This window comes from Lissotriton helveticus, chromosome 10 (assembly GCF_964261635.1).
Source record: "Lissotriton helveticus chromosome 10, aLisHel1.1, whole genome shotgun sequence".
Classification (NCBI taxonomy): domain Eukaryota; kingdom Metazoa; phylum Chordata; class Amphibia; order Caudata; family Salamandridae; genus Lissotriton; species Lissotriton helveticus.
In genome coordinates this window covers 186,845,254-186,965,037 of record NC_136071.1, presented here as the reverse complement: position 1 = coordinate 186,965,037, position 119,784 = coordinate 186,845,254, and the positions used below count along the sequence as shown (strand labels likewise).

The window sequence follows — 119,784 nt, the reverse complement described above, 5'->3', positions numbered from 1 at the left end:
TACGAAATGTTGAGGGCCCGCAGCCTCTCCGTCACCGGCCGAAAAGCCCTCCGCCTGCGCAGGGTGTTGGGGGCCAGGTCCTGGAAGATTTGGATCTTGTGGCTGTCGTAGGTGAGGTCCGACCTGTCTCTCGCCGCTTTGAGAATGGCCTCCTTCTCAGTGAAGTAGTGCACTCTTGTCAGGATGTCCGGAAGCAGGCCCTTACGGCCCGCAGGGCCAGAGACCCGATGGGCACGGTCCAAAGTTGGGGGGGAGGCCTCTTCATCCCCCCAGACCTCGTGGAGGAGCTGCGCCACGTAGGTCATGATATCTTTCCCCTCTGCTTCAAGTGGAACGCCCCGATTGCGCAGGTTGTTCAGGCAACTTCTATTTTCAAGGTCCTCCTGCTTGACCTGTAGCTCAATGTTCTGCTCCTCTAGTGCCACTACACTCTGCCAAAGCTGTTCCTGGTCCCCCGTACGCTCGTCGACAATTTTCTCGAGTCCATCAACCCTATCACCCAGTTCAGTGACCTCCTTGCGTAGCTCTTTAACACAGGAGTGCACCTCCGAACGTAGGGAACCTATCTCTGACTTGAGCTCAGCCATGAAGGAGGACATGAAGGTCTGGGTCGCCGGTGGTGAATCCTAGACGGTCTGGGTCGGCACCGTCTCTCCTGCTTTGCCCCACATGGCCACCACAGAGTTGGTCTTGGAGGTCGCCGCCGAGTCCGCTTTACCCCTCCTGGAGCGCGTCATTGCCAGGGCCGCAGTCAAGGTCCAGCAGCGTGTCCAGCGCAATAGGGTCCGGCCGTTGCACGGCAGGTCCAACAGAGGCTGAGAAAGAGAGGGGGGGGCCCACCCCAGGCCGTGCCACCCGCCCCTCCGGCGATGCCCCCAAGCAGCAGTCCCAATGCGGCAAGTGGCAGCAAGACACAGGCCTCTCCGGAGCACCCCCAAGCAACTATGGCGGGCACACCAGGGAATCACAGTCACAGCACAGCCAGCAGCAGGGACCCGACGGCCCAGGGCAATGTCCAAACCTCTATGGAAGGGGCAGAGGACGAGGGATTCATGGGACAGCCCCCCAAGACGACCCAGTCAGAGCACCGCACCCCTTAACTCCGCAGAGTCCGCCGTCTGTGTTTGCAATCAGGAAGGTCCCCACCTCCGCCGTCCAGGGCCCTGGTCTGTCGCACTCCGCTTTCCCAGAGGGTTCACAACGGCCCGGACCACCCCGCCCCTCACCTCCAGTCCCGTCCCAGGACCCGCTCCCAGGGCCGCAGCAGTGACACAACAAGTCCCCACTCACCCTCCAGCAGTCCAAGGCCCAACCTCCAAACCCGCCGCAAAAGGGCCCAGAGCGCAGAGGTCCAGCCCTCAGTCCCCAGGGCTCAGTGCTAACTCACGTCTGCTGCCAGCTCCCACACCGCCAAAGGGCCAGGGCGCCCCTTCCCAGGGGGGCATGCAGGAGTCCGTCGTCCCTCGCCGCTCACCTCCGCACTGATCTTCAGGGCCTCCAGCCGTCGCAGCTGACCTCCACCTCCGCGCTGTGTCTCTCAGGGGCATCCCACTGAAGCCGGGGCCCAAGGCTACTCTCCTCAATAGAGCAGACTCCTCACCGCCGGCCCCTACGCTCCAGTGGAGAGCACAAAATGGCGGCAGCGCTCCACGCGTTTTCACTGCCGACCACAACCAGGTCCGTCGTGCGTGCTCCATACCAGCGACACAGAGAGGGGGATGATGCACCAGGGCGGCCTCTCTAGCCCCGGCTGCTCCGTTCGTCACCCCGGCCTGCTCCACACACAGGGGGGCCCAATCGAAGCTCAGGACCGCCGCACAACCGAGGGCACAAGATGGCGGGTACAGTCACTCCCCGGGGCACAGTCACCCACCGGCAGCTCGCGTTGAGGAGGGGTGGCGGCTCAGCTCCCTCCGCACTCGCTATGGCCCTCAGGCAGGTCGCAGACAGCGCAGCAAGACTCAGCCGCTCCCTGGATGCCACTTGCCGTCTCGCTCAGCCGCAGCGTAGGGTCCTTCCACCCAGCCGTCTCCGCTGTTCCTTCAGGCCTCGTCGGACCCCGCAGTTCTTGTCCAGGCGCCCAGCCCCGCCGGGCCTCCCCTGCACCTCCGCCGGCCCGCCTCCGCTCCTGCGTTCTCACCCGACCGAGTCCAGCCCGCAGCCCGCAGGCAGCTCACAGAAGGGGCTAGGGCGCAGGTAGATGTCCCTGGCAGGCTGCACAAAATGGCGGGCGCGGCCGCTCTCGAAGACACCAGCAGTCCTTCAGCTTGCCCGGCAGCCTTTCCAGCAGTTCGCCTCACTCCACAGGCGCCCCCACTCTCCGGCAGCCCCCACTGTTCACGGGGTCACAGCTCAGCACCCCAACTCCGCCAAAGATAGCTTATACAGGCGATGGGGCACCGGAGCTCCTGAAAGGCACGTCTTATCGCATCGCCGTCTAAGCCACGCCCCGTGTCTCAATTCTTTTGTCCTATCGCCTCCTCTCTCCCTTCTAGGAATACTGTCCTGTACAATGAATGATACTAAATTGTTGTTTTGATTATGGTGGGTAGCAAAATGTCTCACTATTGGGTATTGCCTATCATTGTGCGTTATTGCCCTCAGATGCTCCAAAGTACGCTTTTTAGCTTTATGTATGGTACTTCCAATGTAGTATTTATCACAGGGGCATCTGAGGGCATATACCACGTATTCGGTATTGCATGAGACATGTTTCTGGATTTTAAAAGGCCTGCATTCTGTAGAGAGCTTGACCTCTTTGCAATTTGTACTGTATTTACAGGCCTTGTAGCTGCCTCATCCATAGAACCCTTATACAGTACTTTGTTGTGTGTCACTGGGTAGCAAAGCCAGACACATCATATCTTTAAATGATTGTGCCTTTCTATAAGTTATCTGCAGATAGTCTTCCAAATGCCTGTCAAAATCTACATCCGTTTTAAGGACATTACCAAATTTCCCAATTGATTTTTGTACTTCCTTTGACTTATTATTATAGGTCGAAATAAACCGGATACTCGTAGTGCCATCCGGGTCACTGTCCTTGATTATTTTCAACAGATCTTTTCTATCCCTGTTGTCAACTTTGCTACAGGCTTTAGTTATACAATCTTGGCTGTAACCTCTCACGAGGAAGCGGTCAATCATCATGATTTTTTTCTGCATTAAATCCTTCGATAGTACTACAATTACGCTTGGCTCTAAGTAATTAACCAAGAGGAATACTCCTAATGAGATTTATTGGGTGGCAGCTTTGGGCATGTAATAGACTGTTACCTGCCATCTTCTTTCTATACAGGAAGTTATCAAGTTTGTCATTATTTACCCTTATTTGTACATCTAGGAATTCGATTGTTTCCACACTCAATTGACTGGGGAATGAGAGATTTTGTGTATTTTCATTTAACATATCCACACATTCATTTGCTTCCTCTTTGCTACCCTCCCAAACACAGAAAATATCATCAATATATCGAACCCAGACTTAAACATGTTTTTTAAATTGGTCATGAATATTGACCACCTCCCCCCACCAGCCTAGGTAGAGACATGCAAAGCTGGGGGCGCAGCAGGTGCCCATTGCTGTCCTGAGAATCTGACGATAAATGTGTCCATTAAAAATGAAAAAATCCTCGTCAGACAGGTGTACACAGGCGGGCAACTAGAGCCAAATTTCAGGGGGGGCTGAAAAATATTTCGGGGGGGGGGCTAATTCTTCCAAACATAGACAGAGTGGCTGTAAGAAGGGGCGAACACACAACAAAAGCCTCATTTACACGTAAATGGTCTTTTAAAGACCTGTTTAGTACTCGGGTGCGGCTGCAATTAAATGCTCGCCAGCCCACCAAGCAGTCTCTGGCCGGGCTGACAAACACGACGGGGGGGGATCGGGGGGGGGGCTGAAGCCCCGTGAGCCCAATGGGTGTTGCGCGCCTAGGTGTAAATCATATCGATTAGCATTTCGGTATGAAATAGAAAGGACACAGATCTACTTTTCAAAAAGTGCCTGCATGCTTTTATGCAAAGTTATACTGGTATAAAGACTGTTGACATCCAGACACATCAATACATAATTGGCATTCCATTTCGCACCCGCTATCAATCACAGGAAATCACCCGTATCCTTCACGAAAGATGGAAGGTTCTGGGCCAGGGGTTGAAGGTAGTGGTCTATATACTTGGAAGTGTTTTCCAGACAACTCCCTCCAGAGGACACAATGGGCCTCCTTGGGGGACTTGTCTAGTCTTTGGGCAGTTTTGGCAGAAGGTAGAGGGCTGGTATTTTTGGATATTTACAATGCAAAAAAAGATATTCCTCTTGTTCCACAAACCTCTTTCCTTCCATTCCCATAACTGCTCTTGGTATTCATTATTAGCTTTGTCATATATATTTTCGTGCTTTTTTCATACCTTGTAGCTTACTGCCTTCCTCTAGATACTTCTCTTTAGATAGTATAACAATATTGCCGCCCTTATCAGACTTTTTAATTACAATACTGTTATCATTTTTAAGGCCTTTAATAGCTGAAATCTAGGCTTCTGATAGGTTGTTGTTGCCATATCTTCTTATCTTAGATATTTTGTCAAGATCTTTAATCCGCCCCCTTCTCAAAGACATCTATTGCCTCGTTCACAATTTGAGGTAAGAAAATAGATTTGGGTCTGAAACCACTGTTATGGCTCAAATCCAACCTAATATTCTCATTGATGAGGTTAATATATGGATCAGGAATAAAGTCTGGTTGGCCCCCCAGTTCATTCAAAGTATGTAAAAGCTCAATATCACCAATTTGAATATCACTGGAATTAACACTTACATCATTGTCTTGTGATGTTACTTTTGTAGCAAACCACGTCTTTAAACGTAATTTTCTTCTGAAATGGAATAAATCAATTACGTGCCTGGGTGTAATCATACTCCGCCAATGGACAAAACGTGAGTTCAAGGGAAAGTACTTCCATCTCAGTATTGTTCAGTTCCCGTTCTGAAAGGTTAATTACAGTTTTTGTATCAATTGTTGCTTTATCCATCATTTTTCTGCTTTTTTTGCCCCTTTGTTCTGGATCCCACCAGGCTCTGTTCCTTCGCTCTGCATGGTGGTTAGCCTTCCTTTGCCTTTTCCACCGCGACCTTTCAGTCCTCTTGCACTTTGTTTGTTCTGGGCAGCCATTCTGCCTTGTGCCATGATTGTGAACTCCTTTAAAATTATTTTTTTTGCTCGAGCCCCCATTGTGCCATCCACACCATCGCTGCTGATTGCATATTCCGGAGTTGCAGTTTCGTCATTGGTTATTACCTGCTCATCAGTGTTCTCCATGTTCAGAGTTGCTTCTGGAGATCTACTCTTGGTTTGCGGAGTACTCCGTAGGTGATCATATCGTTTTGCAAATGTCAGTATCTGCCCTTTCTCATAATCTATGAGATCCCGCAGAAATTTTCTTTGTTTCATTTCTTTAATTTCTTTCTATCCGACCGAAACTCCACCTTGGATATGTCACTCTGGAACTCATGATTTTCACACGTTGCTTTCAGTTTTGTAGTTATATTGTCAATTTCTTTAGTAATTTTGTCGCAGTCTCTTTTGGCATATTTAACCAATAACTCTAGCATTACTATTGAGCAGCTATGGTTATTTGCTGCCAATTCCTCCACCAGATCCGGATCGATAAAGGTGGGCGCAATAAAAATATGGAGACCGCGTGGAACACGGCCAGCCTCTATGTACTTCTGCAATGTGGTTGCTTCCCACCACTTGTTCTGCTCTTGCTTGAGCAGTTTCCAAACTTTGTACCACAGTGCCTTTTTAGTGGTACCAGTGCTCATTGTACCGGATGGGTCTGCTCGTTCACTTTTGTCCAACAGCATTTGTTTTTCAAACATTTTACTTGACACTTCACTTCTCTTGCCATTACTTGGCATTTCATAGTATTTCAGTATAACGCGTTTCAACAGAAACGCGATCACGCTATAAGAAAGTCTAAAGATAGATACAATCGGTCATACTTTAGACTCCATTTTCCATCAATCACGCTGTATTTTTATGACACACGTTCACTTGCAGGCCGCCCCACTATACCGGTTTCCGGCGTAAACAGCAATCCTGACTGTATTTGCGCCGTATAACCAGGGTTCGTGCAACCATGTCTTTGTCCTTAGTGAGGGCGGGCAGGCGTTACTCTCTATCACCTCCAACAATTTATTTGCGCCGAAACCCATGCCGATTGCAATGGCGGGCTGTGGCAGAGTCGCAAGCCCTTAATAATCCAACAAAGCGTCGTCTCTAACACTCCAAAAGGAAAACACACCTTGGCCACAAAGTTTCTTTAGCGTGATTTATTCCAGAAAAGTCACCCTACACATTTCGGAGCATCCGCTTATTGCTCACGAGTAGTGTGAATGCAAAACAATAAAGTATTTACACAGATCATGTGACATTCGACTTCATAAAAAGTGAATACGGATTTTGGGGAATTTTTTTCTTTTCAAACATAATTGTGGAAACCATACAATAAATGCTGCTCTGTCGCATTATATACAACAATATACCATCAGAATACATCAATTCAAAGTCCTAGGTTTTTTGGATTTAACAAATGAAATGTTGAAAGTGTGATAGCGGTTCCGGGGAACATTCCCTTTCCTTCAACTCCTCACTCCTCGTGTGGACTACATTTCCTATGTTTCTCGGGCACAGAGCACCAATTCAAGATAACTTTATTTAGTGTCCCGAACACCATTATTTAATTATTTTGGCCACCCGAAAAATGTTCGTAAGTATTAAATAGTTTCATTATCACAAAGGATGTCATGGAAATTGGTTCACAGTCATCACCGCTTCCACCGGTGTGCCTTAAAATAAAAATGTAAGTAAACCAAAGCAAAGTACTGCTTAAATACTTTATTGTTTTGCATTCACACTACTCGTGAGCAAGGAGCGGACGCTCCAAAACACGTAGGGTGACTTTGCTGGAATAAATTACGCTAAAGACACTTTGTGGCCAAGGCGTGTTGTTCTTTTGGAGTGTTCGAGGCGACGCTTTGTTGGATATATATATATATATATATATATACACATATATACATCACGCTCAAAACTTCATCTCCCACAAAGAAATGAATGGACTGCACTCGTTTAAAGTTGCTGCTCGGTTAATTTATTACTCCGAGACAAACACGAACACAGGACACGTTTCGGCTTCGCGCCTTATTCCAGCTGTGTACATAGTGTTACAAGTTCAAAGTCATTATATCCGGTACACTCCTAGAGCTTCCGGTGCACTTCCTATCAACGGACTCAGCCGTAAATCATAGGTTAATCATAGGCGCAATATTGGAACATGCAAAAACAAGTAATTGTTTGTAAATGCAGTACTGAAATGTAATCAACATCAGTGAATTCAAAAATTAATTCCCAGTAATTCACTTGTTACTGTAATACATCGATCCCTTCAGGGATGTCACCTGTTAATTCAAAATTGAGTCCTGAATGGGCACACTGGTCTCCAAATCATTATGAGAACCAGTAACATTTTATAAGGTGCCTCAAAATTAGAGTCATAGAGCCCTGTATGGGCTAGTGTGTCATAGTATTGTGCATTTTTAAATCTCATCATACATTCATCATAGGTAAGATTTATTATAGACATGCAAACCACTGTCCTGAATGGTCTGAACACTGAAGAAGAGCTTGCAATTCACTTAGGATAAATACTGTTGATTCATTGTCTTGGAAAATGTCTGTGTATCCAAATGTCCGGATAATTATCTGTGTTTCTGACTTACCTTTGACAATTATAGTCTTTCATTCCGGTTTGAATTCCTTGCCTTCTAATTCCTCCTTACTGGTAGGTTCTTTTCTTCCTTTCATTCCTGGAGTCCCCACTTCCATCAGATGTTTTTCCCTATGGGGTTTTATCCTCTTGGGACTCCTTTTGGAAGTCACGGTCTGCTTTGGCCTTATCCTTGTCGGCAGCACTGTGGATACCAGAAGGGGTCGCTCTTACCTCGGGCAGACAAGAACCTTCAAGAACCAAAGTCGAGAATCTCTCCAAGACGCCAGAACCGGTAAGAACACTACAAATCATGACATTTGGTTGCCAATACCGACCCCAACCATGCAAATCTGTAATATACCTTACTCCCATCAAGGCTAGGTATGATGTGTAGGAGGCAGTGATGTGCAGTTTTGTCAATGCTGATGTCGGTTACCTGTCTCGCGTGATAATGTCCCTGTAGGGTACCAATCTTGTACACTCCCAAATCATGTGGATAAAATCCGCACCCCCACCATGGGAAACTGCCATCCTAGCCGGGTAGATTCAGTGCAATTTCCTTATTTCCTTAGTGATAAATAAGCCCGGTGCAAGATATAAAATGCACCAGTTTGAAACAAGCATTTCAGGAGACATGTCTCACCATTGCACATGCTTTGTTCCACTCTGTCCCCCAAGGGGCTCCGTCAAGTCTGTGTCCCAGCCCTGTCATTCTAGCAGTGGGAACTTAAGTGTGCTGAACTAAAGTGCACAATATAGTCAGGATATCAGTCTCTTGGGGGCACCCATATCGAGCAGTACCTCCAGTGTCCCCGACTGGTTAAACGTATTCAGAAAATCCAGTCCAGAACTCATTAGCTATTTTGGTCAGCTTTGCAAACTGTAAAATCTGATCAGGGCCCACTCTGAATGCATCCTGACCCTCTGCAAAAGTAATGCACAACCCCCAAGAGTACAGATCCCCCAGCGTCTCGCAACTGCCATCTTTCCAGGCTGAGGCTGACATATCTTTCCTAATCCACAGCAATGGCTGTAGCCATCATAATGGTTGGTCCCTAGAGATTGGAGGTTTACGCATAACAGATTTTATTGTCAGTTCCCAGGTCTGCGCTTCACCACGTAAGGACAGTTGGCATGCAGGTGAGCCCCTTCCATAAGACATCGCAGCAGATTATCTGCTGCCCGTGTCCCCTCCAGCAACCTTGTTTCCCGATTGGACCCATCCACACACCACTTAGCAGCATGCTGGAGCTGTGCTGCCATATAGTGTGGGTTCCAGGTTTTGGATCCCTAATCCCTAGGCTCCAATTCTAGTTTAAGTACTTTCAAGTCAACTCTGCTACCTTTTCCGGCCCATATTATTGCTATGAAGAGACTATCCAGTCTCCGGTACATGTGGTGACCACTCCCATCTCCTTCTCGGGAGTCCTGCACTGTTTACATAACATTACATGAGTAAGCCTGCGAAGAATCAGGAGTGTACATGGGGATAAATCCACATTCTGTAGTAGGGGATCTCTGTGTATAGTCATAATCTAGTGAATAGTCCCGCCCATGTGCGTGGACCCCGGAGCAATCAAAAATAATCTCTTACAGTGTCAAAAAATGCAGAAAATGCATAGACACTTAAGAGAGAATTTAAAGACAGATAATGCAGCCAAAAAGGCTACACTGTCCAGTACTTCAACTAGAAATTCCACCATAAAATCCACAAAACAGCAAAGCCTGTACAGATTTCCCTTGCTTAACAGCAAAATCCCTCAGGAATGATAGAGAGAAGAACCTGGACAGACAAGCCCCATAGGCTGCCATTATGTGGCTTAATTAGGATACTGTGCCTTTAAGGAACCTTCCAGAACCTTCTCTCAGTATCCCAGAATGCATAGCAGGTCCAACTTAGCCTCAGTTCTTTTTTCCGGCTCCTGCAAGCAGGACCCTGGAGCATTGAGCTCTCCCTTTTCAAGGGTTTTTGTTGGTGTTTTACACTAATTTCGATTTTTGGTACTTTTAAAGTACTTTGGTGACTTTCTTTCTGTGTTTCTGCACTCTTTTTTGTCCATAATGCCTGCATTATTCGACAAATGCCCTGAGTGCTCAAGAAAGAAGGCCAGGTCAGACTCCCATGAGGTCTGTATTCTCTGCCTTCCCTCTTCCCACATCCCTGAGGAGTGTGTGATCTGCAGAAGCTTCTCTGGAAGGACCCTGAAGGAGAGGAAGAAGATCAGGCTTCAGGGACTTGAAGAGAGAAAGTTGAAGGCACGAGGTGGGTCAGGAGGGGCTCCTTCTACCCATGCTGAGGCCTCTGGGGGGCTCCCCAGGGGCAGGAAGACCAGCCCTCGCCCAAGATCTCCGTCTGGGTCAGTTGCGCTGACCACGACGTCGAGGGGACGGTCAACGGCCAGTTCCAGGTCTCCCCAGGGCTCTGGGTCGAGAAAGCGTCGCCCGTCGACGTCGAGGAACGTGTTCCGGCCGCCGTCGAAGCCGGTGTCGATATCCTCGTCGTCGCTGTCGGCGTCGAGTGATCGACATCGGAGGGCCCGGCGTCGGCGCTCGCCGTCGAGGCGACACCGCCGTTCGCCGTCGAGGACATCGTCGTCGAGGGGATCCTCGTCGTCGAGGTCGCCGTCGAGACGGAAGGCGTCTCCGGCGCCGAAGAGGTCGACGTCGAAGCATTCCAAAAGACCGACGTCGAGACGGTCAAGGAGATCGACGTCGAGAAGGTCGGAGAGGTCGACGTCGAGAAGGTCCAAAGGGTCGACGTCGAAGCGATCCAGGAAGTCGACGTCGAGGCCGGCGAAGAGGTCGAGGTCGCCGTCGAGGCACCATCGCCCGTCGTCGAGGTTTCGTGGCTCGTCGATCTGGTCGGGGTCGACGTCAAGACGGAGACACGGTTCGACGTCGAGAAGTGTGATTCGGTCGACGCCGAAGGACCGTTCAACGTCGAGGGGACATCGGTCGTCGTCTGGACACCGGTCTTCAACGTCTGGAGGTCCTAAGGACAGGCCCAGGCCTGTGGGGGGCTCCCCACGCTCTGGAAGAGATGGTGGCTCGCCGGGACCGGCGCATTCCGGGGTGGATACTCCGATGAAGCCGTCTACACCTCCTCCGCGGCCTGCTATGCCGAAGGGCCCTCCTCCGAAGGCCCCTACCCCACCTCCGAAGCCGGCTCCGCGGGACCCGCGTCCGGTTGCTCCTCCACCCCCGATCCCACCGAGGGCGGTGTCGATGCCTAAGTTTCCGACGCCTCCGAAGAAGACTCCTAAGAAGCCTAGAGCTCCTGACCCTGGGAGGCCGAAGGAGCGTCCGAGGCCCAAGAGGTCGAGGTCTCGCTCGGGGAGACGGGACAGATCAAGGAGTGGCCGTGGATCTTCTTCACGATCCAGGCATCACCACAAGAGACGTCGGTCCAGGTCACGTTCTCCATCTGGGACCCGTTCCTACTCGCCCACGCTGTCCGATTCGCCGGAGACTAGGGTGTCTCCGATAGACGATATTAGCACATTTCAGGAGGTTCTCCTGCGTGGTGCGGCGAAGTTGGGCATTGAGGTTGAAGCGCCTACGGCTTCTACCTCGGTAATATTTGAGACTTTACACAAAAGGCACTTGTCTCGCCCCCTGTTACCTCTGGTGCCGGGGCTCCTTGAGCCCGCCGAACAGCTATTCCTGACGCCGGCAACGGTGAAATCTGTGCCTTCCAGGATACTGAAAAAGTACAGGGCTCCGGACTCAGACCCAGCCTTCTTGCGGAAGGACCCGGTACCGGATTCAGTCATCGTGACTGCTGCTCGGAAGCTTCATGCCACCTCCCCTGCGTCCACGGTGCCTCCGGACAAGGAGAGCCGGTGGATCGATTCTGCTGGTCGCAAGGCGTGTGGGACATCCGCCTCGTCCATGAAGGCAGCCAGTGACTCGGCTTTGCTGGGACGTTACGACCGGTCCCTGTGGGACTCGATGGAGCAGTTCGCAGACCTCGTCCCTCGAGACCGCAAGGAGGACTTTGTGGAGATCGTCAAGGAGGGGATGCTGGTCTCTAATCAGGCCATCGGCGCCGCAGCTGACATATCATTGCTGTCCGCGCACGGATATTGCCACGGGATTCACCAGAGACGCCATGCTTGGCTCAGGTTGACGTCATTGAAACCGGAAGCACAGCAACGCGTGGCGAATCTCCCGTTTTCCGGAGATACCCTCTTCGGGAAACACGCGGATGATGAGATGGCCAGGATGAAGGCCGAAGCGGAGACCCTGACGGCAGTGGGCTTGGAGAAGCCCAAGGAAAAGAAACCCTTCCGACAGTACCAACGTCGGTTTGGGTCGCAGGGTCGTGGAAGGGGGCAGTCTGCTGGACAACATCAACAGCAGCAGCAGCAGCAACAGTACAGGCGGCCCTTCCAGAAGCGACAGGGTGGTAGAGGTCGTCAACAGTCCTCTACCGCGACCAAGGGCCCGGCCGGGTCCCGTCCCTGAGATGTTACTTCCCCCTCGTCCGTTACCCGCTCCGGTGGGGGGAAGCGTTCAATTTTTTCTGGCAGAGTGGAGAAAAATTACTCAGGACAAGTGGGTGCTGAATATTGTTTGCAATGGATACAGTCTACGTTTCACCAGCCCTCCTCCATCGATTCCTCCCGTCAGCTCGCAGTATCAACGGCACGAGCTTCAGGCGGAGGCGGACGTTCTGCTAAGGAAAAGGGCGATCGAGGACGTACCTCTGTCTCAAAGAGGAAGAGGTCTGTACTCTCGGTTCTTTCTTGTCCGCAAGAAGGACAGAAACGAGTTCAGGCCCATTCTGGATTTGCGGCAGGCAAACAAGTGGATTCGCAGAGAAAAGTTTCGCATGTTGTCGTTGCATCAGATCTACCCTCAGCTGCAACGAGGAGACTGGATGTGTGCCATAGATCTACAGGACGCATACTTCCACGTGCCCATTGCATGCAAACACAGAAAATTTCTGCGCTTTCAAGTCGGCACCAATCACTATCAGTACACGGTGCTACCCTTCGGACTGAAGTCTGCACCCAGGACATTCTCAAAATGTATGGCAGTGGTAGCGGCACACCTGAGGAAGAACAAGGTGTTTGTCTACCCGTACCTGGACGATTGGTTGATCAAAGCCTCCTCCTTCTCGGAAGCTCAAGCACACTTCCAGAAGACGTGCGTTCTCTTGAACAAGCTGGGGTTGCACATCAACATGTCCAAGTCGGTCCCGATTCCGGTGCAGTGCATCCAGTACTTGGGGGCCTCCATCAATACGCTGTCAGCAAGCGTGTCTCCTTCGGAAGAGCGACGTTTATCACTCGTTCGGAAGGCTCAGGCTCTCATGACAACTCCGTCTACGACTGTGAGGACGGTGTCTTCTCTACTGGGATCGATGGCCTCTTGCATCTTTCTCACTCCTCACGCACGGCTACAGATGAGACCTCTGCAGGAGTGCTTGGAGGATCAGTGGGACCAGAGGAGAGGTTCTTGGGACGACAGGATACGACTGTCTCTACATGCTCTTCAGTCTCTGAAGTGGTGGTGCTCGAAGGAGAATCTCCTCAGAGGCGTTCCCTTCCACAAGGACATTCCCACGCAGACCATCGTGACGGATGCGTCTCTCCAAGGTTGGGGGGCGCATTCCGGAGACCTGCAAATTCAAGGGACGTGGTCCCCGACGGAGTCCACGTACCACATCAATTTCCTGGAACTGAGAGCTGTTCACTTGGCACTGAAGGCCTTTCATCCGTCCTTTCAGACCAACTCTCTGCTTGTTCAGACGGACAACACGACGACGATGTATTACCTCAACAAGCAGGGGGGCTCGAGATCGCGCACTCTGTCGCAGGAGGCGCAGGCGATCTGGCACTGGCTTCTGGCTCGAGGATTGTCGATTACGGCCACCCATCTGCCAGGTGTGCAGAATGTTCAGGCAGACGAACTGAGCAGAATCGTGCAGGAAAACCACGAATGGGTCATAAACGACGAAGTACTGGGAGAAGTCTTCGCAAGGTGGGGAACTCCAGACGTAGATCTGTTCGCCACCGCCGAAAACAGCAAATGCCGAGGCTTCGCCTCCAGGTACTACCAGCCAGGGACGCTGGGGAACGCGTTATGGATCGACTGGTCGAACAGCTTTCTGTACGCTTTTCCACCAATTCCCCTGATTCCGGCGGTTCTCATCAAGCTGTCTCACTCCAGGGCGAGGATGATTCTGATTGCCCCGGAATGGCCCAGACAGTGGTGGTTCACGGACCTACTTCACCGATCTCTCCTTCCTCACGTGAAGCTGCCGTGCAGGCCGGACCTTCTCACGAAGTTCGGGGGGCGGATGGTGCACCCCAACCTCTCGTCTTTGAGTTTGGCGGCATGGCTCCTGAAATAGTACAATATGGCCATCTGAATCTCCCAGAGGATTGTATGGGCATACTGAAGGAGGCTAAGCGACCTTCCACTAGGACTTCCTATGCTTACAAGTGGAAGAGGTTTTGCATCTGGTGCAAGTCTAAGAACTATGACCCTACGTCATGCAAGGAGGATGTCATCCTTCCATATCTGCTTCATCTGGCGCAGTCGGGCCTTAATGTCCATTCCATTAAGGTTCATCTGGCTGCTTTGACTGCCTACAGGAAAGGACCTTCACAGACTTCCTTTTTCCAGATCCCTGTGATCAAAGATTTTTTGGAAGGCTTGAAGAAAGTGTTCCCTCCTGTCAGACTTCCTTCGCCTTCATGGGACTTGAATGTGGTGCTGTCCAGATTGATGAAGGAGCCTTTTGAACCCATTCATAAGGCTTCGTTGCAGCACCGTCCTGGAAGGCGGCGTTCCTCGTGGCCATTACATCGGCCCGCAGGGTGAGTGAGATTCAGGCATTGTGTTGCCAGGAACCTTATACTGTATTTCATAATGCTAAAGTTGTTATGCATACTCACCCTAAGTTTCTTCCCAAGGTTGTTTCTGATTTTCATATCAATCAGACTATCACTTTGCCTACGTTCTTTCAGAACCCTTCCTCTCCGGCGGAAAGGTCTTTACATTCCCTGGATGTGCGGAGGGTGCTGAAGTTTTATCTTGATAAGACTAAAGATATTCGTAGGTCAGACCAATTGTTCATCAATTATGGCTCAGTCAGGACGGGTCTTGCTACCTCTAAACAGTCCATCTCTAGGTGGATTGTGTCCTGCATTCAGTTGTGTTACTGCAAAGCTAATAAGACCTTAGGGGGCAAACCTAAGGCTCATTCCACCAGGGGCAAGGCTGCTACGACAGCTATGCTCCGTAATGTTCCCATTGCAGAGATCTGCAAGGCGGCCACTTGGAAGTCGGTCCATACCTTTGCTAAGCATTACTGCCTGGACTCTGATGCCAGGGCAGACGCTCAGGTTGGGCAGGCTTCGTTGCGGAATCTGTTCGCACAGTAGTGGCGTTATTTTACTCTCCACCGCCGCTTGGTGTGGGGATGGGCTTGCCATTCTATTCACTAGATTATGACTATACACAGAGATCCCCTACTACAGAAGGAGTAGTTTCTGTCCTGTAACTCCAGTTCTGTAGTAGGGGTATCTCTGTTATAGTCATAAGCGCCCTCCCGCCTCCCCGGTGGAGTGTTGTTCATGATCATAATGCTACAGGTCTGGCGTTTTCTACGCCTTCGAAAAGAACTGAGGCTAAGTTGGACCTGCTATGCATTCTGGGATACTGAGAGAAGGTTCTGGAAGGTTCCTTAAAGGCACAGTATCCTAATTAAGCCACATAATGGCAGCCTATGGGGCTTGTCTGTCCAGGTTCTTCTCTCTATCATTCCTGAGGGATTTTGCTGTTAAGCAAGGGAAATCTGTACAGGCTTTGCTGTTTTGTGGATTTTATGGTGGAATTTCTAGTTGAAGTACTGGACAGTGTAGCCTTTTTGGCTGCATTATCTGTCTTTAAATTCTCTCTTAAGTGTCTATGCATTTTCTGCATTTTTTGACACTGTAAGAGATTATTTTTGATTGCTCCGGGGTCCACGCACATGGGCGGGACTATTCACTAGATTATGACTATAACAGAGATACCCCTACTACAGAACTGGAGTTACAGGACAGAAACTACTCCTTACTCCTCATATACGAATTATTCAATAACCCCCTGTATTCTTTTGACTATCATTTTGGATAGGATCTTCATATCCACGTTGATCATGGAGAGCAGGCGATAGGAGCTGAGTTTCTCCAGATCTCTATCAGGTTTAGGAAGTATGACCTTAAGTGCCTCCTTCTTAGACTGCGGAAGGGCCCCCACCTCCCTAGCTTTATTAAAGACCTCCAGCAGTTTCTGCAGAAGCACAACAGTGGGTACAGGATAAATTCCGCTAGAAGCCAATTTATGCCCGGACTCTTACACCTGGGCATATCCTTAATACCTGCCCAGATCTCCTCTTTGGTAAGCGCCCCTTTTAGCTCACTCCTTTGTGTGGGCTCCACTCATGGTGGTTCTAGTCCCCCAAGAAACTCCTCTACGGCAATCTGATCACCGCCTCCCCTCCTCTAATATAGCATCTGCAAGTTTTTCCTGAGCTCCCTATTAATAGATGCCTGTGCCACCACTAATCTGTTATCGTCCATCATAAGGGACATGATCAAGTGTGTTGATTTCTCCCGATGAAGGAGTCACATCAACTGCATGCCAGGCCTATATTTATTTCTGTGCAGTAACTGCTGGTATTTTCGGGTAAAGCGATCTAGCTGGTTCAATGTCTCCCCCACCGTGTGCCTTGCAGCCACTATCTCGCCCTGCGTAGTGGAAAAACCATGCTCACCCCGGTGAAACCATGCCAACTCATCCTCCTGGGTCCTTAGCTCTCTGTTCAACGCAGTACAACCTCAAGTGCATTTAATGCGTTGGCTATGGTCTCAGTGGACCCCCAGTTGTGTATGAGGTAATGTTCTATGGCCTTATGAATATCTGCTTGAAATGCCCTATCTTGCAATTTCTCTGGGTGGAAGCGCCAAGTAGGAATGGGTGGAACCTTGATGGGCCAAACATATGTTAGAATAACCGGGCATGATCCGACTGGAATCTACCCAAATGATCCATGGCAAAGAACCGGGCATGATCCGACTGGAAACTACCCAAATGTTCCATGGCAGTCGCCTGAGCCCCAAACACCCATGTCACCAGTATTCTGTCCAATTGACTATGCATGCCGTGAGTACTGGAATGGGAGGTGCCATATTTACAGAAATATGGCACTCTCCACCCTCTCCCGAACAATGGTGCAGAAATATGCAGCCATGTGCTAAGGACACACCTTTGCATCATAGTGCAAGGGTATCTCCATAAGTCTAGCATAGGTTTCGTACTGGAAGGATACTATTCCAGTACAAAATACCATGCTTAGACACATTTTAAACCTGTAAAGTGCAGCACGCATTAAAAGTTGGGGGAAAAGGAGAAATAAAAGCATTTTTCCTTCATAGCGCCTTTCTGAAGTGGGCTCTATTTTCTGACGCTTAACCTTGTCTACTTTTTTAAGTAAATAGGGCTTAGTGTCCGAAACCTTGGGTGGTTGCATGGGAACATCCATGGTACGCTCCCTTGACGCTAAGTAATGTAAAGCAGCGCTATGTGCTACTTTGAGTTACTTTTAAGTTTTATATCCTGCTTAAAACAGGTTTTACGCTGGAAAATCAATAGGTGTGAAAAGATTTAGCATCCTTTTGCGTCACTTTTGTGATGCAAATACAGTGTTAAATCTTAATAAATAGACCCAATAGTGTCTCGTCCTTTAGATTCCCTGAGGGCTAATTTTAAGCACGTTCTCTCCATTACTGAGATACTTATTTTTTCTATGTAGCCCCATTCAGCTGCTATGGTATCATCTTATCCTCTTGACAGCATAACTTTGCCCACTAGGCAGAGACTTGATGCTGTCGCTTGGCAAGGGGGCCCCAGAGGTTTCCTGGACAGTGCAGTGGATGCATCGTTATGGGACAGACATAGCCAGGTACTGTCTACTAAGCACTTGTTGCTTTGGCCGAAGGCCATCGTACCTTTGAGTGCTTGCTACAGTTCTCCTTCAATACGAGTGACATTCTCACAGTCACTCTCCTTTCCACTCTTTTCTTGTCACACAGTGGCCCATTATTATGTTTGGACTCGGTTATTTGTGCAAATAGGCATTCACACGAGCGGAGGTGTCTTGAAGGTTTGCGAAAGCAGATGAGATCGTTTAGGAATGCTGGGCCAGTGTGAGGTAGTGTATGAGGGTAAGGAGTTTAAATTGAGCTTGTTTGTGAATGGGTACCAGGTGGAGCTCCATAAGGTGTGGTGTGGGTGTGGCATGGGAGATTGAGAGTGAATCTGATGTCGAGTTCTGAGTGGTCTGCAGCCTTCTGGTGAGTTGATTGTTGATCCAAAAATTGAGGGTGTTTTTGTAGTTTAGCTTGCTTGTGACCAGGGTTTTCCGGGAGCTGATTGGGAGCCATTTGAAAATCTTGCTCAGCATCTTCAGGATATGGGAACATGAGAAAGTGACAACATTAATTTGGGTTGTCATGTTGAGTTTGCTTTCAATGATGATCCCAAGGTTCTTGGCGTGGGTAGCGGGTGTCCGTTCTATCTCTGCTGGCCAACAGGTTGAGTCCCACGGTGACGTGCTCTCCCCAAAGATCCCAATTTCCGTCTTGCTGGTGATCAGCTGTATACAGCTGGTCTTCATCCAGTAGGCTGTGTCAGGCATGCAGGCATTTAACTTGAACTGGACACTGGGCGGCTCGTCCATGAGAGAGAGAATGGGTTGTGTGTCACCAGTGTACGAGAGGACGTTAATATTGTGAGAGTGGATGATGCTGGCTCGAGGAATCATGTATGCGTTGAAGAGGGTCGGGGTCAGGGAGTATCCTTGTGAAACTCTGCAGATGAGGTAGCAGGTGTCCGAGGTGTACGGTGCCAGGCTGACTGACTGGGTCCTCCCAGTCATGAAGGGGCAAATCCATCGGAGTGTGAGTCTTTAGATTCCAATATTGTGTGGGCGTTGGATGAGGATAGGAATGGGGGGGGGGGGGGGTGGAGTCTTGGTGTTTCCAAGGTATAGATGTTCTACTTTTTTCATGTGGACACCAACCTGTCACCAGGACCTTTACTCACTGTAGATTTGCCGGTCCGAGCTTTGGCTGGCCCTTCTGGGACCCACTGTATCACCCACAACTGATCTTGGCCTTCACCCTAAATTTTGGGAACAGGAGACATACATTTGCTGTAATGACATACATTTTTTACTCTTAAAGTTATAATAAATACTTAAGGGAAAATATCAAAAGCATTGAGGAAGGGTAGGAAACCTCCAACTCCACACAAATGCAGGTCACAATTCCTGATGAAAAGGAAGCACAGCAGTAAACTTTCTAGTACAGAGGGACGATCCTCAGAAAGTGTGGCACTTCGCATTATGGAATGGAGTACAGATGGGACTTGTATAGAAGGAACTTTTATTCTTGGAGGAGGGGGTGATATTTGAAGTCTCCGCCTTTATTATTTTCTGTGGGTGTGTCTTGCAGTACTTTTGAGGGGCCATATGTGGTGCCTAACTTACTCCAGTGCTGAGCTGGAGTACATTTACTACTGTTTTGTCACCTTTAAGACTGCAGTAACTTTATCAGTGTAGTTTGTGAATACAAAGGCATACTCTTTTGTTGGTGGGTGTTTGTAGCAGTCTGTTCCTCACTGACCCCCTCCTTACTTTTCCCTAAACCCCACCTATGTTGTAGTAGATACTGCTACTGTTCCCACTACTCCTCCAGTCCCTCTTACATTTACTACAAAGTAGTAAACTTACATATGAAACTCTCTCCCCATAGAAAGGATAGAAGCAGTGGAGGTGGGATCACCACTCATAGGTTTGTTATTTACATTTAACATTAAGGAAGGAGTACTATTCTAGAAGCATTTTACACACTACAAAATGCAGTTATTGAATTAGCCTCAAGTTTTGGTAGGTATTAGTATTCCTATTTCAAACTATGCACATTGTAAATGCCACAGCTGTGCAGCTGCTATCAGTCTGTGATTGCAGAGCAGTGGCCGCCAGAGAAGCACATACCTTGGGAATATTGTGTTCCCTTGCATTTATTACATCCTCCTTTCCCTCCCAAAGAAGTTGCTGGAGGAGCAGACACTGCACTGAGGGTTTTGACAGCGTCTGTGGAGGCAGTGGGCAGTACAAATGGTGGCAGTGGGCAGCAGGCCTCCTAAAAAATATTGCCTAATTGAAATCAATACAACACGTTTCTCCAACGAATAGCTTGTGAGCTACTGGTAGCTCTCCAGCTACATATGAGTAGCTCTTCCAGGTACAGCACAGCCTACTAAGTTAGATGCTTTTGCATAGATGAATGAACATGTGTATACCAATATTGAAAAGGTGTATTGAAGATAAAATACCTGTGTCTGGAGAAACATGGTTGAACTTCCAAAGTATATTTACAGATGAAATTTGAGGGATACATCATTTAATGCAGAAGGGCTTTATAACTCGTATTATTACCTTAGTTCCCGAGGCAGTGCAGCTAGTGCTGGTATGTATTATCCATGTAGAGGCATTCCAATTTGATAAACCTCGTTTGCATTATGGCTGGCAACCCCGCCTGATGCACTGACGTGGGCGCTGCTTTCAATCTTACATAATATGAATGACAATAGTAGCTCAGCATGGTTTTCAAATGAACATAAGTAGCTCTTATTACAGAAAAGGTTGGAGACCACAGTGATGCGCTATAGGTCATGAGATCAGAAGAACCTGGTACATCCCAATATGTCGCATTCTATCAGCAAATCGCTTATAAGTTACTATCCGAATCTTAAGAAGTGATCTCTCAGAGTGGTTAGTCTTCTCCTTATCCAGATACTTACTGTATGCCTGGAGATTAAGGAATAGGAAGAGGAAACTCCTTATAAAATAATGTAAATGATTTCGTGCTGCATTGGCCTGTGGGCACTTATATTTTATCTAATAAATTTAATTTCTGTAGTAGGGGATCTCTGTGTATAGTCATAATCTAGTGAATAGTCCCGCCCATGTGCGTGGACCCCGGAGCAATCAAAAATAATCTCTTACAGTGTCAAAAAATGCAGAAATGCATAGACACTTAAGAGAGAATTTAAAGACAGATAATGCAGCCAAAAAAGGCTACACTGTCCAGTACTTCAACTAGAAATTCCACCACAAAATCCACAAAACAGCAAAGCCTGTACAGATTTCCCTTGCTTAACAGCAAAATCCCTCAGGAATGATAGAGAGAAGAACCTGGACAGACAAGCCCCATAGGCTGCCATTATGTGGCTTAAATAGGATACTGTGCCTTTAAGGAACCTTCCAGAACCTTCTCCCAGTATCCCAGAATGCATAGCAGGTCCAACTTAGTTTCAGTTCTTTTTTCCGGCTCCTGCAAGCAGGACCCTGGAGCATTGAGCTCTCCCTTTTCAAGGGTTTTGTTGGTGTTTTTCACTAAATTCGATTTTTTTGTACTTTTCAAGTACTTTGGTGACTTTCTTCTTGGGTTCTGCACTCTTTTGTTGTCCATAATGCCAGCATTATTTGACAAATGCCCGGAGTGCTCCAGGAAGAAGGCCAAATCAGACCCCCATGAGGTCTGTATTCTCTGCCTTCCCTCTTCCCACATCCCTGAGGATTGTGTGATCTGTAGAGGCTTCTCTGGCAGGACCCTGAAGGACAGGCGGAAGATCAGACTTCAGGGACTTGAAGAAAGAAGATTGAAGGCTCGAGGTGGGTCTGGAGGGGCTTCTACTGCCCATGCTGTGGCCTCTGGGGGGCTCCCCAGGGGCAGGAAGTCCAGCTCACGCCCAAGCTCTCCGTCTGGGTCAGTTGCGATGACCACGACGTCGAGAGGAAGGTCCACGGCCAGTTCCCGGTCTCCCCAGGGCTCTGGGTTGAGAAAACGTCGTCCGTCGACGTCGAGGGACGTTTACAGGCCGCCGTCGAAGCCGGTGTTGATCTCCTCGTCGTCGGCGTCGAGTGGTCGACATCGGAGGTCCCGGCGTCGGCGCTCGCCGTCGAGGCGACACCGCCGTTCGCCGTCGAAGTCATCGTCGTCGAGGGGATCCTCGTCGTCGAGGTCGCCGTCGAGACGGGAGAAGTCTCCGGCGCCGAAGACGTCGACGTCAAGACATTCAAAGAGATCGACGTCGAGGCGTTCCAAGAGGTCGACGTCGAGACGTACGAAGAGGTCGAGGTCGCCGTCGAGGCACCATCGCCCGTCGTCGAGATTTCGTGGTTCGTCCATCTGGTAGGGGTCGACGTCGAGACGTAGACACCGGTCGACGTCGAGGAGTGTGGAACGGTAGACGCCGAAAGGCCGCTCGACGTCGAAGGACCCACGGTCGTCGTCTGAGCACCGATCGTCGGCGTCAGGAGGTCGTAAGGCCAGGCCCAGGACTGTGGGGGGCTCCCCACAGTCCGGACGGGATGATGGTTCGCCGGGAACGGCATATTCCGAGGTATATACCCCGAAGAAGCCTTCTGCACCTCCTCCTCTGCCTCCTTTACCCAGGGGTCCACCTCCGAGGGCTCCGACCCCTCCTCCTCCGTTGCCTCCTTTTCCGGCTCCGCAGGCCCCGGTTCCGGTTACTCCCCCTCCCCCGGTTCCACCGAGAGCGGTGTCGATGCCCACGTTTCCGACTCCGCCGAAGAAGACTCCTAAGTCGAAGCCTCCGAAGCCTAAGGCTTCCGAACCGGGGAGGCAGACGGAACGTCCCAGGCCCAAGAGATCGAGGTCTCGCTCGGGTAGAAGAGACAGATCTAGGAGTGGACGCGGATCTTCCTCGAGATCCAGGCATCGCCATAGGAGGCGCAGGTCCAGGTCACGTTCTGCCTCTGGGACCCGTTCTTACTCGCCTACGCTGTCTGATTCGCCGGAGACTAGAGTGTCTCCGATAGACGATATTGGCACATTCCAGGAGGTCCTCCTGCGAGGGGCGGCGAAGTTGGGGATCAAGGTTGAAGCGCCTACGCCTTCTACTTCTGTGATCTTTGAGACGTTACATAAGAAACACATGTCTCGCCCCCTACTGCCTTTGGTGCCAGGACTCCTCGAGCCGGCTGAACAGCTCTTCCTAACACCGGCAGTGGTGAAGTCCGTGCCTTCCAGGCTCCTCATGAAATACAGAGCTCCAGACTCGGACCCAGCTTTCTTGAGAAAGGACCCGGTACCGGATTCAGTGATTGTGACGGCGGCTCGAAAGCTTCATGCCACCTCCCCTGCATCCACTGTGCCTCCGGATAAGGAGAGCCGCTGGATTGACTCTGCGGGACGGAAAGCGTGTGGTACGTCCTCCTCCTCGATGAAGGCCGCCAGTGACTCGGCGTTGTTGGGACGATACGACCGCGCACTGTGGGACTCTATGGAGCAGTTTGCGGACCTTGTTCCTCGAGACCGCAGAGAGGACTTCATGGAGATCGTCCAGGAGGGGATGCTGGTCTCTAACCAGGCCATCAGCGCCGCGGCAGATATCTCCTTGCTGTCTGCGCATGGATACTGCCACGGGATTAATCAGAGGCGCCATGCTTGGCTCAGATTGACGTCACTTAAACCGGAAGCGCAACAACGTGTGGCGAATCTTCTGTTTTCTGGAGACACCCTCTTCGGAAAACACGCTGATGACGAGATGGCCAGGATGAAGGCCGAGGCGGAGACCCTGACGGCGGTGGGCTTGGAGAAGCCCAAGGAAAAGAAACCCTACCGCCAGTTCCAACGGCGGTTCGGGTCACAGGGTCGTGGAAGGGGACAGTCTTCTGGGCAACATCAGCAGCAGCAACAACAGCAGCAGTACAGAAGACCCTTCCAGAAGCGTCAGAGGGGTAGAGGGACTCAGCAGTCCTCTGCCGCGACCAAGGGCCCGGCCGGGTCTCGACCCTGAGCGGCTACTTCCCCCTCGTCCGTTACCCGCTCCGGTGGGGGGAAGCGTTCAATTTTTTCTGGCAGAGTGGAGAAAAATTACTCAGGACAAGTGGGTGCTGGATATTGTTTGCAATGGATACAGTCTTCGGTTCATCAGCCCGCCTCCATTGATCCCTCCGGTCAGCTCGCAGTACCAACTGCGCGAGCTCCAGGCGGAGGCAGACATCCTGCTAAGGAAAAGGGCGATAGAAGACGTACCTCTGTCTCAAAGAGGAAGAGGTCTTTACTCTCGGTTCTTTCTTGTCCGCAAGAAGGACAAGAACGAGTTCAGGCCTATTCTGGACTTGCGACAGGCAAACAAGTGGATTCGCAGAGAAAAGTTTTGCATGCTGTTGTTGCATCAGATCTACCCTCAGCTGCAACGAGGAGATTGGATGTGTGCCATAGATCTACAGGATGCATACTTCCATGTGCCAATTGCATGCAAACACAGGAAGTTTCTGCGCTTTCAAGTCGGCACCAATCACTATCAGTACACGGTGCTTCCCTTCGGGCTGAAGTCTGCACCCAGGACATTTTCGAAATGCATGGCAGTGGTAGCGGCACACCTGAGGAAGAACAAGGTGTTTGTCTACCCGTACCTGGACGATTGGTTGATCAAGGCCTCCTCCTTCTCGGAAGCTCAAGCACACTTCCAGAAGACGTGCGTTCTCTTGAACAAGCTGGGGTTGCACATCAACATGTCCAAGTCTGTCCCGACTCCGGTCCAGTGCATCCAGTACTTGGGAGCCTCCATCAACACGCTGTCAGCAAGCGTGTCTCCTTCGGAGGAGCGACGTTTATCACTCCTTCGGAAGGCTCAGGCTCTCATGTCTACTCCATCCACGACAGTGAGGACGGTGTCTTCTCTGCTGGGATCGATGGCCTCGTGTATCTTCCTGACGCCACATGCGCGGCTGCACATGAGACCGCTGCAGTAGTGCTTGGAGGATCAATGGGACCAGAGGAGAGGATCTTGGGACGACAAGATACGACTGTCTCTACATGCTCTTCAGTCTCTGAAGTGGTGGTGCTCGAAGGAGAATCTTCTCAGAGGGGTTCCCTTCCACAAGGACATTCCCACACAGACTATCGTGACGGATGCTTCTCTCCAGGGCTGGGGAGCGCACTCCGGAGACCTGCAGATTCAAGGGACGTGGTCCCAGACGGAGGCCACGTACCACATCAATTTCCTGGAACTCAGGGCTGTGCACTTGGCGCTGAAGGCTTTTCACCCGTCCTTTCAGACCAACTCTCTGCTTGTTCAGACAGACAACACGACAACGATGTATTACCTCAACAAGCAGGGGGGGCTCGAGATCGCACACTCTGTCGCAGGAGGCGCAGGCGATCTGGCACTGGCTTCTGGCTCGAGGACTGTCGATAACAGCCACCCACCTGCCAGGTGTGCAGAATGTTCAGGCAGACGAACTGAGCAGACTCATTCAGGAAAACCACGAATGGGTCATAAGCGACGAAGTTCTGGGAGTAGTCTTCGCAAGGTGGGGGACTCCAGACGTAGATCTGTTCGCCACCGCCGAAAACAGAAAATGCCGAGGCTTAGCCTCCAGGTACTACCAGCCGGGGACGCTGGGGAACGCGTTATGGATCAACTGGTCGAACAGCTTTCTGTACGCTTTTCCACCAATTCCCCTGATTCCGGCGGTTCTCATCAAGCTGTCCCAATCCAGGGCGAGAATGATTCTGATTGCCCCGGAATGGCCCAGACAGTGGTGGTTCACGGACCTGCTTCACCGGTCTCTCCTTCCTCACATGAAGCTGCCGTGCAGGCCGGACCTTCTCACGAAGTTCGGGGGGCGGATGGTGCACCCCAACCTCTCGTCTTTGAGTTTGGCGGCATGGCTCCTGAAATAGTGCAATATGGCCATCTGAATCTCCCAGAGGATTGTATGGACATACTGAAGGAGGCTAAACGCCCTTCCACTAGGACTTCTTATGCTTACAAGTGGAAGAGGTTTTGCATCTGGTGCAAGTCTAAGAACTTTAACCCTACGACGACATGCAAGGAAGATGTCATCCTTCCATATCTACTGCATCTGGCGCAGTCGGGCCTTAATGTCCATTCCATTAAGGTTCATCTGGCTGCTTTGACTGCCTACAGGAAAGGCCCTTCACAGACTTCCTTCTTCCAGATCCCTGTGATCAAAGATTTTTTGGAAGGCTTGAAGAAAGTATTCCCTCCTGTCAGGCTTCCTTCGCCTTCGTGGGACTTGAATGTGGTGCTGTCCAGATTGATGAAGGAGCCTTTTGAACCTATTCATAAGGCTTCGTTGCAGCACCTGTCCTGGAAGGCGGCGTTCCTCGTGGCCATTACATCGGCCCGCAGGGTGAGTGAAATTCAGGCGTTGTGTTGCCAAGAACCTTATACTGTATTTCTTGCTGCTAAGGTTGTTATGCGTACTCACCCTAAGTTTCTTCCCAAGGTTGTTTCTGATTTTCATATCAATCAGACTATCACTTTGCCTACGTTCTTTCAGAATCCGTCATCTCCAGCGGAAAGGTCTTTACATTCCCTGGATGTGAGGAGGGTGCTGAAGTTTTATCTTGATAAGACTAAAGATATTCGTAGGTCAGACCAATTGTTCATTAATTATGGCTCGGTCAGGACAGGTCTTGCTACCTCTAAACAGTCCATCTCAAGGTGGATTGTGTCCTGCATACAATTGTGTTACTGCAAAGCTAATAAGACCTTAGGGGGTAAACCTAAGGCTCATTCCACCAGAGGCAAAGCTGCCACGACAGCTATGCTTCGTAATGTTCCCTTTGCAGAGATCTGCAAGGCGGCCACTTGGAAGTCGGTCCATACCTTTGCTAAGCATTACTGCCTGGACACTGATGCCAGGGCAGACGCTCAGGTTGGGCAGGCTTCGCTGCGGAATTTGTTCGCACAATAGTGGCGTAATTTCATACTCTCCACCGCCGCTTGATGTGGGGATGGGCTTGCCATTCTATTCACTAGATTATGACTATACACAGAGATCCCCTACTACAGAAGGAGTAGTTTCTGTCCTGTAACTCCAGTTCTGTAGTAGGGGTATCTCTGTTATAGTCATAAGCGCCCTCCCGCCTCCCCGGTGGAGATTTGTTCAGGTGCATAATGCTACAGGTCTGGCGTTTTTTACGCCTTCAAAAAGAACTGAAACTAAGTTGGACCTGCTATGCATTCTGGGATACTGGGAGAAGGTTCTGGAAGGTTCCTTAAAGGCACAGTATCCTATTTAAGCCACATAATGGCAGCCTATGGGGCTTGTCTGTCCAGGTTCTTCTCTCTATCATTCCTGAGGGATTTTGCTGTTAAGCAAGGGAAATCTGTACAGGCTTTGCTGTTTTGTGGATTTTGTGGTGGAATTTCTAGTTGAAGTACTGGACAGTGTAGCCTTTTTTGGCTGCATTATCTGTCTTTAAATTCTCTCTTAAGTGTCTATGCATTTCTGCATTTTTTGACACTGTAAGAGATTATTTTTGATTGCTCCGGGGTCCACGCACATGGGCGGGACTATTCACTAGATAATGACTATAACAGAGATACCCCTACTACAGAACTGGAGTTACAGGACAGAAACTACTCCTTCATTATGTTGGGATATTTTGTACATGTAAGTATTCTGAGACAAATATCGGGCTTATGATGCTAAAGTGATTTACTACTGTGGGAATGAATTCTAGGAGTTGCTTTTTAGTAGCAAACCTCTAATCTCTTTAGTCATCTTGTACTAGAATTGTATATTCTTATGTCTATTACTTTTTATTATCTTAACTTATAGGTTTTCATTGTTATTACGAATGAATGAATGACAGTAAATTATTGTATATGTATGTGATATTGATAGAACTTTTATGGTTTTTGCAAAACCGAATAAAGATTTTCTATCTCTCTCTATAGGTCTGTTGCCAATGTTTGCAAGATCTGAAAAATGGCCAGGCTAACACCTTTGCTTGCTCTGTGATTCTGCTGTGAAAATATTATTGTTAAGCATAATATTGTCTGTTTCCTTCCAATGCACAACTAAGGGAAGCCCGTTTGTAGACCACAGATTTAGTAGTGGACATAACACAGTCATGTTACGAGAGCTCTGTGTGTGTACTTTTAGAAACCAACTGCCAATACCATTTACCCTATAAAATGTAAATGGGTTTTGTAACATAATACAAAACAAACCTCAACAGGTCTTAACTTTATAATGATAATTGACTCCAAAGGTGCCAGTTATTAAGAAGTAGTCCAAACATGTTTATAATGAAGTCCGATAAAAAGGAAATGTTGTGTCCCCCTATAGGGCTTCAAACTTTCAACCAGACTTAGAGATTGTGTGGAATTGAAACGGGCGGAGATTTTGTTTAAAAAGAGAGGCTGTAGACACCAGAATCTGTAAGAAAAGATCATTTCGGATATTTTATTTTTTTACTTGTATTGTTTACATGAAATTATACAAAAATAATTATTCGACAAACTACAGACAATAACGGTTAACAGTTTTGACGCCCCTGTTAAACTAATAATGAACTTAATTCTAGAGCGCTGATTACAATGTTCAGAATCAGAACAGAGCATAAGGCTCACTCCAAGAGGGCACCATGGCCATGTGATTTACCTTCAGATAATGCGTCATTGAAAACCACCCCCCTTGGCGCCGGAGCCAATAACATGCGGGCTAAACCGGAGTACAGCAAGGACATTGTTAAGGCCGTAGCAGCAGATGGATGCAGAGAAGCATTTCAATGGATCGCCCAAGTTCACACAAGCCGCTGGCGTTGTTTTACTTGCGTCCGTGTACTGTCCTTTAGCAGCCTGGGCACACCTCTTTTCCTGCTGGAGGGATCTGCTGTAGCGCTTTCAACTAGTGCAGGAAAAAAATGTTTTTATTCCACATCCGAAAACTCCTCTCTTGAAACAAGACACCAACCTCTAACCAGGGAAGAGAGTACACCGGAATTGAGGCAGTCTTTTAACACTGTTGAAATAAACACTCACCAACAGCAGGAACAGAGCGTGCAACCTGGCCATGGCAGCAATCTCAAAGCTCTGGGAGGAGCGGCCTCTCCGGTCTTTATCCTCCGGCTCCCACAGCAGGGAGACGGGGGCTTTTCAAAGATTGCAACGGGAGGGGCCTGTTTAAGGAGGCCTATTGAGGGTTACTCGGAGTGCTTTAAACTAGCGTAGGGTAGGAGCCTGAACTAGGGTGACCATATTTTAAAAACTCCAAGCTGGGAAATTCTTCAAAAATAGACTGCAATTTTAAATTGACCGACGGACCGAACAATTTAATTAATTTTACGCACCGAAAACACAGACAATGATACAGTGAATGGTTTAAATGTAACATTTACTCACAGTATCATCTGTTTAAACTAAATTGCTTTCTGCTAGGGCCTGATTTGTAGATCTAAACTCGAAATCATGAAAACGTATCTCCTGTTAAAATCAGCCAGCCCTCTCTGAAAACTAAAATGTGATACATTTGCCGGAACGGATAGTGAGAGACCAGGAAAAAACCAAAGTATTTTTGTGTTAATATCGTGACACGGTTTTAAAACAAAGGGTGGGTTTAATCAGTGCTAGGGCTGCTCGAACAAGGTGGAACCACCCTCACTCAGCCTGAGCCGCCAGGGAGAGGGAGGTAGCAGCCGTTCCAGAGGGTGGGGCGGGGCTAGCACGCCATTGCCCAAATGATAAATAAAAATAGGAGAGTGAAAGCACGCCATGCGCTTGGTGCCTGGAGTGGGAACCAGCTCTCGCCATTGCGGGAGGGCAGGGGGCCATCTGTTTTTACTCAGCTGTGTGTTTATATTTGCATCGCGCTTTCACTTTAAGTGAAAGCGCCATGCAAAAATAAACACGGGCTGAGTGAAAACAGATGGCCCCCAAGAAGATAAGAAATTGCTTTGCGACAGCAGCAAAGCAGACGACCCTGTACGGATCGGCCGCACGAAAAGGCGAAAGGGCTTCACCAATGGCAGGCCACTGTTTAGCATAAACGGTGACGCCAGACAATAAAAATGAGGGGTGGGGCTTCAAGTCCCCTTCTCAAATCTACTCTCTCACTATAGATCTCGCCGAGTGAGCAGTACATGCGCTGCAACGCTAGGCGAGACCTAAAAATGAAAGTACACAGATGCTTAGGTGCCATCATACTAAGTAACTCAATGTACACGTTCTAAGTTACTGCATTCGTGTTTTATTTTACGATGAGCCAGGTGTTCAGGTATTTCCTGAATAGAAACAGCAACGCCCTAGAGAAAAGAGAAAATGGAAGAGGATTTAAAAGCCTAGTAAAGCTTTGTAGGCAATTCTGGCCTTTCGTATGAATGACATATGTTAGAGGTTGAGAGATGTTTTAAGTGTAGGTAGGATTTTATGACAATTGACTGTGGCCAAAATAAAAGGTGATTCAGAGAAAATGGCTTTATAGACAATGATAAGTTATTTAAACCCAATTCTTTCTTCGGGGGAGCCATTAATACTTCTGTGCTACGTCTGGCTGTGGCATTTTTAATATGCTGCAGTTTCTGCACTACTTTTGCAGAGGCACCCTGGGATATATAACTTCCATAGTCCACTCTTGACTGGACCAGGTCATGAACACACAAATGCAAAGTTTATGGCTACAGCTACAGAAATGTAGCACTACACAATACCACGGCATTTAGAGTTTGAGATGATGCGCATTAGCAGCATGCGATCCTGCCTGAGGAACTATCGGCAGCCATCTTGAATGTGTCCTACAGTCGTAAAGAAAGTTGGGTGACAAAGCTTGTTAGCAACGCCACCGGCTAGACAAAAACATCTGCCACAGCAGTAAACATGTGACAGTGCAAGCAGCAGCAGCAGTGCACAGCACAGCTGGTAATGGGGAGGCTTGCATAAGGTATGTGTATACCTGTTACATGGAAATTAATTTTTACCAAAATATTTGAGGATCTGATTTAAAAAGAAAGTAACAGAAAATGAGTAGGGATATACGAATGACGGGAATAGGAGAAGCCTATAAATAACTGCAACAAGTAAAGTTGCTGAGGAATTTCAGCTGGTTAATCGATCTGCTGAAAAAACCCTCTGTGCGACACAGAACACAGTTTGGAGCCCCAGTAGCCGACTCAGCCGTTCATCCTTCTGAGTCCTATGAGCTTGACATCCGTCAGAGACTAACAGAACGATTGCCATATGTTAATGGTAACAGTTATTGTTTAAGATGCTATTAAACTTCAAGAATGTGGTAGTAAGCACTACATAAACCTATCTTGTGTGTTTTTGTGAAATTGTTTTTTATACGGGAAAAGTGTATGTATTGTGCAGATACAAAACTACATAATGATGTGGTTTAACTTTTCCCTCCTCATCAGAAATGGAACTAAATGTGCCATAACCCTATGTTACACAGACTTAAAACTCACGGCTCTAACTGATAAAGGATTTTGAATGTTAGTAAATCTCTCACTTCTAAGACAGGCATAATTCATAAGGACATTAAAAACGAAACTTTTCCTCCAGATACAGTCCGGCAGATCTCACTCGGTCATTCAGGTTCTGTACTGCTTGACCATGAATCAAACACTAATTTTGCAGAAACAGTATCTTCGATAGCCATGCCTGCAAAAACAGAAATCACAGAATCAGCTTTCAACTAGTATTCACATCTTATTCAAGAAAAACACTTCATTAAGCATTTTTGTTAGTGGTCTTAAATCCCCAAATGTCTGGACTTGCTTGTTATAAACTATATTAAATTTGGCGCGTGCAATTAGCAATTTAAAGAAAAATGATCATAACTTCACTGTCATATTTGCAACTCATTTTATAAAAACCAGCATGAAAAAGCCATAGCAGATTGCATCTCTGTCACTATAATAGCATAGTTTAGATGGGGCAACCGAGTCGGTCTCCATTAATGCACATATTTACATTGGATCATCTATGGCATCAGCTGCTCTATAGCAAACTCTGAAAATCCTGTGGCTACCACTAAAATTACACCAGACACCAAATGACCAAGTAATGGAAAATGATCCATTCTAATCCTCAATGTTTGCATTACATTTTACGTCCAAGCATCTCATAACCTTTACGATAAGGTACCATTATAGTATTGGCAATAACTAGGGTGGACTTCAATTGTGGATTTATATTGCAAGCCCGTTAAAGCAGTCAATTTATGAACTGCATTACTAATGAATCTCCTATCAAGAGCTTGGGGCATTTTTTATCATGGTGAGTATTACAACTGATATCCATTGCATGTAATAGGATACATAACCTTGGTATTTTCCATTTAGCACTTTTCCAATGTATTACACTGACTCCTACTCAATATAAAAATCTGTACCAATATTAAGGTATATGCCATTAAGGCCAACTTTCAATTGAATCAATGTGATTAATGTATTCTTCTCAAGCCCTCGCATCTTTCTCCAAATCAGAGCCTTGGCAGGAATTAATGGAGTTCTAATTAGCTGCGGCACCTCTGCTATGGCAGAGGACCGTCTCCCCCCTTGCTGGCCAGCCGAGGGAAAGGGAAAATAAAATGGTAATAAAACAGTATTATTATTTCATTTTTCCTCTGGATGGAGCGGAGTCTTTGGGGGCGGGCCATGCCATGGCAGGCACGGAAAGGCAGTGGTGGGCAGCATTGCTGTCAGTGCACTTGACAGTTTGACCGGCCATCTTAGGGCGGCAAAAACGTTATGTGCATTGACATCTTTCCAACATTGCTGGGAGGAGGGAACAGCAGGCGTAGGCTCCCAGTCCCCTTTAGAGCGGAAAACAAGCCCACTCAGGCCAATCCCAGAGCTTTTCTTATGCTGGCACCAGCGTGAGAGAAGCGCTGGGATTGGCCGTGGGGCATCTAAGAGCCTCATCACGTACACAGCAGGAAGGAGAAGAGCAGCAGAGCATCAATCGGTGACGACCAGGTAAGTTAGTTTCATACCCCACCACCACTCTGCCGCGGGACCAGCCGCTACTGGATCTAATAAGGGGAAACCAGATAGGAATGCCACAGGGAAGAACTGGTCTGGCTTTAGCATTATGTAACGTCTATAGAGGCCTTAGTGAGTACCCAACATAATTGAAATTAAAATGAAAGCTCCAAAACCAATAAGGACTCATGATTTTCATTTTGCTTCAATTAGCGAACCCAAACACGTCACACGGTTAAATTCATTTCTAAAGTACTGATACTGTTTATGTTTGCCAGTGCCCTTCCAGGACTTATCTAGGTACCTTTATATTTACTGTTATGAGGCCTTAATGTCAATCTTATGAAGTTGATGCTTATTTCGCAACTTCCTCTTTTGACCCTTGAAGTTATCCCATTTAAAATAAATCATCAGCACAGTAGTCGCCATTCACACTGCCATTGTCTGCCGAATTTATAAAAAGTGATTGTAAAGGAATATGTTATAAATACATTCTTCTCACTAGAAAGCTGATGATGTGGTTATAGGTGGAGAATTAGAACTAATGTAGACTAAGGTATTAATTGCTGGAAACAAACTATGAGTAGGTAATCTGGATTTTAATTCCAAAGTCACAGGATCATACGTCACCCTTAAATTGGCCACTGAATTAGACGGTTAATGGGCTATACCTGATATAGATTTAGATCACATGGAAAGTGATAAAATGGGTCAGTTTCTACTTGAACATGCAGAATTTATTAACAAGAGGCATCTAGATGGACGTCCTTAAGTGACCAGATCAATCAACCAGAATAGTGGGACATATCTCTTCCTTTATTGACTATCTGTTTTTTAATTTATAGGACTTGTAAAATTGTTTGGATTACTCTATAGCAGTGTATCTTAAACTTTTGATTTCTGTGGACCAACACATATTCATTACTGGAACCCGGGGACCACTACTGAATCGTTATTGGAATCTTGGGCCCCAGAAAACAATGCACAAAATTAGAGAAACAACCATTCATCAAACAAATACACAAATGATGGAATATTTTATTTAGTTCACAACTAAATATATTTGAAAAATCAATGCTTTCTTTTAATGGGAAGGTTGGAGCTTTTCTACATTTTAATTGAGGCCGCCCAGCATCCACACTACATTCTTTTTGAAGTTCTTGCACTGCTCTCACGAATCTATCGGAGGATACCGCTTAATATTTAGCCTCCATTTTCAAAATTCCTTTGCATTTACTGAATGTTTTAACATTTTCAGTTTTACATCGTGCTTCTTTTTTTATATACATTTTACTAATTTGTTAATATTTTACTTTTTGAATAAGTGTCACTGATTCCCAGGGGCCCCTGGATCACAGGTTATGAACCATTGCGCCATAGAGTTTCAAGGAGAGAGTGATCATCTTCCATAGGTGACGTACTTTGGGATGACTCTTGCTAACAGGATCCGACCTACATCTTCGAAAGTCTAGGACAAGTGTTTAGTATTTATACATCAGTATGTGACTCTAAGTTACTCAACCAAATTGCCTCTGAAACTCATGTAGCACAGTAGAAAATAAAGCACATTAAGACAATATGTTACGAAAAATTAAGATTAAGTCTCCAAATAATATCCTTTGACAAGAGATGCGCTTTTTGGGAGCTGCTGTTCCTCTTCTATAGAACGTTTTATGCATCCATGAGGCACTTTTGAAGAATAACATATTCATATGTAGAGAAATATCTTTCTCTATTCTTGTAAACAGGAATGTCAAGAGTGCAAAACAGTGCTTAAATTAAGCCGGTGGTTTCTGGTGCTTAGTATCAACCTCCCAAGCCATTCTTATCATTTTGGGTGCCTCGACATTCGGGAGTGCCACACTTGTAGCAGTTTAATTGTTAGAAATTGTGTAGGTACTGCCATTTGCAGTGCTGACAGTGCCAATGTGTGGTGCAAGTGGCCGTGGCCTACTGATGAGGGCCCTGGCACTTATGTTTTTTACAAATTAAGGATTGGTGGAAAATACCTTCCAACCTCTTTGAATGAGTTACAGCTTTGCAGTAATGCAGTACTTGGCACAATTACACAGAGCATGGTGCAACAGGTTTTTGGGTACTCCGAGTTCACAGGCAATCTGTTAGGGCCAGTGAGTGGACTCTGTGATTCCATACGCAAGATAGTTAATATCGTTCGGAGTTTCCAGTAAGGTACCAGACCCCATGGGGTTCACTGTGGTACATCACCACGTACATGGGTAAGGACTTGGAATACTACCCCCTGTGTACCTTTGGAGGTGGAAGGCGTCTTGGCTACTAAAGGCAGATATTCTATACTGTCTATTTGTGTGGTTGTGGAGTACCCCTTACTGTATATAAAAGGAACCGCAAGTGACTTAAGCATGTCTGACCTTGTAAAGAAACTCCAAGGTGACTTGTATTATCTTTATGTAATACATTACAGGTTACTTTATCCCATGTTTATTAGGTGTCTTCCAGGTTGATATAGGCTCGCAAAGTCTTGCGTAGATCATGTTCGGTTGGCTGCCCACAGTTTCCCGCGCAATTTCTAGGACGTTAACCTAAAAACCGAACTCCTGCAGACCTTAAAATTAGATGGATGTTGGGAATCTTTTTTTCCTCACAACAACTTAAAAAGTGCTTGAAAGTCCTAATTTCCCTATTAAATCACACACGTAATTGTAGGATTTGCGAGATTTCTGAGAAGTTTACAAAAGAAAACCTTGACAAATTCGCACATCCCTTATTGTTATCCTTGTCTGAGCTAACCCAGGGCCTTTCAAATATGGTGTTGTGATGCAAAAATGTCCCTCCCTGCTAATTGTACAGCACCATATGCATCTTCGCCCATAAACAAAAGAGCCATAATGAAGTTACAAGACCACTGTCCCCACACACAGAAATGTGCTCTACCTACCCAATGACTTAAACACTGTCGTCTTCTCAGTGAGGGCGGGCATTGTGCCATTCACAACTTCACCCAGCTCTGCAAAAATCTCTGCCTGTGAAATAAACGTGCATGTTTCAGTATAATGATCGTGGCTTTTACACATTATGTACATTGCATTGACATAGTGAACGGACTAAATGTACTCGGCGGCTGTCACTGTTTCTTTAAATGCCACTTGGGTACCATTCATGACACTATACTTGAGAAGATACTGGAAATCTGGGATATGAATCTGGGTTTTTGATGGTACATTAACCAGGGAGTGCGGAAACCACAGTGCGAATATGAAGTTTAGCTTTTGCAGCATCTGCGGATTTACTGTGTGTTGCAGTGAGGAAGTCACGCCGTCTCTCTACCCAAAAGAGCATTATTTTCATGTACCCTAAAGTGGAGCACATCAGCAACTCTAAGCATTAAAAATTCCAATTGTATTGGTGTTTGCCCCTGTACAGCGCTCCGCTGCCTTTTGGCTCGGTTCACGCTATACTAATAATTACACATGCATACATAGAGAAATGGCAATGAAAAACTTTCTAGCTGACTCGTCAAGAATTTTCAATTCTATTAAGGACACGGAGGCCTCGATAATCCTTCTTTTTTATTTACTGTACATTTTCAGCAGCCAATCACAATCAAACAAAACGAATTTGCCCATGTACCCAAATACGTCACATGTCACATGCCCCAATCACTGCAAGGCAACCCATATAAGTATAGATGGTTCCATTTTGTGTCCTCTTTCTCTGAAACATAACATCATAAATGCAGAAGTCTCCAATGTGAAAACCATATAGTCACCAAAAGTCTAAAGCAATACAAACATGGATTCAGTAACTTCCAGGCGATCCAACTGGGTCGTTGAGAAACCAAACCGGGCCAAATGCCAAATTCTGATCTGGAGCTTCAGGAGTGTAGAATGAAACAAGCCGTACTTGACCTCTTTTTTCATAAGTGAACAGCGATTATAGCCGAAATCACTCTCTCACCCATTCCCCTGTTCATTTCCGAAAAATAACACCGTACAGCCTGTAAATGAATGTAGGTAATACCAAATGCTTCCAAAATCACAGGGTGGGAAAATAAATCATCACTGTTTCAAAAACTTTGTTATTGAAAATCAATGAAATGCATGTGAAAATAGTAACAGCAAATATTTGGTGGTATAATCATTGCCTCTTGGTCCTTAATAGAATTGAAAATTCTTGATGAGTAAGCCAGAGCATTTTTCATTCTATGTCAGGACCGGAGGCTCCGATTATGCTTGTTCAAAGCTGCATTACCACAACAGATGTCACATCCACAGTATGCTTATAGTAAAACCTTCAAAACGTAGATTGGGTACACCAATCTGCTGACTTCCTAATGTCCTCTATGTGGTAACCTAAAGCATACGACTTTGATGCCATGGCTCCCCTAGCAGAATGTGCTCCAAAAGCGGAGATGTGAATAGCTGCTTCCGCCAGCAACAATTTCTTCCACCCGGCTAATGTAGCTGACAACACCGCTCTAAAAGACTTTTGTAAAGCAATGAGCAGTTGGCCACTAGAATCCTGACTCAGTTCAGTGGTAGAAGTCTCATATTCTTTTAAACATTGAACAACACACAACTGAGAATCATCCAGAAAAGCAGGGTAGGATACCAACTTGGAATTTGTCTTAGTATGACGTGGTAGTAAACATAACTTTCTCTGGGGAAAACATTGGATTGGAAGGTCAGTGGGTGGGAACAAGAGGGCGGGCGGTGGAGTAATGTCAAGAGGACAGTGGAGAATCAAGGAGATGGTAATGCTTGTCAGCAGCTCGAGAGGTAAGTGGTGGTGCAGGGCCAGGTGGTGGGAGGAACACAAGATCTACAGTATACTTTGAAGTTCCTCACTAGGGATTGCACACCAACGGGAAGCATCAGAGGGTGCAAAACATGAGTGAAACTGAGGAAAAACCAATTTCTTTTCTAACACACATAAAGTACCACCCTACACAAGAAGCAGGATTTTGGAGATAGAGTTTAGGAATGTTGGACACAAGTCAGGGACAAAATATCATTAGGGGGTTTAGCACATAAAATCAGGATGACTTTTGTGGTCTCAGGTTGCTTGTGTTCCCTTCAAGAGGGGGCCTTGCCTCGCTGTAAAAATATTCCAATAAGGAGCTGGGTCAGTACTGATTTGCATAAGGCAGGCCTCTGTCTAGAGTGGCATTGTGGGTATAAAAAAAACTGATAGCTTACAATACTATTGAGAACGATTTTTAGAAGATCAGCTAATTAGATGGAAATACTCAAAGTGCTTCAACTTAAGGATGGGATTGGAAGAAACATTCTCATATGCAAGTATGCTTTGGACCACTGTGCTTCCATCAGATCATTTTCCAGATCTAAATCGAATTTCAGTTTCACATCTAGACTATCCCAAACAAGAAAGCATACACTGTATTGCATGACCAGGGTCTACCGATGATAGAAAGCATACACTGTATTGCATGGACACTGTGTACTGCTCTTACAAAGCATGCACTGAATTGCATTAACTCTGTACCACTGATAAAAACCATATACCGTATTGCATGGACAAGTACTGGTGGCAGAGTATATCCTCTGTTGCATAGACATTTACTGCCTATGGAAAGAGTACACTGTGCGGCAGGTTCAGCAGAACACACTCGCTTGTAAGACTTTACCCCTGATTGCAAAATGTCTCCTGACTCCTGCGAAGCTGCCTCCCTGGAATCCACATAGAGAGCACAGCTCTTCATCAGTTCATCGTCCAGCTCCCTCCAATCAGGTCTGCAGGCCCCAACAGCTGCAACACAAACAGTACTGAGCATCATTTAACACAGTCTAACTAGGCAAAACCTGCTCACCAAACGGATACTTACCTACGTTTCTGCTAAGAGTGAAGATGTAGTCATGTATTCTTTATGAAGGACACAACAGCTACATACGCTTTCATCCATTGAGCAACATTGAGGAAATACATAAATCATTTTGGTTACAGTAATTTGAAAGCATTGCATTTATTGCTGTTGAACCTGACCCCTTTTGCAGGGTTATCTCCAAATGTATTACTTTCTTCCTCCTATTTTTATCTGCCCTGTTTTTGTTGGCTTTAGGACTCTGGGCACTTTACCACTGCTGATCAGTGCTAAAGTGGTACAAAAGGGGGTGGTGATGGACGGAGCATCTGAACCAATCAAACTCTCACACCCAGTCCAATCAAACTCTCACACCCAGTCAAAGGATCTGGGTTTGATCCATCACCGTTCTTTAGCCCACTCTGCCACCCCAGTTCAGACATGGCTATATGCAAATCAGTCTGACCCTGTGCCTAATGGGAACAGTCCAGCCCGAACTGCCAAGCCATGCCTTCCCTGGACCGGAAGCAAGCTTCCGAGGACCGGTTTCTGGCATTCCAGCCGTCTTCAGCCCGGCTTGCTTGAATCCAGTAGCAAAGTGAGCAAGGGACTCGCGTCTGAGCATACTTATGTCGGCCAAAGCGGTACAAAAGGGGGTGGTGATGGACGGAGCATCTGAACCAATCAAACACTCACACCCAGTCAAAAGATCTGGGTTTCATCCATCACCGTTCTTTAGCCCACTCTGCCACCCCAGTTCAGACATGGCTATATGCAAATCAGTCTGACCCTGTGCCTCATGGGAACAGTCCAGCCCGTGCTAAAGAGCATATGCTCTCCGTATAAATTGTGATTATGATTGGGTATCAATGATTGGCATATTTGATTTACAGGTAAGCCCCTAGTTAAGTGCACTTTGTTTGCCCGCGGCCTGTAAAGCAAATGCTACTATTGAGCCTGCAGTACTGATTGCCAGGCCCTAACCTTCCTTTTTCTTACATACAAGTCACCCCTAAGTTAGGCCCAAGGTAGCCCCATGGTCAGAGTGCAGTGGATGTAAAAGTAGAACAAGTAGTGGTGTGTTTTACATTTCCTGATAATAAAATATTGTGCATTTCATTTTTCGCTATTGAAAGGCTGTCTTTCCCATAGGTGATTATTGGAGCTGCCTTGTAACATTTTACAAGTGTAACTTTCAATTGGGAAACTTTAGAGAAATGGAGTTTAGGTTCCCTGAACTCAGAATTAAAAAATACATCTTTTAGTGAAGATTTCTTTTAGATCATGTGTCTGAAAATGCCACTTTTTAAGATCTGTGTGACTTTTAGAAAGTGCTGGAAGGGGGAACAAGGGAACCCTATTCACTGGGAGCCTGGGTATGAAGATTAAGAAGGAAAACAACGGCTCCGGTGGGATAATACGAAAAATTCCTATGATAAAAAATGACGCACAATGCCAATACAGGGGGTGGTGTGGATGTCAAAAAGAAAGGCTGTCTACACACACATCAGGTTTGGTATATCATTGCATTATTTATATAGACATACGAAATACTTAACACATTATATATTCAAAATAAACAGTTGTGACTGTACAAAAGTAAAAAGGTGCTTAGTGTCCCAGTGAAAGTATCATAGAATCTACGCTACTCTAGTGACATTACAGTGGCATATAAAAGGTTTCAAATTTTTCAATTTTTACAACAAACAGTGGCGACCATGTAATGTGTATACAATTGATCATCAACAATTTAGACCATAGAAAACTGTTGTTGTTTGTGGCCTGCCTCTTTGAACTGTCTACGCGTTTCGACCCTTCAAGCATGTAGGGTCTCCTTAGGACTGAACAGTGTAGGGACACCTATGGAAAATAATGGTGGGGTATTGTTAACTAGCGGCCCATCTAAGTGTAATGCTTCTGGTGAAGCAGAGATGCTATGCTGTCAGAATGAATTGCGAATATAAATACCTGGAGGGGGTCTGTGCTGCTAGTAAGAAATGCAGTGGCACTGTGAATAAATAGTGAAATAAGAAAAACTCACAGGGGTCCCAGCTAGGAGCTGTGGATTAAAGACAAAAATCAGCGGTTTACACTGACAGACAAGGCGAGGGCATTGATCAAAGGTCTAAATAACGAAACTACCCTAGTACGATCACTTACCCCATATGAAGGTGGAAATAACAGACACGTCTGATGATGGAGCTGGCCCAGGAGCTCTGTTGTGGGAATCCAAATGTCAGTCAGAAGGTGCGGGGGACTGAAAGGGAAGTGTGTAGTGAGAAAGTTGGTCTAGGCACGTCTGAGTGCGTTAGGGAACTGAGGAAAGAAAGCGTTGCATTTCTTACCCGCAAGCGCGCGGTGGCACTCTGAGTGTGTGGAGCGATATGGCACGGTAATCCCTTTGCCATTAGTGAAGAAGCTTCCGAAGATGCTGCATACGCTGTGAATAGGTGAAGATGGAGCGCGTTTTAATATTAACACGGGGATAGTAGTATTGTAATATCGGGAGGCATTTCTACCGCATACCTGTGATAAGCGTAGTAGCGGCGGCAGGCTCCCTACGTGCTCCGTCTCTGTTACGTCCTCTCCTGAAGGTGCAATGACAGCAGGTGTCACGCACCGCGCTGCATTTATAGCTAGGATCTTCCTAACAACATGGCCGTTAAGACTAGTGCGGAGAAAAGAGCTGGGATGAGCTCAATGATTCTGTGGTCTACTGTATGTTTGTTCATAGACATGAACAACAGACTGTAGGCATGCCTCATGTGGGTGAATCTAGGGTTGATAAGAGTGTGTGGGTGACATTCCTTCCCAGTTTTATAAAATTACAGAGACGTGTGGAAACTGCAGAATAAAGAAGAATACAGAGTAATGAGCATGATGTGGGTAATATTCCTTTCACATAAGCAGTTGTAGACACGTTTGGAAACTACCGAGTAGGCAACAATAAATGCCTGAAAAAACAGATAAAAGACCACCCGTTTTTGACTTAATCACCCTTTGTGGGGACCAGTAGTGCCGTAAATCTGGTACAAAGTTTTGCGTACACAAAAGTGGTGACTCGAAGACATCCAAACAATTGTAAATAACTTGTTTCATGTATTTGGCAATATAGCCCATGACAATATATAACTTGCAAGAGGTACACACTGTAAACATACGCTAAGATTGAGATTGAAAATGTGCCGCATATTGGACAATTTAGCAAAATTTATAGTTTAACACATAGTTATATCAGATAATTGTAAATAACTTGTTTCATGTATTTGACAAGAGGATTAGTGTTGAATTAGTATAGTGAAACATGCAAGTACATTTTAAGTGGTGGATAGGTTAGTCAGTTATTTGGATTTGGAATGATAGCAGAAGGATAGAAGAGGAAAAAAGGTTTGTATTTATATAGCGCTGGTCACCCCTGATGGGGTGTTGACGCACGCTATTCAGGAAGCCCATAAAGGATTAGTGGTGAATTAATATGGTGAAATATGAAGTAATTTCAGTGGTGGATATTAGTCAGTTATTTGGAGTGAGAAGGACAGCGGAGAGATAAAAGGGGAAGAAAGGTTTACATTCATATAGCACTTGTTACCCCTGATGGGTGTTGAAGTGCTTCTCTGGCGAGTAGCACACCACTCCGGAACCCATAAAGGATTAGTGGTGAATAAGTAAAGTTGAATATGGAATTTGAGAAGTGAACATGTTAGTCTGTTAATTTTGATTGAAAAGGATAGTGGAGGGATAAAAGAGTGAAAGATGTTTTTTTTGCAGTAGGAGGAGGCTTTTGGATGAGTAAAAAGGAGTTTTGGAGGGGAGGAGTCAGAGGGAAGAGTTTAGAAAGGTTTGTTTTAGGGGATCGGTATAGTGAAAGAGGTGTCAGATGATGCAAGGGGGGTAGAGTAGGAGAGAGTCTAGAAAGGGTTATTTTGGGGATCATAGTAGTGGTATGGGGTTTGGGATAAATGAGAGTGGATGTAGAGGATATATTGTTAGGAGGCAGAGTCCCTTCAACAGGAAGTCATCCGACTTCGGGAGCAGCACATCGACATGCAGGCACACCTAGAAGATTTGGAAAATCGATCCCGGAGGAACAAAGTGCGCATCAGGGGAGTGGCGTACGGGGCAGAAGGAGATGATATTTTTGCTTCTGTCTGTGATCTTTTCCACCATATCTTGGGGGGCCCTCCACAAACCCTGATTCAACTGCACAGAGCGCACCGGGTGGGCCTCCTCTGGCAGAACATTTCTAGCCCCCGAACATACTAGTCTGCATGCATGACTTCCAAGTCAAAGAGGAGATTCTGAAGAAGGCACACAGCTCGCATCTTGTTGTATTCCAAGGCCAGAACACCACCCTTTTTCAAGACCTTGCGGCTATTACCTTGCAGAAACGCCGATCGTTCAGCCCGGCGACAGCACAGCTCCGCAACCTGGGCATATCCTACTCATGGGGCCATCCCTTTCACTTAATTTTCACTCGGAGGGAAAACTCCTCCAACTTCGCTCACTGGCAGAGACATGCCGTACTGGAAATAGATACCCCGGAGGAGCAGCGCCCTGAAGACACACTACCTGCCTCACAAAGAGCAATGAAAAGCGGCTGGCAGAGAGTGGGTCGACGTCGTGCATTAGCAAAGCCAAACCCGGAGGAGATTGCTAAGGGCCGGCATGCAACTTTGAACGCTATCCCTTCCACATTGGCTAAGCCTGCTACCCCTTGAACCTGGACTCAACTTTTGCATAATGCACAGATAAGAGTGGGGCGGCGGGCGGGGGAAGTCGAGCCACTGACCACACTACATCACCCCCTTAGACCTACCATGTGGTTTTGTTATTCCACAGGACTAAAAGAAAGAATGTATTTCTATTTTTGCTCATTGTTGTTGTTTGGTAATTTGAAATTGGAATTTGTTGAGGTCCACACTCACACATACAGGGGTCGCGCTACCTTCATACACTGTGCTGACACAAAGCTTTGTATAGCTTCCTGGGTTCCCGGGGGCATGGGGGAGGTAGAGAGGCGGGGTTAGATGGAGCAGGCACGAGGTCGTTACCCACATGACAAGAAATACTCTTAGCATTTGAACACTTAATGTGTGTGGGCTTAACAACCCGATCAAAAGGCAGGCGATACTTAATTACCTTGAGGCCTCCCAAGCAGATATCTACCTACTGCAAGAAACCCACCTCTTACAAGGGGACTGTCACAGACCGAAATAGAGGGCCTTCCCACAGCAATTTCTTTCGTCCGCTCCCTTCAAGTCGGCGGGAGTGGCAAATCTGGTGGCCTGGTCCTTCCGTAGGGTGGTAGAGCAGAAGCTAGAAGAAATCAGGGGATGTCAGTTGATCTATAGGTTCTCCATTGCAGGAAGGTCCTTTGCGATAAGCACAATCTATACTCCCAACGAGAGACAGGAAGGGTTCCTACATAGGGCACTGGAGAGAGCACTGGATTCGGGGGACCAACTGGTTCTATTGGGAGGGGATCTTAATCTGGTTTTCGACAATGCAATGGATAGGTCAGTTCAGAGGTACGGTCAGTTCGGGGCGTTGTCTACGGAGGGCCTGGCGAGACTGGGGCAGATGGAGGTGGTGGACTTATGGAGGGCTAAACACCTGCTGTCCAAGGAATACTCGTACTACTCTAATGCCCATATCACACTGCCCTAGATTCACCCACATGAGACATGCCTACAGACTGTTATTCATGTCAATGAACAAACATACAGTAGACCACAGAATCATTGAGCTCATCCCAGCTCTTTTCTCCGCACTACAGTCTTAACGGCCATGTTGTTAGGAAGATCCTAGCTATAAATGCAGCGCGGTGCGTGACACATGCTGTCATTGCACCTTCAGGAGAGGACGTAACAGAGACGGAGCACGTAGGGAGCCTGCCGCCGCTACTACGCTTATCACAGGTATGCGGTAGAAATGCCTCCCGATATTACAATACTACTATCCCCCGTGTTAATATTAAAACGCGCTCCATCTTCACCTATTCACAGCGTACGCAGCATCTTCGGAAGCTTCTTCACTAACGACAAAGGGATTACAGTGCCATATCGCTCCACGCTCCCACGTACTCAGAGTGCCACCGCGCGCTTGCGGGTAAGAAATGCGACGCTTTATTTCCTCAGTTCCCTAGCGCACTCAGACGTGCCTAGACCAACTTTCCCACTACACTCTTTCCTTTCAGTCCCCCGCACCTTCTGACTGACATTTGGATTCCCACAACAGAGCTCCTGGGCCAGCTCCATCATCAGCCGTGTCTGCTATTTCCACCTTCATATGGGGTAAGTGATCGTACTAGGGTAGTTTCGTTTTTTAGACCTTTGACCAATGCCCTCGCCTTGTCTGTCAGTGTAAACTGCTGATTTTTGTCATTAATCCACAGCTCCCGGCTGGGACCCCTATGAGTTTTTCTTATTTCACTATTTATTCACGGTGCCACAGCATTTCTTACTAGCAGCACAGGCCCCCTCCAGGTATTTATATACGCAATTCATTCTGACAGCATTGCATCTCTGCTTCACCAGGAGCATTACACTTAGATGGGCCGCTAGTTAACAATACCCCACCATTATTTTCCATAGGTGTCCCTACAATGTTCAGTCCTGAGGAGACCCTACATCCTTAAAGGGTCGAAACGCCGTCGACAGTTCAAAGAGGCATACCACAAACAACAACCGTTTTCTATGGTCTAAATTGTTGATGATCAATTGTATACACATTACATGGTAGCTCTGTTTGCTGTAAAAATTGAAAAAATTGAAACCTTTTATATGCCACTGTAATGTCACTAGAGTAGCGTAGGTTCTAAGATACTTTCACTGGGACACTAAACACCTTTTTACTTTTGTACAGTCACAACTGTTTATTTTGAATATATAATGTGTGATGTATTTTGTATGTCTATATAAATAATGCAATGATATACCAAACCTGATGTGTGTGTAGACAGCCTTTCTTTCTGACATCCACACCACCCCCTGCATTGCCGTTGTGCGTTGTTTTTATCATAGGAATTTTTCGTATTATCCCACAGGAGCCATTGTATTGCTTCTTAATTTTGAGAAAGTGGGCATTTTCTTGTTTAACCATCCTGTGCCTCTGCTTGCTTTTGGAGTCACCGTCTGGTTTTAGACTGGTAGGGGCTGTTTGTGAATTCACTCCAGACACTCACACAAAGGGAGGTGAGGAGTGCCCTGCATATGCTGATGAACCTTGCTGAGAAACAGTGGTGAGAGAAGTTGTCACTACCACCTGAACAGGCTGTGGCTGCCTTGCACAATGCTGTCTCCACCACCTGTAGTGTGACTGGACCAGGGAGGACGGAACTCGTTTTTAATGAGCAAGAGAGACTCTCTTACAAAGACTTCAAAGGGAAAAAAGGGTATAAGTATTAGACCTAAACCCCCAGAACTTTAGAATACTTCTGAAATCAAAAGAAACCTCTGACAAGGAGAAGAGCTGAATCAGTGCTAATAAAGCAGTCTCCTTTAAGGAAAGCCTGTGTTTGCTGCTTTCCTGAAAGATTTTCCTAGCACTCAAAAAGGCAGAGTGGAGAACTTGCTTACAGGCGCTGTCACAAGTTGGACAGTGAAATTAATTTAGTACACTTTATCATTAAGGTAATTATATTGCTCAGTGTGCCTTGTGGAATGAGTAATAAGTGTGCTGCAGTGTATTCTGTCTGTTTCCAACTTTTCCTTTTAAGCAGATGTACAGGGATACGAAGCCAGCAGAAAAGTTGGTGGAACTGGAGATGTTTCATATCTGCTTGCTGCATATGAAAAGACAATATTTGCCCACTCACACTACCAAATCCATTCTGGAGCACTGACAGAAGAACGTCTGCTGTCACAAGGATTTTAAGTCTACAAACTATGCAGTGGACATGTAAGCCCCCACTCTATGAACGTTTTGCTCACTTTGGTTTTACTTATGAAAAAGCATGGAAATGTTGTTGCCTGGACACCAACTAAAATATTTACATGCAACACTATAATAAATAATAGGTCAATAATACTTAATCTTATGTTTCGAACTCAAGATGAGTAACAAGATCATCATCAGGACAGGATAATGTAAGGAAAGCTAAGCACCAAATTCTAGAGAAAGGAATCCAAAGCAGAACGAATAAAAGAACATGAAACACACCATTTGGTAACAGGCAATGCCAGAAGAGCTTGCCCAAAAAGCAGCATTGGCAATTTCTTTCTTAAACTATGGTCTATCTCTGTTGTCAGAGGAGGCTGGTTTCTTAAAGATTAGTGCACTATTACAGTGAGGGTTGATGCAGATGAGGATGCTGGAGACTAGTGACAGGCAAATACGTTCAGAGGCCGAAGGTTAATGTTTACACGCGTTTACCTTTTAAAAACACTTAATCTAAAATGCCTACATACACTAGGGGAACCGGACCATGGAGCAGTGTGAGCTTCACTCCAATGGTAGCTGCCTGGTTTACTCCCCATAGTGTGGAGGAAACAGCCGGACACCCAAACAGATGGACACACATGAATGCATGCACACACAAGTACACCTCTAATACATTATCACAAAATGGCTTTAATGGATAAACGCAATAACCCGATTACAGGTTCCTTAATATCCTATAGATTTTTTGACACTTTTACAGGCCAAAGGTGACTAAATTGTATCATACTCACAACTTTTTCTGAAAGTGTACCACCAGGTACTGCTAAAACAGGGGAAACGGCCTCTACAACGAAGCCGTTTCCACGAAATCATTTACCACGCATGCACTACAACGCATGCGTGGTTACAACTAAAGGCTTTACCACGCATACCTTTACTACGAAATACGTAGTAAAGGCATGTGTGGTAAATGAAAAGAAAAACGAAGGGGGGTTTGGGGGGTCTCGCCCATAAAAAAAAAATAAAGCGCTGGGATAAAAAGGGGGGCTGGGGGGGTCTCCCCCCAAAAAAACAAAACTAACCTGAGGAGCCGAAGCTAAAGCCGAAGCTGAAGCAATCAACGTCGTTAGGGAGGAAACGGAAAGTAACTTCCGCTTCCTCTTAACGACATACGACCGACGTAACCAGAGAAGATGGAGGGAAGGCGAGTTAAAAGGTAAGGGGTGTTTTAGTAAAATACATATATATATATATTAAGGGTTAAGGGTAAATATAAGGAATGAGGCTGGGGGAATGTAAGGGGAGAGTTTTAATCTTTATCAAGAGTATGCCCTCACCATGCATACATTTACAACAAAAAACGGTGTAAATGTATGCGTGGTAAAGGAATATTCGAGGTAAAGGTTAAGCGTGGAAAACGAATTCCGTTGTAACGCATGCGTGGTAAAGGCATGCGTTGCAACGGAATTCGTTGTAACGTCATACATTCCTAAAACAGTGTTTCGTGAAAAGCCAAATTGAATTTGTGAATGCAAACCATTATTCATTTTCACACCACAACCTGATTATTGACGCAAGCAATTTCTTTGATGACCTCTGCAGAAAGCGTACATGGTGGACAGATTTGCTACTCAAAAATGGTGACATTAGTGTGCATTATGCAGAGTGTGAAGATTTCCTAAACGTCCCCATATTTTTAGGTGATGTGGGAAGAACAAATTTACGTGCATGCTTTACATTAGTAGGGATCAGGCGTCATATTAGAAAATACACGAATTGTAGTCTAAATAGATTGCTTGTTCCTTCGAAATAGTTGGACAATTAAAGATAGGTTTTAAGACAGCAGTATAAAATGATTTATTTGATTTATTGTACACATGATGGAGCAAGGATTCAAGAAAACAAAACTTGCTATGAGCAATCTCTCATTAACAGAACTAATCAGTAAATATAATAAAGAAAACAAAATTAACATATGCACAACATTTACAATTGGGGGGAAAAGAGCTTTATGCATGCTTCATTATTGAAAAATAAAAGGCAACGCAACTAAACCCCACTTTAAACTGGAAATTGCATTTGCACATTTGCACATGTGCTAACCAGAATGACACCGCATACCTGGCATATGCTTGCCTGAATTTAAAGAGAGCTGTTGCTGCTAATGCTTTTGCTTAAAGAAAGAGAAAATAACATGGGATAGAGTAGAAGTGGGTGATGAACAGTGAAACTCACATATTTGAGAAATTAACATCTGTTTATGATTCCTAATTTAATAGTGTACGTTTGGGCCTTAAGTGGCATACAAGAGAAAAAGTTGGTGACGAAAATGGATGCGAGCTAGACGCGCGCAGTCTAATAGTGATGTGACCCTCTGGCCGTGTTACTGACAGGCTGCCAAGAGCCAAGGACTACTACCGAGTGAAAACTCTTCTCAACTGTGGAACGGTATTAAATGTGTTTTGATTTTTAACATTAAATGCAAGAGAATGGAAGTAAGACAAAATAATAAATGAGCTAAAGGGGATGGGGTTGTTAGACAAAAGAGTTCATAAAAAAGTGAGTATGTCAGCATGATGTGATGACAACTCCCCTGTCCCTGCCTAATCACAGTCCGAAATCCATCGATATTAGAAACTTTTGAGGATGGGACATGCAGAAATGAAGACTATAACTAGAGTGACTTAAATTATTAGTAATCATAATTGAGTCGACTTTGCTGAGAGAGAGAGAGGCGAGAGCTGTTGCTGATGAGAAGGAGAGAACAGACTGGGAAGATTCATACCTGAATGACAACCTGATTATATTGAAGATTCCAGAAGAATATCGAGGAGGGAGAGAGTGTAAGAGAGGGATGCGCCCTTGTGCGTCGGGTCTATAGAGAAGTTTAGTAAGTATTTCCCTGTCCAGAACCTGGCCTATAGTCTTTGTCTCCTGATTCTTAATGAGGGGACCTCCACCAGTCCTTTGGCCCGAGGGCTGAGTTTTTCCTGTTATCACCTTGGGTAATTATTATTCTGTCTTTAAATTTGTGTATCTTTTGCAAATGAATGATTTATTATACCTTTTGTCTCTTCAACTATCCACTCTTAAAGCATCTTCTTTTTAATACTTCTGTCAATGGAATATATTGCTAAATTAATTTTCTCTCCCATGAAAGTGATGGAGTTTGCACTGTGAATTTGTACTGATGAGCGTTCATTTAGGACTGAGATTTAGATAAAATTAATTGAATCTTACCCAGAGTCTGTGGTTATTTCGCTGAAATCTGCGTATTAGTTGGTTAATTGTTCATATCACCATCAATACTTAACTAATGGTCCATTGACCAAAGGAAGAGTGTTGATCTGTGAAGATTTGAATACAATTTCTACAGTGGGTCAACTAATTAAGATCAAAGTGAATTATAAAACTTGACCCCCAGCGAAACAGCCAGGAAACTGGATTGAGTATATGGGCCCTTTCGAATTTTTGTGGACTATGATTTGTTCATCCCTGGAATTCCGCTGGATAACACACACTACAAAATTATAGGCCTAAAACACCTAGCCAGACTAAAAAAAGCAGCAAATCTAACAAGCTACACGCAGCGGTACTGAATTATCAATGTGGGTACAGGCTTAAAAAATGATGAGAAGCGTTTAACTTCTTTCCTGTAAAAAAACTGTGTGAACATCCGTTCAATATCTCCTCGCTGAGATATTCTTATCTGGGGATTCAAAACAACAAACCTGCAGCCTTGTGTCTCCTGACATATCCATGGATTTACTTAGTGAGTTGCAAAACTCTTATATGGGAGCCTGCAATTCCTATATAAAAACCTGTCTCTAATTTCCTTAAAACAGGCAACTTGTGACGTCTCTGGTCACCTATAATAAAGAAATGATGTAGTTGCTCAACTGTAATAACTTACTAGAGTTCAGTTCTGAAATCATAATGGCTGCAGCCCAAGCCGGTAGTCAAAGTGAAAGGCAGGTCAAAAAGCATAATTAAAGCTGCATTTCAAAGTCTGAAAACGAAACCAGGCTTTTCCTTGTTCTGCTCTGTTTTTCTAGATGAATAGTGATGAGCAGAAATGAGATATTTATGATAACCTGTTTCATTTTTTGCACTTTTTAAATAACAATAGGAAAGATAGAATCTCTGAATGTTTCAAAAACATTCTGAGCTGCAGCATTTGTTTTTCAAAATCTGACAAGTATCAAACATATTCTAAAATCTATTTAAAACAAATGACTAACTACTTTTGGGTGTGTTTAATCTTGCACTAGAGTTTCTACTTTTATGCTTCATGTTTGTCAACATCCTATCTCTTTCATGTGACCAACACACCAAGGATTTAAGCAGTTTGTGGGAAGGGTGATGGTGTGACCATACAGTATAAGGAATAAAGTGTCCCTGGTGTACATGTTTAGGGTAATGTAAGCCACTCTGAATTACGTGGCCTTATAAAGGAACTCTGCCTTCAGCCTTGTTCTCTTACATAATAATGGAACTCCTCTGTGACTTGCAATATCTTTCTAATATACAGCTGGGGTACTTTAGCCCCTATTTAATGCACTGTAGGTGGTATATATTTTTTAAACAATGAGTTTGACACTCCAAAAGAAGTTCTAGCATTCACAACTACACACATTGCAATCTTAAGTGAAGATTTATAGATGTGAACCAGATACTCTGAACCAGTTGACAGCTTCCAGAGGATTTCACCACTTGTCAATCCACTTTGAATTCAGGCTCAAATTAATATAACCCAATGTTAAACATTTGTATTGGAGAATGTAGGAAAGTAGGATCTGCTTGTATGGTTACCCCCACTTTCTGCTTGGTTTAATGCTGCTTCAGACTAGTCTGACTGGGATCCCAGTTTCTGTGCTTTCTCCCCTCAATTGGTTTGGTAAGTACTTAGGTACATCACAGATTGGACACTGGTGTAACCGTATCAGTCCCTAGTATATGGTACTAAAGTACCCAGGGCATAGGTACACCAGAGGTCCCCCTTGGGCTGAAGCATGTATTGTGCCACCCATGGCAGACCACTCAATGTGTACCTACAGGCCTGCGATTGCAGCCTGTGTAAGCGGGTGCTAGCACCACTTACGAAACATATAGGTTTACCTATATCTGAGGCCACTGCACTTAAAACCTATAAGTCACCCCTTGAGCAGGCCTTTCAATCCTGAAGGCAGGGGGCTCGGTTCTAAGTGTGAAGGCATCCCTGCATGAGCAGGACACCCCTACAACCTACGGAGTCCATTCTCCCGAGTTGTGAGACAGATATATAATGTATAGAGGGGCACTGTGTCATTAAGCGATGACCATCTCGACACTGGCGGTAACAAATCCTATCATGTTTGGTATCGATCATGTTGGAATCATACCCCCACACTGTAAACAGTGTTGCACCGTAAATCTCCTTTGGGAGTTCCTTGGTGCTTCCAATACCAGTCTTCCAGACCCGGACAGCAAGCTAGGGCTACTGTCGGCCAGTGACATGTTTCTGCCCTCCTGCTCCTGAGCCAAGCTCAGGCATGGGAAGGCAGAACAATAGGTATCCTGTCACAGGGAGGTGCGACTACCTCCCAGACAGGGTTTAGTGTATTGGGGCAGGATGGGGTGCTTTCCAGCTCCACATAGTCTGCGTGCAGGGCACACTTGGTGCCCTCCATGCATTGTCAAGTCCAAACCAGTTCAGGGAGCTGTTGGCTCCCGGTCTGGTGTGAAAATGTATCCGCCCCCTTGTCCAGCCCCTCCTTAGGGAAGGATCCCTGAATCATCCCAACCCTTTCCTTTGGGTATTTAAGGGCTTACCTGTGGGTGGGTCCCGAGATTTGTTGTGGAACGAGATTCATTTCAGACACCACTTTATCTCCAACCGTCTGGGCACTCTGGACTTCGCTCTGGGCATCAAGGCTGCAACTGGGAAGACTCCTGCTGCTTCTGATGTCGTTGCCCTGCACGACTGCTGCAACATCTGTGCCTGTGCACCATACAGGAACCTACCTTTGCCTGTGGGCATCCAAGACACCCGAAGGAATCTCCCTAGAAGTGAAGGAGTCACTACCCCTGCATCTGGAGGCACCGTAAAGCTGACCGATCTGCTGATCCTCGGCTCCCATGGACTCCGAAAGGCTCAGCAACATAGCTTGTGGGCCTTCACATCCCTCACATCCTTCGCAGCCTGCCCTGTCCTCTCACCAAGTTTGCAGTCATTTTCCCTCGTCGGAGCCGCAGGAACCGAAGCCCTGTGCACCGCATCGACTTGCAGTTGCAAAGGCTTGTTTGCTTCCTTCCACCAAGATCTTCGGGCCCCAAGTAGCCCTAACCTCAATCATCTCTAGTGACCTAGAGCTTCATCCTCACCGCATCACTTGCACCGTGGTCCTGCATCTTTGGTGAGATTCTCTGGGTCCTCTTGCGACTCCAGTGCTTCTGTCCTGTGGGTCCTCTTGAGGGTCATCTTTGAATTCATTGGGTTCCTCTGATTGCTGGGGGCCTGCCCTGACTTCCCTACTTATGGTGAGTCTCCTGGACTTTGCTGGTCCCGACATTGTACCATATTCAACTTCCACGTTGGTTGCAGTTGCCAAGGCTTGTTGGTGCTCCCGCCGGATACTGACCCCTCAACTCTCAATATCCAACGTGGGACAGCTCATGTACGGTTTCTGGCCTACCACAGCTTTGCCTGGTCCACACAGCTGCAGTTTCAAAGTCACCGTCAGCTCTCCTGCAACACTCAACATCGGTGGGTATATGTCTTGCATGCCTCCTGGTTCCTCCTGAGTGGCATAGACTCTGTCCCCTCTGTTTGCAGGTTCCAGCACATCTTGAATCCACCTTTGGGTTCCACCGGAAACTTTCATCTTCTCGAGTAGCTGCATCTTTCTGAAGTCCTCCATTGGGTTCGACGGCGGTTTCCAACTCTACTTCACACCTATGCACCCGGCTTCCCTGGTGCAGGTATCCTGGTTCTTAAGGTATCCACAGGTGGGGTAGCTCTCCAATCTTCTGTCTTCCATGGGGTTCCTTCAGGGTCCGCTGGTAAGGGTTCTTATTTAAAATTGTAACCTCAACTTACCCATTGACCTGCATTGGTCCATGGTCGTGAACCCACTCTGCACACAGCCTCTCTGGAGCTCGTGGTTACTTACCTCAGGTGGTTCCTTGAGTCGTGGTTCACATACCACTACTTTAGTATACGGTTTGGTCTCCCCCTGGTGACCACTGTGTATTACGTGCTACTTACCTGTTTCTATTGAAAAGTATTGTGTGCATTGTGTATATCTCAAGCTATGAGAAATCTGTATGTGTTAGTGAGTGTCTTATAATAAATACATATTTTTATAAACACACTGTGTGGTTCTTTTTCACTTAATCTATATCTATAAGATTATGTTCTGCTTTACACTCCTTCTGGACTACGCCTGAAGGCTGCTCTCCACAGCTACCACTTAGATAGCTTTCTAAGGTTGTCTAAGACCAGTAAAATCACCGTAAGGGTTGTCTGGATTGGTGCAAGGTGCCCACTTACATAAGTGTACACCCTATACCAAGTCAGCTTCTCACAGAGAACATTTAAAAAATGAGTTTGTTTTTTCACCTATTCTTTACCACACAAGTGATACAATTCTACTGGCCTTCTCTCCTAAACAAAACAATGAACATAACATACAAAATTAAAAGTATTGGACTTACCATTTACATGTGCACCTGGTTTTACCCATTCTCCAAATAAAACCGGTTTTGTTGCCATAGTAACTGTGATAATGACATCAGCTCCAGTTACAGCTTCTTTGGCAGAATCACAGACCACTATATCTCCCTTCATGCTTTTGGCAAACAGCTCAGCGTTCTTTCTGCTGCGACTCCATATTCTTACCTTTAACACAGGACATAAGACATCATCACTATAGGGCAGCAAAGACCCATTATCTGAATTGTGTATATTCAAGGACTTCACCTGGAATAGCAGAAGATCTTGATACACAATTTACATATGATAATAAAACACCTTCACTACACCCTGCATTTGAATGCTTAGGGAGCTAAATGCATTAAGCTCCTGCCACAGTCACTACCAACCAGTGTGTTGATAGAGTGGCGGGGAGGGGGACTTTGTATGAGGGGGAGACAGACAGGCGAGACGAATAAAAAATAAAAAAACACTTACCTGCCACATAACGCCCCTCTCTTCTCCAGGTCCAAGCTTCCAAAGTACACTGTTACTAATGCTGACACTGCTTCCATGTTGTTGAAAGGAGCGTCGGGATTGGCATGAGCGCCAATGATTTGCGCTCCCCGTTAGACTGGCATCTTGTGCTTGCTCCCTTCATCCCGGCAACGCAGCTCGGGTTGGAGAGTGCTTCAGTGCGCATGACGGTTTGGCCGGCCTGAGACAGCCAGACAAACCATCATGCACACTGAGTGGCAGTGCAACCACTCCTCCACCAAACTATCACCACCCTGGCCCCACCCACAAGCCTTGGCACTGAAAGAAAAAATGAAACGATAATAAACAAGCGTTTATTATCATTCTATATTTCACTTTTTGGCTGCTTGCGGGTGGGGCGACACTCCTCCGCCATAGCGGAGGACCCGCTGCTGGCTATAGTCATTTTCAACACCTGCAACTTATTGAGGTTTTCTTTAGATGTCCCCATCAGGAAAGCACTAGTGTAATCAATTGTTATGCTGATACAGTTCTCGCAAAGGCAGATCAGCCTGTCTGGGAGAGAATCCTTTCTGGGAGAAAAGCTCATGCAATAGCTTGGATAGTAACAGGATGACTTGGTGACAATGTTTATCTGATTACTACTCTGGGTACTAGCAAAATGCACCACCAAGGTTTTATTCACATTTTAGTGAACGGAATATCCGTTTTCCCTGTCCAAAATCAGTGATAGCAGAGATTCTGGGTTATTGACTATGGGTCATTGACCAATGATTAGTACCAGCAATTGGAAACTTGGGTTTGGTGGCATCTGTGCCCAACCGGTGTAAGCTCATGCACTCCGAGGCGATTAGAATCGTATCAGCAACTCTCTGACAGCCAGCTATAGTATTGTAAGAGAGGTCAGACCCAACCTGAGTGTCATGTGCATAAATCTGGATCTGATCCCCATGTTAAGGAACATTTGGTAGAGAGTCTGAATGTCAATATCAAAGAACAGCAGCAAAAAATATACACCCTAGGGAACCCACCATTGCACAATAATGGTTTTCACAGGCTCCTGGCTAAATGTTAGTCTAGTTTTCTGATTTCATAAGCAGGATTTTAAGCAGGTTGGTCTCACCTACCCATCACTTTCGCATGCAAATCTATCGGTTGGGTGGTCAAGGGTGTCCCAAGAGTTCACAATTCTCAAAATGATGGACTGTACATCTATCAGTGTGATTGCTACTCCTCTATTGGGATGGATATCTGACAGCGTATTGCCAAGGATGTTGTTTAGTGCCACATTTTCCCAGCAGTCTTCTGAAGTATCTTTAGTAACAAAGGAATATATGCGAATAGGCAATAAATGTTGGTGTTTATTATGTTAATTCCTATTTTTTGCAATGGACTTACAATACCCTACTCCCGCCGCCGCTCCATCTTCTCTCCCATTCACTTTCTACTTCTTGTGTATTGTGGGAGCAGCTTTACCATTCTGTGTCCTTTTCTATCAATATACTCTCTTCAATGCTCTCTTCAATGAAGGGTAGTATGGGACTTTATATGTAATGCTTTTTCACCCCTGGGGCAAACTAAATGTATGGCTGTCGATGAGGAAATACAGATTAACATGTAACATGGAGGCACCTATGTATCTATAAACATCAACCCCAACTATACTGCACTAATTGGAAGTGGGTGAACTACTATAGCCTACTATACCCTAGAGGGCAGAATGTTCTAATTTGTAAAAAAATAAAAAGGACCCCCGGAGCCCCAGGGGGTTGAAATTACCTTGGGCTCCGTTAGGCCTTTGTTCACAGTTGTTGCCTTGAACAAACATTGGAATGTTGATCCTACTGCCTTTTACCAGCCATTAGAAGCCCACAGGACTCCATTGTCTTCAATAGAGCACTCAACATTACAATGTTCTAATTGCGAATTGATGCTATTGGTAGCTCCTGTGCAAGGCTTAAACTGGCACTGCCTACCCCAAGCAATGCACAAGATGTCCATGGAATCCTGCTAAGGATCAGAGATGCCTGCGCTGGGACGCTCTCGGGCAGTCATGCGCTTTACAAATCTAATTTCATCGATGCCAAAGTGCTAATTAACATAAACAACAGTATGCATTTCTTTCCCAGAGTAGGGTATACGTGCATTGTGGAAAAGTGGCATGTATTATACCGAGTACATTTATGTGGCTTTGCCAAGTAAATCTTATCACAAAAAGATTTAATCTAGTATAATTTCCCATTTTCTGCCCACCAATGACACATACCTCTTTGAATGTAAACATTTCTGTAAAGGCCTCATAATGACTACGTGCCTGAGCGCCTGACCCTAAAATACAGAGTACTTCTGACAAAGGTGGCTTCAGTAGCTGTAAGAAAAGGGAGACAATGTTAGAAATTAGCATTATTGTTGACCATCCTAAATGTGATCGTGTTTTACAGAAATACATAAACATTGAACAACTTTTATAAAACTCTTCTGTTCACAGGTTTTGATATTTCTTGCACTGCGACTCCTGGAAATGGAGAAACAAGTGGTACTTGGACTGCCTCCATTTATCTGTTTCATCAAGATCAACAACCTTGAAGGCACCAAGTGTTACGGCCGGTTAAAGTACAGAATGGTGCATTATGGATAGTAAAACAGTGATACTCGCCACCCTTGAATAATGGCCACAGACTAGTCTTGTGTAGAGCTGCAGGAAATTGGGTTACTGGTTAAGGGGGAGTGAAACCTAAGTCAAGTAGCAATCACAATTCTTGTCAGAGTGAAACACAAGCAATCCCCAAATTAAACTGTGCTCGACCCTATGGTGGCTTGGCACAAAAGCATTCAGGCATAGCTTAGAGACAATGTGTAAAGTATTTATGCAACACTTCAAACAGTACTAAAGTAAAAACAACACAAGAAAAATCCCACACCAATTTTGGAGTTATTCAACTTTAACGAGAGGACTGAGTGGAGGTAAGTAAGTACCAAGATTGAAACATTAAATACACAGATGCCTTTAACCCCTCCCATGCTGGTGACGAACCCCAGCCGTCACGCCCCGCGGTGGGCGTGTGTGGGTGACGGCTGGGGTTCGTCACGGCCCCGCCCTGTTCTTTTGTTTACCGCACAGCGGAAAAATCGCGGCCGCAGCGAAGGGGTTAAAGTCCAAAAATTATTTAGTACATCTCTTTTTTTGCAGTCTTATAGCAAAAACTCAACACTAAGGTATTGTAGCACTTTAAATGAGCACCCATTACATTGTATAAGGTCACAGGAGGTCAGCTGGAGCCTCAGTTCCTGAATTGCGGCTCCAGCTGAGAAGAAGGGGGCATTGAGAAGGTAATGCCACGCTGGCATATTTTATGCTGTCAAAATTAAGTCTTCTTATAAATTAGGACATCAAATGAACAAGAGCCTAAAACCTTCAGAATGAGTCTGTGCTGGCCATCTTTATGCTGGATACACCAGATTCACAATACTTCAAGGTTCTTATATGCCCATTCTATTTTCATTGTCACCTTTTAGTTCTCCTTCTTTGTTTGGCCTGTCCGGGTTTTTCCCTTTGAAACTGTGGTCACCCTAGACGTTTTGCTAAGCTACTGGATAGTATGCATTGCAGTCTACTCTAACTCAAACATGGAATAGATTGAGCACGTTATGGGCCTAATATATATCATTCAGTGCTTGATTTGCAAAACAATAGGTGTCACTGCTCTCGCCAGGAGTGCACTGCAGCTTGCACCACACATTGCCCCTGCCAGCGCTGCCAAAGATAGTAAAAACATAACTACTAACCATCACACCCCTACAAGTGTGACAATTCGGACTATTCCAGGCCCCAACAGCTATAAGAATGGGTGGGGCGGTAGGTAATAGTAATTTTTAATGTATACTGAATGAATAATTAACTGCGGTTGTGGTCATCTCTAAATTAGCCAAACAGCCCCACCTTGTGACAGACTGTCACAAGTGCCCGTGTTGAAAATTAAGTGCTGGTGCCGAGCACTGGAGACCACCGGCTCACATTAAGAACTGATAGCACGGTGATAGTCTCATTGTTTCTCTTTATTTATTTTCAACAGGGGACTCAGAGTGTCATTCGTCGTAGAGTCTTCCCACGGGACGTGCACTGGAGCTAGGCCTTCAGTCTCTGTTGTGAAGGAGACCCCGCGTCCTCCGCAATCTCCACACTCTGTTGCACCACCAGCCTCCAGCATGTGCGCTTGTGACATCAGAGTTTTGTGTATGTGCTGGGTGGCCACAAGGATTAGAGACAACCCTAGAAAGACTCCATTACTCTTGACGATACTTTGAGAAAAGCCATCTTTTAAATCAAAATTAGAGACGGCCAACATGTCTGTGTTGAACTAAAACTGAACAGAGGAGAGTACCATATGAAAGAAGCAAGCACCAAGAATGAGCCTCCTCCCAAGCTATACTGTTGGAAATGGGGAACAAGAATTAACTAAAGGTCTGCAGAGAGCAGTCTGTGTGCCAAGGCATACCCACTAATGTGCTCATCGAGAAAGAATGGTTTATTGCACAAGGTTTTTAAGGGCAGCATGGCAAAACAGCTGCCCCTAACATTATTTTGGCTGCCAGGTTTTGAATCAGCAGTATCAGTTTAACACGTGGTTTGGGTAAAGTAAGACAAAGTAAAATGCAATAATTTCAGTATGTTTCAGCGGAGGAGGATACTGACAATTTCCTAACTTCACTAGCAAGAAATGGAAGTCCAGGTTTTTGATTTTTCAGATGTAAGAAAGAAGCAGAACTCACTGTGTTAAGTTGGGGCCTAAAACTCCAGTCGCAGTCAGATTTCGCAGCATCTTCTGAACTGTAGCCTGGGGATTATGAACATTGTCCATATCTAATGACCAACATTCTGGTGACCAATACCATATTCATCCTGCACTATCCGCAACTCCATTGTATCCATTTTGGGCCTCACCCAGTGTGCCCCATCCACCCCAGATCTCACTCCTGCATTGGCAGAACTATAACCCCTGCCGTCCTTCCGTGGCAGACGGGGAATGGTCTAGGTGTCATTGGTTTCCATGAAGAAAAGGAATCTGTGGGGGTGGATGAGTCCGGCCAATGGCCTAACACAGACATTAGTAGGTCAGGGAGACTAAACAGAGCCTTGTGGCACCCCACTCAGTTGCAATCTGGAGTGAGATGTAAAGGTAGATGAGACACTCCTTTGGAGATGAGGAAAGATCTAAGCCAGTTAAGAGCCCCATCATTCATGCCTGCCTCCTGAAGCACGCTATGGTAGAAATGGTCGAGACGTGTCAAACGCTGCTGGTAGGACAGGTAAAATAACCGCATTGCCGTGCCACCGACAGGCGTTTGATAGTGACCATGCAGGACAACCACCATTAGAGGCTGTACTTTGTTGTGGGCCGAATTCTTGCTGCACAATCTTCCAAGATCTCTTTTGTGTCCAAAAAAGGTTGTTAATTGAGTCGCAAAGTGCGATTCCTTGAACTTTGCTGCCATATAGAGCAGTGAAACTGGCCTGCATCTAGCCCGCTGTGAGGGTCCCACTCCTGGCTTTGTAAAGAGTGTCATGGTCTCTGCTTACTTCAGCTGGGGGGTCCTGACCTTGTCTCACAGACTGATAGAGAATGAAGCATCGTGGTACAACAGGGGTGCCATGGTCTATGAAGTATGCGAGGAAAATGGGGCCCTTTCTCCACGTCTGGGTAGTAAAATGCAGCCATAATCAGCCTGCTGTGGATTGGGAGCCCATGGAGGGACATCGAAGAGGGTGGTAAGCAGCAGGCCATGTAAGAGCCAGGTGGCATGATTTTCCACTGCGTCAAATTTGACCTAATTAATTTGACGGAGAACTTAGCCAGACAATTTGGGACACTTGTTGCCCGGGGACCAGAATGTTTCAGTCTGCCAAAAAATATAGCAGTGCTCACAGTCAAAGTGCCAGAGGGCTGCACAATGCCCCCTATTATATTATGACCCTCTAGGCCTAAGCAGAGCATTCATTTTTACGGAGGAGTCTTTCAATGCTAGGTCAGCAGCTAGCAGCAAGCTTATCGATGCATAGGGAAAAGGCATTTCGATCAGAATTTTACTCTCTCGTGAGAAATGCCATTCCCTGTTTCATGATAACTTCCAGAGCAGAGGAAGAAACAATTTCATTTACCCAATTCTACATCGCTAAAAATCATCAACAATATCCATTCCAGAATGTTGCCTCCTTTGATGACGTCTGCTGTGTATATAAAACCTACCGTGACACCATTCACCTGATGGTCCCTTTAACATCTAGATCGAAGAAAGATAGATTAACTGTGATAGCCCTTCTATTTCCTGCTGTGGTATTGCCACCACTTTCTGTCACGTTCAATGTGACGTCAATGTACGCCTTGCATAAGAAGCGTGACAGTGATAGCCCTTCTATTTCCTGCTGTGGTATTGCCACCACTTTCTCTCACGTTCAATGTGACGTCAATGTACGTATTGCGTAAGAAGCATGCCTAAATGTCCGAAAACCACCTTAATGGGCACTTAAGGCATTTTTCCAACCCTAGGTATGCGCTGATGTACACAATGTATACCTTTGTAAAGAACTTCCAAACTGTTTACAGTCTAATAACTGTTACTTCTCCAGTATTAGGGTGTCTTTCATAGATTCACATGCTTGAATATTCCCCGTCGTCGGAGTGGGAGTCCCACGGTAAATAAAATAGCAATAACATACTAATAATATGTATATGTAAAACATAACAGATGAAATACACATTAGAAAACAGGCAGTAAATGCCTAGACAAAATTCCTCATAGGAATACATGAATAGAGAAAAAACACTTGTAGCCTATTCCTGTCATTATGTTGGTCCAAATTGTAGCCAATCAGGCTCCAGCAGCCCTCCAGAACCTTCTCCTCAGAGCTCAGCACCAGAGATTTTCTACCGCACGTCGTGTGAAGGGAGTCTCCCTGAGCTGTGCTCAGTTTTCTTCAATTTTCTTCATTTTTCTTCAATTCTTTCTTCATAATATCACAGTTTTGTAATGTCTTCTTACATGAAGTCTACCTTCAGACCCTGCGTCACTTGTGGGAAGCTGAGACCTTTTCCTGTGAACCCTCATGAAGAGTATATGGACCACCACTCTGCCTGTCTCTGACATGGTAGGTGGAGAAGGGGTTGTTCTTGTGCTTAGACTATACCCCCCTTCTGATGTGGGAGGATTTTTTTGTTTGTCCTGCACATTAAGGTTTTAGTGATGCTTCTCCTCTACTTCACCAGCTGAAGTAACATCACAATTAAGGGGTCTCTGGCTTTCTTTGAATCTGTGCCTCCCACATCTACGCCCACGAGATTTACTCTCAGGCGTCTAGACTCACTCTGCGATAACTTTTCTACGTGAAAATGTGCCAGCTTGTCGACGATACGGTCGATGTACTCTCTGACGACAATCTCTGCCGTCACTGGTGCTCTGCAACGACAATGCCTCCAGGCATTCGTCGACGACAGTGAGGACAGTGCCCTCTTGTCGACTGAAGGCTCGTCGACCACTGGGAGTTTTGTCGATGGAAAATTTTCTTTGACAGTTGGTCTCGTCGACGGTAGGCTTGTCAACGGTAGGCTCGCTCGTCGACGGTAGGCTCGCTCGTCGACGGTAGGCTCGTCGACGGTAGGCTCGTCGACGGTGGGCTCGTCGACGGTGGGCTCGTCGACGGTGGGCTCGTCGACGGTGGGCTCCGTAGATGGTGAGCTCCGTAGACGGTGAGCTCCGTAGATGGTGAGCTCCGTAGCCGGTGAGCTCCGTAGGCGGTGAGCTCCGTAGGCAGTGAGCTCCGTAGGCAGTGAGCTCCATAGACAGTGAGCTCCGTAGACAGTGAGCTCTGTCGACAGTGAGCTCCGTCGACAGTGAGCTCCGTCGACAGTGAGCTCCGTCGACAGTGAGCTCCGTCGACAATGAGCGCCGTAGACAGTAAGCTCCATAGACAGTGAGCTCCGTAGACAGTGAGCTCCGTAGACAGTGAGCTCTGCAGACGGTGAGCTTCGTCAACATTCAGCTTCGACGCCAGTTGACTTCGTTGACGGACCCTGTCAACTGTTGGATTCGTCGACGGTTGAGCCCGTTGACAGTTGGTTTCACACACTGTTGATTTTTATGCACAGTGCTTTTGTGGACGATTTATTTCGTCGACGGCAGCTTTCCGCTACATGCACGTGAGGGCGTGAAGGCTTTTTTCTTCCGCCATTATTCTTCTTGGACAGCACATAGCCGTATGAGCATGTTTTTTCTTCAGATCAGAATTATGTATTTCTGACAGCAAGGCTGCCACGGCCTGTACCATGGCTGGATTACGTCTTCTCTTACAACTGGAGTTCTATTGCATTCACCTTTGGTGAATATTGGAGGTTTTTCCCCTCCTTATGAAGAGAGCGGCGAATCGTTTTCCCCTTTCCCCTCATCCTGGGGAAACCACAGAAACAAGTTCGTTCAGTTCCTATCATAGACTTTATTTAGAAAGAAGGTGTTAAACTCATGCAGAGGCCAAACTCTGTGCCGGCGTTTTTTCCACGCCTCGTCAAGAAATGTGAAGCTCCCCACTATTCACCTGTTTTTCTAATCTCTCAGCCTACCCTGACTCAGTCATTACTCAGGCGGCACAGCGATTATCTTGCAAGCCAGTTGGGCAGGTATGCCGCCAGATGTCCTCTTGACATGTTGGCGCTAGTAGAACTTATTCCAGAATCCTCCAAACCTCACGCTTTGAAGATCCTACAGGAGGGAGAGAGAGAGAGAAGTGCATCAGAAATGATACACTGTGCAGTGGACATTGCGTGTACAGGTTTTCGACAGCTCGCAATAGGGGCAGTCTGGCAAAGACAATTTTTGCTTCAATGCTACGTCTTTTGCAAGGAGGTTCAGACTTCAATACTCCGAGGCAACTCTTCTAAGAAACAATGGATTACCTTGAACCTACCTTTATTCCCTCCACAAATGTCGGAGGTCTAATATCTCACTTTCATTCCAATTGGTCAAAGGTGACAGAGGACCGTTGGGTTTTTAAACGTCATGCCCAAGGGCACACTCTAGAATGTGTCAAATGTTCTCTTTCTACACCTCCAAAGGCACCTCCACCTTCTCATCTACGGTAGTCGTTTGCACAGGTGTCTATATGGATACAAACAGGGACCATCGGAGTGGTTCCGAATATGCGACAGCGTTAGGGTTTACTCTCAGTTCCTCATCAACAAGCAAATGAGGAAAGTAGCGCATGATTTTAGATCTTTGCGCAAACTTTACAAATGTTGTCCCTCAAAGTCCTAAAGTTCTTATGCCAGAACGACTTTATAACTACTCGCAACCTCCAGGATGTCTATTTTCATGTGCCAATCCTTCCTAAGCACAGGAAGTGGCTACGCTTTACAATAGGTACAACAAATTTTCAATTAAAGTCCTACCTTTTGGACTTAGGTCCGCTTCACGTGTCTTTACGTAGATCCTGGCACCAGTGGCAGCCTATCTACGTCTGCAAGGCATACAAATTTATCATTACTTAGACAACTGTATAATAAGGGTTCGCTCTTATTTACAAGCAGTCCAGCACACCCAGACTTGTCATTCGCTGTTTCAAAACCTGGCTTTCAATAAATCATGACAAGTCCCAACTAGTACTAGCTCCGATATGAACGTTTCTCTGAGCATCAATCAATACAAACCTAGCAAAGGTGTTTGTCTCACACGAACGACGTGCCTCCACTTCCCACTTGGTGGTTCTTCTACGTACAAAAAAAAAAAAAGTCAGTTTCAGTAGATCCTCAAGGTCATTCCTGGCCACGGCCTCCACCTGCATCCTGTTTGTTCCCAACTACAGATTACACATGAGAAAATTGCTAGAGGAGCTAGACAAGCAGTGGTTGCAGGTCTCCAGTTCATTCGAAGATCTCATTCGAATCAATCCTCGGATGCAGGAGGCCTTTTGTTTGGTGGGTCCAAGAAAGAAATTTGTAGAAGGGGTGTGCGTTTCCTTCATGAAGTGCCAAATTACACAATCACCACAGATGCATCCGTCGAGGGTTGGGGAGCCTATCTTCAAGGGCTGAAGGTCAGCGGGAAATGGAACCCTCAACAAAAGGCTTGGCACATCAATCTGCTAGAGCTAGGTGCCATCTTCTTAGCCCTCAAATCCTTTCGTGCAATCATTCAAGGGGCCACAGTATTGGTTCGCTCAGACAATACTTCAAGTATGCATTACTTAAACAAACAGGGAAGAACGAGGTCGGTTCTTCTATCACAGAAAGCCCCCGTGAGTAGCAAATGTGCTGGCGGACACCCTCTGCAGGTCAACAGGTGTCCAACCACGAATAGGAACTGCATCAGCCAACGGCGGATCGAATCTTCCAGCAGTGGGGTCATCCCGTTCTGGACCTCTTTGCGACTAAAAATAACAGCAAATGCCTGTTTCTTTGCAAGCTGGCATCCCCACAAGAACTCGCAGGGAAAGGCGTTTTCGATAAACTGGTCTCAAATATATGCTTACGCCTTTCCTCAGAGTGCGATCCAATACAGTTTCCACCAATACCGGATCTCCTCTCCATTCAGAATGGTCAAATTTGCCATCCGGATTCGGCTTCTCTAAAATTAGCAGCTTGGCGCCTGAGCACCTTTAATTAGCTCATCTGACTATCTCGGCGGATAGTAGGGAGTTAACTGGCTTACGCGAGAGCACCTACAAAAATAAGACATACAGACTTTAATCGAAAAAAATCTGCATTTGGTGTTAATCTGCTGTGGTTCACCCATTTCATGCAACGCCGGACCAGATATTACCTTTTTTCTTGCACTTGGCGAGATCAGGCTTATCTCATGCAACGTTGAAGGTCTTTTTGGCAGCCATTTCAAAGTAACGTGAGGATGGGTCCACCTCTCTTTCTTCTTCAAGAATACTACAGTTCTTTAAGGCACTATTCAGAATGTTTCCTCCTGTACGTCGTCCGCTTCCATCATGGTATTTTAATGTAGTATTAGCGCAGCTCATGCGCCACCCATTTGAGCCACTTTTCAGGGTGTATTTCAAATTCCTAATATGGAACGTTTCTCTTTTGCTAGCATTAACTTCATCTAGAAGAGTCAGTGATGTGCAAGCCTTCACCGTCAATTCACCTTTCTTACAATTCACGTCCAATTCTGTGGTGCTACGTACAAACCCAAGGTTTATGCCTAAGGTGCCTTCGGATTTTCACCTGAATGAACCAGTCATCTTAAAGACGTTTTTTCCTAATCCGCAATTCCCTGCGGAGAGGGCCTTACATACCCTTGACATCAGAAGATGTTTTAAAATTCTATTTGCAATGGACCTCTGTCATTCTCAAATCCAATCAACTGTTTATTGCCTATGGAAAGATAAGGCAAGGACAAGCAGTGTCTAAACAAACCATAGCTAGATGATTTCTGCAGCTGCTGACTTTTGCCATCTTCATAACCTATGGACGTTTCCACAAAGGGCGTCCATTTCCCAAACCTACAATTGCTCGTTGGGTTTTCCTCGGCCATCGCTTTCGGCCATCAACAGGCAGGCGCGCCTCTACAATCTTCGGTAAGGGCCCATTCTACCAGGGCGATGTCGTCTTCAACTGCCCTGTTTGCCGGGTGCCGAGCATCAGATCTGCAGGGCAGCCACCTGGTCAAGCAGGCACACGTTTACGAAACACTACTGCCTGGTGCCATCAACGCAGCAGACACTGCAGTGGGACAGGCTGTGCTTCGCAATCTTTTTTAATATGGTGAGCCTCTGTCTTCCCTCCTCCATTATGGTTTACCTTATTACTGTATGTCTTGCATGACTATATACATATTTGGTCTTATAAGTCTATGCATGTGTATCATGACTGGGACTTTTTCTTCGGATATTACTGCTTTCTATTCTATATTCAAGCATGTGAATCTATGAAAGACACCCTAATACTGGAGAAGAACAATTGTTACTTACCTGTAAACAGGTGGTTCTCCAGTATTGGTGTTTTTCATAGATTCACATGCGACCCACCCTCCTCCCCTCAGAGGCTCTCTTCTCCTCATAGACTCTGTGGTCACTCTTGTGCTACGAAAATCTCTGGTGCTGAGCTCTGAGGAGAAGGTTCTGGAGGGCTGCTGGCGCCTGATTGGCTACAGTGTGGACCAACATAATGACAGGAATAGGCTACAAGTGTTTTTTCTCTATTCATGTATTCCTATGAGGAATTTTGTCTAGGCATTTACTGCCTGTTTTCTAATGTGTATTTCATCTGTTATATTTTACATATACATATTATAAGTATGTTATTGCTATTTTTTTTACCGTGGGACTCCCACTCCGACGACGGGGAATATTCAAGCATGTGAATCTATGAAAGACACCAATACTGGAGAACCACCTGTTTACAGGTAAGTAACAATTGTTCTTCTAAATAAATGTGTTCCCATTAAATGACGGCCTCTGTACATTTTTGTAAACACTAGATAAATTAACAAATATCACCACTGTTTTTCTACTGCATGCCACAGGTCCATTTAATTTTTAAGTACAGTATGCTGATGAATGTGGAAATATTTCTATTTACATTTGTAAATACCTAAAGAAATATAATTATGTTGATGTGATCTGAGTTTAAATGGCATCCTTTAGACGCCACTTTACCCTCTTTACTCATGTAGACCATTTTCTACATGAACACAATTTGAACGTTATGTATCAGAACACAAGTGACGCCTTTTGAGGTCAGTAGTCAGTTGCTGGGGCAAGTGTCTTCCACAGTTGAAAGGGCCCAAAGGTTGGATTGGGTGTGGTCTATCATTCTCCCTAGCATAACATACTTACATGCGGCACATGCATGACGTACCCTTACACATCTGGAACTGTAAATCATGTAAATGTAAGAGTAACTAACTGCTAAACCTTTCCAAGCATAATCATATTTCCGCTCAAACAAAACCTTAGAGCTACATTTAGGAATGTATTTCAATACACTGACATACATTTATGTCCAAATGTACCTTCATTTAAAGCCTGACAGGAATTCATAAAAGGATTCCTGGCAGGCGTAAATAAAAATAATACCACAGATTTCTCCCCCAAGAGTGTGGAGAAATCCACATTAGTAAATTTCACACACAGGGTGGGAAGTGAGCATCAACATATGTAACGACGAGGTTTGTGGGCATTAGCAAACTCTGATCCATCCCCTTTCCACTCTGGGAATGGTCAGAAATTAACTCCGGCCAAGGGCGGGAGTAACTTCCCTTGCATTAAGGGACAGCAGATGGATCACGTGCTAAGGGCATGCGTGGTAAAGGCATATGCGTGGCAATGGCTTTGTGGTAACAGTCATGCGTGGTTATGACTGCGTTGTAATGGCGTGGGTATGGAAAGGGCTTTCCCTACATGGAAAAAGGTTTTCCTCGCAGAGAAAAGAAAAAAAACTGCATTTGGACAGCAGGCTCCAATAGCCCTCTAGCCTAAATCCACACTATGTAGATTTCATCACACAGTAAATAGTGTCTAGGAGAAAATGTCATATGCCATCGCCAGTGGAGGCCCAACTTCACTGGCGTACTACTGGAAATAATTGTGAATTGAAAAATAAAAAAAGTTAAAGCGTGATTATGTTGAGATGTTAAAAAAATCTTTTGTCATACTTTTACATTTCTTCTTAAAAATTGGGCTCTTAAGTGATTTGGCTCACAGTAGCTGTGTTTTTCATTGCAAACTTTAATCATTGTCATATTTTGGAAGAACATACATGAATAAGACCTAAAATAACAACTAAAAGCATGTGTCCCTGTTCCTTAGCCTGAAAAGCAGCTGGCGTACAGCCAGTTCTTGTTCAAGAAGTTCAGTCTGGTGACATTTAGTCCATTGTGCTGTGCAGTTTCAGCTGAAAGGCTGCCAAGTTTGTCACAAAAGGCTTTTGGTGGCACATTGAAGCAACCTAACAACCTTGGCAACTGCAGTCCATTCGGTCCACACGTATACACCGTACACGCCTCTGTAAGGCACAGGGATTATACACACAAAGCGGGCATGGACAGTTCAGCTGAATATTTTGTATTATTATTTATGTTTTGTATAGTGCTGTAAATCACTGGTGGTAGCCTCTGGGGGCTATGGGATCAAATAACGAAGTATAAAGTGGACAGAAATACAACAGTGAATTCTAATAAAAAGATGGCGAGGTCTTAGAGGGGAGACCCTGGGTTCTGAGAGTAGACCAAGGTGGGTGGTCTACTATCTATAATGATCAGAAATACCATACCTTGGTTGCCACTGCAGACACCGCAGCTGTCCTCTTATCTGTAATCACGTTGCCATCGATAACCTGTCACAAGTAAAGCAGGAGACAATTACTGTAGGCTCATGGATTTGACACTTTAACACATATTGCAGGATACTTTTCAAAAATGGACAGGTAATTTGGTAAGAAATACCATTCACCACTCCATCCAATCAGAAACTTTAGCTTGTCAGATCCTAATTTGGCCAGTACATGACAATGTTGTATTTTTCTTGAACACACACTTGCATTGACCGACTGGTGCACAAAGTTGTTTTTGCTCTAGTTGATTGGGAAAAATACAAATGTTGCACTGACGATTAGGGCAACTGTCACTGAAAAACTGCCTACCACTTATGCTAAGATTTCTTGACCCTTGGCAAAATCCTCCAGCGGAAGTGCAAATTATACGTTCTGGCTGCTGTCTGGTTGGTCATGACAAAGATCACACATTAGCTCATGCTTTAGCCTAGCCTCCTATAATTTTCTTTTCCTCCTCTGTCTGTCCTAGACTGCCCTAGAATTCAGTTACAGTCCAAGCACACAAAATCTGCTAGAAGGTGAGACTTTGCATTCACAATGTAGTGACTCTCTGACACACTCATCAATTTCCCATAGTGGCCTCCATTGTAGGCGCACTCCTCCTCTCACAAAGGTTTGCCTCTTGGTCTGTGTTTGTGGATGCAACTGACTCTCTTGTATCCCCTGTTCCTTCACTCGATACTGGTTACCGCTCTTGGCCATTTCCTTGCAGGTCTTGTGGTTTCAATGATTCACCATGGTGGTGGACCGTCTCTAATTGGTCTCTGCCTCTCGATGAAGTCTTGCTACTGTTTTGTACAAGCGAAACACACCATTGTTAATTGCTGCCTAAACCACTCTCTGTGAATCAATATGCAACTCTGGAGCAGCCTCTATTGTTAAATTCAGTGGGTCACACTGGTGATAGTATATCTCTTCATTTACTGTCAACCCAAGGGGTCTATTTTAGATTCCATTCAAATGCCCACTGTTTGCCCATTCTGACCCTTTAACCTCATGGAGATTGCAAACTGTAACGCAGCGCAGCAAGGGGACCTGTTGTGTTACACTGTGCTACAATTACATAAATATGCCCCTAAATGCAGAGTAACACAACAGATTATCCAATCAATCAGTACTTTGCTTTAAAAAATAAGAAATTACTTTAATGGCAGGTTAGTGAATAATAAACTTACAAATATGATAAGTGAAGAAAACCTTAAGAGCCTTTTGTGTCAGAGAACCAATCAGAAAATGTATCTGTAGCTTATACCCTGCTACACATGCCATCCCATTTCCAACTTAGACTAGCGATGGCGTGGATGTGGAATTGAGGTTCATCACTAAAGAATGATGGAAACGGCATTTCATTGATTTGATTTGATTTGATGTGGATTTGTAGAGCGCGAATTGCTGCCCTGAGGCGTCCAAGCGCTAGCAATAACCACAACCTACCAGAGAGCCCCAGGGGGGGGGGAAGGTCTACAACAGTGAGTTAAAAAGGAAGGTTTTAAGCTGTTTGCGAAACGCAGTGAGATTGGGATTGGACCTAAGGTGCAGTGGGAGGGCGTTCCAAGTTCTGGAGGCGTTATGGGCAAAGGACCTGCCGCCGGATCTGGATTTTTTTATTCTGGGAGTCACTGCTAAAAATGTCTGGCTAGAGCGAAGACTTCTGTTGGGGATGTAGTGGGTGACTAGGTCACGGGTAATACTCGGCCCAGTGTCCCAAAAGGCTTGATGGGCAATACACATTGCCTTGAATAGAATTCTTTGGCGGACTGGTAGCCAATGAAGGCTGACCAGACCGGCCCTCACTGATTGTCTGCGAGGGATTTCCAGCAGTAGACGGGCTGCGCAGTTCTGCACTATTTGCAGCCTGCGCAGAGTGTACTCTGGGGCACCGAGATAGAGCACATTATTAAAATCAAGGCGAGATTGTATAAGCCCTTGTATAGCCACCTGTTTGGCTTCCATGGGAAGGAGAGGGAAGATTTTCTTTAGCATCCTCATGATGCCAAAACAGGTGGCAGACAGTTTTGTAGCCTGTACGTTGAAGGAAAGGGAGCTGTCCAACCACACTCCCAGGCTTTTGATGTTATCTTTAGGAGTTGGTGGAGGGCCCAGACACGGGGGCCATAGGGCGTCAGGGAGGCGAAGATCTGGGGGGCCTAGGAGCATCAGCTCCGTTTTGTCCCCGTTCAGCTTGTGGGAGGAGGGGGACATCCAGGTCTTCACCTCATCTAGGCATTCTCTGAGCCCACCTGACGCAGGTCGATTGTCCTCTTGCGCCAGAGAGACCACCAGCTGTGTGTCGTCCGCATACGAGATGATCTTAATCCCGGAAGGGCGGACGACTTCAGCCAGTGGCCTCATGTACAGGTTGAAGAGTGCGGGGCTCTGAGAGGAGCCCTGGGGGACTCCACACTTCAAGGGTCTACTGGAGGAGACAGACTCACCTTCAAAGACTCTGAAGGATCTGTCTTCTAAGAAGGATTTGAGCCAAAGCCAGGCTTTGTCCTTGATCCCGGCACAGGACATACGGTGTAGCAGGGTGCCGTGGCTAACCGTATCGAACGCTGCGCTTAGGTCAAGGAGGATCACTGACACTGACCCTCCTTGATCCAGGATTTTCCTAGCCTCCTCGGTGACCATGAGGAGGGCGGTCTCGGTCCTGTGTTTCGGTCTGAAGCCCGTCTGCGTGGGGTCTAGTAAGTTAAAGTTTTCCAGAAAGTTGACTAGATGATGATTTACGTGCCTTTCCAGGATCTTGCTCACCCAGGGCACCAGAGAGATGGGTCGATAATTGCCCAGGTCAGTTGGATCTAGGCTGGGCTTTTTTAGTAGTGCTCTGACCATGGCCTGCTTCCAGACGACCGGAACGGTACCGGAGGTGATTGAAGTGTTTAATACCTCCTTAATTATAGGCAGGGTGACCTGGGAGGCGGCCATTATTATGTCTGGGGGTGCGGGGTCGTCGGGGGATCCAGATTTGACTCACTTTGCAAAGGATTCAAGGGTTGTGAGGTCCAATAGGGGAAAGTGAGTCAGAGTGGATTGGGGTAGTAGGGGGGGGTCTGGTGCTAGGGATTTATTCAGTTGGATAGGTGAGGTGATATGTTTCGGGGGGAAGGGGAAAGGCTGAATAGATGGTGTTTACTTTTTGAAAGAAGAATTCCGCAACATTATTGCACTGGGTGGTGGTTTTTTCGACCTGCAAGGCGGGGGGAGGCCTCGTCAACTGTTTCACAATGTTAAAGATCTCCTTCGGTTTGGACTTGGCCATCACTATTCTATCAGAGAAATATGTGGCCTGAGCTGATTTAACTTGCGTTTTGTATTCGCTGATAGATTCTCGGTAACGGGTTTTATTGTCGGCCGAGTAATCGAAGCGCCAGCGTCTTTCCAGCCTCCTGCATAGACGTTTCTTGTCCCTGAGGGAGTCCGTGTACCAGGGGGCAGTTTTGTGGGGGCGTTTCAGCGTAGTCTTACTTGTTGGGAGAGCGGAGTCTAAGGTTTGTGTGATCCAGTTGACGTAGGCTTGGTAGGCAAGGCCAGGGTCCTCGTGATCACGGGGTTGAGTGCTGGCAAGTTTAGTGGACCAATTATCCACCGCAAGACGGGACCAGGCTCGCATGAGCTTGGTAGTGGGTACAGTGGATGGGGGTTTGAACGAGGTCCAGTTAATGGGAACCATGAAATGGTCTGTCCACAGCAGGGGAATAGGTGGACCGACTAGGAGCTCGGGCAATTGCTGAAAACAGGGTCCAGCAGGTGGCCCTTGACGTGGGTAGGGGTTGTGACACGTTGGGTGAGTTGGAGGGCAGCTAGGTCGTCCGCTAGGGAGGCGGCTGTGTGGTCGAGTGAGGAGTCAAAATGCAGGTTGAGGTCACCCAGCAGGGTAAAGTTGGCTGTGGTGCTGACTCGTTCGGCCACACTTGCAGGTAGGTTTTCATGGAACTGCTTTGGGGGGCCCGGAGGGCGGTAGACAAGGGTGCCTGAGAAGCAGCTGTTGGGTGAGAGTTCGATGTTAAAGGAAAAACTCTCACAGTCCGGGATGGTTTCAGGGACAACTCTACAATGATACTGTTCTTTATAGATAATTGCCAAACCTCCTCCTCTCGCTTTGGGTCGGTCTAGCCGACTGATTTGGAAGCCAGGTGGAAGAGCTTCTACAACCGCAGGGTCGGACTCAGATGTTAGCCATGTCTCTGTGAGAAACAATATATCAGGGGTATGTTCCTCTATTAACAATGCCATTTCGGCGCAATGTTTTGACAGTGAACGACAGTTCAGTAGGAATAAGCGATAATCATATGTGAGTTGCGGGTCTGGTTTGATGTTAAGGGGTAGATGACATTTGGGACAAACTTGTGGCAATGTAACGGCATGATAGGTGTGTCGAGTGCACATGCTACTGGAAGGCCTAAGGCTGTAGAGGGTTTCAGCGCTGTAGTATCTGGCCTCTGAAGCTTGGGACATAAGGGGGGTAGCCCTGGGCCCGGACTCGGCGCGGACGAGCGCAGACGAGCTTGCCTTATGCGCGCCTTCGGCGCGCAATCGTCGCGCCCGCTGCGCTCGTCCGCTGCGCTTCCGGTGCATGCACATCTTTGTAGAGAGGGGATGATAAGGGGGCGTGGCCTCGGAGTGGGCGTGTCCTGCTGAGGGCGAGGAGAATGGCAGTTTGCACTTTAGGCGATATCGCCCTTTACAGCGCTCGTTTTCGTGAAAGGACAAGTGCCTGCACACACCAGTTGTGTGACAGGGAGAGGGGTGAGTGAGGATAAAAATAAACAATATTTCAAGTTTTTAAAATTCTGAAGCTTTACAAATACAACACAACTCCCGGCTGTGCCTCAGGAGGAAATGGCTATCAGTGCGCTAGCAAATCAGCGCTCCTTAAATGCTGTTAGAAAGGGGGCGTGACCTCGGAGTGGGCGTGTCCTGCTGAGAGCGAGGAGAATGGCGGTTTGCACTTTAGGCGATATCGCCCTTTACTGCGCTCATTTTTGTGAAAGGACAAGTGCCTGCACACACCAGTTGTGTGACAGGGAGAGGGGTGAGTGAGGATAAAAATAAACAATATTTCGAATTTTTAAAATTCTGAAGCTTTACAAATAAATGCTGTTAGAAAGGGGGCGTGGCATTGGGAGACTGACTGTGCTTTGAATTTGATGTTATCTGTCATATTGTATATTATGTAAGGTTCTGCTGTATTTTTTTTAATTTTATTTTTTTTGCAGTTTTAAATAGCAAACTCGACCCGAAGGTATTGGAGCGAATTAAAAGAGCACCAGTAACATTACACAAGGACGCATTCATGTTTTTTTTGTAGGCAGGTGGATTAAGGGATTTGCCCAGAATCCCTCACAGGCTGCTGAACCGACGCCGAGACTCGAACCCGGTTCCCTAGTTCTAAAGTGCACAGTTCTGGGTTGTTATGCCACATTCTCCTCTATGTGTCTGAACTTTTGCATCTTTTAGGTACTGTGGTGGAGCCACTATTAAACTCCAACCATCAACCATATCTCCCGTAAAATAAGTGAGAGAGAGTAAGGTGGGTGTCTTTCTGACACTCACTGTGGAGATTAAAATGCTGATAAACCATGATGAAACCAGGCATTACTAACATATTGTTGTGTCATTCATATCAAAGGGATCAAAGGGGGAGGGCCACTGAATGATACTTTTACACTTTAGTTAGACCTGGCTGACCAGAATAGTATGTTGGCACTTATTTATTTGACTGCATTTTGAAAACGGCTAACTGTATGGTCTAAATATGTTTATACATATTTAAAAATTGTCAATGTTATAAAATAATAGGGAAAATATGTTTTTATTGGTGGAGGGGCCCAATGATTTATCTATTTTTTTACACTGGAGGGGCGTGGTATAAAAATGATTAAAGGGAAAGACCCCTCTCCTACGGGGACTGGTCCCTGTTGTATGTTTAGGTACTTACACAAGTGAGTGTTTCAAAAGATTAGAACCGCGGTTCTTTCTGCTTTAGTCTGCTGTAAAATGTTCCCCAATATTAAGGCGCATGCAGAGTTAGAAAAGTAAATACACACTCCATTACAGTCAATTGCCAGTTCTTTTGTATATAAGTATGACATGAAGAAACATAGTGTGCATGAGAGAGAGAGAAAGAAAGAAAGAGAGAGAGATTGGTACATCTTTAACAACAAGTAACTCATTCCCTATTCCAGATCTACATTAAACACAGACAGCCTGATGGCAATACTCACAGCTTTTAAAATGCCATTGCTTGGATCAAATAAGAGTACAGTTGACTGGTGTGACGGAAGGGCTGACTGTGCTCCTCTCTCGTAGAAAGTCACCACTTTTGTTGTGAGCGCGTCATCTTCTGCACTGTAAGCAGGCATTACCCCTAAAAACCTGAGCAGACACATGCATGTTTGTATTTTCAGATTGTTTCAGTCCCTTAAGTTGTTGTCTTTCAAAAAGGAACACGAGAAACACAAATACATACTGAAATCCAATTCATGGGTCAAAATGGATTGCACGGCAACAATAGTATTCTAAAGTAAAATAATGTCAAACAACTAATTGCCACAGAGGTGCCAATCCAATATCCCAGGTAATCACCGCTGTGATTGATCTCACGTGTTTTGGCAAATAAAATAAAATTGGATTAGAAACCTAAAGCTACATAATTTTATTGGTGGAAAAGTGACCCCTTCTGTGAAAGGGAACCTTGTACAGCTAGTGATACACATCAGTAAGGAGATTCAACACTGTTAGCTTTAGCATTCAACTCATCCTAGAAGGGAAGCCATGTGCTTGCCACCCTAAAAGAAGTTTAAAACAGTTACCCTTTTTCTGAATATTATTCTGTGTTGTACTGCATAGTGCGTCAGTTAGCGTGCAATGTGTGAATCTGTGGTCACTCTGCCTGTGATGAAGAGAGAGTTCCAACATGGTCAATGCAAAAGAGGCCACATGTACCATTTCCTGGAGCTGTCCCTCTTACATCGAGTCCCCAAAGTTACCAGTTCTAGGGAACTAAGGGCCCGATGTAGGTCGGTCGGTAACGGCCGAAAATCGGTATTTTTGGCCGTTACCGATCGGAATTGAGCCATCGGGATGTAGGAGGCCGAAATCCGACAAAATCGGTGAAATTACCGATTCGGAAAGTCACCGAGTCGGTAAAATCCCGAATCGGAAAAAATAAGGAATCAGAAAAATCTCCGAATCGGTATAATACCGATTCGGAGATTTTTCAGAATCCTTATTTTTTCCGATTCGGTATTCGACCGAATCGGAGATTTTTCAGAATCCTTATTTTTTCCGAATCGGTATTCGACCAAATCGGAGATTTTACAGAATCGTGAACGTACCGAATCGGTATAATTACCGATTCGGTGATAATCCGAATCGTTGTGAAAAGCTGAAGATTGAGATGTAGGTAAGCACTGAAATACCGAATTTGCTTCAAATTCGGTATTTCAGATTCAGTAATTACCATGGATTGGAATCAGGTGGTAACCAGGTGCAACCTATAACAAGCATTTACAATGCAATGGTTTTGCCTTTGTTAAAGTTAGAGCTATTGGCATTGCTCTTGACACTCTGAAGCTCCACTCTGAAGCTCCACTCTGCACTCTGAAGCTCCACTCTGCACTCTGAAGCTCCACTCTGCACTCTGAAGCTCCACTCTGCACTCTGAAGCTCCACTCTGCACTCTGAAGCTGCACTCTGAAGCTCCACTCTGCACTCTGAAGCTGCACTCTGAAGCTCCACTCTGAAGCTCCACTCTGAAGCTCCACTCTGAAGCTCCACTCTGCACTCTGAAGCTGCACTCTGAAGCTCCACTCTGAAGCTCCACTCTGAAGCTCCACTCTGAAGCTCCACTCTGAAGCTCCACTCTGAAGCTCCACTCTGAAGCTCCACTCTGAAGCTCCACTCTGCACTCTGAAGCTCCACTCTGAAGCTCCACTCTGCACTCTGAAGCTCCACTCTCAGAATCACGTTCACCCAGCCTCAGTGACCCAGGGCCTGAATCAGAGCAGGCTTGCAAAGTATTATGCGGCGACTTGAAATCTTTGATACCACATTTCTTTGTTGGTGTTAATTTGCCTCACTTGACAACTCATCATCTACTGCATTATTTGCTGATAAAAACAATTTGCTTTCAGGGCAAAAAGATTATAATTTATAAAACATATCTGCATACACAGTGCAAAAGGCACCTGACAAAATGTAACGAGCCATGTTTAAGCTGTTGATTTCTGTGCTCAGGCATTAAAGAGGCGGCATCTTGTCCAATTTGGGATGTTCCCGCCCAAATTAAGTAGCTGGGGGAGGGCTTTTGACTGTAGCAGGTAACAAAAACCTAAGGTACTTAAATAATATTCAGACCTGGGGAAATGCACATTCCTTCATCGTCATGGAAATGTTTTATTTCACTGATAGTACAAATTCATGCTAACATAAAAGAACCGTTGTCAAAGAAACAGCTATTTCAAAGGGGCATCCAGGATTCAGAACTATCCCAAATATGATGCATCTTTCTAGGGACCATATTGTGACCCATAAAGGTTATCCTAATGAAACACAAATGTATTAAACAAGCAATGTACTGTAGGGCTGGTCCTTAATGGAAAGAAGTGTTTCCATTGAACATACATTATTACACTGTGTTAACCTTAAACCTTAGACAATGTATGTTTTACACCATCTTTTACTCTGCGAGATAAAACGACCAAGTTAATAAAATAGCATTCCTGTGCTTCCATGCTAAACAAGGACATCAAAAACAAGGTGATGGGATGCTTAAATTAATCTCAGCCACTGACAATGAATCTCTCGGCGCCGCATCCCAATCCATCGTTTTTTTGCCCACCATGCCACTTCAGTTTGGACCGAAACATATGCACATCAGTCTTGGCCCTGCTCCAATGTTCCCTAATAAGGCCACCATCGGTCCTCGGTTGCTTGTGCTCCAGTTCATTGAGGAAGTGGCCTGTTTGGCTGGAGTGTTCCCACTAGAGATGGGTCAAGCCTGATTTGCACATGGCAACGTCCAAACTGAGGTGACATGGGGTACAAAATAACAATGGACTGGGATGTGGTTCAGTAATTACCAGTGGCTGAGATTAATTCAGGCATTCCATCCATCACTTTTTTTTATACTTCCATTCAAAATAAATCACAAATTATTGGTAAACAATTTTAACTAGGATCTGGTGAACATGTAAAACGTTTTTCTCCTATACTTTGATTTATTAGAACGTATAATTCTTTCTCGTGAAACGTATGCATTCTGTGGGGCCCTTATTATACAAATGCAGGCTAACATGGCAGGCAGCAATGGCACAAGATGTGCCTCACAAGTTGCTGCTAATCACGCTGCCAAATAATTAGCTCTGCTACCACATAATTTGCCATTCCTTGACGCAAAATTAAGAGGACAATACCAACTCAGTCCTCCACTACCTCATAATCACAGTGGACCTTCGCAGAATAAGCTGAAATGCGGGGCTAGCGTAATTTACCCCTTTAAATATAATTTCCGCCTTAAGGTTTGCCACCAGATTTACGACAGATAAACTGTAGCATAACAATTGAATGGCGGAGAATCCCCTGGTGGAAATGACCTTCTATCTATCACTCTCTAAACCAGGCCCCAGCATTCAGCCATGATCCCACCTGCTTCCTCGTCTAGCTAGTCTCCGCTAGGGTAAGTCTCACCCCTATATCAGTGTTACCTCTTGTCAAACAATGAATCGACGCCTCTTACCCTTGACCCTTTTAGCAGTCTTTGAAGAGTTAATTCGTACCCACTCACTCCAACCAGCTGTACCCTGCTTTTTGCACCTAGATTCGCCTTCTGGGACTTGAAAACAGAAAACCTTTCGCACAGACAACGCCGAGTTGTTCTTGATCATTGTTAAACTAGAGGCCCGTGCGTGCAGGCAGTTTGGTTTGCAAAGTAGCCTCAGTGCACAATGATCGGACTAGCTCAACACTGACGAGGCAGTAACGCTCAAGACGGAATGGCACAGGCAGGGCCGGTTCTAGGATCTGCGAGACCCTGGGCTAAAAGGGAACCTGCGAGGCCCCCTCTAATTTAGATAAGTGGCCCCCTGCAAGGAGACCATTCACAGACACTGTGGGGGGCCCTTTGTCCAGCATTTTGGCGCCCCCCACAGTTTTAACTTTTACTCCACAAGCATTTCTCACACCTTCAGTCCGATAGGTGTGAGAATTGATTGTGGTCTAAAAGTTAAAACTGTGGGGGCGCCAAAATGCTGGACAATGGGCCCCCAACAGTGTCTGTGAATGTGTCTCCTTTCAATTGAAGGGAGTGTCTCAGTCTCCCCCCCCCTATGCCACCGGACACCATCCATGAGAGGCCCAGGGAGGGGGCCCCCTCCAATGGACCTTAATTGCAGGCGACACCTTTCTTTGTAAAAGATCGCCAGGGAAACAACAGGACTCATCACTGGTGTGTGGCCCCATGCTGGTGGGCTGAGTGCGAGGCCCTGTGCAGCCGCCCACGCTGCCCATGCCTAGCGCCGGCCCTGGGCACAGGTAATAGGCAATATGACCTTAAGTAAGAGGGGGACACCCTTCTTCACGCTCTCTCCTGGAACTGCGCAAGTGCCGCGCACCTGCGTCATTGCACAACTTCAAACAACACAGAGGAAACGAGTGAATTACGGCAGTGAAGGGTCGATAATTTGGGGTGGGGGGTGGCATTACTCCAGTGGAGTTCGTTCAGTTCTACAGATCTAGCCCTGTGAAAATGGCAGAAAAGCGCCGGATGGGAGGCCTGGTATTGGACTCGTCTGAGTCATTCTTCACTGAGGGGCATTTCCTATGGGGGTCACGGACCCACGGGGCTGTTTGTTTGTCAGTTGAGGCTCTTTTCTGTGGCTAATAATCAGTGGTGGGTGACCACTGTTCAGCGTTCGCATTCGAGGGGGGCAGGAAGTAATAAACAGTGGGGTTAAAGCGCTTTAAAGGCAGGGAGCGCTACATAATATATTAAGGCGAAGCACTGTAGAGAAGCCCTTCTACACAGTACTATCTACCAAAAGGAAGAGCTGACAGCGGAAGGTGCACTAACCATGGAAGGCGGTTAGGGGGAGGGGGGGGGGGTGGGGCGGCGAGGAGGGTTTCACATTGGGTGGAGGTCTCAAATGGAGTGGGGGATTATGCTGGGTGTCATTTAAGTATGGGGGGTTACCGCATGGATGCCAATGTACTGTGAAGCAGGGGACATTCGATACAGAAACGCGTTTTGCACATGGCAAGTGAAACATCTCATCAAAGTGAGCATTTAACAAGCGAAACATGCATGACAACTGTGTACAGAAAGCGCGGGGACATGGCTCGTGCAGCGAGACTAGTCACTATAGCTAATCACGAGGGGCTCCTCTCCGAGAGGGCGCTATGCTCGACAGGGGTCCCTCCTGTTAGGCTAATGACGCGAGGCTATTCTTTCTTCACTCTCTCCTCCCAGGGGGGTTTTCACTCTCAGAGTCTGTTCTCTGTGGGAGGTTGAGTGGCTGACGGGACGCTTTGAGTAGTGCTCGGGCACGGACCCTACACATGGGTGCCAACCCTCACCCCGTTCACCCACCCCACAATACTTCCCATTCTCAGCCCCCGGCACTGACCTGCCCTCCTGGATCCACTCTTCTCTGCCGCCGGCACTCTGGGCCCCTCCCTCTGCACGGCGCATGCGCGAGGGGCGGGGCTCAGACCGGAACTCAACGCCGGCTCTGACAGTCCCGCCTGGGACAGAGGGGGCGACCCGCAGACGCTGCCTGGAGGCTGCCTGACCTGAGGCGAGGGGGCATGGCTCTGCATCAGCTTGGAAATTGTTCTATTAAATGATCGTTTTAGATGCTCGCAGAATAGGACTGTGTTTGTACTAGAAAGAAAATCCGAACTGTCATACGAGCGCCAGTAAGTCGGGCGATGTTTTCCTTACGCTCTTTTCCGCATTCAACTGTAGGAAAACCGAGCCCAAGTGTAACGGCGGGAGGGGGGCGGGAGAGGACGAGGGAGGCGGGAGAGGGGCAGCTAGGAACAAATAAGGAGACCCGAGCAGCAAGGGAGGTGCCGGCAATGCCGGACCAGACTCGGGGGCGTTCCCGGCGTCGCGTGACGTCGGCAAAAGGCAAAGAATGTCGGGAACGCCCCCGTGTCTGGTCCGGCATTGACGGACAGGCCCCTCGTCCAATGGCAAGGCTCCGTTTACGGAGCCAGCCAATCAATGACGAGGGCCGACCCAAAGCACCCTACAGTTCTCAACAGGATTTCGCCTGCGCGAAAAAGCTGCGCAGAGCGCAGCTTTCGCTAGGCAAAACCTAAAAAAGGACCCAAAATGCAGTTCTACTTGCAACATGGCAGCTTTCTATGTCATAGCAAGACGGCTACGGCTACAGCAGGAAGGAGAGAGGGAATGGCAGAGAGAGGAGCAGGTGTACAGAGAGAGGATCACCCTGTCCATGCTCACTGATGCAGAGATCCTACAGAGGTACAGGCTGGACCCAGAGACCATCAGAGACCTCATTAGGGACCTCAAACCCCTGTTGCAGCACCCCACCCCAAGGGCACACGCAATCCCTGTGCATGTGCAGGTGCTATGCTGCCTAAACCTGCTGGCGTCTGGCAGCTATCAAAGTGTAGTTGCTGTGGCAGGAGGGGTGACCCAGAGCAGCCTGTCAAGGTTCTTCCACAAGTTCCTTGACGCCATGATCCAGAGGATGGACCAGTACATTTCCTTCCCTGCAACTCATGCAGAACTGGTACAGACTAAAGCTGACTTCTACCAGATGGCAGGATTCCCCCACATCATTGGCTGCATAGACGGCACACACATTCCGATTTGCCCCCCTGCTGACACGGAATACGTATACCGCAATCGGAAGTCACGGCACACCATAAATGTCCAGGTGATTTGCAATGCCAAGGGTGTCATCACTGACCTGGTGGCGAAGTTTCCGGGGAGTACCCACAACTCCTATATCTTCCAGAATAGCGGAATTTATGCACGGCTGATGGCAGGGGAATTTGGTGAAGGATACCTCCTAGGTAAGACACAGTGTCAGACCCCCATAACGTAAATAGCAGTATGAAGTACATGTATGCATGTGAGTAATGTCACCCCTTTTCCTTCTAGGCGACAGTGCATATGCCCTCCGCTCGTTCATTCTCACCCCCTACCTGAACCCCTCTACACCCAGCCAAAGGAGGTATAACCGTGCCCACAAAAGCACGAGGAATGTAGTGGAAAGGACCTTTGGCATCTGGAAGAGCAGGTTCAGATGCCTGCACAAGAGCGGAGGTGCAAGGCAATATACCCCCATCACCTGCTGCAAAATAATTGCTGTCTGTGCAATGTTGCACAACCTTGCAGTCAGGAAAGGCACTGAGGTTGAGTTGTCCGACTACGAGGACCCTGACGATGACAATGCTGTGCCACTACCACTACCTGCTGGAGTGTCTGCACCAAGTGACGGCAGATACAGGCGTGAGGAGATAACAGCCAACTATTTCTGAGTGAGTACAGATGCACAGACAGGTCAATGTATGTTTTCAAAAAAGAAATTTAATAATGTTGCAACAACGTTACTGCACTGATGTGCAACAAAAAAAAAGTAAACAAGATGTGGTCAAATGTCAATTGTCCGGGTTGCCTCACCCGCCCTGGCAGTCTTATTTCTTGCTGCGCTTAGCAGCCCCACTAGGATGTGGCTCACCCCCTTCTGTATGACCAGCAGCCTCAGCTGAGCGCCTGCTGCTCCGGCGCGGCTCAGACACTGCGCTGGCCGGGCTGCTGCGGCTGCTGCTGTCCCCAGCCTCGCCCAGGCCCAGGGCGGGATTAACAACTGTGTTCGATATCAGTAATGTCTCCATTGCGTTGGTAATGCGGGCCATGCCCCTAGTCACCTCTGCCATGTTCTGGGTGAGGCTGCCCTCCATGTTTGCCCCACGTTGGCATAGCTGGGCGGTTGCAGCAGCAAGGCGGTTCATAGACCTATTCAGCATGCGGGCATCCCTGCGGCGACAGTGCTCGTGTTCATCCATTTTATTGCAGAGCTGGGTGATGGCAGTGGTCATTCGCCCTATACCTGTTGCAATGTCCTTGTTGCTATTAACAAATGTTTTGAATCCCTGTGCCATCTCCCCCATCTGCAGGTTGTGCAGCCGCAACTGGCGATGGCAGGCCAAGATTGATTTTGCCTGCATTCTCTGGATTCGGACCATACTGCCCTCCAGCCCTCGGAACACGCTGCCCTCCTGTGCTGGATGTGCACTGCTGGATGCACGTGGCCTCCGGGGATTGCTGCTGCCCTGCTGTGTGTGCTGGGGTGACACAGGTGTTACAGGGTTTTGTGCTGGAGCCTGACCCGCTGCTCCCTCCATGAGGTTTAATGGTGCAACAATTCTCCTCCTGGCAGGAGATGTGGCCGGTGCAGGGTGGGTCTGTGGTGGTGAGTTCTCCGGGGAGAAATGCAATCTGTCTGAGACAGAGACAGTCTGGGGGAGTGTGGTAATGTGAGGGAATGTCCAGTGTCTTCCTCATTGCCCAGGGCGCTGCTGTTGTCCTCCTCCTGTATATGTACACTGGTGCTTGGCACTGCCACCGCACTGGCTGATGGTGCTGGAGCTGGTGCTTGAGTAGCTGCTGCTCCCCCGCCTGATGGTGCCCGGTAGGTATAAAGAGGCATTTGTCAACTGATTGCTAATGTATTACATTCAGTACTATTAAAACATTGCACATCTCATTACTAATACTTTGATGCAGTATTACAGTTCTTTTTATTACGCTTCTGCAGTGGCATTTTAGGGTACTTTTGCTGACTGCATTTAGCATGATGCATTGATCATGTCTGTTGCTAGCAGTACTGGGCTGGGGTTTGGCTGTGCATTGGGTCTAAAGGGGAGATGTCTGGTATGGTGTGTCAAGTTGCGCATGCTTCTTACCTGTAGCTGTAGCTCGGGATGAGCTATCCAGGTCCCCAATTCCCACAACACTCGCGCGCTCAATGGTATTCGCCACAAGTTCCTCCAGCTCAGTGAGGGGTGGCGCCCGGTTCTTGCCTCCACCAGTTAGTCCAGCCTGCTTGTGCAGCTCGGCAAGTTTCCTTTTAGTGACGCCGCGGATGTCGTAGAACCTCTTTTTGAGGTCGTCCAGGCTCCTGCGGGTGACACAGACAGCGTTTACTCTTTCCCCAATTTCAATCCACAGCTTCCTCTTAGTGCTCTCTGGAACAGTGAGGGACAGCCTTCCATACAGCTGGCTGTGTACCCTCACCACCTCCTCCACCAACACTTGCAGCTCCATGGTGCTGAATTTGCTCTTCCGCTTGCGCTCTGCCTTCTGCCTCTCAGAGCTGCTTGCCATGTTTTACATGGATCTGGATACTGCTGCTCACTGTGGCTGCTCAGCTCAGGCTGCCTCTCCAGAAAGTTCTGATGAGTTGCACCTGCCTGGCTTGCCACACCCTGTGGGGAGGGTGCTTCCACCTCATTGGCTGATGGCTTTAGTTTCAGTTTCCTTGCTCGACAAATCGGCATTTACCGATTCGGTAATTACCGAATCGGAATATACCGATTCGGAAATTACCGATTCGGTATTTATAATGCATTCCTATTGGCCTTTTGGCCCAAGGGGTGTTTTGCTATTACCGAATCGGTATTTTCCGATTCGGTGGTGGCAGATTCTGTTTATACCGAATCGGAACTTGCCGAATCAGTACGTATCGACTCACGATACCGATTGCTACCGATTCGGAAAATTTCCGAATTTTTTTATCTACATATCATTTACCGATTTTGAAATACCGATTCGGTACGATTCGGTATTTTAAAATCGGTAAATGCGTTTTACCTACATCGGGCACTAAATGGGATCACATGTGTTATCCTCTGAAATGTGGAAATGTCGGAAGAATTTGTCATTCTGGGTACGATTCCCCCTGTAATTACTGATTTTATACCCAGAAGTTTTAGATGTTACAATAGCAGGGAATTCCGGGGTGAAATGTTCCTGGTCTGTGAATTTACATTGGACCTTGTAATTCCCATTGGGGCCAGTAACAGGGAATTTCTGGGACCTGGTATTTGGCCCTTGGGTGTTCTTTGTGTAGGAGGTTGTAATGTTGTCACTGGTGCAAGGGCCTGATGGTCTCCACAGCACCTGGTTGGAAGTACACCACTTACAATCAACATGCTACATAATAAGCATATTAAGGAATCATTGCAAGAAAGAGCTATTGAAACACCCATCGTGTGCACCGTGGTCACTGTAGAGCACAATGTCTTCCCATATTAGGCTAGCAATAACAAACAAACACAGTCAAAGCCAAAAGGTCTGGCTTTTGTGTGCTAGCTAATTTATATAAACAGTATTTGTGCATGACTCTGTTGGAACTGTAAAGTTAGACCAGTTGGCTTTGACAGCTCTTGTTTATCAGTGCACGTAGAGCTCTCCAGTAACAAAACGGCCAGTCTTGACTAAAACATTTAAAAAGCCTTCTGCAGTGACAAAACAAAAAAGCTATATTTCAGTGTATACTGATGAGATGTAAAATAGGCCCTCATACACTGCAATGTAAGGCAGAATGATACACTAAGCAGCCAATTGCAAGAGGTGAGAGAAAATTACTCATCTGGGCAGAGCCAAAGCCCACTCTACATGTATTTTAAAGAACTGGTAACAATAGCAGTGGCAGCCAGTTGTACATTTAAGGTACACCTAAAAGTAGGGTCTTTGAAACATGGAGAGAAACAAGAATGTCACACGTCACATCAGTACCATAAACCATAACGCTGCCCTGCCAAAAAAGGCTGCAGTATCAGGAGACAGAACATGAGCAGCAGTACAGTGGACACAACCGAGGTTTTAAGCAGAAGGTAAGAGAACTGCAATGAAGGCAAAATCTGGCTTCACCGTTTTTTTATGTTTAACTCTCTTTTATTGAATTTATACACAACAAGAAATTTCAACATAGCAATTACCAGACAGTAGGCATTATAAGGCATTGCAGAGGGAGCAGATGATATCATGCACTTCGATGGTTCAGAAAAGGCAGGCTGCAACGGTCTTTATACATGGCCGGGCAATGGAATATATTGCCGGAGATCAAGCGTATATATATCCTAACAGAAGTTAGGCTGAAAGGGATTAGTCAGCAGGGAGGATCAGGCAGAATGCGTCGTGCAGATGTCTGCGGCTGGACTAACCTGGCGGCCACTGCATCAGAGCTAGGGAACTTTCGGATACCAAGGTACGCAGGTTGGAAACAGGTATATTACTCAAGAAGTCCTAAGGAGGTGAGCACGTTAGGTGCAGCAAGGTATCTTGTGGGATGCCACTCAATGTTCCCGTTGGGTTCACTCAAGTTGCGTGTAGGCCTGGGAGCCCGGATAGTTTTATTATTTTTGAATGACTGGTAATAACGAGAGAAGGTTTTAGAATGCAGGAATTACTTTGTACAATGTTCTACAGCTCTTTGATGCTAGGTTCGTGCTGCTAAATATCTTAGATTAAAAAGTTTTATAAAATAAATATAAGCTGGCAAGAAAGGGCCCAGGCATGGCCAACTTCCAAGTTCAGACTGGCCCTAGAGGACTGGGGTAGAATTTGGTTACTATTAGGAATAGGAGCATGTTTCAGGAGGAAATACATTTTTCCAGGTTGCTTTCCAAGGCCAAGTCCAACCAGTTCTCAAAGGTTTCAGCCTCTGGAGCTCAGCTCGTTTGAGGCTACCCTATATGCATTCCTGACATATGTGTCTATGGTGAGCATCAGACTTGGGGTTGTCACTTGATAAAGGTCATGTGATTCAAAGTACCACTTCAGGCCACTTTGTAAAATCAACAAGCCAGAGGGGTGTGTATTTTCATCCCACCTTGACTGGTTAAACATAAGAATTGACAAAGTTAATAAGTCAACCTTTCATGATTTGTGAGATAGTTTTGAGAATGTAGAAATACTGTTTGCAGGCTTTTGCAATGGTAGAAGGTATTGCACTTCCTATAGAGATCAATATGTAACATAAATGTTACAATGTTCAATCCCACTATGATACCTCAGGGACTTAATGTCCCTGCTGCAGAAATTGCAAGTAACTTGCAGATTACACCCTACAGAAACAGCCCAACTGGTCAATGTATTTGTTATGGTTCCAAATCTTGTAAAATACCCTAGAGGTTTGATAATCCTGCAGCAAGACCTCAGTGTTCTATATGCGATAAAGTGAAGGTGGCTAATATGCTACCAATTTAATTTAAAAACGTGTTTTTATCATACCTAGATTTACGGACCTCAAAAGTATGGGAGGATGAGGTGGTCTTCCAGATTCAAACTTGTGACCCTAAAATCACCAAATTTCTCCATGGGGAATGGTTAGCTCATTGGGCCACTCTTTTACACTGCGATTTCTACCACATTAGTGCCACTTCTTCACGACCTCTAGATCACACCAGATATGAGTGGTGAGTATGCAAGTTCAGAGCTAAATTGTGATCACTGTGCGAAAAGGAATTATGAGTTTTGTTATAATTTTCACGGCTTCACACTTCTCCCCTGATAGATTCCAACAGGTCTATCTTGATAAAATTTCTATTTGCAGTTCGTCCCGGCTCTAACTTGCACCCTTTGAATTTTTCATTTCAATTCAAATTTGATTGCAGATGAATTTAAAGCATTGCAAAATAACACTACAGAATAAAAATGAGATACTGGTTGTTACAAATAACTGGTAGGTGGGCGAACAACTGCAGCTGCCCGGCCGCTTTTCTGTCTATAGACTCAAAAGGGTTTAATTCAACTGTTAAGATAAAATATGGATTGGGTTAACAACCAATTGCTAAACAAAATTGGAGTGCATCTCAATTGTTAACCACAGTATGCTCACTTTTTCACTTAGAAAAAGTCAATTTTACTTTTATTGTGGTGCAAGGTAAGCTTATGAAATGAAGAGCCATAAGCATATTCAACACACCATCTGGGCCGAGCCTGTGTGCACTGCAAGTGGTTTGTTTTGTAGTTTACAACACTCCCTATTTTAGAATTTCATCAATCTTCCTGTGCCCTGCTAATCGGTATCCTGTACACATAAAGGCGTTCCCTGTCTTATGGTATAGATATCAGATTTACGAAATGATGGTATTAATAGGATCTTTCTATCCCAATGGAGTTCAGGGCATCACCAAATTAAGAGTGCTATAGATTCCTCTTTTAGTCTACAACAACAACACATCATTCTTTTATTCGTTACCCAGGAAGCACCCCACCCCCGCCATGTCATCTACTGAAGGTAATGATAAAAATCGACATTGCATACATTTTGAAGGTAGCCTTTGCTTAGCATGGTATGTCAGATATAGTTGGACATTTTTATAAGTTTCTATTGAGAATTGCGGCGTCCTAAATTTTTCAAAGTTAGCGCGAACCGTTCTATTACAGCTCTTTTGAATTACATTTCTGAAGCCTACTCCACCACAATCCATCAGGACAAAATTTCTCAAAATACGATTGAGATTATTCGCCCAGGGACAAATATGGGTCTGTAAATTTCATGATCTCTCGCTCCAGATTAGGAACTTCAATGAACGATAAGCCACCTCTAGAGCCAACATCAATAATTGATGTAGTGTACGTCGAAAGGAAACATGATGTTCACCAGTCGACATTAAGCACCTTAATTGAGTAGGTGCACATGCTTTAGGAAGGGGGAGCAAAACCCGAAGGCACTAGCAGAACATCTTAACGAGATCTGTTACCATCTTGCCACCAAACGCTACAGCACTGAATATCACCAGTAACTGATTTTCTGGCTGCATTGATATTGCCTCATGTATTACAATGACAGCTCCCTTTTGATTCCATTTGGAATAAGATTTTGTGAGCTAAATTAGGAAGAGTTTTTGCAAGTTCTTCAGAACGTAAGTCCTCGTTAACTTGTGATCTTTATTAGAACCAGGCACTCATTGATGCTTCTGTTTTGAGGATCCCAAGATAGGATTATTCTCTCTACCAGGATAATTAACTCTTTGCCTTAGTCTATGAATGTTTGTTTCTCAGACCAGACTTGCTAATTCCATGCCCCCCCACCACCAATATAAAATCTGTTGTCACTATATGTCGTGACCGAATTTTAGCAGGGATATTCTCTCTGGATATGAAGTCGACCTCTTTAATATCCTCATGTTTTAAATGGTATAACATTGGACCTGCCCCTAGTAGTTTTAGTGCAGTGCCTCTGTTTAAGATTTTGAGCTTTGCCTCAACTATTTTGTTGGGGTAATCTTTCCTTCCATGCCCTAGACTGGGAGCATTAGCTTTGTATAAGATATTAACTGATGCAACTGTGTAGGGTACTTCGAGATTACTCTGGTTCTCTACTCTTGTCAGGGAAGGCAATACATTTTACAAATAATTTTCAACCAGGACTGTGTGACGTGCCTCTTTCTGATAGAGCACCTGCAGAGCATCTCATCCAACCCTTCTTCTTATGCTGGTTTATCTGAATATCTGTCTTTATAGTTTGCCCTCTAACACTAATACATTATCAGTTTGAATATCTACTAATTTGGTTATATTTTTTGTGCATCTACTCCCACTGAATCTAGAATAGGTCTTCAGCCGCTTGCATTGTTCCCGGATGCGGTCCTGCATGATTTCCTAACTAAGATCGTATCTTTAAAGTCTCCTACGGAGGATTCTTACTATTCCACCCAATTTAAGGTTTCATCCTTTTTCAGACTTAGAAATTCTCCAAACCCATCCTTAGTCTCAAGATGAGCCCACCTTTGTTGCTTTGCTCTGTTGTTTCCTTTTAGGAATAACCCTATGAGTCCTAGGTTTTATTCCTCCGTGCTTTGCCAGCTTTTACCAGATCTTGGGTTGTGGTTCTTGATATAACCTGTGGTTCATTACACCACTGACTCGAAGAAAGATGGCATGTAAAATGTATGCATCAGTAAGTGTCTATATTTGTCTCTCCACCTTCATTATTTTGTTCTGAAGTATCCTGCTGTTTGTTAGGACATAGAGTATGAAGGGTTTCCAGTCTCCTGACATTCTGTGTCATCACTGTATCCCCACAAGGGATTGAGACTTCTGAAGAGTTTGATTTATCTATTTTAGCGTTTGTTATCACCTTTCCCCATTAAGTTTTTCCCTTGAGTACCTTTATTTTGATTTTAGAACAGGGAGGAAGGAGTGGGGTCATGTCCAGTGGCGGCCGGTGATATTGGAAAGTGGTAGGGTGTAAAGCTTGGGCTTGACTTTTATTTAGTGAGCGACACAAACAAGTCTAATGGACAAACCTGGCGTAAAAAGATTGGCAAATGGTGCATTTTAAAGCAAATAAATGTAGTGATAAAGCAAGGCTTATAAAGCAGTGGGAACATATAGTCTTGAAATATTAAACACATTAAAAACTTGCCCATATCGTACTACATTAATATGTTTAATAGTTACTGTTATGTGTGAATTATACAACATGACAACTTTAACCCTTTAAAATGTATGCATGCCAAGTGTCATGCACTGCTTGCGGCATTAACTTTAGAAAAAATGCTCTAACCAGGCTGTGGGAAGCGCCCACAGCTGCTGGCTGCAACCAGTTATATAGAAATATGTGCAGACAAGTCTTTAAGTGGGATGAAAAAAGTGTGGGTTCTCTATAAAGGAACATGTCAAATACATTTTTGTGATTCCCATAGTGTGCCACCTGACCGGCATTTTGGTTTCTCTTTGAGATGTAAGTACATCCAGATAAATGACACAACAACTGAAAAACACCTACAACTGGTTAACTTAGGGGCATGAAGACAGGGCCAGTTTTAATGTCATACTCTGGTACACTCACTGATTAGGTGAGAGACACACAACCACATTGGGACCCTAGCACAGAATTTGGGGCTCTTCCACTGACATGGGGATAAAGCACAGGTACAGTGATAGAGGGGCACAGATGATGGAACCAGGGCTGTGACCTGAGCACACTGTCATGAAGACACTGGCAAGAGGGGCACAGGAGCAATAGGGAGAAAAGGACTGGCCTGGGATAATTACACGAGGACCCTGAGGAGGAGGACACAGTAATGTGGAAAAGTCTGATAGGTGTGGAAATGGTCCTCCACAGAAAAACAATTATACATGAGCTCAGAGCACGTATACCTACAGCTTTCTGCTCTGTTATGCCGCATTTTGTTCCCATGCCTTGCAACCTTTACTGCAAGGAAGGGATTGGGTGTGTTTGTCAGCTTTTGCCAGGGATTCCCTGGTCTGCCCAACCGTAGGGACACTGGAGTCTGTTCTGTAAATGAGAAGCCATGGTTTCTTTTATCCTGGAATTCTGAGAAGTGCTGAAACGTAGGGGTGTGCTTCAGGCCAGAACTACCATTGGCATGGTACAACACTGATGGTGAAAGGCATAACACTAAATGTATGCCTTGTGTATTCCAAGTTTTCAGCTTGAGCATGGTACAAATGTTGGTGTCCTGGTAGCAAATCTGGACTAAAAATGTCCCAAAATACATAACCAGTGTAATAAGTGTAATAAATAACCCTTATTGTTTATTAGATTTATTACGCTCGCTAACACTAAAGTAATTTTAAGATTGCACTAAGCCATTTCACCACACTTAGGCTCCTCCCTTCAAGAGTAGGTTAAGAGTTAGAGAGCCACAAGCTTCAAGATGTTTGCTCTATGGTGGCCAATATTCCCACTATTAATTCATGTGCCTCTTCATCCATGATTTAGATTTAGTGGTTTAGGATCACTCAAGAAGCTCTCTGGCTGTGACTCCTAACCCGTCCCCACTGGATCTTAGTAGGGCCAACATAGTACAAACTAATTTGAAATGTTGGTCATGAAAAAATAATGAAAGTCATGAGGATATCTTATCTAACTTGTTGAAACGATTATACATCAGAGAACTGTCCACTGTAAGCACATATTTTTCACTTTGCAGTTAACTCGGATATTTGGATCAGCTTCACAAGGGAACAAGAACCCTGGCTGGCCTGCTCGTCTTTTGGATCCATTTTGCGGGGGAACAAATGTTGCAGCTCCAGTTCTAAAGGGGCCAGAGACTTGCAGTCAGGGCCTGAAGTGTCACAGTAGGATGAGGTTAGCGTGGCGAGGGGTCTAAGCACAATATACATAACACCAGAGATTAGCATTCAAACACTAACCACTGCCGAGTACAAGGCACCAAATCAGATGTGCTTACATCCACTCCCACGTATGACGAAAGGGTGGGATCTTTTGCCTGTGAATGACGGACATCTGAAATCACGCAGGGATGAAGTCTCTGATCCCCAAAACCATGACTCCTGTTGCGTCACAGGCCTACAGAGTGCATACCACCACAGACCACAATGGCAATGAAGGACTTTACAACAGAAAGCCCTGTGTCCAGTGTGTCATTGTAGAAAGTTGATTTACTGCCTGGCTTCTGTCTCCTGCTTCAGAACGGCGTGGAGCAGGAAGTCTGAAACAGACAGCCCAGACTTAAATGCATCGATTTGTTTAGAGATACAATTGTATCTCTAAAGAAATTGATCTATATATTTAAGAGGGTTGCAGCCCCTGAGCCCTAATAGAGAAACCGTCCCTGGCCACGTCTACATTCCGCAGTCCTTGTAGCACTTGCTCAATTCCTGACAGTATTTTCTGTACTCTCGCCCCACTCTGAATTTATACTGAATTCTAGTAGAAGACTTTGTGTTTTGTATTTATATAGCGCACTTCTACCCAGAGGTCTCGTAGCGCTGTATTCATACCGCTGTGGAACCCATCCAGGCTTTTCTGTGAAATGTCCACTCCTAGGCACCCCCAAGGTAAAGCCAGGCATCCAAGCGCTGCTGGGGCCGTTGTGGAGATTAAGCAAGCTATTTCCCAGAGTCACAGAGTGGGACCCAATGATTAGACTAGGCACCGAGGCGAGAATTATCAGGTCCGGGGAAATTGAGTCCAAGAGCCGCCGAGGCGGGAATTGAACCCTGGTCCCGGGCCAGACCTCTGCATCAGGGTCTGCCGCTCTAACCATTGAGCCACGCTTCTCCACTTTCTAGCAGCCTGTAGAATGTCCACATTTTCAAAAGAGAAACACCCAATGACAATAAGGTAGATTCTCAAAGAAGTGAATAGGGGCAAGGTTGAAGGTCTAGCGTTAATGTTTAATTGCAATCTCTATTGAACTGTGAGTTTTGCTGTATAAGTAAAGTACTTTCTTTTAAATAAAATATAAACATTAGTCTGGACCTTTTTTGTGTCTGTTGGGTGACTGTTGAGTTTCGAGCTCTTGTCCCCCAGACTACCTCCATTAGATGCTGTGAGTGTTTGCCCTCTCTACCCAGACAGTCGACAGCCTAAAGGGTTGTGTTTGGTCCAGTTTTCACAGCCATAGCAGAATGGATCTCTGTGCACCAACGAAAAGCAATCTCAGCCACCACAGTTGAGGATCAGTAGACCCTGTCTGCCCAGTGACTACCCTTGCCCCCTAACAGTGTCTGACAGGCCTAATCAGACACCCATTCCCAAGTATTAGAGAATCACTCCCACCTTCAGAATGGTTGAGTTTGACTTGGATTATACTTGTTGTTGCCAGAATATATTAGCAAGATAAGTAATTAAGCAACTGGTAGGGACTTTCATTTCAGCAGAATGCCATCCATGCTGACATAGACAACAATTTGCAATATCTTTAAAGAAATAGAAGAAGCACTTAATTCCAATATACTATTGTGTTAGACTTAAGAGGATCAAGACTGAAGATTAAGGAAGAGTTACACCCTCAGCTAGACACCATGAGTTGGTCACAGTTAACCCCTGCATTTACATGCCCCTTTGTCTCACCTCCCAGAGATATCCATGAGGGTCCTCAGCAGTAACAACTTTTGGAAACATGAGTCCCGATGGGGAGCAGTACACGCGAACCTCAAGAACTCATGTCAATCAAGAACCGTGAGAGCACAGCAGCAGCTTAGGATATAAGCTGTGCCCAAAAGCAGAAAGACCCATTTTACTTCAGCGGTTTTTGCCCAGAGTTGCTCCCATTGAGACTCTTGGGTCTCTTCTGCTGAGCTTGTCTGAATCCTGCTGGTAACCTATGGTCCTGGTACCATCTACACCTTATAATTTTGACACTGACTCTATTTGCATGCTGTACTTTGCACAACATCTGAGTTCTGTAACCTCAGCAGAGCTAACAAGAACACCAGAAGGTTAGTGCACACAAACTGTTAATACATATCATGCAGTAAAGGAAGATACCTATGTCTAAAAGCATTCCTGCTTCTTCTAAAACCTCAAGGGAGATGTGGCACACTTTGACGATTCAGCCAATTGCCTATAAAGTTTATATCTGTGTGAAAAATTAAACAAGAGGCTACCCACAACGGAGATGCAAGGACAAGGTAACCAGGCAACTCTAAGGACTGATATAAAATTGATTCCTGACAGGGGATAAATAGGGCCACATGCAGAATTGGTTGGGTATGAAAAAGAAGACAGATTTCAATGTGATGATCTTGTTTTCCTTGTACTACATCATCGAGTAAGTGAGTTTCATGACTTTACATGTTCTTGAGATCCTCCAGACACCCCCTTGATAATCAATCAGTAAAACACTGTGAGTATTTTCTCTGTCAAGTTCATTCTGTCAGATCTTTGTGCTTCTTTGTAGACAACTCCATGGATTTTCTTATTGTATCAAGAAGTAACAAATATGAAAGAGAAGTGCAAGCACAGAAGCACCAACAGGCCCAGATGCTCTAGAAGACTGCCCCTATTGTCCTTGCTTGACACAACACACCACTAAGAATCAGTGTGAACCAGGAGGCCGAGGGGAGAACTGACATTTCTACTTCATCCCTCCCACTAAACCTGAGGCGGAAGCCGGGTGCGGGCGAGTGGGTGTAATTGTGCTGACTACTAGCCGATTTTTTTAATTGATGCATACTACTTGCTGACTACTAGCGATTTCTAACAGTGTGTGTTCTATTGTTGCATATTGCGCTCTTCTTGCTCTTTCGAGTTGCCTGAGGCGGAAAGCCGGGTCATCTCTAGGCCTTCCTTTTATTATTATTGTTTTTAATTTTTCACTCACCCTTCTGTTTTCTGTTATTCGCGCCACGCTGCTTTGCTCTCAGTGTCCTTCACCCATTCAGCCGATTTGGTGCTGAAGGGTGCTCTGGGACCTGTAGGCCTCGCACTTTTCAGCGGCCATCTTGGGGGGAGGCAGGCTCGCTGGGTGGCAGACCACTGTTGCTGCCTCTTGCCGGCGACGCCTTAAAACTAGGCGCCCTCGTCTCCGCGCAGCGGACGCGAGCAGCGGACGCGAGCAGCGGACGCGCCTCTCACACACCGAAGGAGCGCCTAAGGAAAGCCCGTCTGCGCCCGTCAGCGTCCCCGAGGCGGACAGATGCAGGCGGGGCTGGGGCCAAGCTGTCTTATCTGTGGGTAAGATGTTAAAATACACCCCGGATGAACTCTTAGCTCTTAGGGGTAAGTCGGATAACTGTTGTATTGTATTTCCCAGGCGGCCCAAAGGTAAGAGGCGTTGCGCTGGCTGTAGATGGCTACCGGGCAATGGCTCCATTTCCATTCCTAAGAGCATGCCTAACAAGAGTACCTGTTTACTCCTAAACACGAGGTCTCTGAGTAAACATGCGTTAGATCTTTACAATTTGCTGTCTGAGACCAAGTCCACCGACTCTTTCTGACAGAGACGTGGATGGGCGATTGCTCGGGCCCCGATATAGCCATGGCGCTCCCTCCTAACTATGTCATTTTCAGGAAGGACAGAGCCAACGGCAGGGGCGGAGGCGTTGCGATGGTGGTGGACAAGCGGGTTGCCTGCTCCATTATCCAGACTGACGACATTCAGGGGTGTGAGGCCCTGGGATTTTCTCTGTCCCTGTCCCCATATCAATCCGGTTCGGGGCTATTGATCTATAGGCCTCCTGGCCCCATCCGCTCTTTCCATGAGGAGCTCTACTCCGTTGTTTCTGCTTTATGCCTAAAATCACAGCATTGTCTGCTTTTAGGCGACTTTAATATCCATATGGATATGGAGGACGCGGCAGACACTATTAAGATCATTGACACCACCACTCCATTGGGACTCACTCCGTATTTATTTGCCCCCCACGCATAACAAAGGCCACACACTGGATCAAGTGTTTTCAACTGTCCCGATTGATACATCTACTCCAGTGCCAGTCCTGTGGTCTGATCATTATTTAGTGAATTTTCAGATCATTCACTCCGTTAAAGTGTCTTCGAGTGGGCAGGGCGGCCAATGGCAGAATTCCCGAGCCTTCCATCGTGTCTCTCCGGACATGCTGGCGCAGGCTTTACTATCCTTTCCTTGCCAGATGTCGGGCATTTTAGAGACCGATCTGGAAAGCTTGCAGACTTGGTTTGTTAAGCGACTGGACGAATTTGCTCCCTCCCGAGCTAACAGAAAAAATTCTCCCCGGGCTTCTGCCCCTTGGTTTTCATCAGCCTTGGCGGAGAAGCAGCGGCAGTGTAAAAAAGCTGAAAGAGTATGGCGCCATCAGTACGATTTAACATCTAAAGAGGCATATAGGGAATCTATCAAGGCGTACCACCGCAACATCACCTTGGAGAAAAAATCTTATTTTGCAAGACGAATTGAGGCAGCTACAAACTCCTGTAAAGAAATATTCTTAATAGTGAAGGAATTTACTTCTCCTTCGGGGAGCACTCCCAAAAGCTCGCACTCTGAGCATTGGGTGTCTCAGTTGGCTGATTTCTTTGCCAGCAAAATTAAAAACATCCAGGCCTCCTTCCCACCTTCAGCTGTGGCCGCAGCCCCGGGAGTGTCTCTCCCCCCTCTGAACATAGATGCTGAGGGTTCAACTCTTTCGAACTTCCCTCCCCTTTCTTTTTTGGCCTCCTTGGACCTTCTCACTAAAGTTAAGTCAGGCTCCCCACTTGATCCTTGCCCTGCCAAATTTTTCGCAAAAACTGCACAAGTGATCAACCCTTTAGTTAACCCGGTGCTCAATCTATCCCTTAGCACAGGCGTGGTCCCTCAGACCTGGAAGCAGGCTCTCATACTGCCACTCCTGAAAAAACCTAATCTGGATCCCACTGCCCACGCTAACTATAGGCCTATTTCTCTTTTGCCGGCATTTGCGAAGGTTGTGGAGAAACGCGTCCATCTGTCTCTTGCCAACTTCCTGGAGACCAATAACATCTTACACCACACCCAGTCGGGTTCCCGGGCTAATATGAGCACGGAGACAGCACTGCTGGAAGTCACGGAGGCCATCAAAGAAATCTTGGACTCTGGGGGCAAGGCGATGCTGGTGATGCTAGATCTCTCGGCGGCCTTTGACACCGTCCCCCACAGCCGTCTCCTTTTAAGACTCTGGGAGATTGGTCTGAGGGGGACGGTGTACAGTTGGTTTGAGTCTTTTCTAACTGACTGCCAATAAACGGTCTGGGCCCCCCCGTTCTCTGCTGCAGTGCCGTCATTGGAGGTAGGAGTTCCTCAGGGCTCAATCTTGAGCCCTACTCTTTTTAACATCTACATGACCCCTCTGGCGGCACTGGCAGAGTCCCATGGTGCCCAGATCGTGTCGTATGCAGATGATACCCAGCTCCTCTTCTCCTGTGACAAGAACTCTGACTTTAATGGAGAGAGTATCGGAAGTTGTCTTGGGGCTGTATTTGACTGGTTTCAGCAGAACAGCCTCAAGTGCAATTCCGATAAATCCGAGGTGCTTTTCTTCGGGTGCCCTTCTGACCCGAGGTGGAAATCTTGGTGGCCTGCGGCTATGTTTCCTCCCTCAGCCGCCTCTCCGGTGGCTAAGAATCTTGGAGTACAGGTTGACAACGGTCTCACCCTGAAACCTCAGATACTGGGCCTAGTGGGCAAATGTTTTGGTCTCCTAAAAATGCTTAGGAAATTCTTGCCATTACTATCCTTGGCCCACCGAAGAATCACTGTGCAGTCGTTGATAGGTTCTCGCCTGGACTACGCCAACGTGCTGTATCTTGGCCTTCCAGAATTCCTCCTAACGCGTCTGCAAATTGTCCAAAACTCAGCCGCGCGCGCCATTTTTGGTCATTCGGAGATCCAGTGCTAGAGACCTCTTAAAGACCCTCCATTGGCTTCCAATTCGGAAGCGCATTGTTTTTAAAGCACTCACTCTGGCCTTTAAGGCACTTCATGGTATTGGCGCTAAATATATCAGAAAACGGATGGAATTTTATCAGCCATCTAGGTCACTCAGGTCATCTTCCCTGGCCCTGGCCTCTGTACCAGCTATCAGGAGTGCCCGCTGTGGCGCCCGCTCTTTCAAACGTTTGGCGCCACAGTTGTGGAATGCCTTGCCTTTGTCTCTGAGGATGAGTGTCAATCTTTTGGCTTTTAGGAAGGAACTTAAGTTGTGGCTTTTTGTTCAATAAGTTCTGTCTGCTCTCTCCCGCTCATTACCGCCTTGGGTTTCTAGCGCCGGGATACTCCTCGGAGTAGCTGAGCGCTATATAAAACTCATAATAACATAACAAGGGATCACAAAAGCAAGGGCAGTGCTGTGTCATTTGCCCTAATCGGAAAGTTACAAAAACACTTAAACAGGGTGCATGCGAACTGGGATGCAAAAAAGACAACTTGAAGTGCTATTCTAGTGCAGCTCCTTTTCCTGTTTAGAGTCAGAGATCTGTGGTTCCATGTACAATAACCATTGGTGCATCAAAAGTACAGAGATCTGATATTGCGTGGCGTAGCGTGGGGGGAGGGGGGTGGCGTTCTATTGGGGGAGGGGGGGAGCACTTGCCCTGGGTGCAAAACCTTAAGAGGCATTCATAGGGGCGCAAAATATTTTATGAAAAGTGGAATGCTGCTGCGTGGGACCTCAAGACCTTGCAAAGACGTTCGCCTCTGCCCCGTCTGCTAAATAATATGGAAGGCATGGTGGTGCCCATCAGATCCCATGGTATAGCAATTCCAACATCATCAAGGCAGAGGTCTTCAAACTGTGGGGCGCGCCACCCTGGCCCGGGGGTCCACGGATGGTTTCCAAAGTGGGGGAAGGGGTGCGACTGCCTCTGCAATTACATGTAAATGAAGATGACGTGAAACTGCAGCCCTGTTCATTTGCCACATTTCCAGTCTGTCTTCATTTGGATGAAAAAGAATGAGAACTTTGGTTCAGAGTGAGGGGAGATCAGGGTGTCAAGAAGGTGGATAAAAGAAAAGAACTAAATAGTGTGAGTGTTTTGTTTTTTCACTGTCAGCTAACTGTACGTAAAATCAGGTGCAAACAGCCTAATTGAAAAACAAAAGTTAAACGTACCCGTGGTAAATATACTCTTTTTGGTTGTGAAACCTCAGTTGGCAAATGCCATCACTGCAGATGTCTGTGTGTGTGAAATCTGAGCAACACATAATTGACCCCTAGTTTGCACATTATGGGATAGTGACCTTTGTACTTATAGTGTTGCGAGGTCCCAGCCTGTGACAGAAAGCACCGTGAACAAGTAAGCTATTATTTTAACCTTGCATTACTCACAGTCTAAGCTAGGCTGCTGCAAAATGATGCAGTGTTTGTGATAAAACAAGTTCCAACAAAATATAGTTTTTATTAATAAGAATTCAGACTGTACCTAATGCAAGCATTTTATGAGTATCTCCATTATTCCAAAACATAGCTGATATCACCCCTACATTACCTCTCAAAAAGAATAACCCTTTGTAACCATAAAGCTTTAAGCAGGAGATGACCAACTTATGCAGAAGAGTTGCCTAAATTATGCAAAAAGAAAAGGTAAATTATGCGGCATAATGCGCCACATTTTGCAGTGAGCTTTACTTCATCATTTTGTCCTTTTTACTCATGGTAACACTGTCAGGGGAAATAGTACCAGTTTACGTCTCAAATACAGCAATAATCAACTTCAAGATGACCAATCAACCTTCATGAAGGTCCTTCGACAGCTCTGGAACACGTTGTCACGTTTTAAGTAACTTTTGATCCATTTGAGCTAGAAGCAAGTTTTTTTGTAAAAATCTGCAGATGATGCAGCAGATGATGGCTCGTGTAGCAAATGTGGTACACCCATAATTATGCGGAAAGTGCTGCTGCCTCAGAAACTCACCATTTCAGTGGCCCTGCCTTTAAGTGACTCAATCAATTAATGGCTGGTAAGAAGGCTTGTTTCTTCTTTAACTTACTGCACTACCACCCACTCTCGCTTTCAAGCAGAGGCTACTCAAAATCAGCATTAACTAATCAGGGGCAGTTGTTTTTGTAAAAGGTGAGCCCGGGGGGTGGCAAGGAGGAGGCCAGCAGGATTACATTCAGATGCAGAGCCCTGATCCTCTTAACCCCTGGGGCCTCAGAGTAATGGTCCTGGAGAAAGAGGAAAAGAGCTAGATTCATAGAGATTGTCAAAGAGATGGCCCTTAAGAGAAAGCACTGTATAGGGGGCTCATTTATATGTTTACAAATGGCCAGAGACCTCTTCTTTGGAGAGAAACCGTAGGAAGGGGAGTTTTTCTAAAGGGATATCCATTAGTACAGCAGGTACTGCTGTCAGGAGTGTAAGTGGTCACTGCTTCTCAATTAAGGCTGTCTTACCATGAAGTAGAGTGGGGACCCATTTTTTTCTTGCTAGCTTTAGAATTCAGCTCACCCTTGCTGCTTTTTAACACACATTGGCACCAGTTCCCAGAGGTTGAGGAGCCAACTAAACCTTAATTATGGATGTTTACCATCCTTCCTTTCTAGCATTGGGGCCCTCTGCACACTTGCCAGTGTTGATTTGGGTCTCAGAGCAATGGCCCATGGGGGCGGGGGGAATTAAAGCACCTTTGTTTGGCCTTATAGATATGGCACAGACTGGGCCGTGTTTTTAACAAAGGGCAGAGGAGACTGCCCTCTTTGCAAGACAGTAACTAACATTAATGAAGCAGGTTCAGCAGCACTGGGGCCCAGGGGTCGGAGGGGCTCATTGCATCACTATTATGACTGTCTCACTTTATGGCATGGGAGCTTGTTTTCCTTTCTAGCATTAGGACCAATGACATCCTTGCAGAAAAAGGGTGACAACATAAGGGAGCTCTTCTTTTCTGAAAGGGACAGAGGGCCTGTTTCAAGATTAGAGCAATGGTACGGCACGGTGGAAAGGGGTAAAAGAGGCAGGAGAGATTGCCTGCTACCGGGGACTGCAGTTATCATTAGTGCATCAAGGGTAGCTGTATTGGGGTCCATAAGTGAGAGGGACTCACAACACCTCAATTATGGGTAGCAGTATTTTTGGGTCAGTACTTGTCTTTATTTGATTCATTTGTTGTTTTATAAGTCTCATGTTTAGTGTAGTTTATGAGCTATATAAAAAGTGCTCCTGAAATTATTTAATAAGCCATGCCCCGCGAACTCAGCCCTTTCCCTCCCGCTCACCCAATCCTTCCCATAAAGTTTTGGAGGGGGGTGGGGGCTGTCTGCAAAACATTTTGTTTAAGGGGGCTTGGAGCAAAAGACTTTGAAGACCTCTATCCTACAGTTACATGGCCGCTGGGTGAGCAGAGGGTGCTGGGGAGGACTCCATGCCAGTGTTGGTTTGAGAAAGAGAATGGTGGTGGTGGCTGCATTGAGAGAGATCCTTCTGTGCAGTCGCAATGAAGGGCTAGCTTCACCATCATTTTGGGGATGCAGTGTGGCAGAGATTGAGGCTGAGAGGGCTGGCCAACTGGAAGGCATGGGTTTGGCATTGATCAGGCTCTAGCGGCCCTCCTCCACTGTGTGACTGCAGCAGATAATCTCTTTGTGATTCCTTGGTACACAGTGCTACTGTTGACCAACCTGGATATTTTTCAGATCAAAGAGAGAGAGAGGACTAGGTAAGCTAGCCCGTATCCCCTGTGTTTATATGTAAGTATCAATGGGGGCTAGTTAGCTTTAAAGGGAAGGTAAAGGGTGACTCAGGTACGTCAGACAATACAAGGAAAAAAGCAATATTTTCCTTTGAAAGCCCTCACCCACCGACCTAGTCGGTGGCATGCTTCATCATCGGGCCCACCACAGTGGCACCGAATGTGCCCCGGGTGTGCTGCAACGCCAGGAGACTGCGGAGCTGGTATATTGCTGCGTGTGCAGTGAAGGAGTGAGATGTGAAAGATTAAAAAGCTATACAAGCGGTCCCAGCACCCGAGGGTTAACAAGTATTTAATAAACTGGGCCTCCGTTAGCTGTTTAAAAAGGCGAATGGACAAAGTGGAGTGATTAATGATCTCCCATGTCCAGTGTGGTCTACATGTTTCTGCCAGTGCCTTTTCTATTATAAGCTGGCTTTCCTCAGGACCAAAGAGTTAAGTGAAAAAGTGCAGAGAAAGAGACCGAGTAGTTCGGTCAGGTTCCTCCTTGGACCAATTCGTCCTTCCGCGGCGCCCGGTGTCCTCACACCGGGCGCCGCGGAAGGACGAATAGGTCCAAGGAGGAACCTGACCGAACTACTCGGTCTCTTTCTCTGCCAGGCGACCCATGAGGCTTTTTACACAGAAATAACAGAAAAAGCTTGAGGGAATCCCCCTCTAACAGCTACAGCGCCTTAGCGAGCGCGACACATAGCCAACAAATAACAGAATCACTTAATATAGTTTATTAGTTTATTATTTAATTGCACTTTTTCACTTAACTCTTTGGTCCTGAGGAAAGCCAGCTTATAATAGAAAAGGCATGATGAAGCATGCCACCGACTAGGTCGGTGGGTGAGGGCTTTCAAAGGAAAATATTGCTTTTTTCCTTGTATTGTCTGACGTACCTGAGTCACCCTTTACCTTCCCTTTAAAGCTAACTAGCCCCCATTGATACTTACAACCTGGATATTTGTCAGAGAGTGACTCAAGTTTACATAGTGTGTCCTTCATTCCCTCAAAGGAAAACAAACAAACGGGGGAAAAAGATAAAACAGGAGTTTATTTGGGCTTCACCAGTCTACACCACATCAACATGCGACTTCAGAAGAGAATTTGGATGACCCCAAATCTGTAGACTTGGCACATGACGAATCACTGCTGCAGGACAGGCTGCTGAAACATGTAATAACAACCAGGCAAAGCATAGATTGTAAAGTCTGCTTGATGGGAAATGCATGGAAGAACTTTAGACTTAAGAACAGTTTGAGCTCCAGAACACAGCAGATCAATAGAGGTCTGATTCAACAAGAAAGAGGGTGACAAGCAAATTTATTGTCATTAAAGAACTGTTCAGTTTCTTCTATTGTCCATGTCGACCAGGAGGGGAATCAACTGAGAAACACAGCCAGATTCAAAAGTATGACAATTTTATAGATCCCACGTATTCTAGAGGGCAAATATGTCAAGGCAGGGTTGTTTCAGTTCCAGTAGGTGGATACTCCTTGCCCTTGGAGATCCACAATGTACTCAGAATGTCGAATCGGGTTCCACATATGAAGATCCTGGCTTTGGAACATCTTTGGATAAAGTGGAGCACCTACGCGAAAAAGAGGCGGTAATGATGGCAGCATCCAAAATCTGTGCTCGTCCTTTCAGGAGTAGCAAGTAGGGGTGGGTGTAGTTCGCGAAGTAGCGCTACGCGTAGCTACGCAAAGTGCACTTCGCACTACGCGAGCTACGCGTAGCACTTCACGAACTGCGTAGTAGCATGTTCGCACTGTGCAAGATGTAGTTTTCAATGATTGCACAGTGCGGACAAGCATCCGGCACTGTGCAATCATTGAAAACGGCATCTTGCACAGTGAGAGCTGTACTTTTCTGCCGCTCGAGTAGATTTTTACTCGAGCTGCAGCTTTCTCAACGCGGACTGGTAGTTTCTCATCGCGAGCGGTCACGAGCATGCGCGACCACTCGCAATGAGAAACCTGACCTCCCAGCGTTGAGAATCTCGCTGGGAGGTTTATTTTCCATGCTTGCGATCGTGAACAAGGAAAAAGTCTTGCGAGGATGTCATTTTGCTAGCTCGCGGTCGCCAACTTGACGTTGAGGAGCGCGAGCAAGCAAAAAAGGACCGCTGCACTACGCCACGCATGTTTGCACTGAGCTACGTGCAGTTCGCGTAGTGCGAAGTTGCGCAAACTTCACAAACTACGCGAGTGTAGTGTAGTGCTTTGCCCAGGGTTAGTAGCCAGGTCTTGTGGTTTTTTCGCCCTGATCCGGGTTACTTAAGAACGCTGGGAAATTACAGGTTGTGAAAAAAGAGTCACTGGCCATAAGCATTTGTACATTCTTATAGAATGGACAAAATCTGATCCTGAAGAAAAAAAATTCTTTAAAAAAGGAGTCTGATTATTAGAAAGTGAAAAGACATGTTCTCTGTACCTAGCACTGGTAGGTCATATTATAATATGGTAGAAAATTAGGCTACAGGCGAAGTCAGTTGAGCCAACAAGGGAGTCTGACTGGCCTGTGTGGTCACAGAGAGAACATCGAGTTACTTGCAGAGACCTTTTCGTTGGCACCTGGACAATTTCTTACAATAACCTGTGATCGTTATGCTTCTGACCACATCTATATGCACTTTCATCTAGAGGTCGAGTGATCAGGGCTGTAAATGAGTCATGGCTGTATGTATAGTTTATAAGGGAGTGAGAAATCATTCTATCTCGTGTGCACCGGGGTCTTCCAAAGGACCCTGTGATACGGACGGAGTGTCAGTCCGGAACAACGACCGGAAGTGGGGTATGCCGAGGAGAGACGCCAGCGCCAACCCGGAAGCGGTTGACGGTCTAGCTGTTGTTCATGCCGGGCGGTCCAGGACAGAGAGCTGGGACAATAAAAACCTTCCCCCAATGGAGGACGGGCGGCGTAGGCAGGAAGTGGTGTCCTGGAGCCCGGAGGAAGATGGAGAAACTGAAGGAGCAGAGCCCAGCTGTCCCGACGGTGGAGAGGAGCCCAGCAGTCCAGATGGTCAGAGAGGAGCCCAGCAGTCTCAACGGCAGAGAGGAGCCCAGCTGTCCCGGCGGCGGAGAGGAGCCCAGCTGTCCTGGCGGTGGAGAGGAGCCCAGCTCTCCAGTCGGCGGAAAAGAGCCCAGCTGTCCCGGCGGCGGAGAAGAGCCTAGCAGTTCGGGAGGAGGAGCGAAGACAGGGGGGAGCATGTTCGGCGGAGAATGGTACCCAAGCGAGAACCCGTCTCCTACTTACAAGGCGCACACACCTGGTGGCCCAAGGAAGGGAACAACCGCCCCGGGTCCGGACGCCACGGCCCTGCGGACGGGCCGTGGCCGAGGCAAGTACCGCTAAAAGGGGCTTTCTGGTGGGGGTAGTGGGGTGGTGAGGGGTAGCTTAAACGAAGGCACGTCGGCCCTTTCCTTCACAAACCTTTCTCCCCCCTTTCCTTCACTACGCAAGGTGGCGGTAGCACCAGTGTTATTACTGAGAATGGATGTGACTAATCCCGGCCATATCCTTTTCTTTCTGCCCTTCTGAGGAGTCCCAAGGAGTCATAATCGGAGAAGATCAACCCAAGGGCGACGCCGAACACTGTCCAGGGAACATCCGCATCTACCTGTTGTGTTTTATCCTTATTTCACTATTAACTCTGACCCATGACTAAACAGTCTACTTAAGCCTTAAGACTGAGAATAAAGATACTGGAAACCAAAATTACCCCAGACATCCCTTGCCTCATTGTCAACCACCCGGACCATCCTTACAAACCCATTCTGTAAGTGAATCAAGTAAAAAAAAAATCTTGCCTGTAATATACTGGTTGATTAACCTAACATGCTTTGATAATAAACCCAGTTGGTATGTTAATCATTATGGGTCACAGATTCGTTCAAGTAGAGATTAGCTGTTTTCTACAAAAATAAGATAGCTGGTGCTTCTTTGCTATACCTCACAAGGTAAATCTGGAGATGGGAATGGAGCCAGGTAGTGGTGTACCTATCATTAGTGCAACACCAGTGGTCACATCTATTATGGCTGCATTTACTACCAAACTGGGTGGCAGTTGGATATCCCTGACGTGCATTGTGGATGAACACCATTGATGATAGAACCCGTTTTGGTGGGGAATCTGCATGCACAATAAGCCAGCTCGGAATTCCAGGAAGTTAAATTGGTATTTCTTTCTTTATTTATTTGTGTTTTAATAAGCGCAAACATGTACATATGTAGAGTACTTGTAGAAAAGCTAGCCAAAGGTAGATAACTGAGGGTATGTAATATATATGATCTTTATGATTACTTATTTTGTTTGATAACTTTTTAACACATGCATTGGCTAAGCCAATAAGCCTTGCCTTCGGGACCTAATGGCTTCGACCAATGCCTTTTGGAGGGGCAATGGTGTGCCCGCTGCATCAGTGTCATTTTGTAGTCATAAATGTGTCATTATGCATTCAAAGAGACAAGAATGCAATTTTTTTTAAATTATTGATCCGAGATGGATTGGTAAATTTAAAAAAATTAACACAGTAGAGCGAAAGCACTTTTTAAGGCGGAAGGGCCACCAGCAATTTGCAGCTTGGTCCTATCGGAAGGTGGAGTATTATTTGGTGTGGTGGTTAGGCCTCACCATGTAATACTATCAAGATACCCCAAAGATGGTCCTTGGATTCACAATAATTTACCTTTAGCTCAGTCCTGGAAGAGTTGCAAAGAGCAGTCAGGCTTTACTAGAGAAACATGTGCTAAGCATTTCAGAACACCAAAATGGATGATAAGTAATTGACATGACGTGATAGAAATCCGATACCAATTTAAAAAAATTGTGTATTTTTATCTTAATTTAGGCACCAAAAAGAACAGAATAGCATATATATAACCGGAGATATCGATTTTAGAAAAAAACATAAATTACAGCAATTCAATGCGGCAGACCTTTTGCACTGCGGTCAATGGTAAAGAGTGGTAGTGGCCATAGATCACTTGCATGTCAAGTTGCGCGGACCCCACGTGGATAAAGGTCATGCATGTCCCTGTACCAGACCACGACAGCAGGTCAGTTTTACCTGGCCCATACATCCTGGTTGCAGAGTCGTCGTGGTTGTCCATGGTGCGGAACGGGAGCCGCAGGAGAAGGTTTTACCACTTACACAGTGTTGCGAAACACAACAATGGAGACAAAAGTTGGATGGAGTTGTTTCTAGGTGCAGCATCAAGTGCAGGGGTCAGTTACCGGACTGGTGACCAACAAACCTTGGCTGCGGCAAGCACAGCAGATGGTAACTTCGACGTCTGGTGGTCGCGGGGAACATGGTAACTGTCTGAAACTTTGTGGAAGGTAGGTCTACAGTTCCCACTATGAACTAGACCATCTGGATTTGGGCGATGATGGCCAGTGATTCTTTGAATCCGGAGCACTGTATTACCTGCAGTTTTCAGGGGACTAGTGCCACTAGCCCCCGGGTGTCTGAGGGTGCTTCACGCTCTTTCAGGGGTCCCACTCTCTGGGAGAACCAAGCTTCAGCCTAGGACGAGTCTCGATCACACAGTTCCTAGAGTGTTGTCACAGGGACACAGTATCCCTCTTATGGTTTGGCTGGACAAAGTTCTGTTGTCACAGACACAAGTATCTTCTTTGCTATCTTCGATGCAAGATGATTCAGAACTGAGATTCTGGTGTCAGAGGGGACCCTTAAATCCTAGATTTAGGAGAGTTAGGAGTGTGGAAGCAAGCAACCAATGGGCTGCTAGTTCCTGCAACTATTCCACTCCTGAGGTGACCACATACAGGGGTGTGGGTCACCTTTTCTACCCAGAACCCTCTATTTCTACCAATTTTTAAAATGGCAGAAGTCTTTCTTGTCTGTACAGACCAGGCAGCTCACCCTAGAGGTGTGGCTAGCCGTCTAGGGGTATTCATCTCCTGCATACCTCATTTCCCACCTGCCCAGCTGCAAATGTGCCTGGGAAGGCGGAGTGCTGTTTCCTCATCTGGGAGTCATCCCTGATGCATATCAGAGGCGGTGTAGCCTTAAAAGCTCATTGCCTTGATGTGCTACTACACTAGCCTTCCTGGGAGGGAGGAGGTGTGACCTGACCACTGGGAGGGATCACACTGGCAGGAGGTCAGAATTCAATCTTGGCAGCAGCCACCGCTGGCTGACAGCCAGAGCACAGAGAAGCTGGGGCAACCGGGTTGGCAACCTCTAAGGTAGTCACTTGGGTGCATACCATATTGCCCTCGACTCGAGATTCATGTCAGGGGTGTGAAGGCACGTTGTTTGATACCAAACACAGCATATTTAGGAAGGACCATAATGGTGATGCCAACCTCGGGTTTCCCTGTGTGCCAATCCATGTTATCCTTTGGACAGTCTACCACTTATAGTGTCCTTTAATGGTAGAGGCCACTATAGGGATATTTAAGCTTGCACTTGCATGCCCACAACTTTAACCTAAGGCACCCTGCTTCCTGGGCTCAGGAGGCCTTCCTTTGGTGTGGCCGACATACATTAAAAACAGTGAATTGACTTTGCCATACATGGTGTGGACAAAGTCGAAATGTAGCAGTTTGCACAGTTCCTGCAGTCTGAAATGGCAGGCCTGCTGTCAGTAGTTTACTTGGGTCACTCAGGGTGGCACAAACAGTGCTGCAAGCCCTGGGGACCCCTTTACCACCCTTGCCCCGGGTACCACTAGTACCACTGGCTCTGGAGCCTGATTAGCAGACTTCAGTGCACTGTCTGAGTTTGAAATCAGCATCTAGTACTCCAAATGGGGGCAAAAGTGGGGGTCATCTGCAAATAGCCCTGTTTTCTTACAGGTTCTATTCAAATGTGTTTTTGTTTTAATAGTGGTGGGAGTGGGGTACAACGAGGAGAATGTAGGAGGAAGCAACAGGAAGTGGATGAGGGAGGGGAGAAGTAGCACCTGAGGGACAGCATTACTGGGGGTAGGGCAGAAGGACACAAACAAGAAAGCTAACACGAAGATTGAGGGAGGCAGGGAGTTTGGTGAGGGAGAAAAGCACACAAGAGTGAGCTTGCAAGATAAGGGAGACAGCAACATGAAGCGCGGAGGTGAGAAACATATACGAAAGAGAGCTGGAATGTTCATTCACTATCATGGAGTTCTTAAGCAAAAAGAAAAAAACAAGACACCTAAAACTGAGTAGTGGGAGGATAGAAGCCATCCACTAAGAGAGGCGGCAAAGAGGCTATGCTCCAGTTAAGCGACAAGCAAAAGAAGGGTACGATGGGTTAAAGAAAGCCATTGAATAAGAAGTAAACAATAGTGAAAAGGTAAATTAATGGTAAGCAATGGGTCGGGTGTAAACCCCTGTAAATTATTGGAAATCTTAAAATAGGTCTTTTGCCACCAAACAAATTGTGCTGTATAGTAGGCTCAACCTAAAAAGGTGTGGTATATTTTGAAAATATTTGTACTACCTATGTTGGCATATTACAAAATAAATAAACTTGGGCTTGACTTATAAATGCACATACACCTCTCTCACACACTTCACGGACTACAATATTGTTCCAAATATTTTGAGAATATTAGCCATATGTATCGTGCACATAGCTAGTTAAGTGTCTCTTAGCTCACTCATGGCAACATAAAGGCATTCTTGGAGCAGGATTCTTGGACTTCAAGAATTTCAGTCCCTGTTTTCACTCTTTCTAAATTAATGTTTAGAATTATAAACAGGGCTCTCGGTTTTATGGTATTTCTTTTTAACATTTCTGTCTCTATTTATTTATCATAATGTTTTGGGCATTTTATCTATATTTATACATATTTATATTTATTTTGGGATCTGTGAATAAATATAGTAGTTACTCCTGTATACCCACATTTATTTGACCAATAAATGTGCACTCATACTTTGACGCCTGTCCTATTTTAGCACATTTAGCAGCCAAGTAAAATAAAACTATAAAGCCACATGAAAATATTTGCACAATAGCACAAACATATGCTAAGACATGCACTTATTTAAGGAAATGTAATGTGTTTTCCGACTCCACATGCTCTCAATTTGCACAACTATTGGCTGAGAATTCATGAACAACAAGCAGAGTCAATGAGAAGATGCTCAATTTCTCTGTACATTTCCACTTTTACAAATGAATACAGGCTGGAACACACTGTTTTCTGTCCTTATTTATTCATCTGTAAAATTCAGTAAAAACAGAAAAGTGGAACCCTTAATTGTAAACAATTAATTTTAATATCACTTAATGCAGTAATACATTAAAAGGATTAAATATTCCTATATAAAAAAACATCTCTACTTTGTTCATAATAGGAGACTAGTGACACACCCAGTCGCCTCTTATAATAAAATGACGTGGCCAATCAACTGTAATAACTTATTACAGTTGAATTCTGATGTCACAATGCCTGCTACCAGAGCCAGCAATCGAAGGGAAAGGCAGATCAGGTCATGAGCATAAATAAAGCAGCTGTTTAAAGAACTAAAATGAAATGTTCCTTTCTTTCTTTTGCTCTTTTTTACTTGTTATACAGTGACAAGTAGAAAATAAATATTATGGCAACATTTTATTTTTGCACTTATTTGGTTATTATAGAAAGGTTAAAATCTTTCTCCATGTTTCTACAGATTCCTGCACCTTTAAAGAATTACTTAAAGAACAATTAAACCTATTGTAATATATTTTTGCGACAAATATCTAAAATCTTTTTTGATTTGTTTAATTTTGCACTACAGATTCTATTTTGTATTCTTCATGTTTGCAAATCTACTCTCTCTTTCATATGAAAGAGCTATGCACCAAGAATGTAAGTGGTTTGTGGGAAAGGTGATGGTGTGGCTATGTATTATAAGGAATAACGTACCCCCTCTGGTAAATATTAGGGATATTGCAACTAACCTCTAAGTTACATACCTTTAAAAAGGAACTAGGCGTTAGGCCTTGTTCCTCTATCTGATGATATGGACAGAGGGGTCCCAGACTGAGGAGGAGGAAAGATTTTATACCATAAAACCAATTACAAACACAAATTAACAGACAAAGAACAAATCAAGGTACCATGTTTTATTCACAGGGTACTCAGAAACTTCTTATTAGTTGTCAAGTATACATCAAAAAGATTTCTTGTTTTTAGAAGCAATTGTGCCCACATACGTGAAAAAAGGTGGTGGGGGGGTGTGCAGTGGAGGGATTAGGTGAAAATGAGGAAACAAATCTTCATTAGGTGACAAACCAAATTTGTACAATGTCGAAGTGGTTCCCCAAGTAGGGGCCACACATTATGGGTAAACAAAAAACAACAATCCTTGAAAAACAGACTTCTATGGACAGCTGTATACATTTTGCTAGAGTTAGAAGCTGGTGTCGTGGGGGTAGGTTGTCTACATTTCGACCCTAAATTGTGGTGGACTCACTGCTATCTGCCGTGAAAAGACATCGGGTAGACGTTCAAGGAAGGAACACGGCCCTTGACGTGGTGTGTCAAACTCGCGTCTGAGTTACCTCCTAGAATCAAGTGACTAGTTACGTCTACCCCGATGTCTTTTCACGACAGATAGCAGTGAGTCCACCACAATTTTGCCTAGATTGAACCAGAGAGGACTTCGATCTCATTCCTCTCACAGCAGCAATGTGACGGCGCGTGCCTCAAATTGTTGACCCCCTGTACTAACCAGATCTTTGAACTAATTGTGTGGATGCAGGACCCCCGACAACGCCCACCTACTGCTTACCTAACGAAAGCAGGAATTTTGCCCACTTCATCTTCTATGTCCTGAAGAAGACCCGCTCTGTAAGGGAAACTGCCCCTACCAGGAATAGGGTCGAAACGTAGACAACCTACCCCCACGACACCAGCTTCTAACTCTAGCAAGATTTATACAGCTGTCCATAGAAGTCTGTTTTTCAAGGATTGTTGGTTTTTGTTTACACGTAATGTGTGGCCCCTACTTGGGGAACCACTTCGACATTGTACAAATTTGGTTTGTCACCTAATGAAGATTTGTTTCCTCATTTTCACCTAATCCCTCCACAGCACCCCCCCCCCCACCACCTTTTTTCACGTATGTGGGCACAATTGCTTCTAAAAACAAGAAATCTTTTTGATGTATACTTGACAACTAATAAGAAGTTTCCGAGTACCCTGTGAATAAAACATGGTACCTTGATTTGTTCTTTGTCTGTTAATTTGTGTTTGTAATTGGTTTTATGGTATAAAATCTTTTCTCCTCCTCAGTCTGGGACCCCTCTGTCCATATCATTATCTACCCAGCTCCTTGAGACTTTGTTGGGTTCAACCCTGTTTGATATAACTTGTTCCTCTATCTGGTCATTGAACACCTTGGTGACTTGCAATATCCTTATAATGAATGGCAATGTGTACTTTACTCAATATATCATTTAATGTGCCCAATCAAAAAAAATCAAAATGTTAAAAAAAAAATACAATTAATAAATCTTGTCATATCTTTTATATTAACTGTTGTATGCTTTAGCTGCTAATTCCTTCACTGGCCGGGCAGTGGTTCTCTTCACTTTTGGGATGAAGCAAGACCCTGGATTTACTCAGATTGCCTTGTGCAGTCCTGTCAAGTGTCACGCTTTCCAGGTTAGATTAACGCCTTTTTATAATATTTCCGCATCCCCGACAGGGACTAGAAATGACCACGCAATTTCGTTGCACTTACCAGAGTCGGCAAAGTCGTCTGAGAAAATACAATAAAGCAGATGGTCGCGCACAGTCCGCCCTATAGTTTATAGGAGAAAAAGCCTATAGGCTCTGTTGAATTCAAAATTACTTTCTAAAGATCCCACTCCTTCTCCCTCCCATATCCATTCTGCTCCAGACAGGAGGATGTTAATTGGATAAACAGTGAGATCTTTGCAAAAAAATAATTAAATAAATAGAAATATTCACACATTTTAAGTTAATTTGTTCTGAGGATGGGGAACATATGTATTTAAGAATAATTGTTAATAAATGATGCGGATCAAGATTTGCGATCGCAAACCTACGAAATGGACGCCAAGAGGCTCGCACTCTCTTATGAATGTGACTAATGCCTTTGTTCACCTCTGCTTTACAGGAGGACAATCTGCATTCTGCCCATTGCTCGCATCTCTTGTCTTTTACGGACTCCAAAGTCCAGGAATGTTCGGGTTAGTAAATGACATTATTAACTGACCTTGCATTTGTATTGCAGAAGCATTATCACTGGTTAAGGCGGAAATAGAGAGGCAGTTCACGCATCTCCCCGTCTCTCCGCTGGTGCAGCGCCCAGAATCTCTGCACTAGTAGTAAGGCACTCTTTCTTACCCGCTGTACTTTGCAACGGGAACGATGGTCCGCAGAGGCTGGACAACTCCACCTTCAGCGCCACGGGAGAAGTTGGCCAGGGCTCTCTCCAGCTGCTGGATGAGTTCAGGAAACTTTAAAAACTCCTCGACGACTTCTGCCGCTATGAAAGCCGGGCGCGCGCTCATGGTGACAGGGTTCACAGCTGAAGAGGGCTCGTGCTGCAGGTCCTGCTGCAGTACAGGCGAGCGGTCAGCGAGGTTCGGCCACGCCCCCTGTGCTTGGGCAAAACGAATCCTCCAATCGGGACTCCAGTTCTGGTGGGTAGAATCCTTTCCAGGCAAAAGGCGTGTCTTGCAACTCACAACACGATACTGCCCAGGCTTGTGTCATGTGTGTGCCCTTCTTCTGCCACTTGGTGCGGATGTCACCGCCTGATGAGTGACAGTTCCACATTTACAATGCACTGAGTTTAGGACAGGTTGGTTCCCTGCTGTAATTTTTTAGACCACTGCTACTTAAAGTGAAACTACAAGACAAAAATGCAACTCCCTGTCAGATAAAAAGCTTAGCTAGGATAATGCTCAGCCCACGTGGAAAATATTATGTGTAGACTCCAGAGTTTATAGGAGTTGCCGCAAAGCCATTTGTTAGCTCAGCAAAAGCGGGTTATAAATGTCAAAGTAAGAACTTTGGGGATCAAACCTTCTCTTCGGAAAACATACCTTAATAGCTAGATACGATCAGTTTATTCCAGAGTGGTTGTAGTTCTTGAAACTAGGGTTGAGGCTTGCCCTAAAATGAAAATAGATTTGAGAAACTTAAAAGACTTGTACAGCTTCAGGTCAGATATTTTTAATGCATGTCATGCTTTTATTTTAAAGAATGCCTCCTGTTTAAGCATTTTATGCATAGTATTCAACTAAAACTGTAACTCGTTACTTTCCAGATTTGCGTGCGTGCCTGGTCATTTCAGACCAATAATTTGTTTCATTGTGTGCTTCACGCCACACCCAGTGTCGGCTTGCATGTAAGGAGGGCGAGGGATAAAAATAAAAGTAAAAATCAAGTAAAGAAAAATACTCCCACTTACCTTCCTGGCATGACGCCCTCCACCTCGCACGGGTCTTCTCCAGGCAGGGTCCAGGAAAATGCAGTAACCAATTCTGCCGCTGCTCTAGCAGCACTAGGATTGGCGGGAGCGTCCTATCTCGCCTCTCCCGAGGACACCGGAGCCCTATTATGCTGTCTCTAATCCAACTGTCTAAAACAGCTGGGTTAGAGAAGTGTAAATGTGCATGTCTGGCTCGCCGTCACAAGACAGCCGGCCAAACAGACATGCACACTTTAAACTTAAAGTGCCCTGCCCATCACTGCTTTCTGTTGCTGCCTGACTGGCAGCAGCAGAAATCAGAAAGCCCCGCCCCCCGAACTGACGCTCGGCTCGGGGTTTTGAAAAATAAAATGGTAAAAATGAACTTTTATTATCATTTTATTTTTCTATCTCTATGGGCAGTTTTTTAGTGGAGTGACACTCCTCTGCCTTAACGCAGGAGCCTCGCCCCTGGACACACCACATGGCTTTCAATATAACCTAACAGTCCCATATCACCATAAAATTCTCTAGACGCAAATAAATGCTGCCTACTCATCCTCCTAGACCTATCAGCGCCCTTTGACACAGTCGATCACAAGCTGCCTTTGGAATCCCTCCAACAAAGGATCGGGGCTGATGACCTGGTTTTGAAATGGTTTACCTCACATGTATATAATCGCTCCCAACTAATAGAAATAAAAGAAATAGCTCAACTTCAGTTACCTCCACCATTACCATGGGTGCCCCCCAAGGCTCGGTCCTCTCACCTACACTCTTTAATATATACAAAGAACCGCTCATCACCGTACTCAAACAAGCAAACTGTAGTAATGATGTCCTCAGGCAGGTGATATAAATAACTGGTTTATTAGATATTAGGTAGATAAGATAGTATAAACCATAAAGACCCCAACAGGAACATCCTGCAAGATGCTCAGCCCCAAGCCAACTGCCAGACTAAGCCCACAGATTGCCAACATTCCACAGAGCATCATAACCAGAACATTCTATAATAAAAGGGGATACTGCAAGGATACTACATTATCCTCTCCCTTTACTAACGGAACACAATAAAGTTAAAGGGAAAGAAACAAAGAACAGAAAAGTAATATACTTATTAAGAAATCTGTAACCCAAGGATGTAATTAAAATTAGCATCACGAGAGGGAAAACAGAAATACAAAAATTGTAAGAGAAGAAGGAAAGTAAATAGATAGAATCAACCTCACCATCCTTCTCCTCCTCTAATTTAGAACAATGTAATAATATGTAAATATTGAGCACTTTTAATCATTGAACTCACCAGAAACCCAAGAAAGTGCTACAGACAAAAACAAAATAAATTTTTTTTTTAACACATCTGTAGTAAAAGACACCATGGGACTACAAACCCATGTGTATAATACGTATATGTGTAAAATAGACGATGAAGGGAAAAAAAATTCTATATTAGCCTAAAAACTGAGGACCATTAAACAAAAGGGACTAAAGACCCAAACCCTAAATCAGTCCCAAAAAAACTAGAGGCAATGAATGTGAAACAGGAAAAATATCATGAAAAAATAGTGACGTAGCTAAGAAAAACGCCACCCCTGTCTTAAGGGACACTAAAAGGACTCAAAAGGACATTTTGCATGTGCCAGAGTAATGGGACTAAAACCCATTCTAAAGTGCTTCTCACATCAGAAGACTGTGACGTAGTCAAAAACGCCACTTCTCTTTTAAGAGACACTATGGGACTCAAACCCCAGTGTAAAACTATTTAGGTGGGACTGACACCCCTTAAAAACACAAAGGTGGGACTCACACCCCCTCAAACGAAAATTACTAATTTCAATATTAAAAAGATAATGTGTTGCAGGGTAATGGGACTAAAACCCATTCCTAAGGATCACAGGACTGAAACCCGCACCTACATCAAAAATAGCGTGTTACAGGGTAATGGGACTAAAACCCATTACTTAACATCTCTGTCAGTCACACACACAATACCGTAACATAACACTTTCTCCATTATAAAATGGCCAGCAAAATACAATAAGAGTAAGTCTATGCTCCGGTGAGCGATCTCTCACTCGAGGTCTCCAAAGTAGATCTTCGATCTCAAAAATTTGTAGCTGTAATAATTTCCGACTTGTCAGCGACATTCTGTTTTCATCCATCTAAACGTTTCAATCAGTTTATAAGAATAATAAACACTCTGCCTGTTCGTTATGCCTCATGTCTCACACTTTCCTTGAAGGTTCGTAGAAAAGAAAAATGTGGTTCCCATGGTAACAATGGACAAGTAACCTCAGTACGCAAAATGGTGTCGCGTTTCTTACGTTGTGCAGGGAGGTTCTGCGCACAGCGTTGCTGACGGACGTGAAGAGGACGCACACTTTCAAGACGTCATAGAGTGCTGAGGAGCAAAGGTAAGCCTCGCGTGCATGTCGCGCACATTGTCAAGATTCAAAATGACAGTTGGTATCTTTAGCAAGTCGTATGACGCAGTAAAAATAATGTATTAGTTGAAAATGAAGTTTCCTTTAGAAACAAATACGATGTAAAAATACACTTCCAATTCCTCTAGTCCCGACTCATGTTCTATTTCTTGAGACAGTTCAAGAAAAAGTTTCGCACACCCTTCAAACGCTATGAAAGTGACATTGGCTGATTGGCTTGAAAGATTAATAGTTCGTTTCTCTGTTAGTCCCAAAATGAATGTTACTCGATGTGCTTCCAAGATAAACTTGAGACATAAACAGTGCTTCCGCTTGTTGTAAACAAGTGATTAATGTCTTCAGAGCGAAAAAAAAAACATAGGATGAATAACAACACATCTATGTTAATTTTGTGCTTGTGAAAGTACCAGTTTTTCGATGTGTACGAGTGACTTAAATTATAAATTCTGTGTAGACTGTGTATCACATACTCTAACAGGCACAATGTTCAAATGTCTCGTAGTAGGTCGCATTCAAAGCGCCAAAAACAAGTAAAATAATATTAAGCTTACTTCTGACGTGTAAGATGATCATATGTACAAGGAAACCACTAACCGCACATTTTGACAAAGGCTGTCCGATGTGAAGGACACTGGTGGGGTCATTTTTCTTGTTGTGCAGATGTTTCTTTAGTGGCTCCTCACTCTGAAGTTTGAATTTCTCTTGGTATATCTCTTGTCTTGTACTGTATCTTTTGGTTCTTGTTCCTTTAATTTTTATCTTCATGTTGGCGCTTGTCATTTATTTTCTTCTGAATGATTTTCTTTTGTAGACTACTTCTGAGTTATATTTGTTGATTTTTGCTTTGCCTTGTACGTGGGAAGGTCGTCCTCGTCGCCATATTTTTTGTAGTAATGATGTCCTCAGGCAGGTGATATAAATAACTGGTTTATTAGATATTAGGTAGATAAGATAGTATAAACCATAAAGACCCCAACAGGAACATCCTGCAAGATGCTCAGCCCCAAGCCAACTGCCAGACTAAGCCCACAGATTGCCAACATTCCACAGAGCATCATAACCAGAACATTCTATAATAAAAGGGGATAGTGCAAGGATACTACACAAACTTCTCATACCACCTCTATGCAGGCAACACCCATCTCTACTTAGAAGTATTCTCACTAGAAGACTTACGACAGCTAAACAACACTCTCATAAAAGTCCAACATTGGCTCTCACGCAACGACCTGAAACTCAACCAAGACAAAACTGAAACCGTTCTCCTTTCCAACAATGGACAATCTAATCTACATATCATCTACGCTTTTAACTGCAAATTGACTTAGACTGAATCGGTCAAATCTTTGGGGATCACCTTGGACCTAATTCTGAGCATAAATTTATGCATAAAGAATACAGCAAAGAGTGCATTCTACAACCTAAAACTCTTACACAAAATCAAGCCCTTCCTTCCTCCGAATGATCTAAAAACTGCCACACATGCAGTGGTGCTGTCTAGACTAGACTACGGGAACGTTCCCCTCACTAGCACTTTGCCCCCCTAAGAGCCATAAAATGCAATAGCAGCTAGGATGGTCACTGGAGTAAAAAGATACAAACACATTTCTCTCTCCCTAAGAAAGTTAAAATGGCTCCAAATTGAAGTCTGCTGCTGTTACAAAACTGCCTGTCTCACTCACAAAGTCCTTCATACTGGAACACCTGTCTACTTTGCATCCAAAATCACAAAGGCGGGCCAGGCGAGAAATTTAAAAAGCTCCAACACTCTGCTTCTCATCCCACCCGAAACACATAAACAAAAAGCCCTTGCATGTTCCTTCTCGGGGAATGCCCCCAAAAGCTGAAACACCTTTCCAGATAATATCAGGACAAATGCTTCCTTCGAGAGGTTCAAAAGACAATTGAAAGATCATCTCCTCAATCAGCACCTCAACTCTTCAGTCCGTAACACCATGCACACAACTGAAATCTCGTCCTTGAATTATTAACTGTTTGTTTGTGCACTTTGTAATCAATGTGGTTTTTTTGCACTGCCTTGACTATGGGCCATATGTATCATTCAAAATTGCGATCGCAAACGCCGAAATTCTCAGAATTTCGGCGTTTGCGATCACAATTTAGCTAAGTGGGATGTATTAAGGTAAAACTGCCTCGCAAAATAAGGAATCGCAAAATTTGCGATTCCTTATTTTGCAATTGCATTTAAGGAATCGCAAAGTTTTAAGAGTGTGTGTGGTTGTGCGCGACTGAAGTCCTGAGGCGGAAAGCCGGGACGAAGTGTGTTTTTAAACTGTTGTATTTACTGTGTTTTAAAAATTGCACTGATTTTAATTTGGGAACGTCAAAAACTAAATTTGGACACTCACCCGACCCCAGCCTCGGAATTGACTTTTTTACCGCTGCGTGATAGCGGATTGCTGGCCAAAGACTCGCATTGAGGTCAAGTTTGGCTTACTTGGGCCACCCTGCCCACTCTCTATCCCCACTGCAGCCGAGTAGGCGCTGCTTGGGGGCTGACATCTTGGAGCAGGGCGAGAGGCGATTGCTTAGCCCCTCCCCGCCCTCACGCCACTGACAGCATATAATGATTCTCTCATCAGGAGGCGCAGCGGACGGGCGCAGCGGCGGCGCCGAAGGTGCGCCTAAGGTAAGCCCGTCTGCGCCCGTCCGTGCCTCGACCGGACCTAGGGCCATATCCTCTGGCCCACTCCTAACATACTCTAGAGAATCTTTGGTAGCTCTGAATATAGTAGGCTGTAATTGTGAGGAACCATGGAACATAGCAACAGGGGATAGAACATGGAGATGTAAAACATGTATGAAAATCTTTGACCAGACGATAACTAAGTGTCCTAAGTGGCATAAAAGAAAGGAAACCCTGCAATGTGGATTGGTCAATGTCCGGTCTATGGGCAAGCATGCCCAACACATTTTTGATCTTATTTCAGAAAAAGAGCTAGACTGTCTATTTATGACGGAAACCTGGCTAACCCCCGACAGCACCCCAGATGTCACGATCGCTCTCCCTCCAGGGTATCTAATATCTAGAGAAGATAGACCCATTCAGAGAGGAGGAGGATTAGCTATTGTGTATAAGGAAACCTTAAACTGCCAAACGTTTTCAATTCCTGGCATCAAAGGCGCGGAAAGCCTAGGCTTTGCGCTTAAGGTGCATGACGCTTTCACCTTCTCTGGAGCACTAATCTATCGCCCACCGGGAACTCCTACAGATTTCATAAATAGTATTGGTGATGCGATAGGTGACCT

The 119,784-nt window shown here is 45.7% G+C and overlaps 1 protein-coding gene and 1 long non-coding RNA gene across 2 annotated transcripts; both read right to left on the bottom strand.

The window, feature by feature from the left end:
* Positions 1–6,041: 6,041 nt before the first annotated feature.
* Positions 6,042–28,330, bottom strand: LOC144786110 (uncharacterized). The gene is made up of 3 exons (XR_013602083.1): positions 27,269–28,330; positions 15,848–20,750; positions 6,042–9,275 (listed from the first exon to the last, which is right to left on the bottom strand). It is a non-coding gene; the product is annotated as an uncharacterized LOC144786110 (long non-coding RNA).
* A 1,792-nt stretch (positions 28,331–30,122) lies between these two features.
* Positions 30,123–113,217, bottom strand: CRYM (crystallin mu). Its single transcript, XM_078665066.1, has 8 exons — positions 112,996–113,217; positions 75,018–75,168; positions 68,731–68,793; positions 56,733–56,834; positions 53,992–54,175; positions 38,242–38,363; positions 35,533–35,617; positions 30,123–31,290 (listed from the first exon to the last, which is right to left on the bottom strand). The coding sequence occupies exons 1-8, from the start codon at positions 113,160–113,162 to the stop codon at positions 31,217–31,219; spliced, it is 948 nt and encodes a 315-aa protein (XP_078521192.1). The 5' UTR covers positions 113,163–113,217; the 3' UTR covers positions 30,123–31,216.
* Between the last annotated feature and the right edge of the window lie 6,567 nt (positions 113,218–119,784).

Bases quoted from the DNA above. Each gene is read 5' to 3' on its own strand.
- CRYM (XM_078665066.1), bottom strand. From the start codon at position 113,162: ATGAGCGCGCGCCCGGCTTTCATAGCGGCAGAAGTCGTCGAGGAGTTT. The intron at 68,794-75,017 runs GTGAGTATTGCC...TACTTGTGACAG, and splicing joins GCAATGGCATTTTAAAAGCT to GTTATCGATGGCAACGTGAT. The intron at 38,364-53,991 runs GTAAGTCCAATA...TTTGTGTTGCAG, and splicing joins ACCAGGTGCACATGTAAATG to CTGTTGGGGCCTGCAGACCT.